This window comes from Engystomops pustulosus, chromosome 7, assembly GCF_040894005.1.
Source record: "Engystomops pustulosus chromosome 7, aEngPut4.maternal, whole genome shotgun sequence".
Lineage (NCBI taxonomy): Eukaryota > Metazoa > Chordata > Amphibia > Anura > Leptodactylidae > Engystomops > Engystomops pustulosus.
In genome coordinates this window covers 21864695-22008873 of record NC_092417.1, presented here as the reverse complement: position 1 = coordinate 22008873, position 144179 = coordinate 21864695, and the positions used below count along the sequence as shown (strand labels likewise).

Here is a 144179-nt window from a genome sequence, read left to right as displayed (position 1 = left end):
ACAGACGTACAGCATACAGTATATATAAATACCATATACCACATACACATACAGCATATACACATCACACATATAAAGACACATATAGAACATATACATGTCACAGATATACACACATACAGATAATATATATGTTATATACATATTATGCTGTACAATGTGCACAATAATATGTATATAATAATAATCTTTATTTATACAACGTCATCGAATTCCGTAGCACTTTACAGATTCTGGGTCATATGAAAAATAGGAGTGAGGGCCCTGCACATGCTCCATTTTTTAGTGTGTAAGGTTGTATTATGGGCCTCCTGACACTGTGGGCCCCATAGCAGTTACTATGACTGCTACCACTGTAGTTACGCTCTTGCACAAGGTGATGCACCCCAGCCAGCAGTGCACAACAGGAAGAGGAAGGGAAGACTGAGGTGCTTTTTTAATAATGCAGTATGAGGGGGAGGCACATTGAGGGGGCTGTGGGTACATTACTGGGGGCTGTAGGGGACATTACTGGGGGCAGTGGGCCCGATGGCATATGCTTTTCGATAGTAATGCATGTGATTGGTAACAAGCAGCCGCTATTTTGCATTGTTTAAACGCAAGGCAAACGCCACTTGTGAATGCAGCCTTACAATATTTTGGGGAGAGTGTAAGGGATAGCAGCAGGATAACACTGTCAGGGAACCAAGATGTTGGGACAATGAAGAACATAAGATGTCTGTGTGGTGAACTCCACCATATGTGGCTGAAGAGGAGACATGGTGATGCCGGCCTAATGGAGTAGATGGGGGACATGTCACCTGTTGGCTGTCATAAGTACTGGAGTCTGGAGTCGTAGTCTGTGGACCCTCTGGACCACCGCAGGAGATGATGGTAATAGCCAACACCCTGGACCGGAGTCTAAGTGGCACCTGCTTTTCACCAGAGCCCGCCGCAAAGCAGGGTGCCACCAGGTCGTTCCACGGGTGTGACTAGGCCCGAAGTGGCAGCCAAGGTAGTACGGAGATGCAGGACACAGTCCGAGCCTGGGGTTACAGCAGGAGAACAGCTTCGGAAGATAAGCTGGAACTCACGGCAGGAACACAGGAACTGACACACGGAACAGGCAGGCAGGAACGGATGACGGGAACACAGAGAGCAACACTGGTAACACAGGAACACGGAGAAACACTGGAGGGCTTTCACTTAGCAGGAATTAGTGCTGAAGATCCGGCGAGGTAGGAAGCGAGGAACCGGATTATAAGGCAGAGCCGGATTAACCAGCGGCAATCAGGAGGATGCTGACCCTTTAAATCCTGAAAAGCTGGAGCGCGCCCTAGGGAGCGAGGATATGGACGTGGCCTAGTCGGGTCCGTAGCAGGAGCGTGGAGAGGAAGCTGTATATACTGTAAGCACAGCTGTTATTGGCACAAGCAAATGTGAGAGGGTTATGTACATGAGAGGGCATTACTGCACTGGGGCCGGTGCCCTGGATCTTTTACCAGCCTAGCAACGCCCCTGCCCCTTGCCATCAAGCATGACTTTCAGGAAGCCTAATGACATGATGTGGGATTAAAGTCAAACCAGTATATGTATTCCAGAAGGAACAGATTCCCAGATGTAGACGGCACTGTTTCAATGTAGTTGCGTCTCTTCAGTACAGTGTAGGGAACGGGTTTTGCTGAGTGAGCTCTTGACTAGGAGTCTCTTCCTTCTGGAATAGATAAACTTGTTTGGATTTAATCCCACATCATGTCATTAGGCTTAATGGTAAGGAGCAAGAGCATTTCTAAGCTGGTAAAAGATCCGGGACACAGGCCGGAAAGTCATGATTGATGTTAAAGGGGTTGACTTACAAGGTAGCTAAGAGGCAATGGGGCACATTTACTTACCCGTCCCATCGCGATCCCCGAGATGCGTTGTCCGACGGGGATTCGGAGCAGCCGCAATTTACTAAGATCGTGTGTCCAATATCCTGCATGTGTCGCTTCCCCGATCAGGTCCACCGGAGTTCACCTTCTTCTTTCCGGTGTATGCAAGTGCATGGCTTGCGAGCTTTGTGTCGCATGAAAGTCAGCGCAATTGTGCCAAAATCCAATTGCGTGCGCCAAAAACCCCAGTTAAATGCAGTGCAAAACAGTAAAAGTTAGGAAACTCGACGAAAATGCGGTCCGTGGACCATTAGTAGTTGTGCCCCATTGTTTTCCTTATACCACTAAAACTTATTTGCATATTTCCCAAAATCCCCTAGTATAGCAGCATCAAAGTCTACAAGGCAGCTTTAATAAAGTCCAATAATTGGAACTCGTTGTGATGAACCAGAGCCCAACCTTGTTTCATTCCCACTGATTGTAGTTACCACTTCTTCATATCCACTTGCCGTATCAGCCTCTGCTTTATGTTAACCACCGGACAGACATTTTGCTGAACTCTGCAACTTTACAGGCCCAGCAGTAACTGTATATGACAGCATTTCAAAACCACATAATAAGCAATTTTTGTATATGCTCTACATTAATCTCTTACACCCTTTCTTTCCTTTTCTTTGAAGATCACCTTCGTCAGTAACCAAATTAGATGCAAATAATCTAGAGAAGCATCAGCTGCAGTTCCTGCCACCTATAAAACGATTTTATTCAAACACAACTCTTCTCAGCTGTTGTCTAATATTCAGTTCTTATGAGGTTCCCCATAGAGATCAGCAGACAGAGGTGTTTGAATAGATACTGGTATCCTGCTATGGCAGTGGTACTGTAGTATCCACCTCTTAGGATCTCCCAAAGTCCAAGGACCTGGACTTTCCATGACTTTCTTCTGGATCCAGCTTTCTTGGAAACTCTCAACCCCAATTTTTCCTTTTCTTGACTCATTCTGACACTTTACAGAGAAGCCCCCTTCCTACTCCGGTTTCCAAAAAATGATGTCTCCATCTGCTATTTTAGATGAATTTACATCTTCTATTCTCTTCTATTCTTTTATAACTCTTCTATTAGCTAGAATCAGATGATCAGCTAGTCCTCTGAGGTCTCCCATTTATTATAGAGGGCATAGTATATATGTAAATAAATGATGGGGTAACCATATGTATGTAAAGTAGGGGGGCCCTGTAAACATGTAAAATCATTTGGGATACTGTATATACTGTATGTAAGTTTGGATCCTGGTTCTAATGCAGTATTTCTGTACAAAGCCTTGTTCAGGTGCTGTATGTCTGTACTGGGCCTGGTTCTGGCATTGCATTTCTGTATGGAGTTCCGTTCTGGTTCTGTATTTCTGTATGGAACCTATGTTCTGTACAGAGCTTGGTTATAGTGCTGTATTTCTGTATGGAGGTCAGTTCTGGTGCTTTATTTTCACACTTTTGGTGCTGTATTTGTGAATGGAGCTTAGTTTTGGTGCTGTATTTCTGTATGGAGCCCAGTTTTGATTCTGCATTTCTGTATGGAGCCTGGTTCGGGTGCTGTATTTCTTTACAAGGCTTGGTTATAGTGCTGTACTTCTGTATAGTGCTGTATTTGTGCACTGAGCTCAGTTCTGTACATCTGTAAGAAGTCCATTTCTGTATGGAGCCTGGTTCTGGTGTATTTCTGTTCGGAGCTTGGTCCGGTTCTGGTGCTGCCATTTTGAATAGAGCCTGTAAATTCTAAATTAATTCAGGAGAAGCATTGTGTATATTAATCCAGGGGGTGGGGCTACATACACTAAAAATACATTTGGAAGCATTTTTTTTTTATATTTATAATTTGAAGGGGGGCTGTATATGTCATAAATATTATGATTAATTTGGGGGACATTGTATATATACTATTACTCTGTGGGGTAAATTACCTAGGAACTGCCATAGCGCATAACCCATCCAGATACAATTCCTCCACCTAGAAAATATAATGTGGATTATGTTTCTCATAGGTAACCAGATATCAGATGTTTGTTCTATGCAAACTTTTTGTTTTGTGCTCCTAACTGCGACTTCTGAGTGGGAGGAGAGGTATGAGAGGGGAAATAACAGAAATGGAAATAGTGATTGGAGAAGAGACATGTGACATAATGAAAGTGAAAATCTGTTATTCCCCTGACCTTCCTCTTCCTCATTCTCCTAGAAGAGGTGTAATAAACGCACTGACAAGTTCTACTGAAGGGTCTCCCTCTGTCTCGAAGTCACATCTTATAGAAACTGCAGGGGAAGCCCTCGGCTGCGTAAAGGTAGGTCCAGAAAACAATGTATTATAGAGAATTTATAGGTCTGTTCTTTATCTATGTTATCTATATATCTTACCTAGCTCTCTAATGGATGTAGGTGGTTCCGATTATTTACCATAATCATGTTGAATGAGAATAAGTATAACTCACGCCATAGCAACAGATTGTAAGCGAAAGGGGTTACCTAAATTATTTTGGACCAATACATAATCACATGGCATTCTTATCTCTTTATGGGCAATGGGATGTCAGACTATATTCATTCAGTGACATTTAGACCACGTGATAATCATATTTCACATACCAGAGCCATCCGTCCTTGCTATGATGCTGTAAAACGGTAGTGGAATATATTTTGGATGGTTTGGGCTGTAGCTCGGGACCTAAGGCTTCGCGACCACCCACCATGTGTTATACTGGTAATCCTCATAGTTGTGTGCCCCCCCTCTATACTCATTTATACAAGGACCATTGATGCTCCTTTATAGGTCCTCCAAACACAGAGCTGATAGGGAGCATAAGGGACCCCTCTCCTTTCCCAGGTAGTTTGGTTCTGGCACCAGCTACCAGTGAAAAGATATTGGGGCAAATTTACTAATGGCTGTGTGCATGTTTTCTGATGGACTATGAACGTTCTTTTAGGTGTAAACGGTTTGCACAGGTATTTAAGAAGTGTCCACGCCACAAATGTGTCGCACGTGACTCTTTTGGGGCACGGCTGCACTAGGTATCATGCTCTCCATGCTTTTTTCCATCCCTACAATGGGATTTGAAAAAATAATGTGCCACCTGTTCTGACTTGCCATCACATTGCAGGGCAGGATGTAGTTATACAACGCACCTATACAGGATAATAGGCAGTGAATGCCAGAGCAAATGTTGTTAGATTATAAAAATCTAAATCAACTGCCAACTTCCTGATTTTTTTTTCTATTTCTTTTCACCTTTAGTTCATAAACTGGTTTTGTATTTAATCACAAGTTGAACCTTTGACCGCTCCATTATTTTGGAGCCATAAAATTCATTGGAGTCCAATAACCACGTCTAAAGATCACTAGTACGTAGATGTCTGTTTTAGAGGAAATTATGAGGTTTTCCACTGTTGTTGCAGAGGGAATGCAATGAAAAACATATGAGACACCTGTATTATAAATGGGAGATGGGAGTCTGGTACCAAGGCCCTACAGCTTTACGTTATATTCACACAACCGTATGGGGGACGTATATAAGGCCGATGTATATATCATATACACGTCCCCCCTAGACGGCAATGGGCACATGGTACTACGGTACGGTGGGCACGTCATCGTGTCAATGTAGCTTTACATTGTACTCCTGAACTATGCAAACATAGAAAAATCAGGAAAAAGATGCGCACATGGCACTGTAATATAATATAATCAGACATTCCAACTTATAGATACCACAAGCAATGATTCATTTTTCATCATGATTCATGATTCATTGCCATGACATAAAAATGATATACAAAAATATTGTTCTTGTGGGAAATTGATTATGAAAGACATAAAAGGGAAATTGGTGCAATCTCAGTTTACAGCACTGCTGCAATTTATCTTATTATCATTATAGGTGGAGTGACAAGTATATTGTTATCTGGATAAGCCTAGATAAATATGGAAATGATGGGTTAAATAAGTAAGGACAAGCCGATAATCCGCAAAATATAGGTTAAAAAAATTAACCTATACTATAGTTAATCCTATCGTGATAATCAGTGTTTATGAACCCCACTGCTAATATATGGATCTGACACCCCAGAAGTACATACATGACCCCCTATACATACAGCCATGATTAGGGGTGAACCTAAACTCTCTGCTGCCTGAGGCTATAGAATGGTTCCCCCTCTACCCAATCCTGTAGTATCAGGTTATTATTTTCTCCATGCTGCTTTTCACACCAATGCTGACTTCAGGAATGAAGAGATGGCAGGTTCCCCCATTTTGATGCAGGTGGTGCTGCCTGAGGCAAGAGGCTTAACTTACCTCATGACTGGTGCACCCCTAGCCATGATAACGGCTCCCTCTAAAGTCAATCATGTGTAATATTGTCTGCCACCTGATTGTATCTAAGCTTATCAAGCTGAACACTGTCTTCTGAGTAGATACATCTAAGCATATCAGGCAGGGTCGGTGCCAGCACAGGGTATACCTGGGAAAGTGCTGGGGCCCACAGCTGCTAGGGGGGCCCACATAAGGCTGTACATAAGGAATTCATGGGAGTAAGGGGGGCTTTAAATAAAATAACCATGAGGGGGCTGTTTGTTATGATAAACCAGGGAATACTTTTGGGAACAGGAGACTGTTTTAGTCTCTGAATTTTCAATACTGCCATGTTTGTTCACTGCAAAGGGGCCCACTGAAGCTCTGTCGCCCAGGGGCCTACTGAAACCTGGAGTCGACCCTAATATGTGGTGTGATACTGCATGCTTTGTGTCTGTATTTAAAGCCATCATATATGACAAAGCCTACTGACCCAGTAAGCACATACAAATACAGTATAGATAAACACAATGGGGCTTATTTACTAAGGGTTGCGCTGCTCACTTTCGTCGCACATTCCGGCGGTTTCGGGGTATTTAACAGGTGTCTGCGGTGGGATTGTGGCGCACGCGATCGGATTGTGGCGCAGCTGTGCTGGCTTTCACGCAACAGAAATTGGGGTCTTGCCGCCGGGCGATCTGACTGGTGAGCGCGGGATTTAACTTTCCAATTGTGTTGAAAGACATGCACTTACATGCACCAGGAAGAAGAAGGTGAACTCCTGCGGACCTGAGCGGGGAAGCGACACATGCAGGATATCGTGCGCACGATCTTAGTGAATCGTCTGACAATGCACTTTAGGTGAACTCAGTCGGACGGGTAAGTAAATCTCCCCCAATATGGGGGAAAAAACACCACACTACATCCACTGGTGGCATGTGAGGAGTCCTGAGCAGCCGCTGTGCTTGTGTAAATCTGACACCAGACATACAGGTTACAGCCATGGTGGTGTTTTTGTAGCACCAGGAAGTACAGAAATGTAAAATGAAGAAATATGTCTTAGGTCAGACTCAGGCCTGTTATCACATCTTTCTCAATAATTCATTACTGTATTAGTATACGTGCCTAATAGAAAACCCTGCATAGTCTGACCCTGCAGTCATGTGTTGCACCCTTTCATCAGTTCTCTGTAGGTCAGCAAGAAGGCACAGCAGTACAGTACAACTATGGCAGGGTCTGGAAGATGCATGGATCCACATTAGAGCTGGAAACACACTTTGCTTGGAGATTGAAGTTTTAATTTGCAAAGTTAGACTAGTTCTCAACCATATTGCGAAGACCCTTCCACATTGATTATTTAAAGGGGTTATTCTGCAAAAACCTGTCCCATTCCTTTAGGTGTGACTCCAGGACTGATAATTGATATTGTTTGTGTAATGAAAAGTTATACAATATTCCAATATAATTTCTGTATCAATTCCTCACAATGGGGCTCATTTACTAAGGGTTTCCCAAATTTTTCAGATTTGCACCGAATTGCCCCGGGATTTTGGCGCACGCGATAGGATTGTGGCACATCGGCGCCGGCTTTCATTTGACATAAATCGGGGGGCATGGCTATCGGAAAACCCGACGGATTCGGAAAAGCAGCAGAATTTAAAAAAATCCATCACATGATTATAAACAGATTTCCATTCACTGGAAGTATAACAGGACAGCAAGCAGAGATCTAGAAAACCTTGAGGAATTGATACAGAAAGTATATTGGAAAATTGTATAATATTTCACAACACAAGCAATATCAATTATTTGCTGAAAGTGGACAACCCCTTTAAGGTTTTAGTCCTCCTCTCAATAAGAAGTAGGTGAATATCAGTGTCTATAGATAGTAGTAGTTTCATAATGTAAACCTACAGTATATCACATGCTTAGTTCTAGTTTCTGTGGGTAATTCCATACATTAAATACCTTCCTGTTCGCTTTACATATTTTTGAACATGAACTAGATTGTCATGTACCCTCATGTAAACGTTTCATAAGAACATATTCACACAGACTCTCTTCTTTTGGTGAACTATGAAAACTTCAAAGTTTTGATGAGGATTTTGAAAAAGTCTTTGAACATCCAATTGGTTTGGGAAAATCAATACAGAATCTGCACCAATAAGTGTTTTCCCATTGGACATCCCATTGTCACATGAAAACCGCCTAAAAAACTTCATGAGCAAAACTCTGTGTGAACATACACTAACCCCTGGGGAATGGTGGTCCATATACAATTTCTTAAGAATTGCATGTATTGGTGTCTTCACGATGTCTGTATCTCAGGCCTCCAGATGTAATACTTCTGCTTTTATCAATATATGTTGAGTAATATAGTGGAAATAAATGCGTCATCTGCTCGGACATCCAGTATTGCCTAATATATATGTCACAACCTCCAAGTACAGATAAACATTTCTAGATGTCATTATAATAAGCAGCACTGTCCCCATGACAAACACTACATGCACTGCAAAGCATAAAGGAATGGAACAATGGCTAACATGTTCTTAAAGGGCATTAAAGGGAATTTCTATATTGATCAATAACAGATTTTCAAGCCAGGTCCCTTTATAAAAGGGGATTTATGATTTTTTTTAAGAAACAGCACAGTTTTTACTTTGAGGCTATGACTGGTAAAGCAGTTTAACCCTGTTCACCATACAATTTATGTAGCACACAGATTACACAGCGCTGCACAGAGTTTGCCAAATCAGTCTCTGTCCCCAATGGGACTCACAATTTAATCAACCTACCAGTATGTTTTGGAGTGTGGGAGGAAACCGGAGGACCCGGAGGAAACCCATGCAAACAGGGAGAGAACATATAAACTCTTTGCTAAAACATAATTGCTTACCACTCGCTGAATTACATGCACACAGGGTCGGCTCCAAATTTCAGTAGGCCCCTGGGCGACAGAGCCTCAGTGGGCCCCTATGGAGTGAACTCACATGGCGGCATTAAAAATTCAGAAACTAAAACAGTCTCCTGTTTCCTAAAATATTCCCTAGTTCAGTGATGGCGAACCTTTTAGGTACTGAGTGCCGGAACTACAAGCAAAAGCCATATTTTTTTCACAAAGGCCAATTTAAAGAAACAGGTTTCAAACGTATTGGCGCCCTGAGGACACCAATACAGGAGAAAGAAGGAGAAATTTGTATTATTATTGTAGTTTCCCTCTAAAGTACCCTTAACAGGATGAATCACAGGTCCGGAGAAGGGGCTAGCATAATAATCAAGCTCTGTCCACACCTCCTTGATTCAGGTCTTGAGCTTTTGTGCTGGGTGATGGCCCGGGTGTCCAAAGAGAGGGCTCTGAGTGCCACCTCTGGCACCCGTGCCATAGGTTCGCCACCACTGCCCTAGTTCATCATACCAAACAGCCCTCACATGGTTATTTATTAGTGCCTGGGTCCCGGCACTTGCCCGGGTCTGCCCACTGCTGGCGCCGGCCCTGCATGCACATATTTAACCACTAATAAGAATTTGTAGTCTGAATCTGTATCTGAGATCTTCTCCTTCTACTCCTATTAAACAAATGTCATATGTCTTTGGCAGGATGAAGGCTTTGGCGTGCGTCTGGCTTGCAGCCTTTGTTACTGCCTCTGTGAACGCCTTAATTGACCCGGCACTGGATAACCACTGGAAATTATGGAAATTTACATATGACAAGAAATATGATCATGAGGTAAGAACGTCGTTGGCATATAATATATTTATCATCATATGTATTACCACAGCACCAAAGTGATCTGAAGCCCTTTGAGACTTCTCTGGTTTGGACAACCCCATTCACTTAGATGATGTAGATGATATCAAACATAACATGGAGCCTAGTGTGTTATTCTAGGACAGTGCTAAATAGTCTAATGCAAAATGCATACAGCCCCCCCCCCCACCTGACATGTGCCTAATGCAGCCCCATACCCCAGACCACCATACAGAGATGAGGAGGGTCTGTAAGAGTGGATGTTCTTTTATGTTGGATGCAAATAAAGCCTAACCTGTCAGCTTATCAATGGGAATCAACCCCTTTCCAAGAAGGGGTTAAGACTTGGGGTTAGAGTTGAGCGGACCCGATGTTTCCTTTCGGGAGCGGCCAAAGAAAACCCAGGCATATTGCTGGATTGGTGGCTGAACAGCCAATACAGCAGATTGATGCCTCTAGGTCAAGGCAGGCACTGCTTCTATATAACATAATTCAGGAAGAGGTGAGGCCAGATAGCACACAGAGCACAATACAGAACAGGATCAATGATACAAGGTAGCATGACCCAACAATGACAGGGACCCCTTTGAGATACTAAGTCATTTATGACTCTTGCACCTTCCCATAATGACATAAAAACACAGGTAAAAAACACAGCGCATCAAAGAGAGGGTAAAGTCATACAGTAATGTGTGTCCAGAGATTCCAAGTAGTAGGTAGAGCTGAGATTAAGCTGCGTTGTCCAGTATCCCGGCAATGCTTGAGCGGGGATAGATAGCCAGTATTCGTGGAGGTAAAAAACGGGACGTGAAACCGCGCTTCTCAGAGTAAATATTGCTTTATTTCGAAATCGGACCGATTTCAAAACAAAGCATTATTTACTCTGAGAAGCGTGGTTTCACGTCCCGTTTTTTACCTCCACGAATACCTTCCCATAATGAAAGGTGCCTTAAGGGGTTTTACAAAATTTTAGATTTAGTCCCTATCCAGGGGAACTGGATTCCTGTGATTCACAGAATGGGAGCCACACGTTGTCCTCGGTTTGCTCAATGCTAGCAGGAGTTCTGGGTTTCAGCTTTGGCTTTCAGGTCGGCCTACACTTGGAAGTCTTGCTGGTATGGGCTGGGCCGAGGGACTTGTGATCCTCATTCTGCAGATCGTAGGGGGACTTGGCATAAATTTATTCCCTATCATGTAAATCTTGAGACAACCCCTTTAATAAGCTTATATATGGATACAACATTATTAAGGCTGAACTTTTTGTTGGATCCACGACCACTCCCTTCTTTTATACCTTATGCTTCCTTTTAAAATGTGTTTTTTTGGTAAATCTTTGTAGAATAGACTGACACGTTAATGTGCGAGCAGTGAGACTATGGAACTCTCTGCCGCAGGAGGTTGTTATGGCGGACTCTATGTACATGTTCAAGAGAGGCCTGGATGCCTTTCTGGAGAGCAAAAATATCACGGGTTATGGGGCCTCTATTTCCAGCCTTATATACTATGATACAAAGAATAAATACCAAAATATTCACATTGCACATGTTTATTACAGAGAGAAGATCTCACTAGGAGAATTATATGGGAAAAGAACCTAAAGTTTGTTACACTACATAACCTGGAACATGAGCTGGGTGTGCACTCGTACTCGGTGGGCATGAACCATCTTGCAGATAAGGTAAGTTTCATTGATTATCATGTGACTATATGATATCATGATGTTACGTATTCAATATGCCATTGTATGCTTTTTTTCTCTGTTCCAAAAACGTAATAAAAACAGAATTGATTAAAAAAAAAACTAAGATCATTATGTTGTTAGTAAATAACACTGCCATGAAGTCACCAACAATCTGTCCAAATATTGTCATCACATACAGGTGTAACTGAACATTTACTCCAGAAAATATGCCTTCAAAATCCATCCTGATAAACCAGGGACATTACTCATAGATCCAGGCACCGGGACTGTGGTAATCTACTTATATCTGTTATCCATCGCCTCTTTCCTTTTACGCTTATGCTAATGAGCCTGAAGGACAATGGGCATGTTGTCAGAGCCCCTTCATGTTGTATCTGCACAGGCTGTTACATTCTTCAAGAGCACTTCCCCCCTCCCCCTAAGTGCTCACTACTGCTGAGATTACAGGAAGTGCAGGGGGGAGGGTGAGACTGAAATGTGAAGCTGCAGTGTAACAACAGCTTGTGAAGCCAGATAACAGAGGAATCATGTAACATGCCCAGAGCCCTTCAGGGTTATTTGCATAATTTTAAAAGTTAATTTTAGAAGACAGGAGGCCATGGATGACAAATATAAGAAGATTACCACAGTGACTGGGGGTCATTTACTAAGGGCCCGATTCGCGTTTTCCCGAGGTGTTACCCGAATATTTCCGATTTGCGCCGATTTTCCCTGTAGTGCCTCAGGATTTTGGCGCACGCGATCAGATTGTGGCACATCGGCGCCGGCATCCACGCGATGGAAATCGGGGGCGCGGCCGAACGAAAACCCAACGGATTCGGAAAAATTGCTGCATTTAAAAAAAAAAATTTGTCACTCGGCACGCGCTTACCTTCACTCAGCCCGACTCGGTGTACTCCAGTGCGTTCCGATGCTCTTCAGTGCAGCAGCGACATCTGGTGGACGGCGGAGGAACTACCTTAGTGAATCGCCGGACGACCTGAATCCACCGCAGAGAACGCGCCGCTGGATCGCGAATGGGCCGGGTAAGTAAATCTGCCCCACTGTGTCTGGATCTATGAGTAAGTGCCCCTGGTTCATGATGCTGAATTTTGTTGGTAAATCTCCTTTAACATCACCATACGAGCACTGAATAATATTATACTGTAAGTAATAGCACCATATTGTTCCTAGAAATACCTCCACACAGTGACTGAACAATACTGCTAAACAACAACTGAATTCTTCATAAAAAAGACTAAAACACGAATAATATCACAAAATAATGACTAAAAATAGCACCATACAGTGACTGAATAAAACATATCATAGTGTCATAGTTTATACAGTTGAAAAAAGACACTTGTCCATCAAGTTCAACCAAGGAAGGGAAGGGATTGGATGATGAAGGGATTTAGGGGAAACAATTCTATATAACATAACCATCAATGTGGTCCGTGCTGTGACCAGCGCCTGAGGCAGGCTATTCCACAGTTCTCATAGTTTTTACTCCTCTGGTGATTAAACCTTGTTTCCTCCAGACAGAGACAGTGCCCCCTCGTCTTTTAATTTGATTTAATCTGAAATAACTTACCACCATATTTTTTGTATGGACCATTCATATATTTATATAAATTAATCATGTCCCCTCGTAGTCGTCTCTTTTCCAGACTAAATGTATCGGAACTAAATAATACTGGCATACAGTGACCAAATAATAGTAATATGAAGTGATGGAATCCTGCAATAATTTAACTAAATTATATAACAATGGCATTACTAAATAATACCACAATATAGTCATGTGATAATACCAACATAAACTCAGAGACCAATATAATCTTACTAGCTCATACCACAGTATAGTCATGGAATAATATCACCATACAGACATATCTGTGAATAATATAACCAAACAGTGACTAAATACAACCATATAGCAACTAAAACTTGCCATTATGCTGTTACTAAATAATACCACCATAGTGACTACTGTACAGTATTTTTCGGACTATAAGGTGCACCGGAGTATAAGGCGCACCATCAATAAATGCCTGCTAAAACGTCTAGGTTCATATATAAGGTGCACCGGATTATAAGGATGAATGACCAGCAGGTGGCAGACCTGTGCACAGTACAAGGCAGCTGTTGTCTGTCAGTACAATTCATATATAAGGCGCACTGGACTTTTTAGTCCGATAAATATGGTAAGTTATTCCCTTCTGTGACAGCACCACCATAAAGAGAGATTAAATAATAATAACATACAGTATCTAAATAATGTACAGTACATATATACAGGGAATAAAATAATACGGTCATACAGTGACTCAGTAATATCACTGTAGAGGGACTAAACACCTTAATACTGTAGATAAATGAATAATACTGTAAAACACCAATTAAATAATACCGCCAAAGTGTTTGCCTATAAGTCATATATTTATAACATAGTAAATGTATCTTACATATAATCCATGTAGAATTGAAGGATGTATGAGCCAGGGCACCAATCTGACCCTATGTTTTTCCTTAGACCAGTGAGGAGATAGAAGCCGAGCTTACTGGTTTATTACTGCCTCCTCGTGATGACAGGCAGAGCTACCTCGCTGATACTGGGAACATTACCAGGACTAACCTGCCCGACTCTATGGACTGGAGGGAAAAGGGTTGTGTCACCGAGGTCAAAAATCAGGTAAGAAAATTGTCTTAAAAAAAGATTAAAACTTGACGAGCATTAAGGCACAGCTTATACCCCTGATCCCGGGGTGTCTTAAGTGACATCCACCCCCTGTATCATCAGACGCTAATGTTTTGTCCCCCATACTTTATACTACAACTTTGTCTATTCAGATTCACAGATTGGGGCATTTTTACTAAGAATGTCGGAAACTTCACTAAAAGTGCACTTTCCATGTATAATGTTGGGTACGACACATTCATTGAGAACGTGCGCCAGAAATAATGAATCAGACACTTCCCTGATACTGGCCCGAAAGAGTTCACCAACGTTTTTGTGCTGCACCTTTAACATAGGGCGTGCGACAGACTTTGCACGGTCGGACTGAGCACCGGAACGCCCCCTAATTTGTACCGCAAAAGGGTCACGTGCGACACAATAGCGGCGCAGACACTTCTTTAAAGAGAACCCGTCATGCAAAATATCCCTAAACTAAATATATTTTCATAAACTGCCATTGGAGAGCATTGCCTCTATCCCTTCATTGTCCCTCTACATGCCTGTAACCCTAAGCAATGAGGTCCTAAAGCTGTATGCAAATGACCTGTGAAATGTCCAATGAAGCATTAGCATATTCAAGCTGTCCACGTTATTCATGAGTGGGAGGCACAGCCACACCCCCAGTGCTTGACTGACAGCCTGTATAATGATGTGAGGCTGTATAATGATGTGCTTCCTGGTGCTGGCGCCCCCTGCAGCCTGTGTGTGCATGTGTGTGTGTATAGGAGAGATACAGCAGCTCCAGGCAGCCATGTTACAGCAGAACATGTCAGATTCATGTGTAGCTGATGTCTGTGTATTAGGAGGATGCAGCATGTCAGCAGATGCAGCACACACACTAGCAATGCTTTACTATACATTACACACAGACATGAGCAGGGGGAGGAGAGGGGAGGGGTAACAGGGGTGACATCACTGCCTCTGACCATGTGACCAGCCTCATTTACATAATAAAGAATAGATGATTTTACAATGATTAATGTATGAAATAACTAGATAAAGGCTGGGATGGGATCCACGTGAGCTGCTCCAACAGGTAGAGGTGACAGGACTAGTGACACAGACCTGATGACAGGTGTCCTTTAATACCTGTGAAAGAAGTTTACACCTAAAAGAACGTGCAAAGTCCGACAGAAAACTGGAGCAAAGCCCTTCGTAAATGGACCCCATTGGGTCCAGCAGGTACAATTATTCTGGGGGCCCATCATGCATCAATAGATATAGTAAATAGATCTTATTAGTCTCCAAATTAGATTGTCATCTAGTGTTCAGAATGGGGTTCAAGCCAGGGCCCACTGGAGGATCCTCTGGTACTCTTGTCAAATACTGGTAATATACATTATAGTGCTCATGGAAAAACCACCATACAGTGACCAAATAACATTAAATATACTTTCTAAATATACTGCTACACAATTAGGATTCTGTGTAGGATTCTTAGATGCAAGGCTATCTTTGGTGGCACCTTCAGTTGGGGTGGGTCACACGCCTTAAGACTTTCCCTGGAGACATCAGCATCACATCTTACCATAACCTTGTACCATCAACATGTAAATTTACACAAATTTGTTGCCACTTTCCAGGGTTCCTGTGGTTCCTGCTGGGCGTTCAGTGCCGTCGGTGCCTTGGAGGGGCAGCTGAAGCTGAAGACTGGAAATCTGGTTTCCCTCAGTCCCCAAAATCTTGTAGATTGTTCTTCTAAATACGGAAACAAAGGATGTAATGGAGGATTAATGACCCAGGCCTTCCAGTATGTCATAGATAACAATGGTATCGATTCAGACGCCTCATATCCTTACCATGCCACGGTGGGTACAGCTTCTTCTCGTATATAAAGTAGATCTAGGGCTTTCTACCAAGTTATTAGAGCCCTGAAGATAAGGACTATGATTCCACTCATTGCAACATAATATTAATAATTATTATAGATGTTATGTGATTGAAATTCAAAATATTTTTGAAAAGTTCAAAGAGTCCAATTGGTCTCATATCACTCTAACAGTAAAGGCACATGGTGTAGGGCACTTTATAAACTTTCACGACATACCTTCCCTGTTTCACAAATACAGCTAGAGACTGGTTCCAATAGAGCCCTATTAACTAAATTCCACCCTTCTTTTAGCTTAAAATTGTTTCCCTCACATCCCCATAAAATCACCTTTGTTATCTTACCTGCATACAGTTAGATCTAGCAGGAGTTGGCCGAGTCCAGCTGCCATATCTCCTCACCATTCACCACTGTATGTCATGTGACAAGAGTGATGTCATCGGAGGTCCTTTACCCACTAACGTTTGCTAAATCTACCCCATGTATATATCTGATCACATGAAATCACAGTAGTGTACATGGGGGATGGCGAGGAGTAGAAAACCATGGAGACTGCTGTGATTTTATCATGTCATCAGTTGCATACATGAGGAAGATTTAGCAAATATTAGGACCATATATGAAATCATCTGGTCATATGACATAAAGTGCTGAATAGTAAGAAGGTGGCTAGAGGAACCACTGGGCTCGGCCAAGCAGGACATGTCCCCTCAGACTCCTGTTAAATCTGGCTGTGATCCAGGTTAAATAATGTTGATTTCATCGGGAGGTGTTGGAGACAATTTTTAGCTAAAAGCAGGGTGGCACTTAGTTAATACGGCTCCTGTCACCAGCTGTATTTGTGAAAAATGGTGACAGATTCCCTTTAACATCCCCAATATTTTTATGCGTGAAGTGGTTTGGGAGCTGGTAATCTCCCTTTAAGAGGTTTTCAGAATAGACCGAGTGATTCCCAGCCTCCAGAATATAGGAGCAGCAGAGGTTTCTTACAGTATTGCACCTTTGTCAATACTACGGAAATCAGATCAATGGAAATCTACGAAATCACAATCCATTCAGATAAACAAGGGGCACTTACTCATAGATCCAGGCACCATTACCTTGGTATCTTCTTTTATTTGTTATTCTCATGGCCTCCTTCCCTCTAAAATCAACTTTTATAATTATGCTAATGAGCCCGAAGAGCTCTGGGGAGTGTTAACAGAGCCCCTCTGTACTGCAGCTTCAAAGACTGTTACACTGTAGAAGAGCATTATCCCCTTCCACTGTGTGCCACTACTCCCACTGCTGCTGTGAGATTACATCATGCACAATGAGAAATTAACTGCTCCGGGAGCAAGGGAAACAGTGTAACCGTCTGTGAAGCTGCAGCACGGATGGACTCTGGTAACTGATTAATTTGCATAATTTTAAAAGTTGATTTTAGAATAATGGAGGCCATGTATAACAAATATAAGGAAATAACCACAGTCACGGTGCCTGGATCTATGAGTTAGTGTTCCTGGTTTATAATGATGGAGCAGCATTATCTATTGTGCCAGGTCTGACCTTGTAACTTTCTTTCAGGATGGACAATGCCATTATAACCCATCTACCAAAGCGGCCTCATGTGTAAAGTACATAGAGGTTAGCCCCGGGACTGAAGACAATCTGAAGCAAGCCCTGGCCAGTGTAGGTCCAGTATCTGTGGCAATAGATGCCAGACACCCCGGATTCTACCTATATAAAAGCGGTAAGGACTGTGTTATTTATGATGGAATGATACCGGTAATCCGCTTTCCGACAAGATTTTTTTCAAATTTTTATTTGGAGTCTATAAGCACAGTCCAGTTTTTTAGTAGCCTGTTGAAAAAAAAAATGTTCACTTCTGGGCAGTGATATAGTGGGGGACATGTATTATCGTATCTGCGCCTAAAAAATGCTGGGATTTTTTTTTGTGTGCGCAGAATTGTTGTAGATCATTTATAATGAGTTTGCGCCAGAAAGAACAGATGTTTCCAACTATCCCGACTCCTCCGTCTTTTTTGGGCGCAAGTGGGCGTAGCCTAACTTTTCCACATTACCCTCCACATTTATGTGTATTTTGTCGGCATTTTTAGGCGCAATTTTTGGCGCACAATAGACCAGGAAAAAATTGGTCAGATAGCTAAATTAAGGCGCAGTCCATGTAAGATTTTGGCGCACATCTCATTGATGTCTGCATTTTTATGGCGCATGACTGATTATTACCGTCTACCCATTATTTACTTACAGCCGTGCGCCACTTTAATACATCAGGCTGTGCTTTCCGGAGACTGATCTCCGATGCCGACAGTTGTGCATGCGCCAGAATTAGTAAATCCCCCCCCCCCAGTGTCTCTCACTTCACTCATGTTCTTGCCTTCCATGTCTGAGGTGTTAGGTTGAATGTACAAAACACAGACATGTTATAATAATCGTCTAAAATTGCATAGAGCCATCTAGGGAGCAGTGTGAGACTGTTGGGAGGTGACAGTCCCTAACAAGGGCAACTCTCTAGCTGACCCTATATATGGGGACACTCTTTCAATGTCCGGAGCCCACCGTAGTATAAAGACCCTTATTATACACTGTGTCCTCTCCAGGGGTCTATGACGATCCGTCTTGCACTCAGAATGTAAACCATGGGGTCCTTGCAGTGGGATACGGAAACCTTAGCGGGAAAGACTACTGGCTTATAAAAAACAGGTGAGTTCTGCATTGAGTTTTTGCTATGACCATGAACATAGACAATTAGTCAAAAAAGAATCAATATTACAGAATCTACCCCAATAAGAAAGAAATTATCTCATCTTAATCACCATCCACATCAACGTATACATCCTCACAGGCCGGGAGATGTGTCGCTGAGAAGGAAAAGGGAATGAAAGTCATTCCCACAGCATATAAAGTGATGGCTGCTCTTATTAGTATACACTAGGGGGAGCCTTATACATACTAATATGTATCATCAGTTTCTATAGGAGACGCGGGGTGAACCATGCCTCTCTTATTCCATATGTGAACTATAGAAAGAGGCTCCCTCTGCAGACCCCTCTCTGCACAGTCAGGCCCCCTTCAGATTTGCTCCCCCTCTGATTACAGTGAGCCCCCCTAATCCATATTTAGCTCCCCTTTTTTTGCAAACAATGGCAAATAGGCAATAAAACTGCCCTGTGGGAGGAGGGATCAGTTCCAGCTGTCAAGATAATGCCAACCCCATTATTCAGCAGGGGCGCCGCGTGAGGCAAATGTCTCCATACACCTCATTGCAGTATGAGGCTTATGCTGTGAGCGGGGAAGATGGAGCTGCAGTGTCCAACTGAGGTTAAACAGAAAAAAATCAACCCTCAACCCCTAGTATTCTCCAAATTGGAATGTATACTACTGTACCTCTGGGGGCCAATATTGAGTGAAAGTTTGGACCCCACCAGTCCAGCCCTGGGGAGGAGGGAGATCACATTATGGTCTCTTTACCTTCCCTTCAGGGGGAAAATAGATATTAACACATGTAATTAACATCGATTTCATGTTTTCTTTCTCTCCAGTTGGGGACAGAACTACGGTGAGAATGGCTACGTCTTAATGGCGAGGAATCGGGGGAATATGTGCGGCATCGCAAGTTATTCATCCTATCCACAAATGTGAAATGCCCTTTGTAGGGCACAAGATGTAGCTACTGGAGTGCAGGGGCTTTATAAAGAGGCGCTGGTCCACAGCTACATAGAAATTAATTGATGTAGATCCTATAGAATAGTTTTTTAGGATATAGTTGATTGTTTATAAACTTGATGTCTATTTTACGAAACCCTCCAAAATTTTAAGCCCCGCCTAGAAAGGCCCAGTATAGGCTAATTGGCATAGGCCCAGCCTCTTTGTAGACTATGCTGTATATTTATCACATTATAACCTCAGGGACCATAAAGAGCAACTGCAAAATGTTCATAAAAGAAAGGGCAAAATAATTTTGATATCTAACGACTAGCAGGGGACTTGCCCTTTAATGATTTTAAGGGTATGACCACCTTTAATTGTTCAAATGCATCAAATATGAAATAAATAACTATCCACAATATTTCATTAAAATCTCTGTCAGTTTTGTATTTGAAGCTCCTGTAAAGACCGATTCATCGCCCTGGTGATGGTTTGTTTGTAGTCTGTAACCATGGAGACACATACAGCTTCACTGGAGCTATAAACACAAAAAAGACGTGTATTTTTTTAAAGGAATTTCGATGCATTGGACCAAACTAAATTGCTGCAAAAGTGGACATAGCCTTTAGTGAGCATTTTCTTTATTAATCACCTGTAATTAGGAATCTTCTTCTATTCGGTGAATAAAAAAATAGTTTTTTTTAACTTTTTCTTAGTTATCACTGTTTTCCGGGAAACTTTGGCGATATTGTTTTTTAGTTAGTCTTACAGGTGACTTTGATGATGATTTAAATTAAGCGGTTAATGGGTTATTACCAAGTAATTTAGTTTTTTTTACATCTACCTCAATAGGAACAGACAATGGGGCAGATTTACTTACCCGGTCCATTTGCGATCCAGTGGCGCGTTCTCTGCGGTGGATTCGGTCCGGCCGAGATTCACTAAGGCAGTTCCTCCGACGTCCACCAGGTGTCGCTGCTGCGCTGAATTCCGCCACGGTTCCCCGAAGTTCATGATCCTATACTTGGTGAAGGTAAGTGCGCGTGTCCTGCGACACTTTTTTTTTAAGTGCGGCGGTTTTTTCGAATCCGTCGGGTTTTCGTTCGGCCACGCCCCCCCCGATTTCCGTCGTGTGCATGTCGGCGCCGATGCGCCACAATCCGATCGCATGCGCCAAAATCCCGGGGCAATTCAGGGAAAATCGGCGCAAATCGGAAATATTCGGGTAACACGTCAGGAAAACGCGAATCGGGCCCTCAGTAAATGAGCCCCAGTGTGTGTGTGTTTGAGGATGGGCGTTTGTTATAAGCAGCCAATCACAGTGCACCTGTCATTATGGCGTTGCAGTTAGAGTTGAGAGTTGAGATGAACCCCCTATAAAATGTGCCCCCACCATGTATATAGTATATAGGTGCCATGACACTGAGGCATTATAATGTCCATAGACTGAATGACGTATGCATCTGCCAAGATTTCTGTTAATTATTATGCAGTGAATTTCCTGTAATAATTAGATGATGATTAAAACGATGTGTTAAATTCTTAATTTTATGTCATCATTGATTTAATAAAATGTGTGTAATTTGGCTGTCTACCAGGGTCATTGCCCTCTTCCAAAAACAAATACGGGACAAGCGGAGTGGGATCGGGTCTGGTGTTCCGAGGGAAATGGAGGCCTCAGATGTTCCTGAGAGCAGGGATATGATCAGAGATGGTGACCACCCAGTCAGTAGTGACCACTGTGACCCGTGATTACATCTGCACGCCCCCTGTTTCATCATTTGTTACTCTAAATTTTAACATTTACAACTTACCTATACATTGCGGCAAGAGCTAAATCAAGTGTACATCGTGGTGAGGAGCGGGGGCGTAACTTGAGGGGGTGCAGCCCATGTGATTGGAACATGTGAATTTTCCGATTAGCGCCGAATTGCCCCAGGATCTTGGCGCACGCGATCGGATTGTGGCGCATCGGCGCCGGCTTTCACACGACAGAAATCGCTGTTGGAAAACCCGTCGGATTCGGAAAAACCGCGGAATTTAAAAAAGAATTTGTGTCGTAAGAATAGCACTCACATACACCGAGACGAAGCAGGTGAACTCCGGCAGACTTCAGCACAGCAGCGACACCTAGTGGACATCGGGCGCACGATCTTAGTGAATCCCGGCAGAACCCGAATCAGCGTCGGAGAACGCGCCGCTGGATCGCGACTGGACCGGGTAAGTAAATCAGCCCCATAATGTCAGAATTAGTTTTTATTTCATTCTTTCCAGAAAGAATTAATACAGTTCAGTGAATAATTTATAGGTGCCCCAAATTGATGCCAACAAAAAGTATGATGCCTTTGACAAAAAACAAGCCAGTGACATACATGGAATGTTATATTTTACCCCCAAACCAGATATAAGATAAAATGTAATAATGATGGAACCTGATGTGATGTCTACTTCTTTACTGTATATTTCTACTATTTTAATATAATTGGTCTACAACTAAGCCACAAGGGGGAGCAAATACACACAAATACATTGTACAGTATGTAACCCCCCACAGCAATTATCACTTTGTTATAACTTGGTTCCGATTATGCCCAATTATAGGGGTCCTGTAAGACCACCCTTCATGTTTGAACTTGTGCGTGTTGTCTTCCTTTAATAAACGTGGATTACACATAAGGTACTGTATGTAAATTTTCACCAAATCTTTCCCCTTTTTGGGGCGATGACAAATTTGGAACAATCCCTATAGGAGTCCAGTACTGTAAGTAATTGGTTAATGTTTAGGTACATATTTTGCATATGTTGTGAGAGGCTTACTGTTCATAAAGGGGTTGTCCACAGATTAGGGGCTAACTTGCTGATCGGGAGCCCCCAGATCACCAGAACCAGGGATCCCCTAATGAACAGAACAGGCACCACATGCACCCCGCTACTCTATCCAGCTATAAGCCGCTAATGGAGATCTGGTCATACTTTTAGGGTGCAGTACAACGGACCCTGTTCTCATGATCTGTGGGGGTTCCATAACGAAGACCCTGACTAATACAAATATAATACTACATTACAGAGTACAAACCGTCATAGGAGTCTTACAGTCTATGAGGATGAGGGAGTGACACAAGAGCTTACAGTCTATGAGGATGAGGGGGTGACACAAGAGCTTACAGTCTATGAGGATGAGGGGGAGACACAAGAGCTTACAGTCTATGAGGATGAGGGGGTGACACAAGAGCTTACAGTCTATGAGGATGAGGAGTGACACAAGAGCTTACAGTCTATGAGGATGAGGGGGTGACACAAGAGCTTACAGTCTATGAGGATGAGGGGGTGACACAAGAGCTTACAGTCTATGAGGATGAGGGGGGTGACACAAGAGCTTACAGTCTATGAGGATGAGGGGGTGACACAAGAGCTTACAGTCTATGAGGCTGAGGGGGTGACACAAGAGCTTACAGTCTATGAGGATGAGGAGGTGACACAAGAGCTTACAGTCTATGAGGATGAGGGGGTGACACAAGAGCTTACAGTCTATGAGGATGAGGGGGTGACACAAGAGCTTACAGTCTATGAGGATGAGGGGGTGATACAAGAGCTTATAGTCTATGGGGATGAGGGGGTGACACAAGAGCTAACAGTCTATGAGGATGAGGGGGTGACACAAGAGCTTACAGTCTATGAGGATGAGGGGGTGACACAAGAGCTTACAGTCTATGAGGATGAGGGGGTGACACAAGAGCTTACAGTCTATGAGGATGAGGAGGTGACACAAGAGCTTACAGTCTATGAGGATGAGGGGGTGACACAGGAGCTTACAGTCTGTGAGGATGAGGGGGTGACACAAGAGCTTACAGTCTATGAGGATGAGGGGTGACACAAGATCTTACAGTCTATGAGGATGAGGAGGTGACACAAGAACTTACAGTCTATGAGGATGAGGGGGTGACACAAGAGCTTACAGTCTATGAGGATGGGGGGGTAGACACAAGACCTTACAGTCTATGAGGATGAGGGGGTGATACAAGAGCTTATAGTCTATGAGGATGAGGAGGTGACACAAGAGCTTACAGTGTATGAGGATGAGGGGGTGACACAAGAGCTTACAGTCTATGAGGATGAGGGGGTGACACAAGAGCTTACCGTCTATGAGGATGAGGGGGTGACACAGGAGCTTACAGTCTATGAGGATGAGGGGGTGACACAAGAGCTTACAGTCTATGAGGATGAGGGGGTGATACAAGAGCTTGCAGTCTATGAGGATGAGGGGTGACACAAGATCTTACAGTCTATGAGGATGAGGAGGTGACACAAGAGCTTACAGTCTATGAGGATGAGGGGGGACACAAGAGCTTACAGTCTATAAAGGATGAGGGGGTGACACAAGAGCTTACCGTCTATGAGGATGATGGGGTGACACAGGAGCTTACAGTCTATGAGGATGAGGGGGTGACACAAGAGCTTACAGTCTATGAGGATGAGGAGGTGACACAAGAGCTTACAGTCTATGAGGATGAGGGGGTGACACAGGAGCTTACAGTCTGTGAGGATGAGGGGGTGACACAAGAGCTTACAGTCTATGAGGATGAGGGGTGACACAAGATCTTACAGTCTATGAGGATGAGGAGGTGACACAAGAACTTACAGTCTATGAGGATGAGGGGGTGACACAAGAGCTTACAGTCTATGAGGATGGGGGGATAGACACAAGACCTTACAGTCTATGAGGATGAGGGGGTGATACAAGAGCTTATAGTCTATGAGGATGAGGAGGTGACACAAGAGCTTACAGTGTATGAGGATGAGGGGGTGACACAAGAGCTTACAGTCTATGAGGATGAGGGGGTGACACAAGAGCTTACCGTCTATGAGGATGAGGGGGTGACACAGGAGCTTACAGTCTATGAGGATGAGGGGGTGACACAAGAGCTTACAGTCTATGAGGATGAGGGGGTGATACAAGAGCTTGCAGTCTATGAGGATGAGGGGTGACGCAAGATCTTACAGTCTATGAGGATGAGGAGGTGACACAAGAGCTTACAGTCTATGAGGATGAGGGGGGACACAAGAGCTTACAGTCTATGAGGATGAGGGGGTGACACAAGAGCTTACCGTCTATGAGGATGATGGGGTGACACAGGAGCTTACAGTCTATGAGGATGAGGGGGTGACACAAGAGCTTACAGTCTATGAGGATGAGGGGGTGACGCAAGAGCTTACAGTCTATGAGGATGGGGGGGGGGGGGACACAAGAGCTTACAGTCTATGAGGATGAGTGGGTGATACAAGAGCTTACAGTCTATGAGGATGAGGGGTGGCACAAGTTCTTACAGTCTATGAGGATGAGGAGGTGACACAAGAACTTACAGTCTATGAGGATGAGGGGGTGACACAAGAGCTTACAGTCTATGAGGATGAGGGGGTGATACAAGAGCTTATAGTCTATGAGGATGAGGAGGTGACACAAGAGCTTACAGTCTATGAGGATGAGGGGGTGACACAAGAGCTTAGTCTATGAGGATGAGGGGGAGACACAAGAGCTTACAGTCTATGAGGATGTGGGGGTGACACAAGAGTTTACAGTCTATGAGGATGAGGGGTGACACAAGAGCTTACAGTCTAGGAGGATGAGGGGGTGACACAAGAGCTTACAGTCTATGAGGATGTGGGGGTGACACAAGAGCTTACAGTCTATGAGGATGAGGGGTGACACAAGAGCTTACAGTCTATGAGGATGAGGGGGTGACACAAGAGCTTACAGTCTATGAGGTTCCCTTTACCACCCATATAATGAGTGAATAGATAACATCAGACCAAAGTACATGTTGTCAAGACTATGGGCTGCTTATACTTGTATATCCGTTGGTTATTTGCAGTTTTTTATCTAATGAAATGCCTTGTAGTATTTGTGATATCTTTATATGCACTCGTGATATTTATTTTTTTGGTGTCAAATTGAATTTGTAGACCTCAAAAGGCAATAAAGAATGATTTGGGGGCTTTTGCACTTTGCCCACCGAGGTGTTACAGGGATTTTACATGAAATACATTTATTAGCTATCCTTAGATTCTTGAGGGCTGTACTGATGGTGACCCCAGCAATAATTACAATGGGGGTCCTGAGTACCATGTTTCTCTCTTCACGTGATCAAGATTGAGAGTAGAAAATGTTACAGAGATGGGAACATAATCAGTGGGTCATAGGTTGGACATAAGGCCAAGACCTTGTATCAATCCAGTTGTTGTTAGGTAACAATATCCGTCATGGGCACTTTTTTGATACCTCCTAGAATCACCTTTGGGATTTATATTCTTTTAATGGTTTTTTATTTAAATTTTTAATGTGTACACTGCAATACAGAGGGCACTGCAGCCATTTTTTTTATCACAAGGCCGTGTATGATGTGATCAGGGTAAAGTGGGGCCCTGGGGAAAACTAAAAGTGGGGCCCCAAAATAAAACTTAAAATATAACAACTTAAAAAAATAAAACAGTTACAGTCAGTAAGAGGCTCCTTTATCCCTGCACTATAATAACACTATTAAGGTAAGTATCTGTAATATGTCATTGTAGGAAAATGTGATAGGAGAGACACAGATGTTAGGGAAATGGATGATAAAAGATAAATATGAAAGATGGTAGATTCATAGATAGATGATAAATGCATAAATATAAAGTAGAATATATATAGTGTGGAAGATTTGGCCCAGTAGAGTCTGAGGTAGCAGGGTTTTGTGATGCAGTTCAAGACAGTGACACCAAGGTACAGTCCAAAACAGGTCTCGCCTGCGTTTATTGCAGCAGCAGGAACAAAATAAGGTCACAGACCTGAGAAAGCGCTTGTGCGCGAAACGGTCCGTCGTTTGTGGCGTGCCCGGTAACTCTCTACCTGCTTCAACCAATGTCAATAAATCTACACGTTTTTTGGTGAGTGACCCGACTATTTTCTCTCTTTTTGTCGATGTTTACCACGCTGTCAAGCTGTTTAGTAAAAGCCGGAGTGCACCGCCTAGTGTACATTGCAGATTCTACAGTTGTCTAGGTGCACAACTTAGGTGAAAAAACGTAGTAGCCTGCCATATCTTTCTTTCTGCATTGTTACAAAATAAAACAGCCTTTACATTCAGGCGTCAAAACAAACAATATCCTACCCGTCAGGGTGCTAACTAAACAGAGTTTCTCTAACTCACAACTAACACAAAAGACTTTGCTGCTCCAGGCACAGAGGACAGGGCTGTGCGCTCTCCAGCCTCCACTCAGAGAGACCACGCTGTCAGCTCTGCTCAGCAGCTTTATGCAGACTGATTAGGCTGCTCCCACCACCTGTGTCCAAGGTGCTGGACAACACAACCTCAGCACTAAGGCCTTGCATAGTATGAAAACCTAGGGGAAACATACCGCCCATCCACAGTTAACCCCTTCAGTGTCTCACAATAGATAATAGAAGATACATATATATGAGAGATAGATGGATAAATAATAGATAGTTGATGGATAGGTAGATAAAAGCTGAATAGATAAATGGTTGGATAGACTGATATATACACTCACCGGCCACTTTATTAGGTACACCTGTCCAACTGCTCGTTAACACTTAATTTCTAATCAGCCAATCACATGGCGGCAACTCAGTGCATTTAGGCATGTAGACATGGTCAAGACAATCTCCTGCAGTTCAAACCGAGCATCAGTATGGGGAAGAAAGGTGATTTGAGGCCTTTGAACGTGGCATGGTTGTTGGTGCCAGAAGGGCTGGTCTGAGTATTTCAGAAACTGCTGATCTACTGGGATTTTCACACACAACCATCTCTAGGGTTTACAGAGAATGGTCCGAAAAAGAAAAAACATCCAGTGAGCGGCAGTTCTGTGGGCGGAAATGCCTTGTTGATGCCAGAGGTCAGAGGAGAATGGGCAGACTGGTTCGAGCTGATAAAAAGGCAACAGTGACTCAAATCGCCACCCGTTACAACCAAGGTAGGCAGAAGAGCATCTCTGAACGCACAGTACGTCGAACTTTGAGGCAGATGGGCTACAGCAGCAGAATACCACACCGGGTGCCACTCCTTTCAGCTAAGAACAGGAAACTGAGGCTACAATTTGCACAAGCTCATCGAAATTGGACAGTAGAAGATTGGAAAAACGTTGCCTGGTCTGATGAGTCTCGATTTCTGCTGCGACATTCGGATGGTAGGGTCAGAATTTGGCGTCAACAACATGAAAGCATGGATCCATCCTGCCTTGTATCAACGGTTCAGGCTGCTGGTGGTGGTGTCATGGTGTGGGGAATATTTTCTTGGCACTCTTTGGGCCCCTTGGTACAACGCCACAGCCTACCTGAGTATTGTTGCTGACCATGTCCATCCCTTTATGAGCACAATGTACCCTGTAACATCTGATGGCTACTTTCAGCAGGATAATGCGCCATGTCATAAAGCTGGAATCATCTCAGACTGGTTTCTTGAACATGACAATGAGGTCACTGTACTCAAATGGCCTCCACAGTCACCAGATCTCAATCCAATAGAGCATCTTTGGGATGTGGTGGAACGGGAGATTCGCATCATGGATGTGCAGCCGACAAATCTGCGGCAACTGTGTGATGCCATCATGTCAATATGGACCAAAATCTCTGAGGAGCTTCCAGCACCTTGTTGTATCTATGCCACGAAGAATTGAGGCAGTTCTAAAGGCAAAAGGGGGTCCAACCCGGTACTAGCATGGTGTGCCTAATAAAGTGGCCGGTGAGTGTAGATAGGAAATGGACAAATTATAGGAGATAGATAACTAGACAGATAGATGATAGATATATAGACAGGAGATAGATGATAAACATCTTCACCCAAACATTCAACCAAGGGCTATTAATAAAGCAATACATACTCTGCCCACAAAAGGCCACATGCAGGGGGCCCCTTTAGGACAGGGGCCCTAGGCAAATTCTCTGTTTTCCTCCCCTAATGCCGGCCTTGGCTGTGGTTATTGAGGGAATATAACAAAGTACCAAGGTACTTATGGTTGGGTAGGGTATTGGAGAACATACCCTTTAAAAGACTTGACATATGCCATTGTGTCCACCTGTGGACTGTAAGCTTTGAATGAAGATCACAAAGATGATGTTACTAGAGCCAGACTGGATCGGAGAATGTTGTACTCAGTCCACAGACAAATGTCATCACGGCTCCTGTTGGTGGATGACCTCATGCATATACATCTAGAGAAGAAACATAAGAAGATGAGATGAGAACATTCTCCAATCACTATGTAATTTAATGGTGGACACTAATAATGTCCTACTATATGACATGACAAAGCCACTCCTACAGGATCTTCTGGTTCTTCACATCTCACCGGCTTCAGAATGAAACATTCTTCACTGTCCACCAGTGATTACCACTTACCCAGAATGGACATATCACGCAGAACTGGGGGAAAGCATAGAGAAGAAGGGAGATGTGGTGTAGAAGAGGCATTAGAGGTTTTTTTTTAATGCAAACCAATATTCTTATAAATAATACAACAAAAATTAAAAAAAAAAATTAAAATTAAAAAATGCTTGTAAACACACAGAGAAAAAGATTGTGAAAACTAAGTCTTTTACTACAAAGAAAGTAAATGTCACCCAGTACATAATACACATATTACCTCAATGGATCTGCTATTTATTGGTTGACCAAATAAGTATGTTCAACAAAATGTTCCTCCTGTCTTCTTGTGTTTTTTCATGTATTCACATTTCTCATCCATGATTTTTCCAACATCGATACCACATGGACCTTCACGTATGGAAATCACACAGCTTGAATGACCTTTCTCTGATTTACTCTTTTCCCCCCATTGTATGGGTCACAAAAGGTTCCATTCACAATGACCCTATGAATAGGGTAAATTGACTTTTTGTAATACAAAAATTAAAGTTAAAAACTAAACTAAACTGAGCTAGTAACATAATATAATGGTACTAATGTATGTATGAAACTATGTAATTGTAATGATGCTGTTAAGGAAAAGGATATGGACAGCCATTAAGCTAGACCCACCCGGCTGTCCCTACTTCCAGATTGTACCTTAGACGGTAGGTTACCATTAGTTGACACCTACCAAGAACCTACCGTGGACACAAAACAGGACAAACACAGAAGAATGGTTGTACAAAATACAGATCAAAAATACGAAGACAATGCAGTACAGAATCAACAGATTCAAGGATTAGAAGATAAAAATATGAAATACCAGAAATTGCTAGCAAACTACTAAGCAAGCTCTGATAATTGGGCAGACAATCCTCTTATGAGATATTTGTGTTCTGGTCGGCCCTCTGACATCCAGACAAACCAGACTAGTGGTTTGTCTATAGAGTGGAGAAGGCATCTGTCCATCAAAGCTAGTTTAACCATCTTCAGCCCAGAACAGAATCAGCAGGAGACACACAGGTATGGTAGAAATCAATTAAGACATGCAAGGCTGAACTAAGACAGTGTTTAGACTAGATCAGGACAGAATGCAACCTAAGTACAAATTACAGGATCTTCTGCTATACTTTGCGGGCATAGAAAGATACTGAAACCCAAATTGGGACAAATGTTACTGAAATATATCAACATTGGGGCAGATTTACTTACCCGGTCCATTCGCGATCCAGCGGCGCGTTCTCTGTGGTGGATTCGGGTCCGGCCGGGATTCATTAAGGCAGTTCCTCCGACGTCCACCAGGTGGCGCTGCTGCGCTGAAGAGCATCGGAATGCACTGAAGCTCACCGCCCTATTCCTAGTGAAGGTAAGTGCAAGCTCCACAACACATTTTTTTTTAAAAATGCGGCGGTTTTTCCAAATCCGTCGGGTTTACGTTCAGCCACGCCCCCCGATTTCCGTTGCGTGCATGCCGGCGCCGATGCGCCACAATACAATCGCGTGCGCCAAAATCCCGGGGCAATTCAGGGGAAATTGGCCCAAATCGGAAATATTCAGGTAACACGTCGGGAAAACGTGAATCGGGCCCTTTGTAAATTACCCCCAGTGAGTTTTCTCTAGTCTTGGGTACCTTAATGTATTCCATCCTTCCTAACAGTGCTAAGCTTGGATCCAAGGGGGACATTAATCATAGGGGGTCTCAGGTTTGCCTATTTTTGTGCCTGGTTTGTTCTTTTTTTTGGCTTGTGGTTTATGATGGAACCAGTTCTGCCTTAGTAAATTTTCGCATGTCTGATTCATTGGCGCCAAATTTGTCTCTAATTTTTACCCTACAAAGTAAATCTCATTCAAGACTAATAATGGAACCAGATAGAAAAAATATGACCGAACGTTCAGGGCTTCATTTTTACACAAAAAAGTCTCATTGTGATGTAACTTCAGTGACTAAAAGTAACAGATATTTAAAAAAAAAAATTCTTGCTGAAATGAGTCTTTTCCTTTTTTATTATAATTTACAGTAAATGGAGACTGATAATATTCTCAGATCTGTACAATAAGACAATAATCACTCCCAGAGATGATCCCATAGACAATGATGAAGTCGTTACTGGAGAAATGTTACATTATAAAACTGCTCCGAAGTATTTTCCATGTTGCATAGAGGGAATTTTTCTTTTTGCAAACGAAAACCTTTGTTTTTAGTAATGAAAAGTAATTTTTTTTTTGGAAGTGCACCTGAGTAGGGGCATTTTTGCGCCTTTTTTTGCATCTTTTTAGGCGCGAAATAGTGATAGATGCCGTGAAAACATCTGTATAGCAGCCGCTCACTATGTCAGATAAGGCGCAGGGACTCAAAACCACTAAGTGCCGGACTTTGCCGTGTGCCAGAAAATGTCGCAAAAAAGTGCCAAATTAAAGAACTGCACCAGATTATTGCACCAAAAAACAGTCTAAAAAACTATGATTAATGTCCCCCAAAATTTCTTGAAGCCAATAATGTGGAGTACACATGGGGATCATTCATAGATTTAGATCTAGTGTTGTTTTTGTTCGACACGTTTTCAATGTCAAGTTTAGGGAAACCATGAAACCCATTGGGGGTCATTTACTAAGGGCCCGATACGCGTTTTCCCGACGCGTTACCCGAATATTTCCAATTTGCGCCGATTTTCCATGAATTGCCCCGGGTTTTTGGCGCACGCGATCGGCGCTGGCATGCACGCGACGGAAATCGGGTGGCGTGGCCGAACGAAAACTTGACGGATTCTGAAAAACCGCCGCATTTAAAACAAAAAATTGGTCGCACGGGCCATACTCACATGCACCAGGAAGAGATCAGTGAACTCCGACGCAACTCGGCGGACCTCGGCGCAGCAGCGACATCTGGTGGACATTGGGCGCAGGAACTTCATGAATCGCCGGAAGACCCGAACGCTCGTCTGAGAAGCCGCCGCTGGAACGCGAATGGACCGGGTAAGTAAATGTGCCCCATTGTTTGCACATATACTACGGGCTGTGCCAGTTTTCTGTCTGACTTTTGCACACTGCTTGCACAGGTATTTAAGAAATATTTGCACTTTTGTATTGCACGTGACCGTTTTGTGGAGCAGCTGCACTTGTCATCATGCAACACAAATAAGGGGGCGTTTCCAAGAACGTGCGCCCAAAAAATTATAAATCTGGCGCCCCCTGCAGACTACAAAGGCAAACTGCCCCATTATCTGATGTAATTTACTTTTCTACCATATTGGGCATATATCTCCCAATTGGTTGAGACCTTGGGGCACATTTACTAAGGGTCTGTGGACCACGATTGTGTCGGGTTTCCCGAATTTTTCCTTTTTGCCCTGAATTGCCATGGGTTTTTGGCACATCGGTGTCGGCTTTCATGCGACACAAATCGGGGGGGGGGGGACGTGCCCATCGGACAACCCGACTGTTTCAGACAAACCGTGTCGCAAACTTGTGTCGCAAGATCAGCACTCATGTGCACCAGGAAGAAAAAAGGTGAACTCCGGCGGACCTCAGCGGGGGAAGGGACACATGCAGGAGATTGGACACACAATCATAGTTAATCCCGGCAGACCTGAATCCTCATCGGACAACGCACGGCGGGGATCGCGATGGGATGGGTAAGTAAATGTGCCCCAGTATTTCCGAAGTCTTGGCTCAGTGCAGGAATCTCACTGATTGTGCAGGGGCCAGTTGTCCCCCTTTCTTGCCCCGAAAAACAGATAGGTCATTCCTAGCCACATCCTTTAATGTATTGTGTGGTAATGGAAAGTAGATTCCTTTAACCTCCCATACAGTGAGTAAATAGATAACATCAGACCAGAGTACATGTTGTCTAGACTATGTGCTTCTTACGCTTCAGTTCCCATGTGTTATTTAGACTTTTACACTTAAATGCCATGTAGTACTTGTTAGATTTTTATAGGTCAATAAGGTTTTTATTGATCAGAATGAAAAGTACACAGTCAATAGTAATAGCATGACGCATTGACATGGAAAGTTCAATAAGGACGAGAAGATGGACATTGCAGTGCAGTACATTGGACAAGTAACAACAATTTGTACACATAAATCGGAACTGCAGATTAGGACAGGTGCTCCGGGTTGCACCCATGGGTCAAAAACAGTGCACAAAGATAAGAGCTTTAAACCGATGCTACTTAATGAGAACAACACAGATACACAAAACCCCAGGACAGAACAGGGGGGCAAGAGGGAGGGAAGGGGAACCTATCCAATGCGGGAATAGAGTCAAGCAGAGAACACCCAAGACTGGAAATTGAGTGCGTCCCTAAATGACACCTGGGAAAGCAGAATGAGTTGGATCTATCCCCATTCAGGGAAATGAGCTCCTTCATTGGCATGAAGTAACTTAATTAGGGCCCTAGAAAGTGGGGTCTAAAATTCTCATAGACGCGGAATAACTCTAAGTACCGCCGTCATGAAGCAACAAGCTAGATAGACTGTAAGCTCTTGTGTCACCCCCTCATACTCATAGACTGTAAGCTCTTGTGTCACCCCCTCATCCTCATAGACTGTAAGCTCTTGTGTCAGGCCTCTTCCACACTAGCGTTGCGTTTCACGTCAGGGTGCAATGCGTGAAAAACTGACGTTTTTGGCTGCGTTTTTGTTCCATTTTTCCTTGGAGTAATTAGCGTTTTTGCGTTTTTCACGCGCGTGTTGTTAGCGGTTTTTTGCGTTTTCGGCGCATTTTTCACGCGCGATTCAATGGGAGACTCGAGCATTTTTCAAAGGGACCATGGTTTGGGATTAAAATGTGTTATTTAATTGAAAAATAATGTCTTCTGATAAATTGCAAACATCTGCGATCTATTCTTCACTGTTCCCCGTGTATATTATCTCCCGACAAGTTAGCAGATGTGAAGAACAGTGAAGAATAGAATAAAATCATTGTACACAGTGAACACAGTGAACACAGGATCATTTAAGATAAAAACACAGTGCAGAACACAGTGCAGAATAGATTACAGATGTTCGGCACATCTGCTTACTTGTCGGGAGATACGCGCGGAACGGCGCGAACAAAATAGCATGTGAAGAACAATATATATGTGTGTGAAGAACACATTGCAGATGTTTAAATACATCTGCAATGTGTTCTTCACACATATATATTGTTCTTCACATGCTATTTTGGCCGCACCGTTCCGCGCGTATCTCCCGATAAGTAAGCAGATGTGCCGAACATCTGTAATCTATTCTGCACTGTGTTCTGCACTGTGTTTTTCTCTTAAATGATCCTGTGGTCACTGTTTTCACTGTGTTCACTGGTTTTATTCTATTCTTCACTGTTCTTCACTGTGTTTTTTTAATTAAATGATCGTTCGCGAGCAGGGGAAATACTGTTATTCTGGTCACCTAGCAACCCTTATGTTTAAAACGCATTGCACTCGCATTGCACTTGCAATGATTGCGAGTGCAATGCGTTCTTGATGCGTCTCCATAGACTTGAATGGGGCGTGAAAATTGCGCGTGACTCGCAAAAATAGAGCATGCTGCGATTTTGACGCGCGTGCAAACGAACGCAAGCACGCGCGTCAAAAACAACGCTAATGGAGAAAGAGCCATTGAATACAATGGGACAGAGTGCAATGCAAGTTCTGCGCGTCAAATGCACGCGCAGAACTCGCGCGTGAAAAACGCCAGTGTAGAAGGGGCTTCACTCCCTCATCCTCATAGACTGTAAGCTCTTGTATCACCCCCTCATCCTCGTAGACTGTAAGATCTTGTGTCACCCCCTCATCCTCATAGACTGTGAGCTCTTGTGTCACGCCCTCATCCTCATAGACTGTAAGCTCTTGTGTCACCCCCTCATCCTCATAGACTGTAAGCTCTTGTGTCATCCCCTCATCCTCATAGACTGTAAGCTCTTGTGTCACCCCCTCATCCTCACGGACTGTAAGCTCTTGTGTCACCCCCTTATCCTCATAGACTGTAAGCTCTTGTGTCACCCCCTCATCCTCATAGACTGTAAGCTCTTGTGTCATCCCCTCATCCTCATAGACTTTAAGCTCTTGTGTCACCCCCTCATCCTCATAGACTGTAAGCTCTTGTGTCACCCCCTCATCCTCATAGACTGTAAGTTCTTGTGTCACCCCCTCATCTTCCTAGACTGTAAGCTCTTGTGTCATCCCCTCATCCTCATAGTGTAAGCTCTTGTGTCATCCCCTCATCCTCATAGACTGTAAGCTCTTGTGTCATCCCCTCATCCTCATAGACTTTAAGCTCTTGTGTCACCCCCTCATCCTCATAGACTGTAAGCTCTTGTGTCACCCCTCATCCTCATAGACTGTAAGCTCTTGTGTCACCCCCTCATCTTCCTAGACTGTAAGCTCTTGTGTCATCCCCTCATCCTCATAGTGTAAGCTCTTGTGTCTTCCCCTCATCCTCATAGACTGTAAGCTCTTGTGTCACCCCCTCCTCCTCGCAGACTGTAAGCTCTTGTGTCACCCCTCATCCTCATAGACTGTAAGCTCTTCTGTCACCCATCATCCTCATAGACTGTAAGCTCTTGTGTCTCCCCCTCATCCTCATAGACTGTAAGCTCTTGTGTCACCCCCTCATCCTCATAGACTGTAAGCTCTTGTGTCATCCCCTCATCCTCATAGACTGTAAGCTCTTGTGTCACCCCTCATCCTCATAGACTGTAAGCTCTTGTGTCACCCCCTTATCCTCATAGACTGTAAGCTCTTGTGTCACCCCCTCATCCTCACGGACTGTAAGTTCTTGTGTCACCCCCTCATCTTCCTAGACTGTAAGCTCTTGTGTCACCCCTCATCCTCATAGACTGTAAGCTCTTGTGTCACCCCTCATCCTCATAGACTGTAAGCTCTTCTGTCACCCATCATCCTCATAGACTGTAAGCTCTTGTGTCTCCCCCTCATCCTCATAGACTGTAAGCTCTTGTGTCACCCCCTCATCCTCATAGACTGTAAGCTCTTGTGTCATCCCCTCATCCTCATAGACTGTAAGCTCTTGTGTCACCCCTCATCCTCATAGACTGTAAGCTCTTGTGTCACCCCCTTATCCTCATAGACTGTAAGCTCTTGTGTCACCCCCTCATCCTCACGGACTGTAAGTTCTTGTGTCACCCCCTCATCTTCCTAGACTGTAAGCTCTTGTGTCACCCCTCATCCTCATAGACTGTAAGCTCTTGTGTCATCCCCTCATCCTCATAGACTGTAATCTCCTGTGTCATCCCCTCATCCTCATAGTGTAAGCTCTTGTGTCTCCCCCTCATCCTCATAGACTGTAAGCTCTTGTGTCACCTCCTCATCCTCATAGACTGTAAGCTCTTGTGTCACCCCTCATCCTCATAGACTGTAAGCTCTTGGGTCACCTCCTCATCCTCATAGACTGTAAGCTCTTCTGTCACCCTCTCATCCTCATAGACTGTAAGCTCTTGTGTCACCCCCTCATCCTCATAGACTGTCAGCTCTTGTGTCACCCCCTCATCCTCATAGACTGTAAGCTCTTGTGTCTCCCCCTCATCCTCATAGACTGTAAGCTCTTGTGTCACCCCCTCATCCTCATAGACTGTAAGCTCTTGTGTAACCCCCTCATCCTCATAGACTATAAGCTCTTGTGTGCAGAATCCTCACTCCTATTGTTTGTACTCCATAATGTATGTGTCCCCTATTATTTGTAAAGCATGATGGCGCTGTATAAATAAAGATTATTATTATTATCATTAAATACACACTTATAGTAAGTATAAGTGATATTATTAAACATCCGGTATATACATGCCATATATACACACAAACAGCATGCACACTCATAAATACAGTATATACACACCTTACACCATGTACACACACATACACCATATACACACATGCACAATATCCAGATCACATAAACGCTCACATACAAGATATGCACACACATACTGTACCATATACACACGCATACACACATCTTACACCATATACACACATACAGCATATACACATTACAAATACACATCCAAACATTTATACACTCATACACACATATGTATAAACTCAATATTAGGTAGTTTTCTTCCCCCAGGAGGGTGTCAGCAGCCAGAGATCTGTCCCGGTAGCTGCTGACCACATGGAGGGAGTAGACGTCAGGAAGTAGGGATGAGAGATCCCCAGTCCTGTCATTCTGCTGTCCCCTCCCCCGACATTACTTATCTCAGTAACCAGCTCAGGTTTGCTTTGTCGATGACGTGCACTGTTATACGAGGGCGGTTCAATAACTACCCGTGTTTGACGACAGAGGGCGTTCCTGAGGGAAGTTGGTGTTATCATTGTGTGGTGCCTACTGATCGATCGGTTAGTTTGGATTTGGCGGCCATTTGAGTAAGACGTGATTTTCGGTAAAGAGCAGTATCGTTCGGTAATTCGCTTTTTGTTTTTGGATGGGAAAAATGTGAGGAGATAAAAGCAAAGTTGAATGCTGTTTATGGGGACACTTCCCCATCTGTGACCACAGTTAGATATTGGTTCAACGAATTTAAACGTGGGCGAACATCCGTTTTTTAATAAGGAGCGACCAGGACGCCCGGCAGACGTGCTTACCGAGGAAATCATTCAAAAAGTCCATGACATGATACTCGCTGATCGGTGAACGAAAGTGCAGGAAGTAGCGGAGGCCGTAGGTGTGTCAACCGGAACGGCAATTAATATTTTACATGATAACTTGGCAATGAAAAAATTGTCGGCCCGATGGGTGCAGTGGTTGCTCACGGTGGACAACAAGCGGATGCGGCTGGTGACTTCGGAGCAGTGTTTGGAGCAATTTGAGCGACATCCGAAAGAGTTTTTGCGTCAAGTTGCCGTCGTTGCTGAAACCTGGATTCATCATTACACACCAGAAACTAAGCAACAATCAAAACAATGGACTTCTCCCGGTGAATCGGCTCCAAAGAAGGCGAAGACGGTCCCATCGGCCGGAAAGGTCACGGCGACGATTTTTTGGGATGCGAATGGCGTCATCCACATGGATTTTTTAGAAAAAGGAAGAACAATCACTGGACAACACTACAGCGAGTTATTGTTCCGCTTCGACAAAAAATTCGGAGGAGACACAGCCGCAATTGGTGAAAAAAAAAGGTTCAACGCGATAACGCACCAGCACATTCATCCAGAGTTGTCGCCGCCAAACTGCATGAATTGCGTTATGTATTGCTGCTGCACCCCCCGTATTCACCCGATCTGGCTCCATGCAACTTTTTCTTGTTCCCTAACATGAAGAAATGGCTTGTGGGAAAATTTTTTAGCTCAAACGAGGAAGTCATCGCCAAGACAGATGCGTATTTTGGAGAGTTCGACAAATCCTATTTTTTGGAGGGGTTAAAAAAAATGGCAGGAACGTTGGGAGAAATGTATCTTTCTAAAAGGTGACTATGTTGAAAAATAAAAAAAATTTTGGAAAAAAATGGTGTCTTCATTTCTAACACGGGTACTTATTGAACCGCCCTTTTATATATATCAGGTTGTAAAATATGTGCAGCAAAACATGTATACAATATTGCACATCCTCCATTCTTTAGTGTGGCAGGTGGATTGCCCTGGCCCCCTGACACTGTGGGCCCCTTTGCAGCTTCTATAACTTCTACCCCTGTGTATTAGCATAGAGCAGCAGGATGGTGTCGTGTCAAAGAGGCGACACTATAAAGATGCTAAACTTACAAAAAAAAAGGATAAATAAAATAAATCCGCTACTACTAAGAAGGTAAATATGTTCACTCTACTGGATCTGCTATATATTGCTTGACCGAATGAGCATTTTCAACAAAAATGGTTGTTGTGTTTATTGATGTAGTCACATGTCTCAGCAGTGATTTTTCAAACACCAATACTCCACGGGCATTCGAGCGAGGAAATCACATAGCTCACATGACCTTTCTCTTATTTACTTTTATTTTTCCCCATCGTACGGGTGACAAAAGGTTCAATTTTCAATCAGCCTCTCCAGAGGTAAATTGACAATTTTTGATACAATAATGAATTTTAAAAATTATCAACTAAACTAGATATTAGCCTGATACTTCATTCAATGGTCCTAGTGAACTTAGAAAATTCTATAATATATACAAATTGGGTTTTCCATGAATTCTCCCCATGTTGCTTTGGTGCTTCTGGTCTTCGGCCACTCCGCATAGCCCTCAGTATTACATGAAAATTGATATCCTGTAGTTTTGGCCAAAGCTTGAAGCAAGTACAATGACCCTGCAGATACTTCAGGCCAATGTGGAGGCTGTAAGTACTAGAATTGACAAAGGAGCCAGAGCAGGATTTTTGTTTACTTTTATTTTGGACACCGGGTTTTCCAGAATTCCCCCCCCAAAAAAACTCTTTAACAGAAAAAATACACTCCTGACCAGTGTGGTGGCAATGGGCGCACGGCGCCCTATGGGAGTGGTATGGTGCGGCACATGTGCGGCACCGTATCGCTCCGTACCCCGTGAAAAGATACGACATGTCCTATCTTTTCTCGGCATACGGCGCCATGTGCCATATTCCTCTGTGGAGAGTGGCGGTCACCTCCTCTCCCCGGCACCGCCGTGTGCCTGCCATGCTACTGTGCGGCGGACAACGGCAATGTGAATGCGCCCTTAGTCTACCATAGAAGTCTTTGGGGATATGAGGGGGAGCAGGGACGCTGGAACAATTGAGACAAAGAAGCATAGATACACATACATGCTACTGCAGATAGTAGTTACTATTCTATCCAACCCCAAGTGCTTCAGTCATATCAAAACTGTTCAGAACTTCTATATCAGCTGTGAAGTCAAATAATAGCCAGAAATATTGCAGGAGATCCATGCCTTTGAACCTGTATTGGACTGAAGAAAAGTCTATAATGTAGGAGTTGAGAGAAGGGGAGATTTGGTTGGGGTTAGAGGTATGGGAATAAGAAAACTTCCCCACAGAGGAGATCCAAGGAGACATCCATTGTTCAAGTCCAGATATCAACCAACTATGTCCAAAGAGAGACCGAAATTCTCTAGGGACTGTCTGCCGAGTTCATTCATATGGGGCGCTGTGTGAGAATTCTCTCCATGCCGAAACCTTGACAGGCCACAAGAGTTGTCTGATTTTTTGTCTGGTTTCTTAAGTAGCAGGGCTTAAAATATACACAAGAAAATGTATAAAAGGATCAAAGCTGATAAAACAGAGAGATGTTATCTGGTACATAATAAACATATAATCTAAGCTAAGTCTTCTGTAAGATGGTTGACCGAACAAGCATTGTCCTAAAGAAGAAGATTCCTCCACTGTCTCCTCATTGTGTCTATTCATGCATTCACATATCTCAGTAGTCGTTTCTCTGACATAGATCATATCACGTTACTTAGGCATTCAGGCATAGAAAGCACATAGCTTGAAGAACATGTCTGCCTTTCTCTGATTTTCTATTTTTTCCCACTGTTTGGGTGGTGAAAGGTTCAACTTTCACAACTAAATCATGAAATAGATTGAAATTTCTTGATAGAGCTGAAAGAGTACTATCTATCCCCAAGTGCTTTATTAAAGGAAACCTGCCATGAAGAATCTACCCATCAGTAGTAGATATGATGGTAGATTCCTGCCACCTGGCTCTGCCCTAATCTTTATTTTATGAATCCTAGACCCCAACCTAACCATTTAAAAACTTTAATAAAGTAATATGTAACTTGTATGCAGAGGCTACTTGAGCGTGGTGTTCCATGGACGGCAAAGACTACTCCACGCCCCAGTAGACTTTGAAGTCCCACCTCCTAGCGCATCCTCTTCATGCTCGTGGTTGTACGCCCCACCACCGGCTTTCTATACAGCTACTGGGCATACTGCCATGCTGGGTTTAGCAAAGAGGCACGCGCATGCTCTTCACTCAACGCAGCATGGGGGTATGCCCAGTAGCTCCATAGACCGGTGGTGTGGCTGGTACTTGCGTACAACCAAATAATATTGTACTCTAAACTGTCTCATAAGAGAAAGAGGGAAAGGAGTAGAGGAAAATACAGCTAAAATGCAATTTTGGAGACGACAATGTTGTACAGTTTATTAGGTTATACTAGGTGTTTAAAAGGGCTGCCCCTTTCATCAAGTCCAAATGTAATACAAGACAGAGTAGTGTGTTCCTGAACTGTTTCCCGAGACAGAGTAATGGTACATTCAGACAAACGTATCCTATAGCATATAGCTGCGCACAGGAGAGGGGAGGAGTGAGTGCTGCTCACCCCTCCCCTCTCCATAGAGAAGCAATAGCTTATTAATGGCTCCTGACACTGGTTACTCCTAGTGCAGAGTTGCTACCTATCCCTCATTATAGTAAGTAAAACTTTCCCTACTAAACCCTACGGCCGTTTCGCCGCCATAATGCGGCTTCATCTAGGGGTCTAGATTGAAGCGCTACAACGCTTCACAATATAGACAAGTTTGAGAAAGCGTTCTTCTGTCACCACGCGATACACGCATGGTAACTACCTGCCGGTGTACATCGCGCTAGTGTGGGGTAACAAGTCAAGTGCTATAGCGTCTCACAAGTACAGACAGTGGGGGTCATTTACTAAGGGCCCGATTCGCGTTTTCCCGACGTGTTACCCGAATATTTCCGATTTGCACCGATTGTACCTGAATTGCCCCAGGATTTTGGCGCACGCGATCGGATTGTGGCGCATCGGCGCTGGCATGCACGCAACGGAAATCGGGGGGCGTGGCCGAACGAAAACCTGACGTATTTGGAAAAACCGCCGCATTTAAAAACCGAAAATGTGTCGCTTAGGAAGCGCTTACCTTCACCTGGTCCAGCTCGGTGTATTCCGGCGCGTTCAGGTGATTTTCAGCGCAGCAGCACCACCTGGTGGACGGCGGAGGAACTACCTTTATAAATCCCATCCGGACCCGAATCCTGTGCAGAGAACGCGCCGCTGGATCGCGAATGGTCCGGGTAAGTAAATCTGCCCCAATCTGTGAGCGTACATCTGTCACCACAAGATCCGTGGATGGTGACTACCTGACACATTAACTGAGCTTGAGAGCTCCACGGCATGCGATTAGACAAAACCGCGGAGACTCGTGCAAGTCAATAAAGCCACAATAAAAAAGAAATAACGGAGATCTTAATAAATGATGACCAGACAGTGCTATAAGTAATAAACCTACATATATGTCTGTGACACCTAATTGAAACATCTCACATCGCACTCTGAGAAAAATCAGCCCAGTGTGAATGTGAATGAATAGACACACTGAGTACAACGAAATGCAACATTGTTTCTTTATTGATGTGTGTACACATAATTGATCTCTAAACAAAAAAGTATTGCACAAAGATAATCAAGGTTACATGCTATATAAAGTTACTATCATAAAGAATGGTGGAATAAGGATTCAGCCAACCCTCTTATGAATCCCTCAATTTAGGGAATCACATGCAAATCAAATTATAGGGGTCTATATTTGCATGTAGGGGAAGAATACCCCCAAAACTTTCCCTATCAGTTTTTTGATTTTAATAATTTCTACTTAACTTAATATGATGATGTTTTAAAAAAAATAAAGAATAAAAGTTAATTTTTACCGCCACCTTTCCCTCCTTTTCCCATTCTCCTCTTGAATAAAACTGAACTAACTTATGGTGGTGTACACCTGGCAGGAAAACATACTACAAAAATAAAACCTTATATACAAGACCAACAATAATTCTTCTGACTTTCTCACTGACTTGGGTATACTCCTAGTGTGGGAAATGCAGTCTCTACTCATCAACGAAATGTCCAGGAGCCTCCCCTCATTAATAAAATGTCCAAAGCAGAGCCCCCTCAAAAACTCACAGCCTTCAATAGTAATGTCCCCTGCCCAGCCCCCAATAGTAATGTCCCCTGCCCAGCCCCCACAGATATGTTCCCCGCAGAGCCCCCTCAGTAATATCCCCTGCTCTATGTCAGTCCTGGAGTGGATTTCAGCTATAACATGCGCCCATCCCCGGACTGCCTGGTTTTCCGCTGTGCCCACTTTTTAAGCAAAGGGGATGAAAAATTGCAATTTCCATGGTGTGGATCAGGAATTCCCACTGACGCACAAGGCTTGATACTTCGACCCCATTGAGTTCTACACCTGTGGGAAAATAGTCAAATGTTCTACAGTGGGAAAAAAGATAAAATCAGAGAGGGAGTTATGTCCTTTATATGCTTGGATTCCTGTGTACTATGACCTATGAGGGAAAAAATTGCTTCTGTTATATGCAACGGCATCACTAATAACAAAACAACATCAGATAGTGAGTGCACCTACCTGTTCCGCAACATTTTCTGCTGTTTTGACCGAGCAGCTTACTCTCAGATTTATTAATCCTGTTCATGTACTTAGATGTATAATTGCCAATAATTGCACATAAACCATTTTTTTTCATTGTCAGAGTTTAAAGTATTCGGGTATGGCTTGTGGGCCAAAGTTTGTTAAGGTGTGGGCTGACAAATATTGTTTCCCCTGTATATTGTCTTCACTATAGCGAGGTGACATGTACTGCCCACAATGTGCGTGCACCATGAGCCGCCAAAGTTCAGTATCGGTTTCAACTAAAAAGTTATAAAACATAGAAAGAGAAGGACAGGTTTAGACCCTGAACCCCAGCTGCAAAATACATGTTGGCCCAGCCCATCGGACATTGGGTACCAAGAGATCATCTTGAGGGGGCTATGGCATTGCAGTGGAATTAGTAGTTTATGACGGTTACAGCAGTAAACAAGGATAGATATTCAATTAGTAAATACGAAATCCCGTCTTAGGCAAAAATTAGGATATCCATAGGACATGCCATAGAAGCCCAACTAACTTGGTGTTTCACCTTTGGGATTCTTGACTACCTCACCAATTGGGATTCCCTAATCCCCATCTCTAAGCTGCTGTGATTGAAAAGTTTAGTACACATGGGAGACTCATGTGTAGGACTTCCATGAAATTAAGATAATGCAGACTTAATTATTTTTAGTAATCTCACTAACGTTAATGGAAACAACCAAACGAGAACGGCTACGTGAGATGAAGGCCAGAAATAGATATTTGTCAACTGTACAATAGAATCAACCTAAAAGGCAGAAAAACTCATTACAAAAATTAAAAAATTTACCATGGCCAAATTTGAATTTGGGATGGTGTCCTGGGTAGATGAAAAAGGTCAGAGGGTCACTAATGATGTATAGCCTAAGGGTCCAGGTAAACCAGGAGTAAGCCCTGACTGTGGAAATTGAGGTAAGGCAGTAAATAGATTTTGTACAGACATTTTATCTCTAATATATTATATACACCATGTCCTATGATATTGCTGCTGGACTAAACTTTTTCAGTGGTGGAGACCAGGGGGGCTTTCACAGTGTTGGGATGATGGTTCTTACAAATCCATTGATAATAGATAGCTGGTTCGGAGAAGTGAGAAGATGTGGGATGCCAACCCAACGAGTGCCATATCTGTTCCAGTTATGACTAGAGCACCAGTCGTCTTCAAATGTTCCACTGAGATAAAGTAAAAATAATACTAGTACCTCCCGAGACAAATATCAACGAGGAGCGACTGAACAATGGTTCCACCCTAAAGATCCTTTAGATACAAATATAAAAGGTTGGTGTCAGTGCTCACTCCTACCGGTTTCTAAAAGGTTTCCTTTCAAGGTGCCCTTGTCTTATTGTGTAAAAAGGATTCCACCTCAAAGAAAATTCAATATACAGATGGTCCCCTACTTAAGAACACCCAACTTACAGACGACCCCTAGCTACAAACGGACCTCTGGATGTTGGTAATTTACTGTACTTTATCCTTAGGCTACAATAATCAGCTATAGAAGTTATAAAAGGTGTCTGTAATGAAGCTTTATTGTTAATCCTGGTTCTTATGACAATCCAACATTTTCAAAATCCAATTGTCACAGAGACCAAAAAAAAATTGGCTGGGGTTACAATTATAAAATATACAGTTCCGACTTACATACAAATTCAACTTAAGAACAAACCTACAGAGCCATTCTCGTACGTAACCCGGGGACTGCTTGTACTTCTTAGTAGTTTTTCGGATAGTCCGTTTCCAATAGAACGGCACCACCTTCCGAGGCCAGGATTCCTCAGTGAGTCCAAATAGGAATTTGGAAAAAGAAATAGTACAAAACCTTCGGGTGTGAATGATAAACTACACTTTTTATTCTACTTACAAAAGAAGTTAAAAGCGTGCACGTAAAATCAAAAGTCCATTGGACACCAAAGCACCTCACTGGACCTTGGATTCACCTATTCTGGCTTCATCTGGGGCATGGTGTTAGTGTATTTCCTGTTCCTTTAAATATCTAATTATTCAAATCCATAGAGAGGTACAAACTTATGTTTGACAAATTCTTACAACATTCCATAGATTCATTGTTGTATACATATACAGGTTAATATACATATTTTCCAACAATCCCCAAACTCACTTTAAAACTAAACATAAAAAATGAACACAAAAAACTAACAAGTCTGGATACTCCCCTAAAATCTATATTACACATTTCAGGGCTCCAATATAGTTTATATTAAATGTATTAATCTGATAACTGGACTAAGAATATGGATTTGACCCCCATATTTCCTCTAGTTCTCCTTCAGGTCTGGTCAAAGCTTAGGGACTCTTCTCTCTCCTTTTTTCCGTAACCTTACAGTATTACAGTGTATAGTTTCCCTTCAGGTCTGTGAGATTCACCAAGTCTGGATATAACCAACCTTCTAATGTTTATCCCTCAAAGACAATGGCCAATCCTCTGACTGTTCTGTGTCATTCTCCTTCAAATCCAAGTTCTGATGAATGAGGTGGTTTGGTGTCCGATGGACTTTTGATTTTACGTACATTCTTTAACTTCTTGTGAATAGAATAAAAAGTGTCTTCTATACTTCACACTGAAAGGTTTTGCACTATTTTTTTTGCCTGATTTCCTATTGGGACTCTCTGAACGAGCCTAGACATGGGAGAGAATTGGCCTCGGAGGTCGTGCCGGACTATTGGAAATGAAAAACGACTAAGAAGTAAATGGAATTTCCTTTGAGGTGGAATCCTTTTTCTCAATAAGACAAGAGTCTTAGGATTTGTTGCCTTGAAAAGAAACCCTTCAGCACCTGGTAGGAGTGAGCGCTGACACCAACCATTTACAGGCGGTCCCCTACTTAAGAACACTCGACTTACATACGACCCATAGTTACAAACGGACCTCTGGATGTTGGTAATTACTGTACTTTAGCCTTGGGCTACAATGATCAGCTGTAACAGTTATCACAGGTGTCTGTAATGAAGCTTTAATGTTAATCCTGATTCTTATGACAACCCAACATTTTTAAAAATCCAATTGTCACAGAGACCAAAAAAGTTCTGGCTGGGATTACAATGATAAAATATACAGTTCTGACTTACATACAAACTCAACTTAAGAACAAACCTACAGACCCTATCTTGTATGTAACCCGGGGACTGCCTGTATATTAGTCTTCAGATGTTCACCGGCCTCTGTGCACCAGAAGAACCTTTGTAAAGTCCTTTACTAATCACAACTTTTGTTTGTCTACTTTGTTCACACCATGAAGTTCATACACAAAGGGGCTTATTTACTAAGGGTCCCTCGGCCGCATTTCCGTTGGGTTTTCCAACGTATTTGGGATCACACAGGGACAGGGATTTAGAAGGGGATTGTGTCTCATCCGACAGAAATCGGGAGGCGGGCCATCAGACGATCCGACTGATTCGGACTGAGCGCAAGATTTAACTTTTAAATTGTGTCGCAAGCCCAAGCACTTACATGCACCAGGAGGAAGAAGGTGAACTCTGTTGGACCGGAGCGGGGAAGCGACACATGCAGGATATCGGGCGTACGATCTTAGTGAATCGCGGCACAGTGCAGGATCGTCGTTCAATGCACTTTCGGGATATCCTCCGGACCGGGTAAGTAAATGTGCCCCAAAATGTTAGCTGATTTTTAATCATGTAATTTTAGTATTTGCGTCGGAGCAATACACACAGCCTACTATGCGGATGTAGAACCCCTTTCACCTACAAGATAAGAACATTTTTTTCTTAAAGTAACTTGATATCAGATACTTCTCCTCTGCGTATCTAACCAACTATTGTGCTAAAATATGTGACCACTGAGTGGGAGGAGAAATATGAGTAGGGGTTAAAAATAGAAATAATAATAATAATAGTGATTGGAGAAGATGCAGGTGACATAATGCATTGTTTGGTCTTGGGGCTGTATATATAGGTCGCTGACAGGTGCTCAATACCTGCAGGTGAAGACGGCGGCTCGTATCTTCTGACTATATTCAGGTGAGTTCAGGCTGCAGGACACAAATCTCATCTAGTCACATCATCTGCTGAGGTTACTCTATAACTAACAGATCTCTACTACAGGTTCTCCCGAAATGTATCTAAGGTCTCTGTTATCTAAGGCTAAAGAGAAGTTGCCTCTATTTTTTATTGTGTAACTATTAGCTGTTTACACAACCTCCCAAAAAGTAAAAATACTCTGCACTCTTTGCCTAGAAATATTTGGGTCTTACAAAACACATTCACCTACCAACATAGTTGGGCAATACATGACAGATACATAAAATTCATAAAATTCATAAAATTAATCACAGATAATCCGGGGAGGCTGATCATTTCAATGTAGGGTAATGCAATTTTCATCAATATAGATGAGTACAGGTTGTGAATCTCAGGTGTTATAGGTAACAATATCACCCCCAATTTATGGGACTGAATTTGGGATTGGCCAGCAATGGCTTAATGACTTACAATGGCAGAGCATTGTACTGAGGAGACCCAACCAGGTCGATACAGTGCTGTCTACAGTTGGGAGTCTGTTCCTTCTGGAATAGATATACTGGTTTGGCTTAATCCCGCATCATGTTATTAGGCTTCTTGTAGGTCATACTTGATGTTAAGGGGGCTGCCTTTCAAGGTAGCAAAAGGAGGTATTGTTTTCCATGTAACACCTTGGAAAACTTATTTGCATTCTTCCCAGAATTCCCTAGTGGAGCATCCATGGCTTTAAGTCTCCACACACCTTTAAGGTGGCCTTAATTGGCATTGTCTCCTTAAGGAGAGCACCTACTGTCTGATCCAATGGCAGAGCATGTGAGACTGAAGAACATATGAATGACAGATCTTCATCCATAAATGTGCCCAAGAGAAAACTGGAACAGGCCACCAGGATCAGATGGCTTCCTGCAGGTAGTGATTATTATCAGTGAGGTTACAGTCTCGTGATGACATTGGTTGAATGAAATCCAAAAAAGGTTGGAATTTTTAGAACTTGCCTTCTTCACAGTTCTAAAGATTGAGCTCCTCAGCTTGACTAGTTAGATGTCGTCTTGTCTGTCATTGTTCCTTTCCGGTATAAGGTTGTCTCTTCTCGGCAGGATGGAGTCCATGGCGTGGGTTTTGCTGGTGGCCTTTGTAGCTGCATCTGTAAACGCCTCCTTTGACTCGGCACTGGATGACCACTGGAAATTATGGAAGTCTGCAAATGGCAAGAAATATAAACATGAGGTAAGAACATTTCAATTGTAGGTGAAGTTTACTTAGATGACAAGACAAGGAGAGACTGTTCCTAAAGTTTCTAATGACTTCTAATGGAAAGTCACATAATTGATCTCCTTACAGAACAGAAGTAAGATATACTACGATTATTTCAGGAGTTAAGCTTTAGCCTCTTCTTCTGAACTATCTGCTGTATACAGACTCCAGAACTACAATCAGATACACTGCTCCCTACTGGAGGAATAAGGAAAGAAATATAGGAAAAAGAAACATTTTTCTTTAACTCCCTTAAAGGAAATCTAGCACCAGGATGAAGGATTGTAAACCAAGCATGCTGACATACTGGTGTGTGTGCCCTCTGACAGGATCCACTCTTCTTTTAGCTTCCTATGCCCTTGTTTTTGTAAAAAAAAAGGCTTTAAAAATGATGCAAATGAGCCTGAGGGGCTCCCGGATCAATTAACATCCATGGAGCATGGAGCCCCTCAGGGATCATTTACATAATTCAAAGAAAAAAAACAGGGCATAAGAAGATAAAATAAGAGCAGATCCTGCAAGAGGGGGCACACACCAGGATGTTATTGTACTTGGTTTACAATCCTTCATCCTAGTGGTAGATCTTTTTTTTGCTCTCTGCACTTTTAAAGTCAGTTTAAAATTTTGTTTACGTTCACAGAACAATATGAGGGCTTGTTTTCATTTAATAATCCATGCAATGTACTGGAGGGCAGGAAAAAACATAACGAAGCCATATTTATATATGTGTTCTATGATAAAGAAGAAAAGGGGGTATTTGAACCATAGGGGTAGTGACTGCTCATAGATTACTCATAGATTTAGGAACTGTGACTGTGGTAATCTTCCTTCTAAAATCAGCTCTTAAATTTATACTAATGAGCCAGAAGTGCTATGGGGGTGTTACAAGAGTCCCTTCATGCTATAGCTTCACACTGCACTGTTGTAATCTCATACAATGGCAGGGGAGTAGTGCTCCTGCACAGTGTAACATCATGTAGATCACAGAGAGGGTCCTGCTTACACCCCTTAAATCCCTAGGCTCCTAAGCACAATTTTAAAAGTTGATTTTTAGAACGAAGGTAATAGATAACAAATATAAGGTGAGTAATTGTCCCTGGTTTATCATTCTTTATTTTGATGGTACATGATCAGAGATAAACAGGGGTGAACCTAAACTCTCTGCTGCCTGAGACGTGCTATAAAACAGCGCCCCCTCTGTTCTATCCAGTAGTAATATATCAGGTAATTTTTTTAGTAAGTGCCTCACACCCATGCTGAGATAAAACTGTTCTAGTTGCTCATGGAAACCAATCAAAGCTCAGCTTTAATTTTATAAACAGCTGTGGGAAAATGAAAGCTGAGCCCTGATTGGTTGCCATGGGCAACTAGAACAGTTCTGCTCTAAGAGACTTATGATAAATCTCCTCCTTAGGCTACATGCACACAATGTATGCCCGCCATACTGTAACACGGCGGGAATACATCGGCGCTGCAAAGAGGAGCAGCTCATCCCCGCCCCTCTCCATAGGAATATACAGCACACGGCGCCGTATAACGTAGAGAGATAGGACATGTCCTATCTTTCTACGGGCTACGGAGCGGTATGGTGCCCCACATGTGCTGCACCGTACCGCTCCCGTACGGTGGCGTGAGCCCATAGAAGTGTATGGGGGACGTATATCCCCCATACATGTGTGTGAATGTAGCCTTAGAGTCAGGTCCTGCCCTGTAACAGGTGAATGCCCCCGATTTTGCAGCAAATGATGCTGCTTGAGGCAAGAGGCTCCACTCACCTTATGCCTCTGGAGAAAATAAAATGTAAACATTCAATAAATATTTCAATATTAAATAAATATTTAAATTGCATCTTTTTGTACAGAATGAAGATCTGCAGAGGCGGGCAGTATGGGAAGATAACTTCAAGTTTGTCAATAAACATAACCTGGAATATGACCTGGGGCAGCAGTCGTACACCGTGGGCATGAATGACCTCGCAGATAAGGTAGGTGTCATGGGTGATAGAACAGATATATTTTCAGATCCTTTCCACAAATGTGAACACTTAAAGGGGTTTTCCACACTCCTATAGATATTTCATACAGATTATAACCACAAAAACATTGCCATACAGTGACAATAAAGTAGCCATTATTACCATATTGTACCACGATGCTGTGATGACATAATACAACTATACGGGGACTGAATATATGGCGATTGAGTAATTCTAATATACAGTGACTTGATACTTCCATCACCAAGCCACTATATAATGTCCCCTATACTGCACTGTATATCTCCTTACTATTAGTACATAATACCGTCTAAATAAAACCGTCACATAGACTAAATACCACATTGCATATACATTGACAAATGTGACAATACATCAAACGAGTATTTTTACCCAACCTTACATTACACATCAACAAAGTATTATAACTATTCAGTGAGTGTCCCCAACCATTATACCGTAATCTAAAAAAAATGGCACCATACATTGACTGAGTGATTTCATATGGGGAAAATTACCAATTAGGGAAATACCATCATACTTTTACTAAATAATACCATAAAACAATGAGTAAATAATACCACCATACAGTGATGAAACACTTCCATCAGACAGTGACGGAATAAAACAACCGTGGGAGGGACTGAAGACGAATCTTACGAAATAAAACCATCAAACCACTAAAGAAATGATCCCTCTATAGAGTGTTTAGTACATCCATAATACACATACAGTCACTGAATATTATCACCTTACACTGATGGAATAATACCGCCATATACTGATGATAGAATGGTACATATAGGGGCACATTTATTAAGGGTCCGCGGACCGCGATTCTATCGGGTTTCCCAAATATTTCTGAATCACACAGGGGATTGTGACGCACACGATCGGATAGTGACGCATCGGCGCCTGCTTGCATGCGACACAAATCGGGGGGCGTGGCCGCCGGACAACACGACTGATTCGAACAAACCGCGGAATTTACAATTCAAATTGTGTCGCAAGATCAGCACTCACATACACCGGGAAGAAGAAGGTGAACTCCGCCGGACCTGAGCGGGGAAGCGTCACATTGGTGCGCACAATGTAAGTGCATCGCAGCAGCTCCGAATCCTCGTCGGACATTCCGGATCAGCAGACGCAATGGGACTGGTAAGTAAATGTGCCCCATAGTGGTGCTGGACATCCTGGTGACTTTTATCTCCTTCCGTAGACCAGTGCGGAGGTCAGAGCTCAGCTCACCGGTGCAGTGCTACCTCCTACTCTGAAGGCCTCCCTCAGTGGCACATCCAAGACCAGCGGCAAATCCAAGACCAGTGGCACATCCAATACTCAGGCGACCAGCCTGCCAACCTCTGTGGACTGGAGACAAAAAGGATACGTCACAGAGGTCAAAGACCAGGTAAATTTGAAAAATTGAAAAATTTTTTTGAAAAAACATTTATGAAACCCCAAAACTTTGTAACACTTGGAGCTGGAATAAAGTCTTATATTTTGCCAGATTTTTATACAGTACTTATGCTTTATACTATGTTTTTTTTACTGTTTTAGTAAGCGTATGACCTTTTCATCCAGTTTCATTCACATTTTGTAGCCAAAAAGTGTTATTTTTGGCTATTTAGATTTTTCTTTTTTGTTACGTTAATCACAGTACGAGATAACTATTCATACATATTAATAGATTTTTGAAAACTTGGTTATCTAATATTTTTATTTATTATTATATTTATATGAGTCCTAAGGAAAGGGCTCTGATTTCTACATTTAAAAAAAATATATAAATTATTGTTTTATTAGCCCAACCCTTGTTATCTGTACGACTGAATTGCAGTGTATGGTGTTTTTACTTTGTATACATTGAAATCTGCTAGTGGAAGGCTTCAGCAGATAATAGTGGTCACAGAGTCTTGTAGACTTTAGAAGGCTTCAGACTTTCTAAAAGGGGTTGTCCAGGAATATTTTTATTATCCATGACTAGGTTGAGGTTGTAAACATAATTAACCTCTTATACTCACCTCCCTCGGCACTCCCGCTCAGCCACTACGCTGCCTGTCACTGCTGTTTGTATACCTATGCAAGGCCATTTTAGGTGCACAGATGTGGTTGTGTTTTTGAAAACTATGATATCTCATATTATACTTATGTTTATATGAGTTCTTTTTTTTTTTTTTTTTACAATTTTTTATATATTTTTTTTTTATTATTCTATTAGCCTAATCCCCAGTGGGCTTGAACATGCGATCTTCTGATCCCTTCTTACGTAAACTGTACTACTGAATTGCAGTACATGGTGTTTTTACTTTGTATCTATTGCAGTCTGCCTGTGGAAGGCTTCAACAGATAATAGTGGTCAGAAAATCTTGAAGCCATTAGAAGGGGTTGTCCAGGAATATTTTTTATATATGACTGGGGGGTTGCGGGCGGAGCGGTAAACATAACAAACCACTTATACAGGCACTCCATCGGGTTAGGTACAATGTTCTGTAGATTTGTTCTTAAGTTGAATTTGTATGTAAGTCCGAACTGTATATTTTACAATTGTAACTCCAGCCAAAATTTTTTTTGGTCTCTGTGACAATTGGATATTGAAGATGTTTGGTTATAATAAGAACAGGGATTAACAATAAAGCTTAATTGCAGATACCTGTGATAACTCTTGCAGCTGATCAAAGTACAGCAAATTACCAACATCCAGAGGTCCGTTTGTAACTAGGGGTCATCTGTAAGTTGGATGTTCTTAAGTATGGGGACCATTTGTATTCACCTCTTTCTGCACTTCAGTTCCGCCACTACTTTACGTGTATACTGTCTATGTGTATATACAGGCAGTAGTAGGTGCTCAGCTCTGGATATGAAGTCACCACCAGCCTCTGTATAGAGACCGGCAGTGACGTAATTCAACGGGTGAGTATAAGAGGTTTATTATGTTTATATAGAAAAAATGTATTCACGGACAATCCCTTTAAAATAGGAATAGCACCCCTGATTTTTGTAGAGGTTTTAGTTTTTATTGATACAATATTGTTTTGATCACATTTGACCACAGCATCTGAGAGGTTAATTGGTTGTGTGTTCCGTTCATCGTATCACCACCTTGTGTCATCTTCATGGAAATCTCTTTACATTTTTGCACCAGGGTTCCTGCGGTTCCTGCTGGGCGTTCAGTGCCGTTGGTGCCTTGGAGGGGCAGATGAAGTTGAAGACTGGAAATATGGTTTCCCTCAGTCCCCAAAATCTTGTAGACTGTTCTTCTAGTTATGGAAATAACGGATGTAATGGAGGATTCATGACCCAGGCCTTCCAGTATGTCATAAATAACAATGGTATCAATTCGGACGCCTCATATCCTTATCATGCCACGGTAAGTAGACACCACCAAAACCCCAATATTAAGATGTCATTCTCAAATAATTTTGGAAATCCCTCCTAGATTATAATTGTAATAGATTACCATGAGGGATTGTGGTTGAAGTATTTCCTGAATGCAGTACACAACACTATTATACAGTAAAAATACAATTTCAATTATTTTCAACTCTCCTTCAGGAAGGACAATGCAGTTATAATGTATCCGCCAAAGCAGCCACATGTATATCATACGCATGGGTGTCTCCAGCAACTGAAGACGGCCTGAAGCAAGCCGTAGCCACGATCGGTCCAATCGCTGTGGCCATAGATGCCGGACATCAAGGATTCTATCTATATAAAAGTGGTAAGGGGGTGCTGCATAAATTGGCCATAATTATAGGGGATCTCCGTACAAAACATGTATTAATGTCATTATGTACACAGTGACTGCACCAACAGCAGAATAGTGAGTGCAGCTCTGGAGTATAATACAGGATGTAACTCAGGATCAGTACAGGATAAGTAATGTCATGTATGTACACAGTGACTGCACCACCAGCAGAATAGTGAGTGCAGCTCTGGAGTATAATACAGGATGTAACTCAGGATCAGTACAGGATAAGTAATGTCATGTATGTACACAGTGACTGCACCAGCAGAATAGTGAGTGCAGCTCTGGAGTATAATACAGGATGTAACTCAGGATCAGTACAGGATAAGTAATGTCATGTATGTACACAGTGACTGCACCAGCAGCAGAATAGTGAGTGTAGCTCTGTGGTATAATACAGGATGTAACTCAGGATCAGTACAGGATAAGTAATGTCATGTATGTACACAGTGTAAGAAAATCTTGGACTCCAGTCACACTGTATAGGTTGCAGGGAGTTTTTTATTGATACAAACTATTATACGTGACGTTTCGGTCAACAATAGACCTTTATCAAACTCAGTCTGTAAAGTGGAATCAGTAAAGGGAGGTATGCTTGTAGCAATGTAGCGCTGCCCAGAAGGAATAGTGGTCTGTGCCGCTTAGTAGAGTGTGGCGCTCTGAAGGATTGGGTTATACTATCACACATGTGCAGATTACTAATGACCTGTATTGTACACTGTGTCCTCTGCAGGTGTTTATTCTGATTCGACTTGCACTCAGAATATAAACCATGGAGTCCTTGCTGTAGGATATGGAACCCTCAACGGGAAAGACTATTGGATTGTAAAAAACAGGTGAGGTCTGGGCTGCTTTAGTATATGCCCATCCACATCCCTGGTGGCTGGTGTATGTATATGGATGTGGTTGTCTGTAAAGCGCTACAGAACCTTATGGCGCTATATAGATAAAGATTATTATTATTATTTTGGATACACACAATAGGCCTGATAAAAATATATGGTCTAATGAGAAATGTTAGTGTTGTCCAGAGCAACCAATCATATTTCACCTTATTTTATTACATAACAAGAAATAGAAGAATTGATCAGAATCCACTGTTCCAGGTCGGGTTTTGATAGATCTGCCGTTTACCTTTATCTGGGAGGTGGTTTTGGCAGAGAGTTTCCTGTTGGAAAACCTGCACCGTAATTCACCATATCCTAACTGCACAGAACATACGAGTCCACTACTTAAGTGCTGTGTTGGACACGACCACCAAAGCATCAACAAATCCTCCGGTGGGCCCGGGCTTGAGCCCCACACTGCAGCCAGGGATCAAGGAAAGATAACCTCATTTGGTGTCTACTAAGGTCTATTTACTACACCTAGGTTGATGAGCTCCAGAATAATTTTATTTGATGGGTCAGAAACTATTAGCGTCATGCTGTGAGAGGGGAAGAAGGGGGTGCAGGGCATGTAAGAGTCTGCTCATTGGCAACCAACAGTGATTTATTGTATTTTGGCACTTGCTACCCGGATCCTTAAAGTGTAATTGTAAAGTTATAATCTCTCTCACTAGAGGTAAAATGGATGAAGACTCATGTCTGTCAGTCTATGCCCTCAAGCTGAGGCAAGTTAATGCCCCAAGTCCCATGATGCATTGTGTTCACTCTCAAAGTAATTTAGCATTAATTCCATTTAATTTCCCACAAGTAAATCCAGTAAACATACAGGATGTATATGGTGACCACCATGGCAGCTTCCATCACATGGAGAAGCAGGGAACAAGTAATAAGTAGAATAAATCATAAGTGAACCATTTATATACAGTCTATATCCTGTAGTGTGTGAGCACTAAAGGTTAATAGCTTATCTGCACATCTGAAAGTGCCGACTGCAAGGTGAGGGAGTGGAGCAGCATGAGGTGCAGAAACAGAGAGAGAAAGTTCTGCAGAGTCACAGACTGGGATGGAGGGACTGATAGGGAACTGGGGAAATCTTCACTATTCTGTGCAGGAGACAGCTGTATCGACAGTCCTAAACACATCCAGATCTGCTACAAACACAGAGAGCTGTGTCACATGACCTACTCCCCTGTGAGCAGGGAGCAGCAACTTCCCCCCTCCCATGAAACCGACCGAAAAACAAAGTATAAACAAAGTACGGATTCACAAGGCTTGTCAGCACTAGGAGAGGAAGCAGCTACTGCAGCAATGAGGTAATCTGAGGGGGGTAGCAAAGATGCTACTGGATATAGGTAACAAAGATAATAGGAAAAGTTGTTTTATATCCCAAGGATTTTTGTTGGAAAAAAAACATTTACAATTACTCTTTAAATAACCTAAGTGTCCACTTTCTGTTTTCTTTTTCTAGCTGGGGTCTGAGCTGGGGAGATAAAGGCTATATCCTCATGGCAAGAAACAAGGGAAATATGTGCGCCATTGCAAGTTATGCCTGCTACCCCAAAATGTAGCCACAAGGATGTACAGTATCTGGTGAGGTGCAGGGATTTTATGAAGAGCAGCAGTGCGACATACCAAAGCTGGACCTATATCAATATGAAAATATATAACAATATATAACATTTGCCAATTACTCCAAAAAAAATTTATTATCCTGTTTAAAAAATAAAAATGTTGCTTTTATGTTAAATTTGTCTGTTTGTGTGTAAAAAAATGCCCCAAAATGTGAAAAATTCTGAAAATTCCACACAATATTTTGCCTGTTCTTTACAATCCAGTATTTGTCTTTCTTCTGCACCCCACACCCACCGGCGAGGACAGCGTGGTCTTCTACCACACCTGCAATTTGCATCATGGTATATGCCTAGTACAATAGTGAATGATGAATTAAAAAAAAATTACAATTTATCCAAAATCACTGAGCAGCTTAGGCTGTAGGGGGCACTAGATCTTTAACTGTAGAACTCCTACCTTGTTACCTATTGGAGGAACTAGGGAGAGAAGACCTTCTTCTTTATCAGTGTCGAGATCAGGAAGGCTCAGAAAGGAGACCTGTCGAGTCACACTTGAACATCCTCTGAAGCCTGAGTAATTTTTCGCTGCCACCATTCAGCATATATCAGGCTGACAAGAAACTTCGTATAGATTATGCCCAACCACAATATTACACTCAGTAATAAATCACTTACAACACAGTGATAAATCGTTACAACACCAGAAGGCTCATATAAAATTTAAGTTTAATATCAAAAAGGACAGTGCTTACAAACAAAAAGGGCTTATCTTACAAAAGGGTGACAATTTAACAGACAAATAGATACAATGCAAAAATAACAGTTAAATAAAATAAAAGGGCTGAAAACAGTACTTGGGACCCCCAAAGAATGACTATTTCTGAAAACTTCCAGCCATGATAGGATGATTCTATCATCCCCCATCCCCCCTGCCTGTGAAGACATAAAGGAGGCTTAGAATATGATCATTTCCTTTTATGACGTAGTATGTGTAACATACCTATGTGCCTCTTCGTATGCTGATATCTTGCCTTGTGGGCATCCTATAAACTTGGTGGATGGAATTATTAGGGAAAGGTATGTGGCCGAAATATTAATTATGCCAAATATTTCTTTGACGTGTATAGCAAGGGGGGTTTTTCTAGCTGTGACCTAAGAGATAGAGGCCATGACCTCTTGCTGACCTCGTTAACGGATGTAGAGAGAATCTCATCCAGACGCCATTAATTTTATGAAAGGATCCCTGGTTTTGGAATAGACTGGTTTTATTGCCCAAGCATTATGGTCCGGAATGGAGAAATGTCAGAGGGGAGGGGTGCCGACAACTCTTGATCATTTTGATATACCTAATTTTTCATCACAATCAGGAAGACCTATTTTGCATAATTGTTTTCCCCAGGAATCATTGCTCTAAAGATTTCCCATTAATGGGATTACCATCTATGACCTACTATCAAACCAAAAAAACCAGGGACACTTACTCATATCTCAACTTGTGATGCCAGAGCACATAGGGGCTCTGGTAATACCCCCCAGAGCAGTTCTGGTCTTCAGCTTCATTAGCATAATTCAAAAAGTTGATTTTAGAAGGAAGGAGGCCATGGATAACTAATATAAGATGATTTTACTAGTCAAGGTGCTTGGTTCTATGAGTGTCCCTTTTTTATCACGATGGATTTTGATGCTAGATTTCCTTTAAAGGGTCATACCTTTACTGTAAAACTGGAAGGTAGAGAGGATGTCATCAATGTAACAGACACAGGTCCTACACTGCCTTCTTCAGGGCCTTCTTCTTGCTTCCTACTTGCACTTCTTTGTCAGATTTACATTTTGCTGCTCGGTCTGTGGTGGTATAATTACAGGTCTCATCCTACGAGACAGAATATTCATAGAGGTGCAAAATGTCAACTCGTTAGCCAACGTACCAACATAGTGGTCATATAATAAAAGGGGTCACATGCCTCTCATCTTTTAAATTGCTTCGGAAAATTGAATTCAAGCTCTGATTAGTTGCTAAATGAGGTCCTCTGTGAGAACAAGGCCCAAGACCTTCAGGTTTTGCACAGGTTTCTGCGCATCTGCCTGAGATTTCTACCATTGATCTTGTGGTAAAACATGTAAATGTGACAAATGTGAACATAACCTACAATATCCAAAGGGTGATAATAGATATTATACAAGTAATCCATCATTATAGGAAATCTACCTGAAAAAAATATGTCATGAACCCAGGGCTGCAGGAGTGGGATCCGGCCAGTTCACTGGGTGAAAGTGTCACTTATCCCCTGCGCAGTGGCTCCGGGATCAAGGTTCATGGAGAGGAACAAGGTAAGTATGTTTGGCTACTGTGGGGCATCACTATTACTACTAGCTGCATTTTTGTGGCTACTTTGGGTATCATTGTGACTTCTGGCTACTGGGGGAATCATTGTGACTTCTGGCTACTGGGGACACAACTGTGACTATTGGCAGCATCACTTTTGTGGCCACAGTGAACACCACTGTGTCTGATGGCTAGTGGGGGAATCACTGGGGCACATTTACTAAGAACAGTGCAGTGTGTACTATGTGCATTTGCCTGGGTATAATGCAGGGGTGGCAGATTCAGGACTTTTTTCTCCCGTTCTACATGAATTTGGCGCCCCCTACACTGCCCTCTGTATTCTTTTTTGGTGCACCTTTAACATGTCGCTTGCAACACACTTCTCTCAGACATTCCATGTCTGGTACGCGGTCTGACTGAGCAGAAATTTGTGTCACATAAAGACTAGTGCAGCTCTGCCACAAAAGGGTCATGTTCGCCAGAAAACTGGCACACGGCCCTTAGTTAATGTGCCCCACTGCCCTACTGTGTCTAACGGCTACTGGGGACATAACTGTGACTACTGGCGGCATCACTGCAACTACAGGCTGCTGTGGGGCATCCCTGTCACTACTGGCTACTGGTTGCATTATTGTGGCTACTGGGGATATCACTGTGACTACTGGCTACTGGGGGCAGGTACTGTGACTATTGGCTACTGCAGGGCAGAAGGTCAGAATAAAATTTTACTAGAATTTGCCATAAATGTCCAATTGATGGTGTTTTCCACCTCTGGGACCCTCAACTACTTTGAGAATGAGGGTTCCCCAGCCCCTTTCCTGACATTGCTGTAAAAGTTCCAAAAATATTACCAAAAAAGTCAATAGTGCCAAATTTGGTGAAGAATATCATGGACTCTTGAAAGAAGTTGAGTGTTAAGAAAATCCACCATGACCTTAAGCCCAAGAACCTGGAGTAAACCTGCGGATGTGAAGTAAGGCAGAAGCATTTTGGGTGTAATGAAATCTTATCTCCTATATATTGTCTATGTTTTTCCGTGGTGTATAGTTTGTACCCAAGAAGGTGTTTAGTTTCATGTTACCTGACACTATTTAGAAACTACTGACAACTCTATAGGCCATGAAAATCCATTCAGATGTGTCTTTGTTAAACCTGTCTTTGTGAAAATACCCTTTATGTTGTTTCTATTGGGCAATTTGGGTAAAGTAAAAAATAGCAATTACCCAGATTAAATACAGAACTGTACAGCTTTCCCGTAGAGTCCTGTTTTTCCCAGTACAATCCTGCTCTCTTACAAACACCTTGATCGAAACTTTACCTCTGAAGGACTTCACTCCCCCACGTATACCCAAGTACCAGTTCATATATATATATATATATATATATATATATATATATATATGTATATATATATGAAATAATTAATAATAATAATTCTTTATTTATATAGCGCACACAGATTACGCAGCGTTGCACAAAGCTTGTCAAATTGTTCCCTGTCCCCATGGGGCTCACAATGTAAACAACCTAACAGTATGTTTTTGGAGTGTGAGAAGAAACCGGAGGACCCGGAGGAAACCCACGTAAACTCCTTGCAGATTTTGACCTGGGTGGGATTCTGCAAGGCAGAAGTGCTACTCACTCAGCCACCGTGCCGCCCATATATATATATATATATATATATATATATATATACACCATATTTTTTGGAATATTAGACGCACTTTTTAACTTTTTAGCTGCATCATATCTCCCAGAGAGGAGAGCCTCCGCACTGCTCTCCCCTCTCCCGGGTGTACTACAGGACCAGTGGTGATGTCAGAATCATGTGACTGATCACATGCTTCTTACATCACCACATGAGAATGGGGACATGCTGCGCTGGGACAGGGTAAGAAGAAGGGGAAGAGGGAAATAGGGCAAGGGGGGAAGTATGTGTGTGTGTGTGTGTGGGGGGGGGTTCTTAGTGTATAGCTGAGCTGTGTGTGTAACTGTATGGATGATGCAGAGCTGTGTGTGTAACCGTATGGATTGAGTAGATCTGTGTGTGCTGTGCTTTAGCGCGACCAACAGGAAGCCTAAATCTGGGGTGCGTCCTATAGTAAGAAGTGTCTTATAGTCTGAAAAATACGGTTTCTATTTCAGAGATATTATACAACTTTATCATTAATTCAGTTGTGATACACCAACCAGCTGATTCAGTCCGGCCAGTTTTAGTTGTTAAAGGTTTGGGGAATCAAGTCCTGTTCCGGAGACAGTCACCTACCCAACTTGGACCAGTCACTTCCAGTTGGGGTTTGTGCCAACCCCAATCCCTTTTAGACCTATGCAAACCAAACTTGACAGAATTATTACTGAAATTTAGGAAAGTCCTGGCAAATTGGTAACTACAAAAATACACTATTTTGCTGATTACTAATGACCTCTATTATACACTGTGTCCTCTGCAGGTGTCTATGAGGATCCATCTTGTACTCAGAATGTAAACCATGGAGACCTCGCTGTAGGATATGCATCCCACAACAGGAAAGACTATTGGATTGTAAAAATACAGGTGAGGTCTGGGCTGTCTTAGTTAGAACGAGATGCACTACATATACAAGATAGCAAAATTCCTCAGTGCCAAGTATTCATCACCTACATCATTGGTCACATCCTTACTAGCTGCTATATGTTTGGGGGAGTTGATGTGGATGTTGATCTTGATGTGCACAATTGGCCCAATAAAAAGTAATTAGTCTAATCAAAAATTTCAGTGTTGTGCACTGGAGCCAATCATATTTCACTGTTATTCTGTATTGGAAATACAAGAACTGGTCTGATTGGCTGTTTTGGGTGTCAAGACAATTCTATATATAAGAGGTAAAATAATTTTCCTGAACAACTTTCGACTTTGGGCTGAAGTTTAAAATGGTCTACTTATAGGTAGTCGGATCACACAATGGAATTTGACAAGCCTTACATGTTCAGAAATTACAGTGTCTGTATGCAGTGTCCACTTGCCCACCAAAGCATCAGAGAATCCTCTGGTGGTCCCTGGCTAGGACCCCATGTTGGATCCCAGATGATCAGGATAAGTTTACCTCATTTGGAGACTAAGGTTGACCTATGTTGATGGACGATGGTTCCTCAGAATAATTTGATCTGTTGGCCCTAAGGACTTCATTCTAACACATATCTGAGAGTCATGCTGTGAGAGGGGAAGAAGGAGATGCTGGACCAGTTACAGTCCATTGCTTAAGAACCAAATGATCAATATTAGTTGAGTTGTCCATATCATTTAACACCTGAATCTTTAAATAACCCAAATATTCATCTTCTTCTTCCTTTTTTTTAGCTGGGGCCTGAGCTGGATAGATAAAGGCTATATCCTCATGGCAAGAAACAAGGCAAATATGCGCAGCATCGCAGGTTATAGCTGCTACCCCAAAATGTAGCCACAAGGATTAACTGTATGTGGTGAGGTGCGGGGGTCTGTGAGGAGATGCCGTGGGACCCACTTAGGCTGAACCTATATAACCTAAATACATTTAAAAAATATAACATGATTGCCAATTACTTCAACACAGATCAATGTTTTTGGATTTTTTAAAATAAATATCTTATTATTTTCATTATTTTTACATTTAATTGTGATGTTTGTGCGTAATATATGTCCTACCACACAGCCCCGGCATCTACGAGTTGCAACACATTTTTAATACCCTGCCTAGAAACACCCCGTTTATTTAGCATGGTATAAGCCCCGCCTCTGGAGGACTAGTACAAAATGTGGAGTTATCATATAATATATTTATCTGCTTCTAAATGTCTTAGGTCCTCTGAAGTCCACCTTCACCCAATATGCAAAGGAAAAAGCTAAAATATTCTCCAATCGCATAATGCTCTATAACATTTCACAAAATCGCACAGTGGTTCTACTGGTTTCTAGTGTCTGTGGTCTATAACTTTCCCTTAAATTTGTACTAAAAATCTCTCATATTGTGAGGGTAGCCCAGCCAGTAGTGTATTATAAGATAAGTGGTTTGGCCAGAAACTAAGCCTTCGAAGGGGCCCGTGGCCACCCAAATCACCCACCAAATTATATACTGAGAAGGACCTTCACCCATGAATTCCTTGAACATCTGAATACACATGTACACAAGAGCCATTTCAGGACCTTTGAAGGTCCTCTAATGGTCCTGAAACCTCAGATTGAAAGCAACAGAAAGGACGCAGCCTCCATTCGTAGATGATTCTAGTACCATACGTAGGAAGTAATGTCCGGCTTTTAGGGGCCATAATATTCATAGAGCCCAGAGGATTTGAATACAATGGGGGTCATTTACTAAGGGCCCGATTCGCGTTTTCCCGACGTGTTACCCGAATATTTCCGATTTGCGCCGATTGTACCTGAATTGCCCCGGGATTTTGGCGCACGCGATCGGAATGTGGCGCATCAGCGCTGGCATGCACGCAACGGAAATGGGGGGCGTGGCTGAACGAAAACCTGACATATTCGGAAAAACCGCCGCATTTAAAAACCGAAAATGTGTCGCTTGGGAAGTGCTTACCTTCACCTGGTCCAGCTCGGTGTATTCCGGCGCATTCAGATGATTTTCAGCGCAGCAGCGCCACCTGGTGGACGGCGGAGGAACTACCTTCATAAATCCCGTCCGGACCCGGATCCTGTTCAGAGAACGCTCCGCTGGATCGCGAATGGGCCGGGTAAGTAAATCTGCCCCAATGTGATAACTAGGAAGCTAGAGCACTGGTGTCTTAATATATAATTGAAAATGCAGCCTACTTGATGTATGTGACCCCTTTGAAGGCATTTGGGGTCTCAAAGATGGGCTTGGAATGGCTACTTTTATAATTTTATGAATAGTATCCCAATATTTTCAAAAAGTTACAGGCTGGTTACAATAATAGTAGGGAGCACTTTAACTTCAATGCCTAATTGTAGTAAATCAGTATACATGACCATTCCATGTGATATACAAACTTGAGCACTAGCTAGGATTTCTACAACCTTCATAAGATACAACATGACCAGGTACCCCTAGAAGACCCTCGGCAATCACCAATGGAGAAGTCCCAGAGAATTTGGGAGGTCTGGGAGCACTAAACCACATCAAATGTGGTAGATGCCCCGCCCCCAACTTGGAAGAACATAGTGAGAATCTGCATAAATGTCACATCAGGAGATATCAAAGTTCTTTAAAAAAAAAGTTTATTGCACAGTAAAAAAAAAAAAAATAACAACAATCACATTTTAAATTGCAAAAGAATATTCCAAAAATGTCATGAGGAAAAATAGATTTCAAATCTAAGAGTACCAGACTGTAACCATAGATTAGAACAGGTATAAAAATGTTATCTCATCACTTCAGGTTGTTAGTGTTTGATCTGGAGTGTTTTTGTGCTATTCTTATGTTCTTACATCTTGTACGACACAAGATATGGAGGTGTCACCCCGAAAGTAGATCCAGCTCTCATTATCTAATGGGGTTTGTGGTCCTATTTCAGTCGCTATGGGGCCCACAGTGTGAGGGGGCCTTGGCATCTGGGGTATTGGGTGTATACTGTATGTGTGTGTTGTGTGTATATTATGTGTGTGCATATTCTATATGTCTGTACAGGCAGTCCCCGGGTTACATACAAGATAGGGTCTGTAGGTTTGTTCTTAAGTTGAATTTGTATGTAAGTCGGAACTGTATATTTTATCATTGTAACCCCAGCCAGAACTTTTTTGGTCTCTGTGACAATTGAATTTTAAAAATGTTGGGTTGTCATAAGAATCAGGATTAACACTAAAGCTTCATTACAGACACCTGTGATAACTGTTATAGCTGATCATTGTAGCCTAGGACTAAAGTACAGTAAATTACCAAAATCCAGAGGTCCGTTTGTAACTAGGGGTCGTATGTAAGTCGAGTGTTCTTAAGTGGGGGACCGCCTGTATATGGTGTATTTTCTCTATGTGTGTGTGTATATGTGATGTGTAGATTCTGCATGGGTGTATGTTGTATGTATATGTGGTGTGTGTATATTGTATGCATGTTTATGCAATATGTTTGTATATGCTGTATGTCTCTATACCGTGTATATACAGTGGCACCTCTAGTGGCACCTTAGTATATATATATATGGGCATGTTGAACTACATCTACCATCCCTACAGCATCTAGTGTTGGGAAAGTGGAGAAATCCCCATACACTGGTGCTGAGGAAATAAACCAGTTAGTAAGAGAGATATCTTGTATGTATGGTCAGCTTCACCTGACTCCACCCAATGATTTAAGAATACACGAGTATGGCAGTGATTAGTTCCTGTGGACTTCTCAAGCTCAAAGTTTAGTCAGGTCTATGCTACAAGAACAAGGAGATATCACTCAAACTAAACAGTAGAAGGCAATTGAATTGTTGTCAGACCACACCACAATTTGGAATCTCAAAGGACCACTGAAGGTACAATTGACCACCCAAGGCTAGGGTGACCACTGAAGCCACTAATGACCACTCAAGGCACGAGTGACCATTGAATGCACAATTGTCCACCCAAGGCTAGGGTGACCACTGAAGCCACTAATGACCACTCAAGGCACGAGTGACCACTGAAGCCACTAATGACCACTCAAGGCACGAGTGACCACTGAAGCCACTAATGATCACTCAAGGCATGATTAACTACTCAATACACTATGTACACAAAAGTTTTGATTCTAGACAAGATGAGAAAGGAAACATGTAGGTGCACAATGCTCTCAATGAGATTTGTAAACTCTGCACAGGGCTTATACTAGAGGAGCCACATGATGGATCATGAGTCCAGTGTATGCTTCATCTGCTCCAGTACAGGTCACATGAGTGGATAGCTGGCGAGGTTGGCGATGCCGCAGGCATTCCCTCTATCCCTGGCCATTAAGATGTAGCCTTTGTCGCCCCAGGTGTCACTCCAGCTGGAAAGAAAATACACAGATAATATCAGATAATGTGTGAGAGTGTTTCTAGGGGAGATTTATAAAGAAGAGTCTGAAAGCACAACTGTTCTAGTTGCTAATGGCAACCAATCAGAGCTAAGCTTTAGTTGTATAAACAGGAGTGGGAAAATGAAAGCTGAAAGTTAATTGGTTGCCTTGGGCAACTAGAACAGTTCTGCTCTCAGACTCTGATAAATCTCCCCCTTTGTGTCTAAAACTTAGAGGGGTCTTCCAGCATATTTAATACGTCTGAAAAGTCATCAATATCAGATTGGTACTGGTCCAACACTTGTAACCCCCAGCGATCAGCTGATTATTCTTGCTCCAGTGGCAGCCGAAATTAACACACAGATTTGAGTTGCAGTAACAATTGTGATCAATGGGGATATCATCGGTGGGGATTGGTGAAAAAACATCTACTACCAAGAGGTTTTATATAATGGCATGAGTAGCTTGCAGCTCTTCTGCAGCATATCCCAGCATGCTTTACTTTACCTGTTCTTGACAATCCAGTGCTTGTCTTTCTTCTGCACCCCATACCCCACGACAAGGACGGCGTGGTTAATGTCTTCTGCATTGCAATTTGCATCAAAGTATACGCCTAGAACAAAGAAAAATAATATATTATAAGTGGTTTTATAACATATCCAGAACTACTGAGCAGCTGAGCCTGTAGGGGGCGCTAGAGCTGGAGGACTCCTACATTGATCTCTATAGGGGGCACTAGAGAGATAAACTTTAGGAAGGCATATCTTTCTTAATTTCTCAGGAATCATTACCCTAAACATTTCCTATTATTGGGATTGTCATCTGTGAGATTTAAAGGGATCCTACCTTTACTGTAAAACTGGAAAGTAGAGAGGGTGGCATCGATGCCCACGGACACGGGTCCCACAGTGCCCACTGCCTTCTTCAGGGCCTTCTCGCTTCCTACTTTAACTTCTTTGTAGGATTTACATTTGGCTGCTCTTCCGGCGGCTGTATAATTACAGACCTGGTCCTATAAGACAGAATACGCATAGATTTGCAAAATGTCACTAGTAGGCCACCGTATCAACATGGTGGTCATATAATAAAAGGGCTTGCATGTCAGTCAAGCATCATATCTCGCAGTACTTGGGTGAGGAGCGTTCAGCTTGCCTCCTGCCTCAGTTTCTAACCCAAAATACTGTAGGTCACAGCCATCATTTATCAAAATTTGTCTTTAATACCGACAGCAACCAATCACAGCTCATCTCTCACGTTTTCAACTTTAAAAATAAAAATATATTCAAGCTCTGATTGGTTGCTAAATGAGGCCCAAGGCCTTCAGGTTTGACTGAGATTTCTACTGTTGATATGTGCTAAAACATGTAAACCTGACAAGTGTGAACATGACCTACAATGTCCCAAGGACAATAATGGATGTCACACAAGTAATTCATCATCATGGGAAATCTAGCAGAATGCACAATATCATGAACCTGTTCAAGCAGAAAATACAGAGGAAGTGAAAATAGTAATGAGCGGGGGATATGAGAGGAAAGCAAGAAAGAGTACGGAAAATGAAACTCTAATGATATTAAATATTTAAGCTGACATGTAATGTCAGGCAAAACCCCAGTGTTTTTCTTTTTTTTGCTTATGTTACATGAGTGATCCTGGGTAATATTCTGTATTCTGTGAAGTATAATACAGGATGTAACTCCGGATCAGTACAGGATAAGTAATGTCATGTATGTACACAGTGACTGCACCAGCAGCAGAATAGTGAGTGCAGCTCTGGGGTATAATACAGGATGTAACTCAGGATCAGTACAGGATAAGTAATGTCATGTATGTACACAGTGACTGCACCAGCAGCAGAATAGTTAGTGCAGCTCTGTGGTATAATACAGGATGTAACTCAGAATCAGTACAGGAGAAGTAATGTCATGTATGTACACAGTGACTGCACCAGCAGAATAGTGAGTGCAGCTCTGGAGTATAATACAGGATGTAACTCAGGATCAGTACAGGATAAGTAATGTCATGTATGTACACAGTGACTGCACCAGCAGCAGAATAGTGAGTACAGCTCTGGGGTATAATACAGGATGTAACTCAGGATCAGTACAGGATAAGTAATGTCATGTATGTACACAGTGACTGCACCAGCAGAATAGTGAGTGCAGCTCTGGAGTATAATACAGGATGTAACTCAGGATCAGTAGAGGATAAGTAATGTCATGTATGTACACAGTGACTGCACCAGCAGCAGAATAGTGAGTGCAGCTCTGGAGTATAATACAGGATGTCACTCAGGATCAGTACAGGAGAAGTAATGTCATGTATGTACACAGTGACTGCACCAGCAGAATAGTGAGTGCAGCTCTGGAGTATAATACAGGATATAACTCAGGATCAGTAGAGGATAAGTAATGTCATGTATGTACACAGTGACTGCACCAGCAGCAGAATAGTTAGTGCAGCTCTGGAGTATAATACAGGATATAACACAGTGACTGCTCTAGCTCAGCATAAGTACTGATAATAGTGTACAGTGTATTACTTATACTTACCTCCCCAACATAAGGATACGCAGCTTCAGAGTCAATACCTTTATTGTCTATCACATACTGAAAGGCATAGGTCATGAAGCCTCCACCACATCCTTCATTCTTCTCGACGCAGTCTACAAGGTTCTGTGGACTGAGGACAGCCAGTTTTCCAGTTGTTTTCTTGAGTTGTCCCTCCAAAGCCCCGACGGAGCTAAAAGCCCAACAAGACCCACAGGAACCCTAGAGAGTAAGAACAGCAGAAGAGCATCAACATCACAGTCCTAGATAACCCCTTTAATATAAATATGATGTCAGTGTTTACTTAAAGGGGCTTTCTTTTGTTTACCTGGTTCCTTACTGGCGTGACATATCCTTTTTTTCTGTAGTCAATGGAGTCAGGCAGATCATGGAGCCGGTCCTCATTGTCATCATCATCAGCAGTGATGTTTCTGACTCTGTTTTGAGGTGGAACTATGAGACCTGTCATTGTCCTTGCGACTTCTTCACTTGTCTAAATGGTAAGAAAATATAGATGGTGTAAGTTTTATTTTAAGATTGTCATAGAATGAAGTTTCATATTCTGTTGACGTAGCATCTTCCAGAGAATGGGTGAATCTTCTGAAGATATGTTCTTACCAAACATCAGGGGCAAATATAAAAGGTTTTATTACTTAAAACCAACATACTGAAGTATGTCTGATGTCTTCATTCAGTGACCCTTTGGGCCACCAGTAGTTGACCAGGTCTTCTCCTTGGTCACCGATGTCCGTAACGCAATGGTGGACATGACACATAATCTGTATATATTTTCTAGAAATGAGACCTCCACCCCTTTAGCTCCAGTAGGAACTTACCATATCTCCTAAATGGTTCATGGCCAGCTCATAGGTGTGTAACCCCTGTGTATACTCTATGTTGTGGTCGATAATCAACTTGTAGTTCTTCTCCCATATCGAACGCCTCATCACCTCATCAAACTGTTCAAAAAAAATAGATGGGAGTGTTCAATAAGTCATTCCGTTCCCTGGAGGGAGGAAACCATTATCCAATAACCATTGTCTTTATTTAACTAGGCCCACAAAACACCCAGGCCAGGAGATGTGTTGGATCACTGTTCCAATAACTTTCATGGGGTGAGTAATGGACCAGTTTTCCCCCTAGAACTCCTGAACCTGTAGGGGCTACCGCTTTATATAACATAGGTTACCTTTCCATTGTATTGCTTCCGATAAGTTCTTTTCCATTGATCCCATTCCGAGTCCAATGTCTCATCCCAGAAATCGCTAGCACTAACCAATGGAAGGGCCAGGAGCACAAGGTGCAGGATCATTATACTGCAGGGAAACAAGAGTTTACGTAATTCAGGTGGGAACATTTGGATGCAAGTACTATAACATCTTATTGTATCAATGCTGGAGTAGAGTAAGTAGAGTAATATTCTAGCATCTGATGGTCCAACACTGCAAGAACTTCTATAACCTCAGAAAAATAGGCAAAGAAGAAGACTAGATGAAGGTTCGTCGAAGACTTGGTTTAGCAAAACCCACCAAGTGTGTCCAGAGTGGCCAACTATCTATTGTGTATGAGATGGTTGGCCAACAGTTGATCCTTTTGGTCTACAGGTCTCTGTATGTTCAGAACATATCCCCATTAAGCTGTGTTGTGCGATCCTAATGTTCTAGCATGAATGACAGTGTCTCTTAAATAGGACCTATCACCAGGGGCATAACTTGAGGGGGTGCAGAGGTTGCGATCGCACCCGGGCCCAAGAGGTTTAGTGGGCCCCTACTGTGTTACTTTCCCATATGAGAAGACTAGTACTATAAACCATACATTATAGTCGGGGGCCTGGCACAGACTTTGCGCTGGGGCCCATCAGCTTCTAGTTACGCCACTGCCTATCACCACTTCTACCATCTCCAACTTCTTCCAATTTGTAATAAGTTTTGCTCTACTGATTCTGGTTTAGTCAGAGTTTTCTCTCTATTCCTTTTCATTAGCAGTCACTGTAGTTAGTAATCAGAAGGTAAGTGTTCTCTTTACGGAGAGATTGCTAATTAGGCCACCTTAAAGGCGTGTGGAGACTTAAAGCCATAGATACTCCACTAGGGAATTCTGGGAAGAAAGCAAATATATTTTCCAAGATGTTTAATGGAAAACAATGCCTCCTACTGCTACCTTTAAAGGCAGCCCCCTTACACCAAGTATGACCTACAAGAATAGGTATACTCTTTTGGCTTAATCCCCCATCATGCTATTAGGCTTCTTGTAGGTCATACTTGATGTTAGGGGGCTTCCTTTCATGGTAGCAAAAGGAGGCATTGTTTTCCAACACCTTGGAAAACGTATTTGCATACTTCCCTTGTAGTTAGTATCCGCACCCAAAATGCTAATTATGCTGTATACTGTCACCAGGGCAGTGCCAGGCTATCAGCACCAGCTGAGCACCACCCATCTGACAGTAGAAATTAACCTAATTAGCATATTGATAGGAAAAGCTTACAATGTTCATTTCTTGGGAATGGTGGGGACTAGAGAAAATATTCCAACTGTGCCAGAATCAGAGGAGCAACATCATCAAAGGAAATATTCTCTTTGATAAAAGACAATTATCTTGAAGATTTTCATAAGATTCTTTAAGCACCGTATTACAGGTAAGTACCAAATCCATAATATATTCCTGTACATAAATCCTTAGTTGCAGATTTTAGAATTTGATTTCAGGTTAGAGGTTCTCTATCATAAGGATGCATTACGGACCCTTGATGCTGTAAGCTGTAACTTATGAATGGATTTCAGAGGTTCCTCAGAAGACAACCCAACTTTGAAGCTACGGAGGTCTACACCTTAGGACTTTATGAATGAGATATAGGCCCCTAGAATCATTTTATCTGGTAGGCCCAAGGAACTCAAGACCAACACTGTCTCCAACCCTTCTCCCACATACAAATAAATAAGACTAATCTGCATCTTACCTCCCGATTCGGTTAATCTCCTTTGACACCAGATGCCAGGCAGTCGCAAGGAAACTTTTCTCGGTCCAGAGACCCCCGCTCCGCTGCACAGAGGTTTCACTTGTAGAGAGAAGTGGGAATCTTAGCAGAGGTTGTGTATGAATCAGGCGGTCACGAGGAAACTCATGTGGGCTGTCCACAGCTGGTTATACTTATAGCTGGAGCAAAAAGACCCCCCCTCCCACCTTCCCCAAATTCCTCATAGAGGCAGCAGGCCTCAGATGCTGCGCTCTCCTGCCTTAACCGGGCCAGAAACATGACACACAAGGAAGACGTTTTACATGTTTGTTGAGTTTATCTGTTTCAGAAAATTGCTGAAAATTCAGAAATTGCTGCCAAACCGCCCTGAAGATGACAAAGAAAAGACTAACTGATCCCTAACAATCCATACACATACACAAAGGTCAGTCTTCTGACCCCTACTTCCATCTCTCTCTTCATATAACTAAGTGGACAGGGGGGGATCACTATGAAGGGCTTAGACCTCCAACCTAAGGAAAGGGGGCGCCACTGGGTGGTCCATGTGACTATTCACATTGGAGGGGAACACTTATGGTTATTTTAATTTAACAGCAATAGCAGAAGCAAAGTTTTTTACTCTACTAAATACAAGCCATATAATGGTGAAGGCGTAAAGCCCAGGACCATGTCCTACTAATGGCTCTCGGTGCGAAGGGGTTAACTGTGTTTCATCAGATCATCATAGAAATAAGACATCATTTTGGGTGACATATCCTTCTCTTGTCTTTCGTATTGAGCAATTGTATCAAGTCTCGTATTAGACAGACATACCCCGTAGAAGCCTTTTGTAGAAGTCCAAACGCCGCACTTTCGTCGGGTTTCCCGAATATTTCCATTTTGCTCTGAATTGCCCAGGGATTTTGGCGCACGCAATCTGATTGTGGCGCATCGGCGCCGGCTTTCACGCAACAAATCGGGGGCGCGGCCGTCGGACAACACGACGGATTCAGAAAAAATGCAGAATTTAAAAAACGATTTGTGTTGCAAGATCAAGCACTCACATGCACCAGGAAGAAGAAGGTGAGCTCCGGCGGACCTCGGGGCAGAAGCGACACCTGCTGGATATTGGGCGCACAACCTTAGTGAATCCCGGCAGACCCGAATCCTCGTCCGACAACGCGCCGCGGGCTCGCGACTGAACTGGGTAAGTAAATGTGCCCCATAAACTTGAGCACTAGCTAGGATTTCTACAACCTCCACAAGATACAACATGACCAGGTACCCCTAGAAGACCCTCAGCAATCACCACATGTTGGGGGTACAATGGAGAATTTGGGAGGTCTGGGAGCATGAAACCACATGAAATTAATAGATGCCCCGCCCCCAACTTGGAAGAACATAGTGAGAATCTGCATAAACATCACCTCAGGAGATATCAAAGTTCCTTAAAAAAAAGTTTATTGCACAGTAAAAAAAAAAATAACAACAATCACATTTTAAATTGCAAAAGAATATTCCAAAAATTTCATAAGGAAAAATAGATTTCAAATCTAAGAATACCAGACTGTAACCATAGATAAGAACAGGTATAAAAATGTTATCTCATCACTTCAGGATGTTAGTGTTTGATCTGGAGTGTTTTTGTGCTATTCTTATGTTCTTACATCTTGTACGACACAAGATATGGAGATGTCACCCCGAAAGTAGATCCAGCTCTCATTATCTAATGAGGTTTGTGGTCCTATTTCAGTCGCTATGGGGCCCACAGTGTGAGGGGGCCTTGGCATCTGGGGTATTGGGTGTATACTGTATGTGTGTGTTGTGTGTATATTATGTGCGTGCATATGCTATACGTCTGTATATGGTTTTGTATGTATGTGTGTATTTTCTCTATGTGTGTGTGTATATGTGATGTGTAGATTCTGCATGGGTGTATGTTGTATGTATATGTGGTGTGTGTATATTGTATGCATGTTTATGCAATATGTGTGTATATTTTGTATGTCTATATGCCGTGTATATACAGTGGCACCTTAGTGTAATATACAGTATATATATGTATGTAGGCATGTTGAACTATATCTACTATATCTAGTGTTGGGGGAAGTGGAGAAATCCCCATACACTGGTACTGAGGAAATAAACCAGTTAGTAAGAGAGATATCTTGTATGTATGGTCAGCTTCACCTACCTCCACCCAATGAATGGGCCAAATGATTGATTTTATTGTATTGTGGTCACCCAAAGCACGAGTGACCACTGAAGGCACAATTGACCACTCAAAGCACGAGTGACCACTGAAGCCACTAATGACCACTCAAGGCACGAGTGACCACTGAAGGCACAATTGACCACTCAAAGCACGAGTGACCACTGAAGCCACTAATGACCACTCAAGGCACGAGTGACCACTGAAGGCACAATTGACCACACAAAGCACGAGTGACCATTGAAGCCACTAATGACCACTCAAGGCACGAGTGACCACTGGAGCCACTATTGACCACACAAAGCACGAGTGACCACTGAAGCCACTAATGACCACTCAAGGCACGAGTGACCACTGGAGCCACTAATGATCACTCAAGGCCTGATTAACTACTCAATACACTATGTACACAAAAGTTTTGATTCTAGACAAGATGAGAAAGGAAACATGTAGGTGCACAATGTTCTCAATGAGATTTGTAAACTCTGGACAGGGCTTATACTAGAGGAGCCACATGATGGATCATGAGTCCAGTGTATGCTTCATCTGCTCCAGTACAGGTCACATGAGTGGGTAGCTGGCGAGGTTGGCGATGCCGCAGGCATTCCCTCTATCCCTGGCCATTAAGATGTAGCCTTTGTCACCCCAGGTGTCGCTCCAGCTGGAAAGAAAATACACAGATAATATCAGATAATGGGTGAGATAATATATTCACACTGTCTACACTTCTTTATAGGGAAACACTCGAGGGGAGATTTATCAGAAGTGTCTGAAAGCACAACTGTTCCAGTTGCTCGTGGCAACCAATCAGAGCTCAGCTTTAATTGTATAAACAGGAGTGGGAAAATGAAAGCTGAGAGTTAATTGGTTGCCTTGAGCAACTAGAACAGTTTTGCTCTCAGACTCTGATAAATCTCCCCCTTTGTGTCTAAACTTAGAGGGGTCTTCCAGTATATTTAATATGTCTGAAAAGTCATCAATATCAGATTGGTACTGGTCCAACACTTGTAACCCCCAGCGATCAGCTGATTATTCTTGCTCCAGTGGCAGCCGAAATGAACACATAGGGGCACATTTATTTACCTGTCCAAGTCGCGATCCCCGATCCAGCAGGTCCGCTGGAATGCACATTCCGCTGGATCCATGTAGATCCTGCATCCGATATTGTGCATGTGTCGCCTCCCCGCTCAGGTCTGCCGGAGTTCACTTTTGTCTTCCCGGTGCATGTAAGTGCATGTCTTGCGACACAAACATGAATGTTAAGTTCCGCGCTTAGTCCGAATCTGTCAGAACGTCCAACGGCCACGCCCCCCGATTTGTGTTGCGTGAAAGCCGGCGCAATTGCGACACAATCCGATCGCGTGCAACACAATGCCCAGTACTATCCCCGGAAAGTCCGGAAAAAAATGCGCCCGCAGGATGCTTAGTAAATAAGCCCCATAAACCAGCTCCACTCTCTGCGAACTGCAGCTCACCTGTTATTCAAAGTGAATGGGATTTGAGTTGCAGTAACAAAACTCAACCACAACACAAAACACGGAGCTTTATTTTATGTGTTGATTGGTGTCCAGCTGATTGGTGGGAATTCTTAGTGTAAGATTCCCAGCTATCTGATATTTATGACTGCAACACGCTGAAAACTAAACCATGCACGTAGTTGTGCTTAAAGGGGTTGTCCAACTTTATTTACAAGTCGCTTCCAAACATATCTTGCTGCGGCGTTGTCATATACTTGTCATTTGAGGGAAGGTGAGCACTAATTCAGTGACTTATACTAGTGGTGACAACTGCTGAACATCACACATAAGTGACCACCCCCCATTTGTGATTAATGGGGATATCATTGGTGGGGATTGGTGAAACAACATCTACCAACAAGAGGTTTTATATAATGGCATGAGTAGCTTGCAGCTCTTCTGCAGCATATCCCAGCATGCTTTACTTTACCTGTTCTTGACAATCCAGTATTTGTCTTTCTTCTCCGCCCCATACCCCACGACAAGGACGGCGTGGTTAATCTGTTCTGCATTGCAATTTGCATCGAAGTATATGCCTAGAACAATAATTATGAAAGAAAAATAATATATTACAGGCAGTCCCCGGGTTACATATAAGATAGGGTCCGTAGGTTTGTTCTTAAGTTGAATTTGTATGTAAGTCGAAACTGTATATTTTATAAATCTAGCTCCAGACAAATTTTTTTTTTGCCCCAGTGACAATTGGAGTATCAAAATTTTTTGTTGTAAAAAAAACTTAATCACAGACACTTTTAACCCCTTATCACCGACACTAGTTTTCAGCTTAATGACCAGACTCGATTTTCCAAATCTGACAAGTCTCAGGATAATTGGTTATAACTTCGGAACGCTTTAACATATCCGGGTGATTTTGAGAATGTTTTCTCGTGACACATTGTACTTCATGTTAGTTATAAAATTTAAGTGATAAGTTTTGCATTTCGTTCTGAAAAAAAGTGAAAATTTGGCAAAAGTTTGTAAAAATTCTTCATTTTCCAAGTTTGAAATGTTCTGGTTTCCAGACAAGATGTAAAACTACCCAAAAAGTTTGATAATTAACATTTACAGAATATCTGCTTTATGTTGGGATGATAATTTATGCTTCCGGTCATTTTTCTAGGATGTTATGAGGCGCAGAACTTTAGGTGCGATTTTTCTTATTTTCATGAAAATTGCCAAAACTCACATTTTGAGGGAAAACTCAGCTTTCAAGTGACTTTGAAAGGCCTAAATAATAGTAAAACCCCATAAATTACCTCACTATAGAAACTTCACCCCTCAACGTATGTAAAACAACTTCTATTAAGTCTATTAACCCTTTAAGTGTTTCACATGGGTTAAAAAATATGGACCTGCGATTTAGAAACTATTGAATTTTTTTGGAAAATACATTCATTTAGGCCAAAACTGAAATTTTCAGAATAAATTAAATGATGAAACGCACTGCAACGCTTGATGCCCAATTCCTCCCGAGTGTACTGATCCCCCATATGTGGTGGTGACTGCTGTACAGGCGCACGGCCGAGTATAGAATGAATGGAGGCGCCATTCACAGCAGATTTGTATTGTCACATTGTACGACCTATAAATTTTTTTTTTTTTTTGGTAATGCGATCATATGAGGGCTTATTTTTTATGGGATGAGATACAATGTATAGATAATTTATTTGGGGAGTCTAAAGCTTATTCTTGAGATTTTATTAACTATTTCAAGGGGGACACAAACAAAATCATCAATTTTTATTTTGGATTGTTAGAATTTTTTTTTCCCCCGCTCACCGTAATGACCGTAATGTAAAAATAATATTTTATCTTTATTCTCTGGTTCACTACGATTGCGGTGATACCTCATTTATATAGTTTTTCTTATTTTTGCTTAATTTTCCTGAGCAAAACCAATATTGGAGAAAATCGCATTGTTTTTACTATTGACAACTTTTCAGGGCCATAACTTCTGTATTTTTCTGTTGTCAGATCTGGTTGAGGGCTTATTTTTTGCGAAAACAGTTGTTCTTTTCAGTCGTATCATATTAGGGAACGTAACTTTTTTTGATCACTTTTTAGAACATTTTTTGTGATGGTGTTTGATGAAAAATTGTATATTATGGGAAGTTTTCCGAGTTTTTTTTTTACGTAGTTCACCGAGCGGGTTCAATATTGATTTAGATTTATTGTACAGATTAATACGGACGCTGTGATACCAAATATGTATGTTTTTGTGTTTTATTTACTGTATATGCATTTTATGTGTTACTGGGGAGATTATGGGACTTTTATTTTATTTATTTATTTAATTATATTATAAAAAGTTTTAATTTTTTTTTTTTAACTTTTTTACATTTTCCACATTTTGGCTTGAATAAGCGATCATCCGATCACTTATTCAAGCCTCTACACTGCAATACACTTGTATTGCAGTGTAAAGTGTAAGTAACTGAGCATGCCGCGCATGCTCAGTTACTTACAGCCGGGTCCTGCCAGGAAGGCAGGACCCGGCGAGAAGAGGAGCCGACAGCCTCGGGTCACTCGCCGGGACCCGGGGCAGCGGCAGGAGGGATCGGATCCCCCGGTAAGCACACCGGGGGGGTCCGATCCACGAGGGACACACTTGCACGCCGCGGTCATGCTTGACCGCGGCGTGTAAGGGGTTAAACACCCGGGATCGGAGTTTTTCCGATCCCGGGTGTTAGTGCCGGGTCTGGGCTGTGATATCACAGCCCGACACCGGCACTAAACTGACCCGATGTCCCGAAATCTTCTTCTGACGCGGCGCCGTAGAAAGGCGTCGCGTCAGAAGAAGTACCCTTAATGACCGCCGTAGAATCCCGATAGGGCGGTCATTAAGGGGTTAAGCTGATTATTGCAATCTGGGACTATGGTAACATCCAGAGAGCTTCACCAGAGGTCAGTGAGCGGAGGGGTCCGTCTGTAACTATGGGTCGTCTGTAAGTCGGGTGTCCTTAAGTAGGGGACCAAATGTATAAGTGGTTTTATTAATAAATCCAAAACTACTGCACAACTGAGCCTCTAGAGCGGGGGGCATATAGGGGGCACTAGAGAGATAACCTTTAGGAAGACATATTGTTCCTAATTTTTCCCTCAGGAATCATTGCCCTAATTTCCTATTATTGGGATTGTCATCTGTGAGATTTAAAGGGATCATACCTTTACTGTAGAACTGGAAAGTAGAGAGGGCAGCATCGATGGCCACGGACACGGGTCCCACAGTGCCCACTGCCTTCTTCAGGGCCTTCTCGCTTCCCACTTCCACTTCTTTGTAGGATTTACATTTGGCTGCTTTTCCGGCGGCTGCATAATTACAGACCTGGTCCTATGAGACAGAATACACTTAGATTTGCAAAATGACACTAGTAGGCCACCGTATCAACATGGTGGTCATATAATAAAAGGGCTTGTGCAACATCCCCCACCGGGGCCTAGCCTTTGGGTTGCGGCCTGGAGACAGCCGGGGCCCGCGGTACCGGAGTGGCTGGCGGTTGCGGCCTAAGCACGCTATGGTCACGGTGCTTGGTATGGGGAACCGGAGGGCTGTCCTGCAGCCTGGCAGGTCTCCAGCAGGGTGGTGTTGGCAAGAAAAGATGAGGGAGAGGCTGCTATAGCGGATCTCCCTGGGGCAACCCCTTAATGTCCCGAGTGTGAGTCTCTGGGTGATGGACAGGGTGCCGGTGATGAAGGCAGCCGTATTAGCAGGGACCAGACGGAGACAGAAGTTGAAGAAAACAACTTACAGTTCTTTATTTGAACCGGCAGGAACCGCAGCAAACGTGCCTTTAACAGGTAGGTAGGGTGCTGAGATGTGAGTTGGAGGGAGCCTCAGGAGAGTTCACCAGCCTGGATGTAGAGGGCAGGCTGGGAGGCAGCTGTGTCCTGGTAGGAAGCTTCAGCTTGTCCTGTAGGGCTTCAGGTATCACCTTCAAAGGTAAGATGATACCCCTTTTCCTCACTACACTAACTCTAATCTATTACTCCACTCTTCAGAGGCAGGGGCTAGGCTCTTCCTGCTCTGGTATGGGCTAGACAGAGATTACTCACTCACTCTAGGATTCTCCTACACTTGAATCTCTCTGAAAAGATCTCTGGAAAGACCTCCAGAATCTGAGACTCTTCTAAAATCTCTCCACTAGAATAATCACTAACTCCTCTCTTCTCTCTCCTGAGAGAGACTTCTCTAGAACATTCCTGGCCAGAGGTTTTATTACCTTCCTTTGGTCAGGTGGTGGCTGCTCCTCCAATCACATCTCAGCTTACAGAGCACAGGATGTAACACATATCATTGGACAACAGCATCTTGCATTATACAAAATACTTAACCTCTGCCTTGCCAGGCAGGATTCACCACTGCAATATCCCTATGTCCTATCAGAACCATGTTGTGTAATGGGATTACATGCAGGTGGGACGTATTCGCAAACCCTCCCTCGCCATTGCATCGGCGAAGGGTGTTGCATACCCCGGGGGCAATTGAAAGAGCCGCCCTCGGCTCGACTACAGATGGTTTGGGGCACAGAGGGGGCTAAGGGCACTTCTGAGAAGTGCAGGCTATGTGAGGTGTAGGAACAAACCGCCCATGGTCCTGGAGACAGGCACCTGGGTTGGTGTCGGACTGAGACAAAAACATGTAGCTGTATGACAGTTGGTCGCTGACGCCATTAAACCGAACTGTACAGTAGGAAAGGTGTGGTGTCATGTCCTGTAATCCACTCCTTGCACCAAGGCCTGTATATTTGTTATATCAACGCTTCTTCCCTGGCGGCAATTATATAAGGTGTCTATCTGCATTGCGTTAGCATATGCGACACAAGTACCTCCTGACTGGTATCCTTACCCATGTATGGGTGGCATCCAGGTGCTAACTTTGTAACACCCCCGGTCCCCGTAAGACCCGCAGTTTACGGACTACCCCCATGTGCAAACCTCAGTTTGAGGGATCAGGTAGTGGTCAGTGTTTTACATAAAAGACGGTCCGACACAGCCACACTACAACCTGAAAAGCCTATGAAAGGGTTAATGCAGACTACTGGCATATCTTCTGACAGTGTGCAAACAGGATAATTCACATTGGCTTAGGAGCCCAATGGGTACACATCTTGAACGTTACAAACGTTACAGAGGTAGATAGGCTACTCAGGGTAGCACGGTAGTAAATGTCTCTTTTCCTGCAAAGAAAAGGCATAAAAAGTGCAAGCAGAATGTCCGTACCTAAAAAGGAAGGCATTAAGTGCAAAATAGTAGTCAATAGCAATAGCAACTTTTCCCTGGAGTATCTGGCAAAAGTCTCTCAGAAGGTCTCTACTGACAAAGTCCATCTTCTGGGTACAGCCCTTGAGGTGGGGGAAAAGTGCAATGAAGAAGCAAAGGGTCTCCTCTATGTGTAGAGGGACAGAGTCCTTTGAAGAAATCTCTGCGGTGGCAGAGGAAGGGTGCTATCATAGCACGTGACAGTGTATAATCTCTTGACTGAGATAAATAAGGGTAAGAGTCTCAGGAAAGTCTCTGGCTCTTTGGGGAAAGGACAGAAATATACAATATGTACATAGTGCAGTACCTGAAGTGGGCTACAGCCCTTCAGGGGTTACTCTGCATCTTCTTCGGTGGTAAGTACTTCGGTGTCAGAAAAACGTACCTGTCTCCTGCTTCTGCGTGTCACCAGCTGGTACTCCTGCAGGTACGCAGGAGCTTTACCTTTTGTCTCCCTTTGAGACCTTCGAAGTTCCGGCCTGGAGAAGATAACAACCTCCTCATCGTCCTCCTCTGAGTCAAGCGCAGGAGTCGGAGTCTCAGCTGCCTCTGATGCTTCAGGGGTTGCAGACACTGGAGCCGGATCATCCTCCACAGGCAGCAGTATTGGAGACTGCGGTGGGGATGATGGTCTCTCCGAGGTACCTCTTACTGGAGTGGAAACAAAACAGAATTGAGGCACAGTCACAAGTTCCAAGAAACTGGGGGTAGGCGAACACAAGGAGGTCTGTAAGTTGGGGGTCGAGGTGAGAGGTGTAGACATAGGGGCAAAAGGACGAAGACATCTCTTCAGCCGGTTCCTATGTACCCCGAGTGGTGGACGGTCTCCTCTTGAAATCTCGTAGACTTCAGGGGAGAGACTGTCCCTAACTAGGTATGGCTCACGCTCCCAACGCCCATCTAGCTTACTGGTAGGATGGTTGTTGCGCAGCCACACTCGATCTCCTGGGGCAAAAGGCTCAGCACAGGCATTACGATCGAAGTCCCTTTTTTGTTTCTCTCGGGCCTCTTCCAACCGCAGATCCACAACTTCTCTGGCATCCGCCAGGCGCCTCTGGTGTTCGTGAACCCAGTCAGTCTGGGGAAGTAAAGACTGGGAATCAGGGGACTCCATGTCCCAGGTCATATCCGCAGGGAGATGTCCGTGTCTCCCGAACATCAGATAGTACGGGGTGTACACTGTGGAGCAATGATTGGTATTGTTGTACAGGTACACTAATTCGGGCAACAGCTTTGGCCAGTCAGCCCTTTTTGCAGGGGTCAGAGTCCTCAGCATATTGATTAGAGTCTGGTTCATCTTTTCACACAGCCCGTTGCTTTGGGGATGATAAGCTGTGGTCCTCAGCTTTTTGCAGCCATATAGAGTGCACAGCTCCTGGAAGACTTGGGACTCAAATGCTGTTCCTTGGTCTGTAAGGATCTGGTCCGGACAGCCATAGGGGAGGATGAAGCTCTTCCACAGGGCCGCTGCGGTGGTCCTTGCAGACAGATCTCTGACGGGTACTGCAACCACAAATTTGGTATAGTGGTCGATGATAGTAAGGGCATAACTGTGACCGGATCTGCTGGGCTCCAACTTCACGTGGTCCAATGCCAGGATCTCCAAAGGCCGTTGGCTCACAATGGGACGTAGAGGGGCCCTTTGATTGTGTCGCTCTCCTCGAGCGATGGCGCAGGCTGGGCATTCTCGACACCAGGCTTCAATGTCGGACTTCATGTTGACCCAGAAGAATCGCCTTCGGAGGGTGGCTTCAGTCTTCTGAGCGCCAAAGTGTCCAGACTGGTCATGGTACATTTCCAGTACTATCTTGGCGTCCCTCCTGGGAATCAGAATCTGGTATATCCGATCATAAGTGATAGGGTCCAGAGTTCTTCTCTTGAGCAGACCTTGGTGCATGCTCAGAGTCTTTCTCTGGCGCCACAATTGAGACAGTTCTCCATCAGCTCTTCTGCGCCGGATTCTTTCAGGCACTCGCCCACTAGAGAGATAGTCCATTACTTCTCCTAGGGCATGGCTATCAGCCTGAAGACTCATCCAGAGGTCCTTCTCCGCAGGGGGCTCTGACTCTTCTTGAGGAGTAGCTGGCTCTGCCTCTGTCGGTAGGGAGTAAACTCTCTGGGCATCTTGACGCACAAACCGGGCATAGAACGCTGGCATCTCCACATCTTCCCACTGAGCATCCGTGGAGGGTCCCTCCCACTGGTCAGGGAGACGGGACAGGGCGTCGGCGTTGTCATTGGTCTTACCAGCCCGGTACTTGATGGTAAAGCTGAAATTGGCAAGTCTGGAGGCCCACCGTTGTTCCAGTGCTCCAAGACGTGCGGTGTTCAGATGCGCCAACGGATTATTGTCTGTGAAGACAGTGAAAGATGATGCAGCTAGGTAGTCCTTGAACTTTTCGGTCACAGCCCAGACTAACGCCAGAAACTCCAACTTGAAGGAACTGTAGTTCTGGTCGTTTTGCTCCGGTTCTCGGAGGGAACGGCTGGCGTAGGCTATGACCCTTTCAGTTCCGTTTTGGAGCTGGGATAGTACAGCCCCTAGGCCTTGCTTGCTGGCATCAGTGTATAGGGTGAAAGGCAGACTGTAGTCTGGATATCCCAACACCGGAGGCTCAGTCAGCCGTTGCTTGAGCATCTGGAAGGCAGCTTCTCGTTCGGCCGTCCACTCAATGGATACTCGGGAACGTTGGCTCTCTTTTGGCAGGCCCCTTAGAAGCTCTTGCAGGGGAGCCGCCAGCTGGGCAAACTTCGGGATGAAACGCCTGTAATAACTGGCAAATCCCAGGAAGCTTTTGATGTCCCGTACGGTTGATGGGGTAGGCCAGTCGTGGACAGCTGCAATCTTCTCTGGATCTGGCTCAATTCCATGAGCGCTCACCACATGTCCCAGGTACTTGACGCTAGGTTGTAACAGGTGGCACTTGGGTGGCTTGACCTTCAACCCATGTTGGGTCAGGATTTGGAAGACTTCCGCCAGATGGTGGAGGTGGTCTTCATAAGTCTTGGAGTAGATGATGATGTCGTCCAAATATAGCAGGACGGTCTCGAAGTTGCGATGACCCAAACATCTCTCCATCAGCCGTTGAAATGTGCCTGGGGCGTTGCATAGCCCAAACGGCATGTTGTTGAACTCGAACAAGCCCATTGGGGTGGTGAAAGCCGTCTTCTCTCTGTCTTCCGGTGCCATGGCCACTTGCCAGTAGCCACTGGTCAGGTCCAGGGTAGAGAAGTAGGCAGCTGACCCTAGGGCTGCGAGGGATTCCTCGATTCGAGGCAGAGGATAGGCGTCCTTGTGGGTGATATTGTTGATCTTCCTATAGTCAACACAGAATCGAAGGGTTCCATCCTTCTTCTTCACAAGGACCAGCGGGGCAGCCCATGGGCTGCGACTCTCCCGGATAACGTTGGCTGTCTTCATCTCTTGTACCAGCTTCTTCACCTCTTGGTAACGGGCTGGAGGTATGGGCCGATATCGTTCCTTGATAGGAGGATGAGAGCCAGTAGGGATGGTGTGTTGGATCAGAGTAGTCTGCCCAAAATCCAGTGGGTGTTTGCTGAAGGCCTGGTGGTGCTTCATAACGACATCCAGGACACCTTGTACTTGGTCTGCAGGAGTAAAATCGTCATCTCCAATATTGAGCTCAAGCCACCAGGATTGCTCAGCAGGCTCATCTTCAGCACCTTGCTTCACTTCCAACTGTTGGGAGGCAGACAGAGAGGTTTCCACCAAGTCTTCAGGATGAACACTGAAGAGAGTGGCTACGGCTTGGTACTTTCTCAGATCCACTGGGGAGTCTCCCACATTTAGTAATCGAATGGGTACTTGTCCTCGGGATACAGTGACTAGGCTCCTGGCGGCTAGAATGGGCAGGTCTTCATCAGCTGGTAGAGGTTCTACTATCGCCTGGTAGTCTTGACCTTGGACGCCCATGCAGGCTCGACACCATACTAACGTCTCAGTCCCAGGTTGAAGGCGGACAGGTTGGGGATCCTTGATCCGGGCTCTGCAGATTTCACCATTAGGGCCAGCAAACTTCTGTTGCGCCGCTAGAACCTGCATAGTCTCCTGAATTACCTTCCGGGAACCGTTGGGCACTGTTGGCAGGGAGTCGTGGAGAGCCTTCAGCACTTCAGGGTAGCAGTTGCGGAGGACATTGGTACCCAGTACCAGGGAGAAGTTACCGTTTTCGGGCACACGTGTCACCACTACGCCCTGTCTGGTTAACTCAGTGTCTCCAATGGTTAGCGTGGGCTCCCAGTAGCCGCGGATGGGTACGGGTTTTCCGTTCGTAGCAATGATGTTCAAGTAAGCCTTTGGAGGCTGGACTAAGGATGCTTTTCCTCGGCATTTCTCGAAGGCAGCACTCCGGAGGGTGGTCACTTGAGAGCCGGTATCAATTAAGGCCGGTAGGGTAACTCCATTGATGGTTACATGAACCATGGGGCGAGTCCCCACGAACCTGGGCATCCAGTTAGCATCTCGGGGACTTACAAGTTCTTCCCTTGGAGGTCGTCCCTTAGCTCCAAGGGTTTGTCGTTTAACTGACGACAATCATTCTCTTCATGCCCATATTTATGGCAGTAGCTGCACCGCTGGCGGGGTTTCTTCTGACTCCAGGTGCTTAACGACTTCGCTTCTTTTGGGCGCTGTTTAGTCGGAGATTCACGAGGAGTAGCTGACCGTACCGGGTTCTCTGGAGGTTTCCTCCTCATCGCAGAGACAGTTACTTCCAACTGGGTCAACCGATCAAGGATTTGATGCAGGGTGTCCGCCAGATTAGGGACCGGTCCTGTTATGCCAGTAACTTCCATAGGCGCAGGAGTAGGTGATGCTGACTGCGTGGGATGGCAAGCGAGAGCAGATTCTTCCATTTCTACGAATTCAGGCTCTTTCTGCGATCCAGTAGGTGGTCGGTCTCCTAAGATGTCAATGGCAATTTCCTTAAACTCAAGGAAAGAGGCCTGGGCATGTTGAGAAGAGATGATCTTTAGTTGACACCTTTGATTTCTATCAACAAGTCCATTGATAAATTGCTCCCTTAAGGTTTGATCAGAGGTATCAGCGTCTTTGGGCTCAAGGCAGGTGATGGCCTTCCATGTCTCCTGTAGGGAGAGGGCAAAGTCTCGGAGGGACTCTTGGGGCTTCTGTCTTTTCCCGAAGAATTTCTGCTTCAACTCGGAGACAGTACACTTGTCAAAGGTGTTGCGTAGCCTATCAAGAATCCGGACCACGTTCTGACACTGTTCTCGGGGCCAAGACTTGACTTCCCGGAGAGCGGGTCCTTTCAACTGCCCGATGAGGATGCCCACTTTCTGTTCCTCTGTGAATGGGAGCAAGGCGAAGGTGGCTAACAACTTGTCCCTGAATTCAGGGAGAGTATGTGCTTCTCCCTCGTAGTAGGGTAACCAGGGGGCCCCCAGATAGTAGGGCATAGTCAGAGGCATCATGGTGGGAGTCCCAGGGACACTAGCTGTAGCAGGGCTGAAGGGACTCTCTGGAGGACTTAACATGCTCCGGTACCCTGAGGAGGGACCAGGGGACGGGACTTGCGCCAGTCCCGTATCTTCGTCCTGGGCGGACATGACTGGCCAAGCTGAGGGAAGCCTGTAGGGTTACACAATGTCCGTTGCTATGGGCGATGGCTAGAATGGGACGTGGGCACTTTAAGACACAGTCACTATTCCTTGGGAGGTGAGCCAATAACCTAGCGTCGGAAACAATCTCTACCCCCCTTTAACTTCCCCAGCGGTACTCACTCAGGATCAGCCGCGGTGACAGGACAGCTCCGGTGCACGAAGGTCTCCGTTCCTGATGTCCGGCAGGCAGCAGGGCTCGGTGATGCTCAGCGGTGTTCTCCTCCAGTCGCAGGACACGTGCGCCGGATCTCCGGATGAGGCGCACACTGCTGGCAGGCTTCAGGCGCGGCCTGCGCCGAAATCCAAGATGGCCGATTAACCCTCTTCGTTGCCGGCCGCACACGCTCCAGCTCCTCCTCCACGGTGCTTCGCGCCACTCGCGCAGGGGGCGGAGCCTAATGACCCCTCTGGAGTTCCCGCCAGTGAAGATTTGGCGGGCTTGAAATACTTGCTGCGCCACACGCCTCTGAGGTAAATGCTTCAGGCGCAGCAGCGCCGGATGTAGCAGAGCTGACACAGTTCTTGCAGGAATTAACCTCTTGAGTGCTGGAGCGGCGCTCGACAGCACGTGGCAGCAGTATAAAGTTCAATGTAGAAACACACAAATACTTGGGCCTAAACCCGGATGGCAGCAGGGTTAGGCAGCACAGTCTTTTCAATAAAGGAAAGTCTTTAATGCCGTAATAAGGCACAGAAGTATCAATCCTGTTCGTGACGCCACTTGCAACATCCCCCACCGGGCCTAGCCTTTGGGTTGCGGCCTGGAGACAGCCGGGGCCCGCGGTACCGGAGTGGCTGGCGGTTGCGGCCTAAGCACGCTATGGTCACGGTGCTTGGTATGGGGAACCGGAGGGCTGTCCTGCAGCCTGGCAGGTCTCCAGCAGGGTGGTGTTGGCAAGAAAAGATGAGGGAAAGGCTGCTATAGCGGATCTCCCTGGGGCAACCCCTTAATGTCCCGAGTGTGAGTCTCTGGGTGATGGACAGGGTGCCGGTGATGAAGGCAGCCGTATTAGCAGGGACCAGACGGAGACAGAAGTTGAAGAAAACAACTTACAGTTCTTTATTTGAACCGGCAGGAACCGCAGCAAACGTGCCTTTAACAGGTAGGTAGGGTGCTGAGATGTGAGTTGGAGGGAGCCTCAGGAGAGTTCACCAGCCTGGATGTAGAGGGCAGGCTGGGAGGCAGCTGTGTCCTGGTAGGAAGCTTCAGCTTGTCCTGTAGGGCTTCAGGTATCACCTTCAAAGGTAAGATGATACCCCTTTTCCTCACTACACTAACTCTAATCTATTACTCCACTCTTCAGAGGCAGGGGCTAGGCTCTTCCTGCTCTGGTATGGGCTAGACAGAGATTACTCACTCACTCTAGGATTCTCCTACACTTGAATCTCTCTGAAAAGATCTCTGGAAAGACCTCCAGAATCTGAGACTCTTCTAAAATCTCTCCACTAGAATAATCACTAACTCCTCTCTTCTCTCTCCTGAGAGAGACTTCTCTAGAACATTCCTGGCCAGAGGTTTTATTACCTTCCTTTGGTCAGGTGGTGGCTGCTCCTCCAATCACATCTCAGCTTACAGAGCACAGGATGTAACACATATCATTGGACAACAGCATCTTGCATTATACAAAATACTTAACCTCTGCCTCAGAACCATGTTGTGTAATGGGATTACATGCAGGTGGGACGTATTCGCAAACCCTCCCTCGCCATTGCATCGGCGAGGGTGTTGCACTTGCATGTCAGTCAAGCATCATATCTCGCAGTACTTGGGTGAGGAGCATTCAGCTTGCCTCCTGCCTCAGTTTCTAACCCAAAATACTGTAGGTCACAGCCATCATTTATCAAAATTTTATTTAATACCCACAGCAACCAATCACAGCTCATCTCTCATTTTTTCAACTTTAAAAATAAAAATAAATTCAAGCTCTGATTGGTTGCTAAATGAGGCCCAAGGCCTTCAGGTTTGACTGAGATTTCTACTGTTGATCTTGTGATAAAACAAGTGTGAACATGACATACAATGTCCCAAGGACAATAATGGCCAGGGGCCCTGTGTGGTAACACAATCCCCTGCGTTGGCTCTCAAGGGTTCATTGATTGTATGTTGGCATTGAAAGGGTTAATGTTATTCTGAGGTAATTTTTATGTCCTGTGTTTCCCGCCTTTTTCATGAGGTACTTTTTTGCACTTTTCTGTCAGATGTTTGTTCCACAGATGCTGCCTGCTGATTGGCTGAAGGTGAAGGTCAGCTGTGATTGGTAAACAGCTGGATCTATGGCAGCACTGTAACCAGGTAAAATATTGGAGGCAGCCAGCTGATTGGCAGCTGGCTACAGTAATTTACCCATAAACTGAGCTGTCAGCAGGGTGTCTGGGCCAGTCTGAAGAAGAATCCGGTTACAACGCCCTGCCGAGCCCGCCCTAATGTATTATTTCTCCTGACCGTCGCAGTGCTTATTAGTGGGGGTTTTGTCTCACAGCCCATGCCAGTTATATAATATTGTTATGGTATTAATCTGTAGTTTTGAATTATTCTGTTTATTTATTTAATAAAATTATTGATTTAATTATTTTTTTTGGTAACCCACCCTTTAATTATTGTGGGATTGTGAATGTATTGGGATTTGTGTTACCATGGATGTTACACACGTAATTCATCATCATAGGAAATCTAGCAGAATGCGGAATATCATGAACCAGACCCTGTTCAAGCAGAAAATACAGAGGAAGTGAAAATAGTAATGAGCGGGGACATGAGAGTAAAGCAAGAAAGAGCATGGAAAACGAAACTCTAAAGATCTTAAACAGTTTAGCTGAGATGTAATGCCAGGAAAAAACCCCAGTCATGACAACAGCGGAGCCATAGGCGAAGCAGGAACATGACGGTGGTAAGGGGGGACCTATAACGACGGAATTTAGATGATAGTATTGATGTAAGATGATGGTCCTTGTTAAAAGAACAGAGTGGGTGGGATAGTGTAGTGATGTAAGAACAGAGTGGGTGGGATAGTGTAGTGATGTAAGAACAGAGTGGGTGGGATAGTGTAGTGATGTAAGAACAGAGTGGGTGGGATAGTGTAGTGATGTAAGAGGGGAGGAGCTCAGGAGTAGATGTCACTCCCTCTCCTGTATCTCTCTTTCTCTTTCTCTCTCTAGAAGCACAGAAAGAAACATGTCTGACAGACTCAGAAGGTATAACACTGGGGTTACCACTTTACCACTCTGCTGTCACCACATACACCACACACATCATGTACCAGGGTAGACTCAGCTTACACATCATATATGAGAGGATTTTACCTCAGGAATTAATCATTACCACAGGAGATCATGTCTCCATGTCTCCTCATGTACCTGCTCCCAGCTACCTCACACAGGGCAGCTATGGCTATGATATATATGTGAGCTTATAACCCCACACACTGTAGATATGACTGGTTAATGTTACAGGGGAGCAGCATTACCTCATGTAATGTGCACATGGCTGAAGGTATGTAAGAAGCCGCTATGTCTCCTCAGCCATGTCTCCTCAGGAGTCTGCTCCTAGCTACAGTATACCCTGCAGTGATGTCTGTGATATGTGTATGATTATACTCACACACTGTAGATATGACTGGTAATGTTACAGGGGAGCAGCATTACCTCATGTAATGTGCACATGGCTGAAGGTATGTAAGAAGCCGCTATGTCTCCTCAGCCATGTCTCCTCAGGAGTCTGCTCCCTGCCATCTTATACCCTGCAGCTATGGCGGCGATATCTGTCAGATTATACCTCACTCTATAGATATGGCTGCTTTATGCTACATGGAAGCTTTATTTATTTACTAGTGTAATGTAGACATGATAGTCCATGTCTCCTCATGTATCTGCTCCCAGCTATCTTACACATGGCAGCTGTGGCAGGATGGGAGTCCATGTGTCCTCATGTTCCTGCTCCTCACATGTGATGCTCCATGATTAGTACAGACAGACACTTATGTATATGGGAGCAGGTGACCTCCGTGTATACAGCGCTGTATATGGGGAGATAACTAACCAAATATCTGCCCCAGGTCACCTCACATACTACATACATGGCTGATATGTCAGCTTATTGCTTAACATACTGCATAATGCCCTAATGTATATGAGGGGTAGTTACCTCACACACTTTACATATCACTGATATATATGAGGGTGTACTTACCTCATACACTGTACATATCACTGATATATATGAGGGTGTACTTACCTCATACACTGTACATATCACTGATTTATATGAGGGTGTACTTACCTCATACACTGTACATATCACTGATCTATATGAGGGTGTACTTACCGCACACACTGTACATATCACTGATCGATATGAGGGTGTACTTACCGCACATACTGTACATATCACTGATCGATATGAGGGTGTACTTACCGCACATACTGTACATATCACTGATCGATATGAGGGTGTACTTACCTCATACACTGTACATATCACTGATATATATGAGGGGTAGGTACCTCACACACTGTACATATCACTGATATATATGAGGATGTAGTTACCCCATACACTGTACATATCACTGATATATATGAGGGTGTACTTACCTCATACACTGTACATATCACTGATATATATGAGGATGTAGTTACCTCATACTCTGTACATATCACCGATTTATATGAGGGTGTACTTACCTCATACACTGTACATATCACTGATATATATGAGGATGTAGTTACCTCATACACTGTACATATCACTGATATATATGAGGATGTAGTTACCTCATACACTGTACATATCACTGATATATATGAGGATGTAGTTACCTCATACACTGTACATATCACTGATATATATGAGGATGTAGTTACCCCATACACTGTACAAATCACTGATATATATGAGGGTGTACTTACCTCACATAATGTACATATCGCTGATTTATATTAGGGTGTACTTACCTCGCACACTGTACATATCATTAATTTATATGAGGGTGTACTTATCTCACACACTGTACATATCACTGATTTATGTGAGGCTGAGTGATGAGGGTGTACTTACCTCACTCACTGCATATATCACTAATTTACATGAGGGTAATGACCTCTTGTATACGGTTTAAGGTTACATTTATACCTTCATGACACAGGTACACATGGCTATTTTAGTACCAATCCTCGTGGCACAGATATGGCAAAGCAATCACCACCTCCATACTGGAGCTTCTTCAGGAGTTCTGTACACCATTACTCTGCTTGTTATGGGGAGGTTACATGTAGTATACACTAGGGAGAGAGGAGCTGCCCAGAGAGAGCACAGGTACAGGATCACAGATGGAGGCTGCACTATTACTAGTCTCTTATAATCTCGGTTCTCTATAGTCTTGGTGGCCTACACCTTACTGTGATTTACTGACCATGATAGGTACAGGTCCCCCACATTCCTGGTCTATAGGGCCCAGCATTGACCTGAGTAATTGTAGTGGCTGGATATGGGAAGCTTAGCTATCTGAATAAAACCTCCATGTCACTGATATACATACGGATTCTATAGTAGCCCATCCCAGGTCATTGCTATATAGTCACCACATGTTGCATTCAGATACTTATGTGCCTGGTGCAGTGTACATGGCTTCCATCTCACTGCTTTATTGTAGTCATGGACCAGGCTGTATCTTACATATATATATAACTAGCCTTTAGTTGTGGCTTCTATATTATGGACTGTCCATGTATACCTTATGTGCACTCATATATATAAATATATATACATATACTCTAGGTTACATGAGTGGAACAATACTGAGGGGGTTATATGCCACCTCAGACTATAATGGTGAATTAGCATTGTAATATTATATTACAGTTATCCCCATGAAATGGCTGGAGAATTAGCCAGACACATGGTCAGTGTTACTGCTGCACCTAATTCTGTAAGATAAATGGATCCTATATATCCAGGCCCTTGGTACATTTATATAATGTCTTATGTGTGGTTGATGTTACTGTCTCCAATGGTTGGTCTAGGGCCACATCTTCTTTCGCCACTTAGCTAGGAGGTTGGCGGCTATCTGGAGCTGGGGATGTGGCTCTCGCGCGCTGTGCGCGTAATTATGGTTTATGGGAGACAAGTTCTCCACACCTGGTTACACCACTAGCTTGGAGGTTGGTGGCCAGTGGATTATATGTGGAGACATTTATACACTTCTCTAAGGGGCGGTCCCTGAGAAGATGGTTCTGGTTCGGTTATCCACACCTAGTTACGCCACTAGCTAAGGTGATAGCGGCTGGTGGTTCACTAGAGTGTTGGTTTTGTACGCTGTGCGTGCATTGTATATCACCACTTGCCAGGAGGTTGCGGCTTGTGGATATGGTAGTTATGGTTTCTCTACAAGCTGAGCTTGTTTTTTGAGCAAAAAATTATATTTATGGATTTGGTTTGATATGGCCACATTCTGCTCTCGCCACTTGCCAGGAGGTTGCGGCTTGTGGATATGGCAGGTGTGGTTTCTCTGCACGCTGAGCGTGTTTTTTGAGCAAAAAATTATATTTATGGTTTTGGTTTGATATGGCCACATTCTGCTCTCGCCACTTGCCAGGAGGTTGCGGCTTGTGGATATGGTAGTTATGGTTTCTCTGCACGCTGAGCGTGTTTTTTGAGCAAAAAATTATATTTATGGTTTTGGTTTGATATGGCCACATTCTGCTCTCGCCACTTGCCAGGAGGTTGCGGCTTGTTGATATGGCAGGTGTGGTTTCTCTGCACGCTGAGCGTGTTTTTTGAGCAAAAAATTATATTTATGGTTTTGGTTTGATATGGCCACATTCTGCTCTCGCCACTTGCCAGGAGGTTGCGGCTTGTGGATATGGCAGGTGTGGTTTCTCTGCACGCTGAGCGTGTTTTTTGAGCAAAAAATGATATTTATGGATTTGGTTTGGTATAGCCACATTCTGCTCTCGCCACTTGCCAGGAGGTTGCGGTTTGTGGATATGGTAGTTGTGGTTTCTCTGCACGCTGAGCGTGTTTTTTGAGCAAAGTTACATTTATTTAGTATTATACCGGGCTAAGTTAGTTGTCAAAATGGACAAGCCTTTGCTGTTCTGTTGTCAAGTACTTGCCCGCTATTGCGCTGTATTCTGTATTGGAGCAAGATGGAGCTGGTGCTAGGCCAACTACAAAATAAATTTTCAATTGGTTTGCTATAAGGCTTGAGATGAGTATATCTCGGCTCAGCTCACTATGTTATTCTAATACTATATATATATAAAAAAAAAAAAAGAGAGCGAAGACATCGCACAGCATTTTGAACATTTTGTCAGGGGCTACGCCGTGGCAGTGCATACGCTATGCCACATAGTGGGGTTGCCCCCCCTCCCTTACCTATGCATTAGCTGAGCACAGAAGTAAACTTTCTTCTTCTTTACCTATCCTCTTCTTGTCTGTTCTGTCAATAGTATTGGTGCATGATACATATATTGAAGTATGACTAGTGGTTCTCTAGATACTGGAGATACAGTAAGCGATATTCCCACTCGGTGGGGAGATAAATCTACGCTTTTGGTGTCTAGTACTTAGTCTTTTCAGAATATATTTAGTTCCGAGGGCAGTTATTTCACATCATGGTTGTACGGTATCCTGCTTCTCTATATTGTTGTACACGGTTTGGTATATCTGTAGAAGTTTGGAGTTTAGCAATGTTTTACCACTTTGTGCATGTGGGTTGTGTTGGTAATTTTCTCAACACTTTATTCGTTAACCCATTGCATTCCCATTGATGGGATTTTTGTTGTTTGGTGGCGGTCGAGCCCATTTAAGGTGTCAAATGGCCTCTTTGTGGCGGTGGAGGAGTCAGGTGGAAGGTGCAGGCAAGTTATTGGTGGACTAATTTAACTTATAGAGGATGTAAAAGCTCATGGTGGTCAACAGCCTGAGCTTTGGAAGTGGCCAGCCTCAAGGCTCTGGTAATGGTAAAAGCAGCCAGGGGCGGGCACGGTGGTGAAGCACACAATGGATAATCTTCACTAGGGTCATTGGTGCCCTTAAAGTGTACTGGCTCTGCTAGAATGGCAGCCAGAGCGTGCCGCCCCCCTTTGTTGATGTCTGGCCGGGTGCTGTATGTCAGGCAGCTATAGATTGGGGTATTGGGGAATCCCACCCCTAGCATGTCACCTGACTCCTCCTCTGATTGTTTTATTCCTGTGATTCAAATAAAGCTGTGGCCATTTCACCCATTACGTTATGTGGTTGTGTATTTTTTCCATACACCGTGTTTTTCTCTTGTCTAAACTGTTTTAAAATAAAGTGGGGGTCCATCCCATATCCACACGTCATGACAACAGCGGAGCCATAGGCGAAGCAGGAACATGACGGTGGTAAGGGGGGACCTATAACGACGGAATTTAGATGATACTATTGATGTAAGATGATGGTCCTTGTTAAAAGAACAGAGTGGGTGGGATAGTGTAGTGATGTAAGAACAGAGTGGGTGGGATAGTGTAGTGATGTAAGAACAGAGTGGGTGGGATAGTGTAATGATGTAAGAACAGAGTGGGTGGGATATAGTGTAGTGATGTAAGAACAGAGTGGGTGGGATAGTGTAGTGATGTAAGAACAGAGTGGGTGGGATAGTGTAGTGATGTAAGAACAGAGTGGGTGGGATAGTGTAGTGATGTAAGAACAGAGTGGGTGGGATAGTGTAGTGATGTAAGAGGGGAGGAGCTCAGGAGTAGATGTCACTCCCTGTCCTGTATCTCTCTTTCTCTTTCTCTCTCTAGAAGCACAGAAAGAAACATGTCCCTCCCACCCGCCCTTTACTATCATTAATTTACAACTGGTTATTTACCAATTACACGTATAATGCTATGAAAATGATTGTCTGTTTTTTTTTTGTTTTTTCTTTTTTGTTTTTTTTTGAACTTTGACACTGTTTGCACCAGCAGAATAGTGAGTACAGCTCTGGAGTATAATACAGGATGTAACTCAGGATCAGTACAGGATAAGTAATGTCATGTATGTACACAGTGACTGCACCAGCAGCAGAATAGTGACTGCAGCTCTGGAGTATAATACTGTATGTAACTCAGGATCAGTACAGGATAAGTAATGTCATGTATGTACACAGTGACTGCACCAGCAGCAGAATAGTAAGCATAGCTCCCAACCGTCCCGATTTTGACGGGACTTTCCCGTTTTTCGTACCTCTGCCCCGCGTCACAGGCAGCTATGAGATTGTCACGGATTCTCCCCCCAGGTCCCGCTGTGTCCCGGCGCTGTGTCCGCATAGTAAATACTTTGAAAGTCTGAACTCACAGTACAGAATGGCTTCTACAGACATCGGGAGGGAATCCTTTTCAGAGAAGTGTCGGGCTTAGCGCAGAGCAGGGACCACGTCATCAGCTTCAGATCTCTGTCCATATATATGGTCACTGCATCTCCTAGGGTTCCCCAGAGCAGACATCGGGAGGGAATCCTTTTCAGAGAAGTGTCGGCTTAGCTGAGAGCAAGGACCACGTCATCAGGTCAGATCAGTATCTATCCATATATGGTCTCCAGGGCTTCCCCAGACACAAGCTCTTTATTTAATTAAATTACATAAAGTTTTGGCCAGGCTGAGATTCGGACCTGGGACCCTCTGCACTGCAGATAGGAGCTTAACTAACTGAGCTATAAGCCCAGTGATAGAGAGCTGAGGATTTCTGGTAACTAAGACATGTTATCAGCCAGTGTTACATTGTGATACAGACTTACTGCACTGATATATAGAGAGGGATCTTCTCAGAGATTATTATTGTAATTATTGAGACTATTATTATTATTATTATAAATTTTATTATTTTTATTATTATGGAGATGATTATTAATAATGGTAAAAATAATAATAATCATCTAAATAATAATAATAATAATAATCTCCATAATAATAATAATAGTCTCAATAATTACAATAATCTGAGAAGATCCCTCCCTATATACCAAGGCAGTATATAGTCATAGTTCTTAGATTCTCCACCTTGTTAATCACAGAGGTTATAGCTCAGTGGGTTGAGGTGCTGTGTTATTATTGTACATGGATACTGCAGGTTCTAGGTTCAAATCCCAATGAGGATAATTTATTTTTTTTTTTAATTGAGATGATTTTTATTATTTTAATATGGCTAAAATTTGGGGCGTGGCCAGGGAGTGATTGGGGGTGTGGCTTAGGGGGATCGCCGCGGCACGCTACGCCTGCCGCCGTTTTGTCCCTCTTTCCTTTTCACAAATGTTGGGAGGTATGTAGTAAGTACAGCTCTGGAGTATAATACAGGATGTAACTCAGGATCAGTACAGGAGAAGTAATGTCATGTATGTACTCAGTGACTGCACCAGCAGAATAGTGAGTGCAGCTCTAGGGTATAATACAGGATGTAACTCAGGATCAGTACAGGATAAGTAATGTCATGTATGTACACAGTGACTGCGCCAGCAGCAGAATAGTGAGTGCAGCTCTGGAGTATAATACAGGATGTAACTCAGGATCAGTACAGGATAAGTAATGTCATGTATGTACACAGTGACTGCACCAGCAGCAGAATAGTGAGTGCCGCTCTGGAGTATAATACAGGATGTAACTCAGGATCAGTACAGGATAAGTAATGTCATGTATGTACACAGTGACTGCACCAGCAGCAGAATAGTGAGTGCCGCTCTGGAGTATAATACAGGATGTAACTCAGGATCAGTACAGGATAAGTAATGTCATGTATGTACACAGTGACTGCACCAGCAGCAGAATAGTGAGTGCCGCTCTGGAGTATAATACAGGATGTAACTCAGGATCAGTACAGGATAAGTAATGTCATGTATGTACACAGTGACTGCACCAGCAGCAGAATAGTGAGTGCCGCTCTGGAGTATAATACAGGATGTAACTCAGGATCAGTACAGGATAAGTAATGTCATGTATGTACACAGTGACTGCTCTAGCTCAGCATAAGTACTGATAATAGTGTACAGTGTATTACTTATACTTACCTCCCCAACATAAGGATACGCAGCTTCAGAGTCAATACCATTATTGTCTATCACATACTGAAAGGCATAGGTCATGGAGCCTCCACCACATCCTTCATTCTTCTCGACGCAGTCTACAAGGTTCTGTGGACTGAGGACAGCCAGTTTTCCAGTTGTTTTCTTGAGTTGTCCCTCCAAAGCCCCGACGGAGCTAAAAGCCCAACAAGACCCACAGGAACCCTAGAGAGTAAGAACAGCAGAAGAGCATCAACATCACAGTCCTAGATAACCCCTTTAATATAAATATGATGCCAGTGTTTACTTAAAGGGGCTTTCTTTTGTTTACCTGGTTCCTTACTGGCGTGACATATCCTTTTGTTCTGTAGTCAATGGAGTCAGGCAGATCATGGAGCCGGTCCTTATTGTCATCATCATCAGCAGTGATATTTCTGACTCTGTTTTGAGGTGGAACTATGAGACCCATCATTGTCCTTGCGACTTCTTCACTTGTCTAAATGGTAAGAAAACATATATGGTGTAAGTTTTATCTCAAGATTCTCATAGAATGACCGTTTCATATTCTGTTGACGTAGCATCTTCCAGAGAATGGGTGAACTTAGTGGCTTTGAAGGACACAAATCTTCTGAAGATGTTCTTATCAAACATCAGGAGCAAATATAAAGGTTTTATTACTTAAAACCAACATACTGAAGTATGTCTGATGTCTTCATTCAGTGACCCTTTGGGCCACCAGTAGTTGACCAGGTCTTCTCCTTGGTCACCGATGTCCGCAATGCAATGGTGGCCATGACACATAATCTGTATACATTTTCTAGAAATGAGACCTCCACCCCTTTAGCTCCAGGAAGAACTTACCATATCTCCTAAATGGTTCATGGCCAGCTCATAGGTGTGTAACCCCTGTGTATACTCTATGTTGTGGTTGATGATCATCTTGTAGTTCTTCTCCCATATCGAACGCCTCATCACCTCATCAAACTGTTCAAAAAAAATAGATGGGAATGTTCAATAAGTCATTGCGTTCCCTGGAGGGAGGAAACCATTATCCAATAACCATTGTCTTTATTTAATTGGGCCCACAAAACACCCAGGCCAGGAGAGGTGTTGGATCACTGGGGGGTATAACAGTTGGGGGTACAATCATAAACGTAAATGCTGCTCCAATAACTTTCATGGGGTAAGTAATGGACCAGTTTCCCCCCTAAAACTCCTGAACCTGTAGGGGCTACCTCTTTATATAACAAAGGTTACCTTTCCATTGTATTGCTTCCGATAAGTTCTTTTCCATTGATCCCATTCCGAGTCCAATGTGTCATCCCAGAAATCACTTGCACTAACCAATGGAAGGGCCAGGAGCACAAGGTGCAGGATCATTATACTGCAGGGAAACAAGAGTTTACGTAATTCAGGTGGGAACATTCAGATGCAAGTACTATGACATCTTGTATCAATGGTGGAGTAATATTTTAGCATCTGATGGTTCAACACTGCAAGAACTTCTGTAATCTCATAAAAATAGGCAAAGAAGAAGACTAGATGATGGTAGGAGAAGACTTAGTTTAGCAAAACCCACCAAGTGTGTGCAGACTGGCCAACTATCTATTGTGTATGAGATGGTTGGCCAACAGTTGATCCTTTTGGTCTACAGGTCTCTGTATGTTCAGAACATATCCCCATTTAGCGATCCTAATGTTCTAGCATGAATGACAGTGTCTCTTAAAGAGGACCTATCACCACGTCCATCATCTCCAACTCCTTCCAATTTGTAATAGGTTTTGCTCTACTGATTCTGGTGTAGTTCGAGTTTTCTCTCTATTCCTTTTCGTTAGCAGTCACTGTAGTTAGAATGCAAATGCGTTTTCCAAGGTGTTACATGGAAAACAATACCTCCTTTTGCTACCTTGAAAGGCAGCCCCCTTAACACCAAGTATGACCTACAAGAAGCCTAATAACATGGTGATGGGTGATGGGGATTAAGCCAAACCAGTATATCTATTCCAGAAGGAACATCTATGGCTTTACGTCTCCACACGCCTTTAAGGTGGCCTTAATTGGCAATCTCTCCTTAAGGAGAACACCTACTGTCTGACCCTAGTCAATAGCCTCTCACACAGCCAAATCAGTTCCCTACACTGTACTGAGGAGACCCAACCAGGTCGAAACATTGTACAGCGCTGTCTACAGTTGGGAGTCGGTCACTGTAGTTAGTAATCAGAAGGTGAGTGTTCTCCTTATGGAGAGTTTGCCAATTAAGGCCACCTTAAAGGCGTGTGGAGACTAAAACCATAGATGCTCCACTAGGGAATTCTGGGAAGAATGCAAATATATTTTCCAAGATGTTAAATGGAAAACAATGCCTCCTTTGGCTACCTTAAAGGCAGCCCCCTTACCACCAAGTATGACCTACAAGAATAGGTATACTGTTTTGGCTTAATCCCCCATCTTGCTATTAGGCTTCTTGTAGGTCATACTTGATGTTAGGGGGCTTTTCCTTTCAAGGTAGCAAAAGGAGGCATTGTTTTCCAACACCTCGGAAAACGTATTAAAATTCTTCCCTTGTAGTTAGTATTGGCACCCAAAATGCTAATTATGCTGTATACTGTCACCTGGGCAGTGCCAGGCTATCAGCACCAGCTGAGCACCACCCACCTGACAGTAGAAATTAGCCTAATTAGCATATTGATAGGAAAAGCTAACATTGTTCATATCTTGGGAATGGTGGGGACTAGAGAAAATATTCCAACTGTGCCAGAATCAGAGGAGCAACATCATCAAAGGAAATATTCTCTTTGATAAAAGACAATTATCTTAATATAATATATTCCTGTACATAAATCCTTAGTTGCAGATTTTAGAATTTGATTTCAGGTTAGAGATTCTCTATCATAAGGGTGCGTTACGGACCCTTGATGCTAAAAGCTTTAAAGAGAACCTGTCATGCAAAATAACCCCCCTAATCTAAATAGATTTTCATAAACTGCCATTAGCGAGCATTGCCTCTATCCATTCATTGTCCCTCTACATCCCTGTAAACCTAAGCAATGAGTTCCTAAAGCTGTATGCAAATGACCTGTGAAATATCCAATGAGTCATTAGCATATTCAAGCTGTCCAGCTTATTCATGAGTGGGAGGCACAGCCACACCCCCAGTGCTTGACTGACAGCCTGTATAATGGTGTGAGGCTGTATAATGATGTGCTTCATGGAGCTGGCGCCCCCTGCAGCCTGTGTGTATAGGAGAGATACAACAGCTCCAGGCAGCCATTTTATAGCAGAACATGTCAGGTACCTGTGTAGCTGATGTCTGTGTCTCTGTGTATTAGGAGGATGCAGCATGTCAGCAGATGCAGCACAGACACTAGCCATGCTTTACTATACATTACACACAGACATGAGCAGGGGGAGGAGAGGGGCGGGGGAACAGCGGTGACATCACTGCCTCTGACCATGTGACCAGCTTGATTTACATGATAAAGAATAGATGATTTTACAATGAATAATGTATGAAATAACTAGATAAAGGCTGTGATGGATCCTTGTGAGCTGCTCCAACAGGTAGTAGTGACAGAAATAGTGACAGAGACCTGATGACAGGTGTCCTTTAACTTATGAATGGATTTCAGAGGTTCCTCAGAAGACAACCCAACTTTGAAGCTACGGAGGTCTGCATCTTAGGACTTTATGAATGAGATATAGGCCCCTAGAATCATTTTATCTGGTGGGCCCAAGGAACTCAAGACCAACACTGTCTCCAACCCTTCTCCCACATACAATATCTTCTACCTATAAATAAGATTAATCTGCATCTTACCTCCCGAATCGGTTAATCTCCTCGGACATTTTTTGGCTGGCGCACAGTAACCAGATGCCAGGCAGTCGCACCTCGAGGAACCTCACAAGGAAACTTTTCTCAGCCCAGAGACCCCCGCTCCGCTTTCACTTGTAGAGAGAAGTGGGAATCTTAGCAAAGGTTGTGTATGAATCAGGTGGTCACGAGGAAACTCATGTGGGCTGTCCGCAGGTGGCTATACTTATAGCTGGAGCAAAAAGACCTCCCCTCCCACCTTCCCCAAATTCCAAATAGAGGCAGCAGGCGTCAGATTTTCCGCTCTCCTGCCTTAACCGGGCCAGAAACATGACACACAAGGAAGACATTTTACATGTTTGTTGAGTTTATCTGTTTCAGAAAATAAAAACAATTCCGAAATCGCTGCCAAACCGCCCTCAAGTTGACAAAGAAAAGACTAACTGATCTCTAACAATCCATACACATACACAAAGGTCAGTCTTCTGACCCCTACTTCCATCTCTCTCTCCATATAAATTAAGGGGTTAACTGGGTTTTCATCAGATCATCATAGAAATAAGACATCATTTTGGGTGACATATCCTTCTCGTCTCGTTCTTATTGAGCAATTGTATCAAATTTCGTATCAGACAGTCATACACCAAAGAAGCCTATACAAAAAAGTTCAACTTCTTCATTGCCTTTTGTAGAAATAGACACCCCCGGAGCCATAAGCAAAGGGGGGACATGACTTTGGCATGGAGGGACCAATAACGCTGGAATTTTATGTAGTTGTATTCCGTTAATATAGGTGGGTTCTGCTTTCAGAGGGCAGAGTATGTAGGGCAGGGTGTACTGTGAGAGGGCATAGTATGTAGTGTATAGGGTGGTACTGTGAGAGGGCATAGTATGTAGTGTATAGGGTGGTACTGTGAGAGGGCATAGTATGTAGTGTATAGGGTGGTACTGTGAGAGGGCAGAGTATGTAGGGCAGGGTGTACTGTGAGAGGGCATAGTATGTAGTGTATAGGGTGGTACTGTGATAGGGCATAGTATGTAGTGTATAGGGTGGTACTGTGAGAGGACAGAGTATGTAGTGTATAGGGTGGTACTGTGAGAGGGCATAGTATGTAGGGCAGGGTGTACTGTGAGAGGGCATAGTATGTAGTGTATAGGGTGGTACTGTGAGAGGGCATAGTATGTAGTGTATAGGGTGGTACTGTGAGAGGGCATAGTATGTAGTGTATAGGGTGGTACTGTGAGAGGGCATAGTATGTAGTGTATAGGGTGTACTGTGAGAGGGCATAGTATGTAGTGTATAGGGTGGTACTGTGAGAGGGCATAGTATGTAGTGTATAGGGTGGTACTGTGAGAGGGCATAGTATGTAGTGTATAGGGTGGCACTGTGAGAGGGCATAGTATGTAGTGTATAGGGTGGTACTGTGAGAGGGCATAGTATGTAGGGGAGGGTGTATGTGAGAGGGCATAGTATGTAGTGTATAGGGTGGTACTGTGAGAGGGCATAGTATGTAGTGTATAGGGTGGTACTGTGAGAGGGCATAGTATATAGTGTATAGGGTGGTACTATGAGAGAGATGGGGCCCAGCAGTAGATAGCACTTCCTGTCCTGTGTCTCTTTTCCTCTTTCTCTCACCAGAAGACCATGGAGAAACATGTCTGCTGTCTGGGGGAGTATAATACTGAGGTTATATCACACTGTAGCCACCACATACACCTCACACATCAGGTACTAGTGTAGAATCAGCTTATACATAATGGGGCACATTTACTTACCCGGTCCAGTCGCGATCCAGCGGCGGGTTCTCTGCACTGAATTCGGGTCCGGCCGGGATTTAATAAGGCAGTTCATCCGCCGTCCACCAGGTGGCGCTGCTGCGCTGAAAAGCATTTTAACGCGCCGGAATTCACCGAGGCCGTCTGAGTGAAGGTAAGCGGGTCCCGAGCGACACATTTTCGGTTCTTAAATGCGGCGGTTTTTCCAAATACGTCGGGTTTTCGTTCGGCCACGCCCCCCGATTTCCGTCGCGCGCATGCCGGCGCCGATGCGCCACAATCCGATCGCGTGCGCCAAAATCCCGGGGCAATTCAGGTACAATCGGCGCAAATCGGAAATATTCGGGTAACACGTCGGGAAAACGCGAATCGGGCCCTTAGTAAATGACCCCCAATGTATAGAACAGGGGTCCCCAAACTTTTTACATAGAGGGCCGTTCACGGTCCCTCTCAGACCGTTGAAGGGCCGGACTAAAGTTAAAAAATAAAAAAAAATAAGAAATTCCTCTGTACACTGCACATATCCTATACTGCTCCTTCATCATTAATTATTTCCTATGCTTCCCCCCACCACTTATTATTTCCTATGCTGCCCCTCCATCATTAATTATTTCCCATACTGCACCTCCATCATTATTTCTCATACTGCCCCTCCATCATTAATTGTTCCCTATACTGCCCCTCCATCATTAATTATTCCCTATACTGCCCCTCCATCATTATTTCCCATACTGCCCCTCCATCATTAATTATTCCCTATACTGCCCCTCCATCATTATTTCTCATACTGCCCCTCCATCATTAATTATTCCCTATACTGCCCCTCCATCATTAATTATTCCCTATACTGCCCCTCCATCATTAATTGTTCCCTATACTGCCCCTCCATCATTATTTCCCATACTGCCCCTCCATCATTAATTATTCCCTATACTGCCCCTCCACCATTAATTATTCCCTATACTGCCCCTCCATCATTAATTATTCCATATACTGCCCCTCCATCATTAATTGTTCCCTATACTGCACCTCCATCATTAATTATTCCCTATACTGCCCCTCCATCATTAATTATTCCCTATACTGCCCCTCCACCATTAATTATTCCCTATACTGCCCCTCCATCATTAATTATTCCATATACTGCCCCTCCATCATTAATTGTTCCCTATACTGCCCCTCCACCATTAATTATTCCCTATACTGCCCCTCTATTATTAATTATTCCCTATACTGCCCCTCCATCATTAATTATTCCCTATACTGCCCCTCCATCATTAATTATTCCCTATACTGCCCCTCCATCATTAATTATTCCCTATACTGCCCCTCCATCATTAATTATTCCCTATACTGCCCCTCCATCATTAATTATTCCCTATACTGCTCCTCCATCATTAATTATTCCCCATATTGCCCCTCCATCATTAATTATTTCCTATACTGCCCCTCCATCATTAATTATTCCATATACTGCCCCTCCATCATTAATTATTCCATATACTGCCCCTCCATCATTAATTATTCCCTATACTGCTCCTCCATCATTAATTATTCCCCATATTGCCCCTCCATCATTAATTATTTCCTATACTGCCCCTCCATCATTAATTATTCCATATACTGCCCCTCCATCATTAATTATTCCCTATACTGCCCCTCCACCATTAATTATTCCCTATACTGCCCCTCCACCATTAATTATTCCCTATACTGCCCCTCCATCATTAATTATTCCCTATACTGCCCCTCCATCCTTAATTATTCCCTATACTGCCCCTCCGTCATTAATTATTCCCTATACTGCCCCTCCATCATTAATTATTCCCTATACTGCCCCTCCATCCTTAATTATTCCCTATACTGCCCCTCCGTCATTAATTATTCCCTATACTGCCCCTCCATCATTAATTATTCCATATACTGCCCCTCCATCATTAATTATTCCCTATACTGCCCCTCCATCATTAATTATTCCCTATACTGCCCCTCCATCATTAATTATTCCATATATTGCCCCTCCATCATTAATTATTCCCTATACTGCCCCTCCATCATTAATTATTCCATATATTGCCCCTCCATCATTAATTGTTCCCTATACTGCCCCTCCATCATTAATTATTCCCTATACTGCCCCTCCATCATTATTTCCCATACTGCCCCTCCATCATTAATTATTCCCTATACTGCCCCTCCATCATTATTTCTCATACTGCCCCTCCATCATTAATTATTCCCTATACTGCCCCTCCATCATTAATTATTCCCTATACTGCCCCTCCATCATTAATTGTTCCCTATACTGCCCCTCCATCATTATTTCCCATACTGCCCCTCCATCATTAATTATTCCCTATACTGCCCCTCCACCATTAATTATTCCCTATACTGCCCCTCCATCATTAATTATTCCATATACTGCCCCTCCATCATTAATTGTTCCCTATACTGCACCTCCATCATTAATTATTCCCTATACTGCCCCTCCATCATTAATTATTCCCTATACTGCCCCTCCACCATTAATTATTCCCTATACTGCCCCTCCATCATTAATTATTCCATATACTGCCCCTCCATCATTAATTGTTCCCTATACTGCCCCTCCACCATTAATTATTCCCTATACTGCCCCTCTATTATTAATTATTCCCTATACTGCCCCTCCATCATTAATTATTCCCTATACTGCCCCTCCATCATTAATTATTCCCTATACTGCCCCTCCATCATTAATTATTCCCTATACTGCCCCTCCATCATTAATTATTCCCTATACTGCCCCTCCATCATTAATTATTCCCTATACTGCTCCTCCATCATTAATTATTCCCCATATTGCCCCTCCATCATTAATTATTTCCTATACTGCCCCTCCATCATTAATTATTCCATATACTGCCCCTCCATCATTAATTATTCCATATACTGCCCCTCCATCATTAATTATTCCCTATACTGCTCCTCCATCATTAATTATTCCCCATATTGCCCCTCCATCATTAATTATTTCCTATACTGCCCCTCCATCATTAATTATTCCATATACTGCCCCTCCATCATTAATTATTCCCTATACTGCCCCTCCACCATTAATTATTCCCTATACTGCCCCTCCACCATTAATTATTCCCTATACTGCCCCTCCATCATTAATTATTCCCTATACTGCCCCTCCATCCTTAATTATTCCCTATACTGCCCCTCCGTCATTAATTATTCCCTATACTGCCCCTCCATCCTTAATTATTCCCTATACTGCCCCTCCGTCATTAATTATTCCCTATACTGCCCCTCCATCATTAATTATTCCATATACTGCCCCTCCATCATTAATTATTCCCTATACTGCCCCTCCATCATTAATTATTCCCTATACTGCCCCTCCATCATTAATTATTCCATATATTGCCCCTCCATCATTAATTATTCCCTATACTGCCCCTCCATCATTAATTATTCCATATATTGCCCCTCCATCATTAATTATTCCATATATTGCCCCTCCATCATTAATTATTCCCTATACTGCCCCTCCATCATTAATTATTCCCTATACTGCCCCTCCATCATTATTTATTCCCTATACTGCCCCTCCATCATTAATTATTCCATATATTGCCCCTCCATCATTAATTATTCCCTATACTGCCCCTCCATCATTAATTATTCCATATACTGCCCCTCCATCATTAATTATTCCCTATACTGCCCCTCCATCATTAATTATTCCCTATACTGCCCCTCCATCATTAATTATTCCATATACTGCCCCTCCATCATTATTTATTCCCTATACTGCCCCTCCATCATTAATTATTCCCTATACTGCCCCTCTATTATTAATTATTCCCTATACTGCCCTATACTATATTTAAGGCCCCCATAATTAATTATTTTTTTTATATCAGGGCCCCCCGGCCGCCAAAATATATTTGCTGCTGGTTAAAAAAAAAAAATCCTATACTCACCTCTGGCAGCGGCTCCCGAGTCTTCTATCTACGGGCTGCTGTCGGCCGGGAAAGGGGTGCGCGGCCGCATGATGACGTCATCACGCGGCCGCACACTCAGGTTCACGGAGCGACGTGCGCCGGGGTCGTCTTCCGGCCACATTGCTCCACCTGTAATAATAGTGCTCGAGCGGCCGTATCGGCCGCGTCGAGCACTATTCAGTGGCGGGCAGGAGCTTCCTGTCCGGACGGACGGAGGCTCCTGCCTGACTGCCGCGACTTGCCGGGGGTCTCAGCAGGAGCCGCTGGCGCTCCAAGGGGCCGGATAAAAACGGTCCGCGGGCCGCATGTGGCCCGCGGGCCGTAGTTTGGGGACCACTGGTATAGAAGGATTTTTACCTCAGAAATCACAAATAAGATGGAGTTTATTGTGTATCCATGTCTCTTCATGTATATAATCCAAGTTTTCATCCATCTTATATATGGCAGACATGACTGCCTGTCAGCTTATTACATTATACACTGTGGTTATGGTAATTTACATGGGAGCAATCTCTTATAACATTATGTGAACATGACTGAAGGAGTGTAACTGCACCCGTTACCTCACACACTACAGACATGACTGAAGGAGGGTAACTGCACCCAGTCACCTCACACACTACAGGCATGACTGAAGGAGTGTAACTGCACCCGTTACCTCACACACTACAGACATGAGTGAAGGAGGGTAACTGCACTCAGTTACCTCACACACTACAGGCATGACTGAAGGAGTGTAACTGCACCCGTTACCTCACACACTACAGACATGACTGAAGGAGGGTAACTGCACTCAGTTACCTCACACACTACAGGCATGACTGAAGGAGTGTAACTGCACCCGTTACCTCACACACTACAGACATGAGTGAAGGAGGGTAACTGCACCCAGTCACCTCACACACTACAGACATGAGTGAAGGAAGGTAACTGCACCCAGTTACCTCACACACTACAGACATGACTGAAGGAGTGTAACTGCACCCAGTCACCTCACACACTACAGACATGAGTGAAGGAAGGTAACTGCACCCAGTTACCTCACACACTACAGACATGACGGAAGGAGTGTAACTGCACCCAGTTACCTCACACACTACAGACATGAGTGAAGGAGTGTAATTGCACCCGTTACCTCACACACTACAAATATGAGTGAAGGAGGGTAACTGCACCCAGTCACCTCACACACTACAGACATGACTGAAGGAGTGTAACTGCACCCGTTACCTCACACACTACAGACATGAGTGAAGGAGGGTAACTGCACCCAGTCACCTCACACACTACAGACATGAGTGAAGGAAGGTAACTGCACCCAGTTACCTCACACACTACAGACATGACTGAAGGAGTGTAACTGCACCCAGTTACCTCACACACTACAGACATGAGTGAAGGAGTGTAACTGCACCCGTTACCTCACACACTACAAATATGAGTGAAGGAGGGTAACTGCACCCAGTCACCTCACACACTACAGACATGAGTGAAGGAAGGTAACTGCACCCAGTTACCTCACACACTACAGACATGAGTGAAGGAAGGTAACTGCACCCAGTCACCTCACACACTACAGACATGAGTGAAGGAAGGTAACTGCACCCAGTCACCTCACACACTACAGACATGAGTGAAGGAGTGTAACTGCACCCAGTTACCTCACACACTACAGACATGAGTGAAGGAGTGTAACTGCACCCAGTTACCTCACACACTACAGACATGAGTGAAGGAGTGTAACTGCACCCAGTTACCTCACACACTACAGACATGACTGAAGGAGGGTAACTGCACTCAGTTACCTCACACACTACAGGCATGACTGAAGGAGTGTAACTGCACCCGTTACCTCACACACTACAGACATGAGTGAAGGAGTGTAACTGCACCCAGTTACCTCACACACTACAGACATGACTGAAGGAGGGTAACTGCACTCAGTTACCTCACACACTACAGGCATGACTGAAGGAGTGTAACTGCACCCGTTACCTCACACACTACAGACATGAGTGAAGGAGGGTAACTGCACCCAGTCACCTCACACACTACAGACATGAGTGAAGGAAGGTAACTGCACCCAGTTACCTCACACACTACAGACATGACTGAAGGAGTGTAACTGCACCCGTTACCTCACACACTACAAATATGAGTGAAGGAGGGTAACTGCACCCAGTCACCTCACACACTACAGACATGAGTGAAGGAAGGTAACTGCACCCAGTCACCTCACACACTACAGACATGAGTGAAGGAGTGTAACTGCACCCAGTTACCTCACACACTACAGACATGAGTGAAGGAGTGTAACTGCACCCAGTTACCTCACACACTACAGACATGAGTGAAGGAGTGTAACTGCACCCAGTTACCTCACAAACTACAGACATGAGTGAAGGAGTGTAACTGCACCCAGTTACCTCACACACTACAGACATGAGTGAAGGAGTGTAACTGCACCCAGTTACCTCACACACTACAGACATGAGTGAAGGAGTGTAACTGCACCCGTTGCCTCACACACTACAGACATGAGTGAAGGAGTGTAACTGCACCCAGTTACCTCACACACTACAGACATGACTGAAGGAGTGTAACTGCACCCAGTCACCTCACACACTACAGACATGAGTGAAGGAAGGTAACTGCACCCAGTCACCTCACACACTACAGACATGAGTGAAGGAGTGTAACTGCACCCAGTTACCTCACACACTACAGACATGAGTGAAGGAGTGTAACTGCACCCAGTTACCTCACACACTACAGACATGAGTGAAGGAGTGTAACTGCACCCAGTTACCTCACACACTACAGACATGACTGAAGGAGGGTAACTGCACTCAGTTACCTCACACACTACAGGCATGACTGAAGGAGTGTAACTGCACCCGTTACCTCACACACTACAGACATGAGTGAAGGAGTGTAACTGCACCCAGTTACCTCACACACTACAGACATGACTGAAGGAGGGTAACTGCACTCAGTTACCTCACACACTACAGGCATGACTGAAGGAGTGTAACTGCACCCGTTACCTCACACACTACAGACATGAGTGAAGGAGGGTAACTGCACCCAGTCACCTCACACACTACAGACATGAGTGAAGGAAGGTAACTGCACCCAGTTACCTCACACACTACAGACATGACTGAAGGAGTGTAACTGCACCCGTTACCTCACACACTACAAATATGAGTGAAGGAGGGTAACTGCACCCAGTCACCTCACACACTACAGACATGAGTGAAGGAAGGTAACTGCACCCAGTCACCTCACACACTACAGACATGAGTGAAGGAGTGTAACTGCACCCAGTTACCTCACACACTACAGACATGAGTGAAGGAGTGTAACTGCACCCAGTTACCTCACACACTACAGACATGAGTGAAGGAGTGTAACTGCACCCAGTTACCTCACAAACTACAGACATGAGTGAAGGAGTGTAACTGCACCCAGTTACCTCACACACTACAGACATGAGTGAAGGAGTGTAACTGCACCCAGTTACCTCACACACTACAGACATGAGTGAAGGAGTGTAACTGCACCCGTTGCCTCACACACTACAGACATGAGTGAAGGAGTGTAACTGCACCCAGTTACCTCACACACTACAGACATGACTGAAGGAGTGTAACTGCACCCGTAGCCTCACACACTACAGACATGAGTGAAGGACTAAGGTCCCGATTCGTGTTTTCCCGACGTGTTACCCGAATATTTCTGATTTGCGGTGATTTTCCCTGTATTGTCCCGGGATTTTGGCGCATCGGCACTGGCATGCACGCAACGGAAATCGGGGGGCGTGGCCGAACGAAAACCCGACGGATTCGGAAAAACCGGCGCATTTAAAAAAAAAAAGTGTTGCGGGACTCGCGCTTACCTTCACCAGGAATAGGCCGGTGAACTTCAGTGCATTCTGGCGGGCCTTGGGAAATTCAGCGCAGCACGTCGGAGGAACTACCTTAGTGAATCCCGGCCGGACCCGAATCCACCGCAGAGAACGCGCCGCTGGATCGCGAATGGACCGGGTAAGTAAATCTGCCCCTATATATTCTCATGTATATATTGCATAGGGGTGGATGGTGCAGTAGTGAGGGGAGTACATGCATCCTCAGTCTATATGTGCATGCAGTTGAGTATAAGACTTTATGTGGTCATATGTATACATTACATAGGGGGCAGATGGTGCTGGAGCTGGTGCTAAAAAGCCCCGTACAAGACTAACAGCATTCATTCCCATAAAGTGTACAGGGAAAGGGCTCAGCACATGGTCGGAGGCTGTTGTAGTAACTGCTGCTCATAGTTGTGTAAGATGCTCTGGGGGTGCCATAGGGGTCTTTGGATTTTGAAAAAATTGGTGATGGTGGAGATTCACATGGTCCCACACATATATTTACACAGCACATTTTAGCCTCTTGCTGTGTTGGGTCCTGGGGCAGTGCTGGCGGATTATAATAGCTTTAGGTAATTGGAGGTGGTGCCCCTGAACTGATTTATGATTATTGGTGAGAAGGAGGTGGTGGAGAGAATGGCGTCAGAAATGTCTCGCTCCCAGGTCTCCTCCTTGTAGGTGATAAGTGTTTTGAATATTTCTATGAAGGTCCCTTATTGCTAACACTCCAAATATAATAACTAAATGATATAATAATAATTTTTACTTATAAAGAGCTATTATATTTGGTAGCACTTACAGATCATGGAGGATGTTTTTATCACATGCAGTTAACATATGTGCTTTGTATATAGGAACAGGTACAAATTGGCTGTTTGTATTCAGACCAGCAGGCTGGTTATGTACTATTATTATATTTTATGATGCGGCATTGCTCATTTTCATTAATAGCCAGTCATCTGAAGTGATACATTTAAAGTGGAGGCCACTGAGGTTTTGCTATTTGGTATCTTATATATTGCCCTAAATGTAAGAGACTTATGGCCCCTGGTGTGGAGCAGTAGCCATCACGGGTATGGCCCCCTGGAGTGGAGGGGTAGCCATCGCGGGTATGTCCCCTCTGGAGTGGAGGGGTAGCCATCGCGGGTATGGCCCCCTGGAGTGGAGGGGTATCCATCGCGGGTATGGCCCCCTGGAGTGGAGGGGTAGCCATCGCGGGTATGGCCCCTCTGGAGTGGAGGGGTAGCCATCGCGGGTATGGCCCCCTGGAGTGGAGGGGTAGCCATCGCGGGTATGGCCCCCTGGAGTGGAGGGGTAGCCATCGCAGGTATGGCCCCTCTGGAGTGGAGGGGTAGCCATCGCGGGTATGGCCCCCTGGAGTGGAGGGGTATCCATCGCGGGTATGGCCCCTCTGGAGTGGAGGGGTAGCCATCGCGGGTATGGCCCCTCTTTAGTGGAGGGGTAGCCATCACGGGTCTGGGCCCCTGGTGTGGAGGGGTAGCCATCGCGGGTATGGCCCCCTGGAGTGGAGGGGTAGCCATCACGGGTCTGGGCCCCTGGTGTGGAGGGGTAGCCATTGCGGGTATGGCCCCCTGGAGTGGAGGGGTAGCCATCGCGGGTATGGCCCCTCTGGAGTGGAGGGGTAGCCATCGCGGGTATACATTATATACATTTATACACTAATACATACAGTATATACAGTACATACACAGCATATACACACCATATGCACAGCATATACATAAACACACATACAGTATATATACACACATACAGAATTTAATATATATGCACATAAAGATAGATACATGCATCACATCTAAACATATATATCTAAACTTATCTAATGCTGCAGTTACATGCATTTTGGATGTAGGTCGATGATAAGTTGCTTGGTGGGGGGGCTGGTAGACTGAAGATGAGGTAATAAGGTGCTGTGGCTGGCGGGACGGAGGCCCAAGGATGAGATGCCCCGGTGGGTGAGCCGGGGACCCGAAGACTAGATGTGACGACGGGCGGGCCGGGAGGCTGAGCACAGAGTGCCCAGAAGAGGAGGGGAGCTGGTGGGAAGGCCGGCAACCCGAAGATGAGCTGCCCTAGCAGGAAGGTGCACAGATGAGCTGCCCTAGCAGGAGGTGGGATGGGTGAAGGGGAGAGCAGAGACGTACGGTCCTGGAAGAACGGCCTTAACAAATTTTGGTACTGCCGTCCGTGCCCAGCCCCAATGCAGGGCGAGCCCCGTAGCAGCTGCAACGGCTGTTGTCACGCCACTGGCAACTAACCTATTCAACCCTGGAGTGTAATATAGGATGGTTACTTATTGTGACCAGTGTGACTGGGTGTGCATTGCATTCAGTATTGAAAAAAAAAAGAAATTAGGCGTATAGGGACATTATCACCCATTTGTCACTTAAAATTTAACCTTTAATTATAATCTTTAAAAGGTGGATCGAGGATCATTCAACTATAAGTGAAAATTTAAACTGAATCTAAAATTGTGAAAAGCAAGTTAGCCCCCCCCCCCCCCCCGACATGTTTTGCCACAGAACATGGTGTCCTCCTATAGCCCCGGTACCCCTGAGGACGCCACGTTCTGTGGCGAAACATGTCGGGGGGGGGGGGGGGGCTAACTTGCTTTTCACAATTTTAGATTCAGCAGTGTGCCTAAGCGAACCGCAATAAGCGCTAATACAAAATTACGAATGAAATGTATGTGTCTAACTGTAGGGCAATACATAGGAATCCTCCCTTACTCCCCCTCCTCCCTGTAGCATGCTGAGGCTGTATACTAGGAAGCATGCTGGTATCTGAATGCGACATATCGTACACTATCGATAGGAGGCTTAGGGGATTACATTACAGTAAGGCTATTTAGCTTGGAGGAAAAATTGTTGGTCCGGGCCAGAAAGTGAAAGTGCTGGAGACCAAAAAAGTACTATACCTGCACATGTATAGACTCGCACCTGATTGGACCCACCATGAATTGCCCCGCATTATCGATGTCCAATTCGCTGTACATCACTGTCTGAGTTTTAAATTTCACCTATAGTTGAATGATCCTCGATCCATCTTAACCCCTTCCCGACATTTGACGTAATAGTACTGCATGGCGGGAGGTTCGTTCGAGCAAAATGCAGTACTAGTACTATTGCTCAGTGTGTTACATTACACAGTGTAATACAGCTGTATTACACTGTGTAAGGTGAAGAATAGCTTGAACAAGTGATCAGTGGACAAGCTAACCTGTAAAAGTGATAAAAAACAGTTAAAAACATTTAATAAAAACATTTTTTAATAAAAAGAATTAATTCAATAAAGTTAAAGTCCCCTAAACACAAACATTCCCTATTCTCATGCAATAAAGTGAAAAAAACACAAAATCACCAAAAACCCCCACATATTTGGTATTGTCGCGTTCGTAACAATCCGTACAATAACTCAGAAACGTTATTGGGCCCGCTCGGTGAACGCTGTAAAAACAAAACTCGAAAAACTCACCAAAAATTTTTCATAAAATCTCTTCACAAAAATGTTCTAAAAAGTGATCAAAAAAAGTTATGTGCGCCAAAATGGTATCAATTGAAAGGACAACTCAACACGTAAAAAATAAGCCCTAAATTAGCTCTGTCAACAAAAAAATATTAAAGTTACGTCTCCGAAAAGATGGCGATGCAAAAACAAATGAGATTTCCTCTATATTTTTTCCCAGTAAAATTGTAAAAAATTGACAATTTTCTTTTCACCCATGCAAAACATACCACCAAAATTTGTCAACTAACATGAAGTACAATGGGGGTCATTTACTAAGGGCCCGATTCGCGTTTTCCCAACGTGTTACCCGAATATTTCCGATTTGCGCCGATTGTACCTGAATTGCCCCGGGATTTTGGCGCACGCGATCGGATTGTGGTGCATCGGCGCTGGCATGCACGCGACGGAAATCGGTGGGCGTGGCCGAACGAAAACCCGACGGATTCGGAAAAACCGCCGCATTTAAGACAAAAAATGTGTCGCAAAAATTACACTTAACTTCACTAGGTATTGGCCGGTGAATTTCAGGGCATCCCAGCGGGCCTCAGGGAACTTCAGCGCAGCAGCGCCACCTGGTGGACAGCGGAGGAACTACCTTAGTGAATCCCGGCCGGACCCGAATCCACCGCAGAGAATGCGCCGCTGGATCGCGAACCGAACGGGTAAGTAAATCTGCCCCAATGTGTCACGAGAAAACAATTCTAAAATCACTTGGATATGTTAAAGGGCACCTACCACCACGAATCTACCTATAAAGGTAGATCGGGTGGTAGGTGGATGTATGGGACGTGAGCCCTTTTTAGAGCTAATCCTCACGTCCCCGCTAGCGTAGCATAAACTTTATTGCCCTAATATGTAAATTTTATTAAGCGGCTACTGGGGCGTGGCCCGAGCGCAGGCCCGAGGATGCGCGATCTCGGGAACGAGGCCGGAGTTACTGCACATGCGCAGAACTCCGGCTTCTCGGACGAGGGCGCGCAGCTGCCAGGTGCTGCGCGCCGAAGATCACAGGGTAGGCGGGGAAAGTGGCTACTGGGGCGTGGAGTAGCCGCGCCGTGTAGCCTCGTGTCCGGCTACTCCACGCCCCAGTAGCCGCTTAATAAAATTTACATATTAGGGCAATAAAGTTTATGCTACGCTAGCGGGGACGTGAGGATTAGCTCTAAAAAGGCCTATCCTCACGTCCCATACATCCACCTACCACCCGATCTACCTTTATAGGTAGATTCGTGGTGGTAGGTTCCCTTTAAAGCGTTTCAAAGTTATAACCATTTATAGTGACACAGGGCAGATTTGAAAAAATGGGCCGTGTCAGGAAGGTAAAAAGTGGCTTCGTTGTTAAGGGGTTAATACAGGATGGAACCCGGGATCAAGAAAGACTTTCCAATGAGTCCTGCACTCTCAACCACACTGGAAACCCAACGTACGGATATTCTTTCCTTATTGTATAAAATACACGCAGACAAGCGCGCTGGTACAACAAATTTCGACACTATGAGGCAGATTAATCAAGCTGTCTGAAAGTCAGAATATTTCTAGTTGCCCATGGCAAACAATCACAGATCAGCTTTCATTTTACTAGTGCTCATGAATATTTTAAAAGGGGGTTGTGATTGGTTGTCAACTAGAAATATTCTGACTTGCAGACATCTTGATAAATGTGTCTTAATCGTGATCTAACATTAGCAAGGTAACACACATATTTAAAAAGCCCGGCCCTGTGACGTCACTGATCAGGTGGTGTGAGTGAGGAGAACACGCAAGCCTCCAAACACCAGTCATGCAAGACCGGGGATGGATATGATCATATAGTGATGACCTGGTATGGGTTTGGAAGGGGTCTGAAACCATATTTTTATCTTTTGTTGAATTTGGGAATACGAATGAGATGAATCTATAATTCACCAATTTATATGGAGGCAAGTCCATCGAATTTTCGGACATTAGTCTTACAGGGGTAAAAGACAAAGTAATCGTTAAACCATTCAGAAAAAAAGTTGCAGGTAATACTACACTATTGGCAACATCCTGCCATCTCAAACATGTTGTCAAAAATATGCGTCTAAGCCGCAACTGTTCACTTGGCGTGGATTTTGTACCAGAAAGTCACAGTTTGGACAGGAGACTTACACAGAGATTATATAATAGGCACGACATCTCAGCAGCCACAAACATAACAAAAATAATACCAGAGGAACAATAAATGGTGTTACATTTGTTACTTTGTTTAGTAACCAATAGAGGCAGATTGTAAATATTATCAAGAAATTTGTTTCTATGTTGGTATAGGAGCCTGCTCTGTGACAGATTGGGGCAGATTTACTTACCCGGTCCATTCGCGATCCAGCGGCACGTTCTCTGCGGTCCGGCCGGGCTTCACTAAGGTAGTTCCTCCGACGTCCACCAGGTGTCGCTGCTGCGCTGAAGCCCGCCAAGGCCCGCCGGAATGCACTGAAGTTCACCAGCCTATTCCTAGTGAAGGTAAGCGCAAGTCCCGCGACCCTTTTTTTTGTTTAAATGCGGCGGTTTTTCCGAATCCGTCGGGTTTTCGTTGGGCCACGCCCCCGATTTCCGTCGTGTGAATGCCAGCGCCCATGCGCCACAATCCGAGCGCATGCGCCAAAATCCCGGGGCAATAAAGGGAAAATCGGCGCAAATCGGAAATATTCGGGTAACACGTCAGGAAAACGTGAATCGGGCCCTTAGTAAATGACCCCCACTGTGTCCTCGAGTTTTAGGTGCATTGCTAGACGGGCACTGATTTGTTGCCAAGTATGTTCCTTAGCTAGGACATTAGAAAACCGACGTGGTTGACATATAAAGGTCTCCATAAATGTGGTCATAAACTGTGCAAAATTTGTGAATACATCAAGAAAGGTAACATGGTCTTCGACGGTTACTGGTAAAAGTTACAGCATCAAGTCCTACATTAATTGTAACACCTCTAATGTGATATATGTGGCGTCCTGTGAGAAGTGTAGAAAGCAGCATGTGGGCCATACGGCTGGTCCGCTCAAAGTTAGGACCCGGCTAAACATGTCAGACATAAGCAATGTCTCTATTTCTAAACACTTTAGGGACTTCCATGACAAACAGACTGATGGCTTTTCGTGGACAGACATTGAAAAGGTGTCACAGCCAGTGAGAGGAGGGGACATGGAGCGTAAACTGCTCAACCGTGAAACATTCTGGATGTTCACATTACAGAGAAGACAGCCCAAAGGATTAAACAAAAGATCAGATATTATACTTACATGTTAGTTGCTCAAATTCTCTCATATATGTTTTAAATATACACTCACCGGCCACTTTATTAGGTACACCAGACTAGTAACGGGTTGGACCCCCTTTTGCCTTCAGAACTGCCTCAATTCTTCGTGGCATAGATTCAACAAGGTGCTGGAAGCATTCCTCAGAGATTTTGGTCCATATTGACATGATGGCATCACACAGTTGCTGCAGATTTGTCGGCTGCACATCCAGGATGCGAATCTCCCGTTCCACCACATCCCAAAGATGCTCTATTGGATTGAGATCTGGTGACTGTGGAGGCCATTTGAGTCCAGTGACCTCATTGTCATGTTCAAGAAACCAGTCTGAGATGATTCCAGCTTTATGACATGGCGCATTATCCTGCTGAAAGTAGCCATCAGATGTTACAGGGTACATTGTGGTCATAAAGGGATGGACATGGGCAGCAACAATACTCAGGTAGGCTGTGGCGTTGTACCAAGGGGCCCAAAGAGTGCCAAGCAAATATTCCCCACACCATGACACCACCACCACCACCAGCCTGAACCGTTGATACAAGGCAGGATGGATCCATGCTTTCATGTTGTTGACGCCAAATTCTGACCCTACCATCCGAATGTCGCAGCAGAAATCGAGACTCATCAGACCAGGCAACGTTTTTCCAATCTTCTACTGTCCAATTTCGATGAGCTTGTGCAAATTGTAGCCTCAGTTTCCTGTTCTTAGCTGAAAGGAGTGGCACCCGGTGTGGTCTTCTGCTGCTGTAGCCCATCTGCCTCAAAGTTGGACGTACTGTGCGTTCAGAGATGCTCTTCTGCCTACCTTGGTTGTAACGGGTGGCGATTTGAGTCACTGTTGCCTTTCTATCAGCTCGAACCAGTCTGCCCATTCTCCTCTGACCTCTGGCATCAACAAGGCATTTCCGCCCACAGAACTGCCGCTCACTGGATGTTTTTTCTTTTTCGGACCATTCTCTGTAAACGCTAGAGATGGTTGTGCGTGAAAATCCCAGTAGATCAGCAGTTTCTGAAATACTCAGACCAGCCCTTCTGGCACCAACAACCATGCCACGTTCAAAGGCATCAAATCACCTTTCTTCCCCATACTGATGCTCGGTTTGAACTGCAGGAGATTTTCTTGACCATGTCTACATGCCTAAATGCACTGAGTTGCCGCCATGTGATTGGCTGATTAGAAATTAAGTGTTAACGAGCAGTTGGACAAGTGTAACTAATAAAGTGGCCGGTGAGTGTATATGTTTTGTTTATATGCGTTTTTCCCATCCTCCTCTGGTATTTTCAGAACAATGGGGCTCATTTACTAAGGGCCCGTATCGCTCTCTTTCGTCGCGTTTCCCGAAAATTAACGGTTTGCGCTGAATTGCCCCGGGTTTTTTGCGCACGCAACCGGAATGTGGCGCATTGGCGCCGGCATGCATGTGACCGTCTGAAAACCCAACGGATTCTGAATAAACGTGGTATTTTTTTAAAAAAATGTGTCGCCTGGTGGACATCGGGCGCACGACCTTAGTGAATCGCCGGAAGACCCGAATCCTCGACGGAGAACGCGTCGCTGGATCGTGACAGGACTGGGTAAGTAAATGAGCCCAAGTGTGTCCATACCTAAAGTATCCTTCGCTAAGCAGAAGTACAGAGTTGTTTAGCAGGATCATGGTCGGGGACAGGCCAGAAGATCAGGGCTGGCGGCAGAGGAGCAAAGTCAGGAAAAGAATCGGGGTAACAACGGAAAATCACTATAAAGACATAACAAGCTTTCTCTAGGGCACTAGGCGCAAAGATCCATAAGGGCCCTGGAATTTAACAGGGAGGGCGGATGGGCAACGCCAGATACCAACGCGCTGGCTCTTTAAATCTCAGAATGCCAGCGCGTGTGCGCTCTAGGAGACAGGGGCGCACGGGCCAGAGCGAGGGGACCGCCGGTGGAACGTGGAGAGGTAAGGAAGGCTGCTACTGACGTGAGGGGTTACAGGGAGACACACGGGTGCGCCTGCGACTTGGGACATGGGTTGCAGGAGCGGTCCTGACACTCACAATTAGATAAGACACGATCACCTGTGGGTGAAGACTCCAGCTCACTCAAACTCCTCGTTCATTGAATCAAACAAGTAGTGCGGTGCACGACAGGTGTAATCCACAGCCGTAGGACATATACTTGTTGAAAGAAGAGGAACTCAGCGCTCCGTGTATACTCCAGAAAATCTTCAGATCCAATGCCTTATTCCAGTATAAACACTTGCAAACAAGACAGAATAAGAATGATCAACGCATTTCCATGATTCGGTTTTAGTCATGTTTCCTAACACATAGAAGTGTATTCATCTTTTCATCTTTAAATCTCCCACCTTATGTGTCATGCAGGGAGGAGGATCCATCCTCACCCCGGTCACATAACTCACGTCCAAACGCGACCTTCCCCCGCGCCGAGCACAGGAGCAGGTAAATATAAAATCCATCAATATGATGTCCATCATGTTCTCAAACAAGAAAGAAATCGGATACATTGGGATGAGTTATATCAGATTAGGTAACATGTTTATACTGACATATAATATATAGAAGGTATGGTATTCTGATACCATATAACTTCTGTAACACAAGGAGCCTTGAAGCTATAGTTACAGCACAGTATTATTATGTCAGTCCATATATCAAAAAATAACTAAAATTATTTTTACTCATAGATCCATGGTTATAGGTTTTAGCTAACTTTACGTAACAAAAATTCTTTATATGTATAGAAAGAAGAGTGAAAGCCTCTGCCTGTACGATGTATTGTGTCAGACACTATACATTGTATCCAACATTAAAACACAAGATATGTTACAGTATAGACCCAAGGAAATATAAGAAGAGAAAGACCCACATCTATAGGTAACATCCCTAATAGGTGAGGATCAGGTCCAGTCTTTTATTGCTACCAGATGATTGTCTACTCTCCAGCATAAACACCCAAAAGGTCACCGATTCCTCATGTCACCTCCCGTAATAGGAGGTACAATCTCTCCAGCCAAGAAACGCTGTTTGTTGATTTGTTGGGTCCTTCTCAAAAATGTCTTGAAGCAGAAGAGATGTTTACAGATTCATTAGAAACGTCAGACAAATGGTGTCTAATCAGTGGCGTAACCTGAAGCTGTGCAAAGTCTATGGATTATAACTAGTCTTCTCATATGGGAATGTGACATTTTGGGTCCCCTAAACCTTTTGGGCCCGGTTGCTCCCGTACCCTCTGTAATCTCTCAAATTACGCCCCTGTGTCTAATCCTGATTTTAGTGGACCTGCTGTATGTCCAACATCTGCACATAGTACAGACTGCACTGTTACTGATAAATGGGGGCTATTGTTTGTTACACTTGATTACACAAATTACATTGTAATTATTACAGTTTATATGATTTATAGGGAAACTTTCTCCTGTTACTGATGAAGTAAAGGCATCACCCAGTGTAATAAAGGCACAAGCTTTACATTGCCGGATAATTCAGCCATGTCTGGCCAGTAATACGACTGCTACACAAGCTTGGTGATATAGTGTAGGAGCTAATACTGTAATCAGAACTAATTCAGAGTCTTGGAACAAAATAGAAATATATTTATGAATGATTTTCCTAATGCTCAAAAACTGTCTGCTAAATCCTGCAGAGAAGACTAAAATATCCTGAGATTCCAATTGTTTTCCCAACAACCTATACTGTCTGACATTACTGATCTTATTCTCAGCCTCCCTATTGTCCCATCACCTGTTACCTCCATTATACAACCAACTTTTCAGGGCTATTATTTCTTTCTTACAATCATCATCTTTGCTTCAATGTCTCCTCAATCGCATCATCTCTCCATATGGAATATTTCCCACCACATGAGCAGGATGGCACAAAGTCACAAGAAGAGTAGGATCTCTGGAACTATCCTTTCTATAAGGGTTAATCCTAAATCTATGTCCCTCCCCTGTAAGAGTGATATGTAGGACAATACTATCACCAAAGCAAAGTGTCAAATTTTAATTCATATAATTTTTATTAAGATACTTAAAGGAAACCTACCACCACGGATCTAGCTATTAAGGTAGATCCGGTGGTAGGTGCCTCTAATATATGTAAGGATAGCTCTTTTAAGGGCTAATCCTTTAGTCCCATTTATCTTTTTTTAACCTTTAATTGTGGTAATATGCTAATGTACCAAACAGGATACTCTACACCCCAGTAGCCTCCTTGATCCTCCTACCCAGATATCTTCAGCGTGCAGCTCCAAGGAGCTGTGCACTCTTGTATACAAAGCCAGCGTTCTGCGCATGCGCAGTAGCTCCGGCTTCGTACCTGAGACCATGCAGTCGGAGGCCTGTGTTCTGCACATGCGCAGAACGCTGGCTTCACGGATGAGGGAGATATATGAAGAATTCTGGGTAGGAGGATCATGGAGGCTACTGGGGCGTGGAGTACTGGGGCGTGGAGTAGCCGTGTCGTGTAGCCTCAGCTCCAGTTACTCCACGCCCCAGTAGCCTCTTTGGTAAATTAGCATGTTACCAAAATTAAAGATTAAAAAAGATAAATGGGACTAAAGGATTAGCCCTAAAATGGATTATCCTTACATACATTAGAGGCACCTACCCCCGGATCTACCTTAATAGGTAGATCCGTGGTGTTAGGTTTCCTTAAACAAAATCCTTGAAGGTGTCTTCTGTACCCTTCCAAACCCACAGCAGGTCATCTACGTAACGCCCCGTCCATTGCATAGATGCCTGTTGTCAGGCGAAAAAATGACAGAATCCTCCCCTCGGGACATCTAAATATATGCAGGGGAGGGGGAAACTCCGCCCCGTAGGGTCCCCCTCCATTTGCAAATACTATCTCCCATCAAACAAGAAAAGGTAGTTCTGAAGCAGAAATTCTGTTGCTGATCAGATTATCTGTCCATATAAAATAAACCCAAACAATAGAGAATAGAGGATGTGAGACACTGAAGGGGTTAACTGTGGATGGGCGGTATGTTTCCCCTAGGTTTTGCTATTATGCAAGGCCTTAGTGCTGAGGTGGGTTTGTCCAGCACCTTGGACACAGGTGATGGGTGCAGACTAATGAGCCTGCATAAAATCACTCAGCAGAGTTGAGTGTGTTGTCCCTCTCTGGAAGGAGGCTGGAGAGCACACTGCCCTGACCTCTGTGCCTGGAGCAGCCAAGTGATTTTGTATAGTGGTGAGTTAGTGGAATACCTGTATAGTTAGCACCCTGACGGGTAGGATTTTTTGTTTATTTAATGCCTGAGTGTAAAGGCTGTTTTATTTTGCTGCTACAATAAACGCAGGCGAGACCTGTTTTGGACTAAACCTTGGTGTCACTGTCTTGAACTGCATCACAGCACCCCGCTACCACGGTCTCTACTGGGCCAAATCTCACACATATGGTGCTTCGGATTGCGGGCAGTTCAAAAGACACACACCTGAAAGGCTCGCTACATCCTGCAACATTGCATGGCCTGGGTGAAAGCAGCAGGCAAATTGCAGGATAAAGCCAAGATGGAGGACTTTATTAAATACCTGCAAGAGGAGGCCAGAGCTAATCGGCAGCAGCAGCAGGCCATGCTCCAGCAGCAGGAGGAGAGGTCCCGCCAGCAGCAGGCCATGCTCCAGCAGGAGGAGAGGTCCCGCCAGCAGCAGGAAGAATCCCAGGCTAATCGACAGCTGCAGCAAGCCATGCTCCAGCAGCAGGAGGAGAGGTTCCGCCAGCAGCAGGAAGAGTCCCAGGCTAATCGACAGCTGCAGCAAGCCATGCTCCAGCAGCAGGAGGAGAGGTCCCGCCAGCAGCAGGAGGAGAGGTCCCGTCAGCAGCAAGCCATGTTCCAGCAGCAGGAGGAGAGGTCCCGCCAGCAGCAAGCCATGCTCCAGCAACAGCAGGAAGAGTCCCGAGCCATGTTCCAGCTGATGATGGAAAAGTTTTCTGGCGTTATGGCAGCACCGCAAGCGACGACTACTCAGGGGTCCCATACTGGTTTGCAAGGGTACCCGGTTGTCCAGCATTCCGCACGGGCTGCAGTGCAGAAGGCTTTACAAAAGATGACGGCGACCGACGACGTGGAGGCGTATCTCACTGTGTTCGAGCGAGTAGCTGAGCGAGAGGAGTTACCAGCTGAGCAGTGGTCAGATGTCCTGGCGCCGTTCCTGACAGGTGAATCGCAGAAGGCCTACTACGACCTGAGTGAAACGGAGGCCCGTGAGTACCCCCAGCTAAAGGCGGAGATTCTGGCTCGTCTTGGGGTCACCGTTCAAGTTCGTTCCAGCCGGGTCCACCAGTGGGCATACTCTGAAAAACTACCCCCGCGCTCCCAAATGCATGACCTGATCCATCTTGTCCGGAAGTGGCTACAACCCGAGGACTGCACCCCAGCACAGATGGTCGAGAGAGTGGTTCTTGACAAGTTCACCCGTTCTCTGCCCTCTCGGCTCCAGCGGTGGGTTGGACAGGCCGGTCCCACAAATGCTGAGGAACTCGTGTCCCTAGTAGAGAGATATCGGGCTACGGAGGATCTTCTACTTATCCCTCCCACACGAAGCAGTGCCAGTGACAAGGCCATTAAACCATCTGGTAAGACTGCTACTGCAGAAAAAGGGAAACAGGTCAGGTTGGGAGGGGGTACACTGGGGGGCTTGGATACACAGAAACCCAGTGAGGCTCGTGACAGAGGTCATAGCCGTATCCAATGCTGGCGATGCCATGAAATGGGCCATATTGCTGCCAACTGTCCCCTGTCAGTGGAGCCAATGGACTGCAACCAGACCCGGCGAATGTCACTGTTTGCCCGGCCGGTTCTGGCAGCCGAGTCAGTCACGGATGCAGAACCCCAAGTGTGTATGGTCACAATCGGTGGTCACACGGTGGAAGCCTTGCTAGACTCAGGGCGTCTGGTTACCCTGGTGCGGGGAACTTTGGTTGATCCTGGACTGTACAGTGGGCGTAAAGTGGGAGTGTTGTGTATACATGGGGACACTCGCGAATATCCCACTGCTGTCATCAACCTACATACCCCTTGTGGTACTATGACCCATGAAGTGGGGGTGGTGGGGACCCTGTTTCATGAGGCTATTATCGGCAGAGACTTACCGGTGTTTTGGGACTTCTGGAGACGAAGACCCACCTCAGGTGCTGTTGCAGATAATGGACGTCAGGTATGTCCGGCCTTGGCCCCTGAACCCTTTGAGGCTGATGTACCCACACCAGCAGTAGGGGTGACCCCATGTGATGAATTCTCTCCCCTAGAGGTCCTAGCTGGTGAGGTCGAGGGCCACGAGGAGGTGGCCGACATGCCGGACCTTGAGTTTTCCCGTGAGAATTTTGGGGCTGCACAGCTACAGGACCCTACCTTGTTTAAAGCACGGGAGAATGTTAAGGTGATAAATGGGGTACTCCAAATACCAGGGGCTGACAAAATATACCCCCGAATGGTGATTGTTGGGGAGCTGTTGTACAGGATCGACCAGATACGGGGTGAGGAGGTTGAGCAACTTGTAGTACCCCAATCTCACCGTAGGCTGGTGCTAGAGTTGGCACACAAACATGTGCTGGGAGGGCACTTAGGTGCTGAGAAGACCCGGGAGAGGATCCTGCAGAGATTTTTCTGGCCCGGAGTGTGGGAGGAGGTAAACCGGTATTGTAGCTCCTGCCCTGAATGTCAACTTACTGCCCCGGTGTCCCACTTCAGGAGTCCTTTGGTCCCGCTACCAATCATAGAGGTGCCATTTGAACGGATTGCAATGGATCTGGTTGGCCCCATAGTCAAATCCTCAAGGGGGCACCAATACATCCTGGTTATCCTGGACTACGCTACGCGGTATCCCGAGGCGATTCCATTAAGGAACACCTCCTCCAAAAATATTGCTAGGGAGCTGTTCCAGGTATTCTCACGCACAGGCCTCCCCAAGGAAATCTTGACTGACCAGGGTACCCCATTCATGTCTAGGGTAATGAAGGAGATGTGTAAGTTACTGCAGGTTAAACAGCTCCGCACCTCTGTGTATCATCCTCAGACAGATGGCCTAGTCGAGAGGTTTAACAAGACCTTGAAGGGGATGCTAAAGAGGGTGGTCAGCAAGGATGGGAAGGACTGGGATTGTTTGTTGCCCTATTTGATGTTTGCCATACGTGAAGTTCCCCAGTCCTCCACGGGTTTCTCACCCTTTGAGCTGTTATATGGCCGTTCCCCACGTGGGCTTTTGGATATAGCCAAGGAGACCTGGGAACAGGAGAGGACCCCCCACCGTAGTGTGATAGAACACGTCTCCCTTATGCAGGACCGCATAGCGGCGGTAATGCCCCTTGTAAAGGAGCACATGACAAGGGCACAAGAGGCCCAGTCTAGGGTCTAAAATAGGTCAGCCAGACTCAGGACCTTTAACCCAGGCGACAGAGTGCTAGTTCTGGTGCCCACCGTTGAGAGCAAGTTCTTGGCAAAATGGCAAGGACCATATGAGGTCATGGAGAAAGTGGGGTAGGTAACCTACAAGGTATCTCAGCCGGGGAGGAGGAAACCCGAACAGATATACCACGTGAACCTCCTAAAGCCATGGAGGGAAAGAGAGTCCCTGATGGCCGTGGGAGTAGAAAAAGCGTCTGTCCCCAAGAAGGGGACACCGGAGGTAGGTGTACCCGATGCCAAGGTGCCTGAAGTACGGATCTCGGAGTCCCTCTCCAGGGCCCAGATTCAGGAAGCGAAGGAGTTTGTGCTCCGAAATGTGGATGTGTTCTCTAAGTTACCGGGACGTACTTCAGTAATCAAGCATGATATCATAACCGAACCCCACATCCGGGTACACCAAAAACCCTACCGGGTCCCTGAAGCGCGCCGGCTTGCCATATCCAAAGAAGTCAGGCAGATGTTAGACCTGGGGGTTATCGAGGAGTCTAAAAGTGACTGGTCGAGTCCTATTGTGTTGATTCCCAAACCTGATGGTTCCCTACGGTTCTGCAATGACTTTAGGAAGTTGAACGAGGTGTCCAAATTTGATTCCTATCCCATGCCCAGGGTTGACGAGTTGATAGAACGACTTGGACAGGCTAGGTTCTTCTCCACCCTTGACCTGACGAAAGGGTATTGGCAGGTACCCCTGACTGACAGGGCTAAAGAGAAGACCGCTTTTGTTACCCCTGATGGGCTTTTTCAGTACGTGGTACTCCCCTTTGGGCTACATGGGGCTCCCGCCACATTCCAGAGGTTAATGGATCTCGTGCTAAAACCTCACCGGAATTATGCCTCGGCCTACTTAGATGACATCATAGTCTATAGTAACGACTGGGAGAGTCATCTAGCCAAAGTACAAGCAGTGGTAGACTCCCTGAGGGCGGAAGGGCTGACAGCGAACCCCCAAAAATGTGCACTGGGTCTGGAAGAGGCCCGTTACCTGGGGTACCGTATTGGGCGAGGGGTCATCAAACCCCAAGTAAATAAAGTAGAGGCGATCCAGCAGTGGCCACGACCTTTGAGCAAGAAGCAAGTGAGGGCTTTTCTGGGCATAGTGGGCTATTATCGCCGATTTATCCCCGATTTTGCGACAATAGCGGCACCCCTGACTGACCTGACCAAAGGTAGCAGGACGGTGATGGTAAAGTGGAGTGAAGAGGCTGAGGGGGCGTTTCAGCGACTTAAGACGGTTTTGTGTGAGGGACCGATACTGATCACCCCTAACTTCACCAAGACCTTTATTGTGCAGACTGACGCTTCTGACGTGGGCTTGGGGGCTGTCCTGTCCCAAGTGGTGGAGGGTGAGGAACATCCTGTAACATTCCTGAGCCGCAAGCTCACACCTCCTGAAAAGAACTATAGCATAGTTGAGAGGGAGTGCTTGGCGATAAAATGGGCTCTGGAATCCCTGAGGTATTATTTGGTAGGGCGACAGTTTACACTAGTGACTGATCACTCTCCCCTCACCTGGATGAGTCAGGCCAAAGAGAGGAACGCCAGAGTCACAAGGTGGTTCCTAATGCTGCAGAATTTTAAATTCACGGTGGAACATCGAGCAGGAAAGCTGCATGGGAATGCCGATGCCCTATCCCGTACCCACTGTCTGATGGCCAAAAGTGTTCGCCCCCACAGGGTCAAACAGAGGGGGAGGGTATGTGAGACACTGAAGGGGTTAACTGTGGATGGGCGGTATGTTTCCCCTAGGTTTTGCTATTATGCAAGGCCTTAGTGCTGAGGTGGGTTTGTCCAGCACCTTGGACACAGGTGATGGGTGCAGACTAATGAGCCTGCATAAAATCACTCAGCAGAGCTGGAAGTGTGGTGTCTCTCTGGAAGGAGGCTGGAGAGCACACAGCCCTGACCTCTGTGCCTGGAGCAGCCAAGTGATTTTGTATAGTGGTGAGTTAGTGAACACCTGTATAGTTAGCACCCTGACGGGTAGGATTTTTTGTTTATTTAATGCCTGAGTGTAAAGGCTGTTTTATTTTGCTGCTACAATAAACGCAGGCGAGACCTGTTTTGGACTAAACCTTGGTGTCACTGTCTTGAACTGCATCACAGCACCCCGCTACCACGGTCTCTACTGGGCCAAATCTCCCACAAGGAGTAAAGGGCGACCCCATCCCATGTGCCCACCCATACTCCTCCCGCCACTCCCATTTCTCCAAAATCTATGCTACATGTTTGGTGTCCTGCAAAAATGTAGGAGTTACTCTCATTAGGGGCTGCAAATAATGGTCCAACCCCTCACCCAAACAGATTTCTTCTTAAGCTGAATTTGTATGTAAGTCGAAACTGTATAGTTTATAATGGTAGATTCGGACGAATTTTTTTTTTTGGCCCCAGTGACAATTAGAGTTTCAAAATTTTTTGCTGTAATGGGACCAAGGATTATCACTAAAGCTTCATTACAGACACCTTATAGCTGATCATTGCAGCCCGGGGCTATAGTAACATCCAGAGGTCACCAGAGGTCACAGTGGGCAGAGGGGTCCGTCTTTAACTAGGGGTCATCTGTCAGTCGGGTGTCCTTAAGTAGGGGACTGCCTGTAAATATAAATGAACAGTAAAAATCATAAACACATTAGATATCGCCACGCCAAAAATGCCCGATCTATCAAAATATAATAACGGTTTTTCACTGCGTTTAACCCTGTAACAGAAAATAGCGCCCATAGTTGAAAATGACACTTTTTTGCCATTTCGAAAAATATAAAAAATTCTATAAAAGGTGATCAAAAGACCGTACAATCCTAAAAGTAGAAGCATTGAAAACATCATCAAAAGTCACAAAAATGACACCACCCACAGCTCCGTACAATGAAGTATGAAAAAGTGCCAAAAGATGGCAAAATAAAAATTACATTTTTGTAAATGTATGAAAACATCATAAAACCTATACAAATTTGGTATCCCCATATTCAAACCGACCCAAAGAATAAAGTAGACCTGTCATTTGGGGTGCACAGTGATAGCCGTAAAATGCAAGCCCACAAGAATACGGCGCAAATGCGTTTTTTCACTATTTTCACTGCATTTGGAATTTTTTCCTGCTCCCCAGTACACGGCAGGGAATATTCAATACCATCACAATGAAGTGAAATTTGTTACCCAGAAAACAAGCCCAAACACAGCTCTTTATGTGTAAAAATAAAAAAGTGATGGACGTCTGTTTGTAAAAAATCACAGTACCGGTATATATTCTGCTACGAGGCAGCACAATCCATCTAGGGGGGAAAAAGCGACATTGAAACATTCTGGAAAATGAAAGATATTGTTTTTCAGATAAACAGTTAAATGATTTTCTTATATATTTTCTGTATCAATTCCACACAGTTTTCTAGATCTTTGCTTGCTGTCCTGCTGTTCATTTCCAGCGGCCATAAATCTGACCCTGGTCACACAGGTGCACGGCTCGTTATAATCACACGGCTCTGATTACTCTCTGTGATACTAACGAGCCGTGCACCTGTGTGACCATGGTCAGATTTCTATTCACTGGAAGTATACAATGAAGCTTCCTATAGAATAATGGCAAGCAGAGATCTAGAAAACCATGAGATATTGATACAGAAAGTATATTGGAATATTGTATAACTTTTCATTATTCAAACAATAACATTTAATTTGCTGAAATTGGAACACCCCTTTAAGGATGATACAGACCAAGTCTCAAGTCTGCAGATAAAGGCGGAGCCATTGTTGTCCTCATTGTTGTGTATAAATCACTTAATGAAAAACAATTAAAGGATGATAAAACATATTGGGGGTCATTTACTAAGGGCCCGATTCGCGTTTTCCCGACGTGTTACCCGAATATTTCCGATTTGCGCCGATTTTCCCTGTATTGCCCCAGGATTTTGGTGCACGCGATCGGATTGTGGCGCATCGGCGCTGGCATGCACGCGATGGAAATCGGGGGGCGTGGCCGAACGAAAACCCGACGGATTCCGAAAAACCGCCGTATTTAAGACAAAAAATGTATCGCGAAAATTACACTTACCTTCACCAGGTATAGGCCGGTGAATTTCAGGGCATTCCAGCGCGCCTCCGGGGAACTTCAGCGCAGCAGCGCCACCTGGTGGACGGCGGAGGAACTACCTTAGTGAATCCCGGCCGGACCCGAATCCAGCGCAGAGAACGCGCCGCTGGATCGCGAATGGACCGGGGAAGTAAATCTGCCCCATTGCCTGCTACATGACAACCCGACAACAATATTCCAATGTCCAATTTTCCAAAGTCTATTGGATGAAGGGGAATATTTGGGGGTGATTCCCAATGGTTTGGGTTTATTTTATTTGTGGTGAGAAATATAACATATGGAGAGATGATGTGATTGAGGAGACATTGGGGGTCATTTACTAAGGGCCCAAATCGCGTTTTTCTGGCGGGTTACGCGAATTTTTCCGTTTTGCATTGATTTTCCCTGAATTACCCCGGGTTTTGGCGCACGCGATCAGATTGTGCTGCAACCCGACGGATTCGGAAAAACCGCCGCTTGACACGCGCTTACCTGCACCCGGCCCGGGTTGTTGAACTTCAGTGCACTCCGAGGAACTTCAGCGCAGCAGCGACATCTAGTGGACATCAGGGGAACTACCTTAGTGAATTGCCGGAAGACCCGAATCCTCCACACAGAATGCGCTGCTGGATCGCGAATGTAAGTAAATCTGCCTCATTGTAACGAAGAGGATGATTTTAATAAAGAAAAAAGTAGGTTGTATAATGGAGGTTATAGATGATGGGACATCAGTAAGGCTGAGGATAAGATTCTCAGTAATGTGAAACAGAATGGCGCTTATTTACTAAGGGTCGCGGATTGCATTCTCATTGGACTTTCCGAAGTTTTCAGGTTTGGCACGGCTGTGACAGGTATTTAACATTTGTCTGCGCTGGGATTGTGTCGCACACGATCAGATTGTGGTGCGGCTGCGCTGCTTCCATGCGACAGAAATCGGGGGGGGGGCCCTGCTGGTCGATCCGACTGATTTGTACTGAGCGCAGGATTACACTTTCAAATTGTGTCTCAAGACAATGCACTTACATGAACCAGGAAGAAGAAGGTGAACTCCGCAGGACCTGAGTGGGGAGGAACACAAGCAGGATATCTGCAAAGTGTAGCTACAGCATTCTCAAGGTATGTTTGGTTCACAATACATAAACTACTGAGGGGTGGCTTTACACTAAGGAGGCAGACATTGACTATATACTAAGGGGGAAGGCACTGGCTATATACTAGGGGGTAGGCACTGGCTATATACAGAGGGGCAGGTACTAGCTATATACTGAGGGGCAGGCACTGGCTATATACTGAGGGGCAGGCACTGGCTATATACTGAGGGGCAGGCACTGGCTATATACTGAAGGGCAGGCATTGGCTATATACTAGGGGGCAGGCACTGGCTATATACTAAGGGGGATGCCACTGGCTATATACTTAGGGAGCAGGTGCTGGCTATACACTGGGGACAGGCACTGGCTATATACTAGGGGGTAGGCACTGGCTATATACAGAGGGGCAGGTACTAGCTATATACTGAGGTGCAGGCACTGGCTATATACTGAGGTGCAGGCACTGGCTATATACTGAGGGGCAGGCACTGGCTATATACTGAAGGGCAGGCATTGGCTATATACTAGGGGGCAGGCACTGGCTATATACTAAGGGGGATGCCACTGGCTATATACTTAGGGAGCAGGTGCTGGCTATACACTGGGGGCAGGCACTGGCTATATACTGTGGGGCAGGCACTGGCTATATACAAGGGGAGTAGGCACTAGCTATAAACAAGGGGGTTGTGACCAATTCATTTTCTACCCCGGGCTTATACTAAAGTCAATGGGGCAGATATACTTACCCGGTCCATTCGCGATCCAGCGGCGGGTTCTCTGCGCTGGATTCGGGTCCGGCCGGGATTTAATAAGGTAGTTCTTCCGCCGTCCACCAGGTGGCGCTGCTGCGCTGAAAAGCATCTGAACGCGCCGGAATTCACCGAGGCCGGCTGAGTGAAGGTAAGCGCGTCCCGAGCGACACATTTTCCGTTTTTAAATGCGGCGGTTTTTCCGAATCCATCGGGTTTTCGTTCGGCCATGCCCCCGATTTCCGTCGCGCCCATGCCGGCGCCGATGCGCCACAATCCGATCGCGTGCGCCAAAATCCTGGGGCAATTCAGGTACAATCGGCGCAAATCGGAAATATTCGGGTAACACGTTGGGAAAACGCGAATCGGGCCCTTAGTAAATGACCCCCAATAGGTTTTGCCAGTTTTTTGTGTTAAAATTAGGTGCCTCGGCTTATACTCGGGTATATACTCAGCGTTATTCCCACATTCCCAGAGATAATGGACATTTGGGTAATGTTTTTGTACACTTTTATGGATGAAATTATGTATTTCTAAAACAATGACATTTTTTACTCTTTTTGTATCTATTTTGTACTATTTGTTATGTACAGTGTATTCATGATATGAACTATTTTCACCCACTAGACAAATGGATTTTGTGAATTTGGGTTTTACTCTACACAGATTGTGATTTAATTTCCATGCAGACATACGTATGTATATATTTTATTCATTTTTATATATTTATCATCCTCTATCGGTCTTTTTTATATAGTGTGATTGTATCAGCTGTTCGCCCCTGAAATGCGTTGTCCGTTTTATCAATTACATATGAAACAAAACGGCGCCTGTTTCCAGTCCTGCTGTTTTCTCCTTCTATAAACAATATAATGGACATACAGAAGGTTCCACTTATAATCAGGATTAGACACCATTTGTCTGACGCTTCTAATGAATCTGTAAACATCTCTTCTGCTTCAAGACATTTTTGGGAAGGACCCAACAAATCAACAAAAAGCGTTTCTTGGACGGGAAGATTGTACCTCCTATTACGGGAGGTGACATGAGGAATCGGTGACCTTTTGGGTGTTTATGCTGGAGAGTAGACAATCATCTGGTAGCAATAAAAGACTGGACCTGATCCTCACCTATTAGGGATGTTACCTATAGATGCTATAGGGTCACAGGATGGGCTCGTTGCGATGCTGCTTGTGTTTCTATGTGTGATACTTATCTTTTATGTATTCATTTAGTCAGTCAGTTTAGACGTGTTACCAAAATTTGTGGATGGATTTTATATTTACCTGTCGGCCTGTCTAGACGTCAGTCATGTGACCGGGGCGAGGATGGACCCTCCTCCCTGCATGAAGCATTAGGTGGGAGATTTAAAAAGATAAATACACTTCTATGTGTTAGAAATCATGAATGAGACCCAAAGCATCAAAACGCGTTGATCATTCTTATGCTGTGTTGTTTGCAAGTGTAATAATACAGGATGTAACTCAGGATCAGTACAGGATAAGTAATGGCATGTATGTACACAGTGACTGCACCAGCAGCAGAATAGTGAGTGCAGCTCTGGAGTATAATACAGGATGTAACTCAGGATCAGTACAGGATAAGTAATGTCATGTATGTACACAGTGACTGCACCAGCAGCAGAATAGTGAGTGCAGCTCTGGAGTATAATACAGGATGTAACTCAGGATCAGTACAGGATAAGTAATGTCATGTATGTACACAGTGACTGCACCAGCAGCAGAATAGTGAGTGCAGCTCTGGAGTATAATACAGGATGTAACTCAGGATCAGTACAGGATAAGTAATGTTATGTATGTACACAGTGACTGCACCAGCAGCAGAATAGTGAGTGCAGCTCTGCAGTATAATACAGGATGTAACTCCGGATCAGTACAGGATAAGTAATGTCATGTATGTACACAGTGACTGCACCAGCAGCGGAATAGTGAGTGCAGCTCTGGAGTATAATACAGGATGTAACTCAGGATCAGTACAGGATAAGTAATGTCATGTATGTACACAGTGACTGCACCAGCAGCAGAATAGTGAGTGCAGCTCTGGAGTATAATACAGGATGTAACTCAGGATCAGTACAGGATAAGTAATGTCATGTATGTACACAGTGACTGCAGCAGCTGCAGAATAGTGAGTGCAGCTCTGGGGTATAATACAGGATGTAACTCAGGATAAGTACAGGATAAGTAATGTCATGTATGTACACAGTGACTGCACCAGCAGCAGAATAGTGAGTGCAGCTCTGGGGTATAATACAGGATGTAACTCAGGATCAGTACAGGATAAGTAATGTCATGTATGTACACAGTGACTGCACCAGCAGCAGAATAGTGAGTGCAGCTCTGGGGTATAATACAGGATGTAACTCAGGATCAGTACAGGGTAAGTAATGTCATGGATGTACACAGTGACTGCACCAGCAGAATAGTGAGTGCAGCTCTGCAGTATAATACCCATCACTTTACTTACATTGTATACTTTTACCAACTATCTAAATGATGATGAGATCTGCTGGTTTCTTTAATACTTCGGCATGTACATAGAGTGACGAGGCCTCATTTAGGTTTATCCATTAATCCACTATGGAGTGTTCTGGGACATTTTAGTTCCTACTTGGATACAATTCCATATATCTGTATCCCAAATAATCGGATATTTACAGCTGTACCCTAGGAAAGTATCCAAACAGCATAGACGCACCTCTTCTCATCTGCATAAACCTAAATATGGGAAAGTGGTGTAAGATCTGGGCTCTTGGCTTATATTCCCAGATTCCAGAGACCTTGCGCCAATAGCAATGGAAATTATTTACAGGAGACCAGAACAGTGGAGAAGGATTGTATTGTATCTATGGGTCACTGTGTTATCCCTGCCTCCAGGGGGCGCTCAGACAGACCCCATCCCTGTACATCGTGATGGTCTGATGTATCTCACATGTATACAGGATGTATAGGATAGTGAGTACAGAGAGAAGATGAATACCTGGAGATGGAGAGGGCTTCCTCCTGTATCCGCTGCTGTAATACACTGGGGGCCGGTCCCTTCCAGGAAGTCCAGCCGGGAAATTCCAAGGAGTTGGAGAGAGCAAGTTATTACAATAACACGAGAGGTAGAACAAGGAGCCGTCATACAATAACCAGAGCAGGAAGAGAACATTACAGCAAAAACGCCTCAAGTACACAGTGCCCCAGGACCCCCCATCACATCAAGTGATAAATACCCCGGGACCCCATCACCTGATGATATAAAAGCCCCAGGACCCCGCATCACCTCAAGTGATAAATACCCCGGGACCCCATCACCTGATGATATAAAAGCCCCAGGACCCCCATCACCTGATGATATAAAAGTCCCAGGACCCTGTCACCCAAGATTATAATAACCACAGGACCCGAAACAGCTCATGTTTTAAGATCCCCAGGACCCCCGTTATCTTATGTAACCCCCACAACCCTGTCAATGATGGATATGAATAGTGACACACAGGACATGGCAGTATGTGCTCTGTGTATGTCACAGAGCGGACAGAGCCCCCACGCTGACCCCTGACCACAGAGCGGACAGAGCCCCCACGCTGACCCCTGACCTCTGCTGGATAAGATTACAACAGGTAGATGAGTATCAGAGCAATGGGCGGAGGAGTCTGATGGATCACGTGTTTTCTCATGTGGATGACTGGTTACCTGTGCAGGAAGAGATGGCACCGGGGTGCACCACGGTAAGGAGGTGCTGCAGGAGCAGTGTAATGCCCTGGGCCATTGTCTTCTGAAAAACATTGAGTCCTTGCATCATGTTAATGTTACTTTGGCACAAACTACCTACCCAAATACTGTATGGATTACATGCCCCCTACATGGCAGCGGTGCCCCCTAAATAGCCATCAGTTTCTTCAGAATAGTTTGATGACTCAATATTCTGTAGCCCTCAATCAGATGTAACGTCTGTGGGATCTGCTGGAGAATCCCCCACATCATATAACCCCCCCCTACTGCAGGGTGTGGGCACGGACAGGGCCCTGGCCTCTCTCCCCCCGGGTGCATTACAGCTTGGTCTGTACAGACACTACACAATCTTTGTGGCCTTTTTTGACTTTCAATGAGAGATATTTTTGGCAAAATTTCAAAAACATTCCGGATAAAACTTCCTCCTCATATGCAAATATTTCTTATTTTAGAGAAGTTACGAACTAGAATTTATAACCAATGTCTGGGGGGAAATAAAGAGATTAATAATTAAAAAATTAGAGATTACACTTGTAATTTTCCATGTGATCAGATATTCCGAGATTGATAAAGTTTTTACATTCCCCTCGATGCAAAAAGGAAGTTATTTAAAAAGTTGCAAAGTGTCACTGCTGGCCGACTGTGATATGACTTTGTGATAGTTTTCAGAAATGACAGGGTCATGTGGGGTCATCAGTAGTAGGGACTGTAGATTTTTTTATTGGGAATGTTAGAGGAGATAAAAAAAGAAACAGAAGTACAGGCGGTCCCCTACTTAAGGACACCCGACTTACAGACAACCCATAGTTACAGACAGACCCCTCTGACCTCTGGTGAAGCTCTCTGGATGCTTTACTATAGTCCCAGACTGCAATAATCATCTGTAAAGTGTCTGTAATGAAGCTTTATTGATAATCCTTGGTCCAATTACAGCAAAAAATGTTTAAACTCCAATTGTCACTGGGGGAAAAAAAATTTTTGTCTGGAACTACAATTATAAAATATACAGTTTCGACCCTATCCTGTACGTAACCCCCGGGACTGCCTGTATAAACAAAAGTGGAAGGTGGAAATATCCCCAAACCAACTACTGCTTCACCTAAGAAAGACAAAAAGTAGAAGAATCCACCACCTTCACAATCAGATAAAACAGTTCTGGACAGATGGTCCTGGAAATATAGACTCATGAACTACTAATCTGACCCCCCAAAATACCTTACATAGAAAGAAGTCTGGATTTCACGTTCTAGCTATCATCTGCACATATTTATGTGAAATATTTGATCTCGAACAGCATTGGTGGAATATTTCATAATTAATAATTCCTTTATTTATATAGCGCACACAGATTACGCAGCGCTGCACAGAGATTGCCAAATCAGTCCCTGTCCCCCAATGGGGCTCACAATCCAATCAACCTACCAGTATGTTTTGGAGTGTGGGAGGAAACCGGAGGACCCGGAGGAAACCCACACAAACACGGGGAGAACATACAAACTCTTTGCAGATGTTGACCCTGGGGCTTGAACACAGGACCCCAGCGCTGCAAGGCTGTAATGCTAACCACTGAGCCACCGTGATCTGGTTCCTGAATCCTAGAGATGACAGGACTAAAGGGGTTTTCCATGGTTAGAATACTGACGATCTATCCAGAACAAAGGTCACCGACATCAGATCAGTGGGTCCAACACTCAACTGATCCGCTGTGTGCAGGTGCTGCCCATGGTCATACCCAAGCCCCCGACTGCAGATCACAATCACAACGAGGAAACATCAAAGATAAAACTCACACAAACACCAGGGAATAAGCAACCGGATGCAGAATTTGTCCTCAGACAGATTTGAACCTAGGACCCTAGTGCTAAAAGTATCAAAAATTGAATTCTAAATTATCCAATTTATCTGTTCAGTGAAATATGTACATTAGTAAGAAAACTAATAACATGGAGGAAAACATAAGGGCCCAGATTTTTATGTGCAGTCACTAATGTGCAGGGTGCGGCAGATGATTGAGGACTGGCGCACGGTCTTCATGAATCTGGCGCCCCCTGCACTGCTTGGGAAGTGGGCACCAACTTTTTTTTGGTGCACCTTTAATATACAGAGTGTGACACAATTCTGTCACATCGCTGTAATAAATGTCTCATATTCCGAATCGGCACTGAAACGCCCCTTTAGATGCACATTTTTCTGTGTTGTGGGGCACATTTACTTACCTGGTCCAGTCGTGATCTCGAGGCGCATTTTCAGACGAGGATTCGGGTCTGCTGGGATTCACTAAGGTCGTGCATCCGATATCCAGCAGGTGTCACTGCTGCGCTGAAGTCCGCCGGAGTTCACCTTCTTCTTCCTGGTGCATGTAAGTGCTGATCTTGCGACACAAATTCTTTTTTAAATTCAGCGGTTTTTCCAAATATGTCGGGTTTTCCAACGGCAAAGCCCCCTATTTCTGTCGCGTGAAAGCCAGCGCCGATGCAACACAATCCGATCACGTGCGCCAAAATCCCGGGGCAATTCAGCGCAAATCGGAAATATTCGGGAAACCCAATGGAAGTGTGGCGTTCGGACCCTTAGTAAATGAGCCCCAGTGTAGCCATAATACAAAACTGGTGCAGACACTTTAAAAATATGCAACACCCCTGCCAATGCATGAGCAAGGTGGTAGTTGCGAAAAGCGCCCTATCTATCCGGTGAGCCTGTGCAACTCATCCAGATACTACATCTAGGAGAACTTACTGATTGCAGCTGTAGCCACTGCCTGGCAAGGAAAGAGTTAACACTGTGAGATGTTACTGTCAAATGATGTTCTTGTAACACAAGCTGGAAGGTGATTGGAGAAGTGCTACCACCTGACCAAGGGAGTATATAAACTAAGCATATATAAAACTAAACTATATAAAATAAGCAAACCAGGAGACTTAAGCCCAGAACTGAGATCCATCACCCGGACTCCGCTCCATCTCTACCAGCCCAGCCTGAATGGGAAGCCCGTAGGCATATAGCCGTTGGGCTAGTGACTGCAGGCAGGCTAGGGTCACCAGGAGTTCAGAGTTTTGTCCCCTGAAGTAAAGGGTTAAGGGGTTGGGGCCGTGGGCTACGTGACTGGGGGTAGGGTTAATGGTAGCCACACCAGGTGGGCTGGGGCTTAGGTTTTAAAAGGTGGCCGGTGTTTTTCGCTCACCCTCTTTTCCTGGAAGGACTTTCCCTGAAGAGATCATGGCCTCTGATGATGCGGTCCGGCAGCGCCTGCGTGAGGAAGGTTCAGCCTGGCTGGCCTCTTTGATAGCAGAGGCTCAGGCTGGGACATCGGCGACGCCTCCCGCTCCGGATGTGCAACGTTCTGGTAGGGTTTCGCGGCCGCCGCAGCACCTGTCTCCGTCGGCGCAGGCGGCCGCGCATGATACCTCAGCAGGGGCTTCACCTCCTATTAGTAGCTCCCGTTCGCCCGCTCCTGCTGCCGGGAAAGTCCGGAGACACAATCCTCCTTCAGCTCCGCGACCGGAAGTCGCGGGGAGAAGAGAGGAGTCTCCGGAGTTTATCCCCCCTATGCCGGTGTCGGCTGCGAGTGTCGCAGGCCGGCCACCATTAGTTAGTGCGGCCGCCGGGAGGCAAGGGGTTAAAACCCCTGCTTCCCGTGTGGTTGGTTTTGGTCGCGTAGCAACCAGCACCGCGACAAGTGTTAGGATGTCCCGCGCTCCCGCTCCCCTGCAGTCTTCGGCCCTAGTCACTCCGCCAGGCATGGGGCCAGCTGGTTTATATCTGCCCACCCAGACCCCAGCCTTGGCCATTAATCCCCTGTCAGGCGTTCCGGGTGCTGGATATGCTAATCCCTTTCCTTCCTCCTCTGTAGGGGTTGCTGATCCTGAAGATGCCGCGTCTGATGAGGATTTTCTGCAAAGTGATTTGACCCCGCTTGACCCCCATACCTTGGTGGTCCCTCCCCCTCTGGTGGCTCCTATGCTGGCTGGGAATCTGGGACCAGGTTACGTGCTGGCCCAGGGCCCGTCGCGGGCTCTGTCTGTTGCATCCAGAGCTGGCTCCAGTCGCAGCCGGCGCTCTGTTTCCTCCGGGCGCCGGGCGGCTTCTCGCTTGCGGTCTGTGAAAAGTAGACAACGCCGTTCGCGGGCCAGCAGATCCTCGTCCAGGTCTGAGTCCCCCCGCTCGTCTCGCAGTGCCTCTTCTGATTCCTCCAGATCTCCATCGCCAAAACGTCGGCATGGAGGCGACAGGTCTCGTCACGGATCAACCAGCTCCCGTCGGTCAAGGAGGGATAAGGTCCAGCCAGCTCCGGCGGCGGCAGCAGCAGCTCCAGGGTCGGTGACGGGGATGCCTCAGCCTTCCACTGCGGTTGGTGAGTCCGCCTGTCTTGCAGGCCTGGGGTGGGTCGGGTTCTGACTCTGCTATTCTGTCGTCCATTAGATCAATTTTAGGGTCAAATGTGGGCACGGCTCCTGTCGCCCCGCAGTTGAACGTCCAGGGAAGACCTACGGCTGAAGCTTCCACATCTACGTTCACCCCTGTGAACGGGGGCTCCGCTTGGTGGCAATATGATGAGGAGTTTCGGAGGCGGCTGGTGCAAAGGCCGGAAGTCAGGTGGGACTCCAAAGCCCGGGGGCGGGATCCCTTGGGCCGGGGGCGGCTCGAAGGTCGGGAACCTGCTGGATGTTTAATGATGGCCACTGCCGTTTTTATGGATCGTGTAAGTTTAGGCATGAGTGCTCCAACTGTGGTGGAGCCCACGCCTCCATCCGCTGTTCCCGACCGGCGCTGGTTCGCCCGCGAGCTCAGGGTGCCCGTAGAACAGAGGACACTGGTTCGCATCAAAAAGATGTTGCCTTGGTTAGAAATGTATCCCAAGAGAGCGGAAGCCGCGCTACTTAGGACGGGTTTTATTTTTGGTTTCTTTATTCCATTCTCCCCTAGCAACTTCCCAGTTTTTGCAAAAAATCTGAAGTCTGCTTTTGAGTTGCCTGATGTTGTACATAGTAAAATTGCTAAGGAAGTTGAGTTGGGGAGAATGGCTGGCCCTTTTCATTCGTTGCCCTTCCATAATTTGCGGGTCTCCCCCCTCGGGGTGGTACCCAAAAAGGAGCCGGGAAAATTCAGACTTATTCATCATTTATCGCACCCTCACGGGTCTTCGGTAAATCATGGTATTGGGAAGGATCTGGCGTCAGTGTCGTATGTATCGTTTGATAGGGCTATTGACTTGGTCCGCGCTGCAGGGCCAGGGGCATTATTAGCAAAGTCCGACATAGAATCTGCTTTCAGACTGCTGCCGGTTCATTCGGATTGTTTCCATTTATTGGGTTGCCAGCTGGACGGCAATTTTTATTACGATATGTGCCTTCCGATGGGTTGTTCCATCTCTTGTTATTATTTCGAGGTTTTTAGCACCTTCCTGGAATGGGTGGTTAGGCACGAAACGTCCTCCACGCTGGTAACCCATTATTTGGATGATTTTCTTTTCGTAGGGCCCGAGGGCTCTGGACGCTGCGCTTACTTGCTTGCTTCATTTCGCTATCTTGCGCAGCATTTTGGGATACCCCTTTCGGAGGAAAAGACCGAGGATCCTTGCACAGTGCTGTCATTTTTGGGTATTGAGATCGACTCCGTCGCCATGGAGTTTCGATTGCCGGCCGATAAGATAGCCAAGTTGCGCGCAGCGTTGCAGGTATGCCTAGCAAGCCAAAAAGTGTCGCTGCAGCAGGTCCAGTCGCTGCTGGGTCTTTTGGTGTTTGCTTCCCGGGTGATGCCCATGGGTCGGGTTTTCTCGCGGCGCCTCTCGCTTGCTACTGCGGGTGCTCGGGCCCCTCATCACCGTATTCGTATGACAAAGAGGTTGAAGGCAGATTTGCGTGTATGGGAGGTCTTTCTAACGGACTACAATGGGCGGACCTGCTGGCGCGAGGCGGAGGTGGTTAGCCCAGATCTGCAGTTATATTCTGACGCATCAGGGGGGGTAGGCTTTGGAGTGTTGCTGGGTTCTGCATGGTGTGCAGAACCGTGGCCTGTGCATTGGAAGGAACGTGGGTGGTGTGGTAATTTAACTTTATTAGAATTTTTCCTGTTAGTGGTGGCGGTGGAATTGTGGGGCGGCCTGCTGGCAAATAAGTCGGTGGTCTTTTGGACCGACAACATGAGCGTTGTTCATATGGTGAACAGCCTGTCATCCGCTTCCCTCCCTGTGTTGTGCTTATTGCGTCGTTTTGTATTGCGGTGTTTACAGTACAATATCTCCTTCAAGGCGCGACACGTTCCCGGGGTTGATAATAGGGTAGCTGACGCTCTCTCACGATTTCGTTGGCAGGTGTCCCGGTCGCTTTGCCCTTCGGCGGATGCCGAGGGGACCCCGTGCCCAGATTCCCTATGGTCAACCCTGGAAGTCAGCTTCTGCCGTTGATCTAGTCTTCTCTGGCCCCATCTACGTGGTCCGCACATGGTAAAGCATGGCGAGAGTGGTGCGAGGTAGCGGGGGTGGGGTTTGCAGTTGATGCGGGCTCCCGTTTAGAGATCACTTTGCGTTACCTAGAGGGGTTGAGGTCTCAGGGTTCGTCTGGGTTGGGGGCGCAGCGGCGTTTATCGGGTATCGCCTTTTTCTTTAAGTTACACGGTTGGACGGACGTAACGTGAACTTTTTTTATTAGACAAGTTATTAAAGGGTGGAAAAAGGAGGTGGTGCGTCGGGAAGCGCGTCCTGTCTCTTATTCGGTCTTGGTGCGCTTGTTGCCCGTGTTGGAATGCGTATGTCGGGATCAGTTTGAGGTACATTCATTCCAGGCGGCTTTTGCGCGCGCCTTCTTTGGGGCTCTGCGAGTTTCCGAGTTGGCCCCGCCGAGTGCGTCTAGGCCGGGGGGGCTCATGTTTGAGGATGTTTCGGCATCAGCCGCGGGGTTACGGTTCCGCATACGGCGATCAAAAACTGATGTTTTCGGTCGCGACTGTTGGGTGGCCTTGCGTCCTAGCTTGCGGTTTAGCTTGTCCAGTGGCGGCTGTGCAGAGGTTTTTGGCGGTAAGGGTCGGGGGATCTCAATTTCTGTCGCACGCAGATTGTTCCCCACTTACACGTTTTCAATTTTCAGTAGTTTTTAAGAAAGTGCTTGTGGCTGTTGGTCTTCCCCCGGGTGATTTCGGCACGCACTCGTTCCGGATTGGCGCTGCGACTACTGCAAGCGAGCTGAGCTTATCGGATGCTGATGTTCAGAGGATATTATGGGCGTTGGCGGTCTGATTGTTTTGCTGGTTATATCCGCCCTGATTTGCTTATTAATTGATTTCTTCCTTCCTTTTAGATTACCGCCCTACAGTATGGATTCTGGGTCACTCCTTTATTTTCTGGGCTGAGCAGAGGGCGTTGCTGCGACCAGGCGGACGATCCCTCGGCTTCCACAACGCAGACGTCCGTTGGAGGGGAATCAAGGGTCTGCGCTGGTTGCAGGCGTTACCAGAGTTAGTTGATATCAGCCGTTACTCGGAAGCCCCTTCTATACTCGTACTGCACTTGGGGGTAATGACCTTTGCTCTGTCCGTCTGGGTGAGTTAATCTCTTTGATCCAGTCGGATCTGGAGAGATTTTCCTCATTCTTTTCTAAATTTGTCCTAGTTTGGTCCGAGATCATTCCCAGGGCTATCTGGGAGGGTGCGAGAGATCCTGCAGGCGTTGAGAGGAGCAGGAGATTGTTGAACACAAAAGTTTCCCGTTTTGTGAGAGAGAGAGGTGGAGTGGTGGTTAGACACAGGGAGTTGGAGGGTGACAATCGGGGCCTATTACTGCCCGACGGGGTGCATTTAACTGATATAGGCCTGGATATCTTCCTGTCGGGGTTGCAGGACGGAATTGAGAGGGCATTATCCCTTATGTGTGGGGGTCGGAGGGACATGTAGGTGAACATGTCCTCCTCTGTGGCGGTGTGGTGGTTTGGGGTGAGGACCTACATGCCCTCCAAGGAGGCTGGCATTTCAGGTGCCCCTTTAATTCTGGTAGTTAACCCTTGAGGTTATATGTTTTAAAGTTAAAAGTTGATACTCTACAAGTATATGTTATAATTCTGTAACAATTTAAATAAAAGCTGTGGCCGACTCCCTGATGTCACTCCACATTTTGGTTAAGTTAATTCTGTGTGTATGTGCCTTATTTAAGGGGACAAGAATTTTCGGGGATTACGGGTACGTTTTTATGCATGCAGTCCCTACTACCGGGCTGTGTGTAACCTTCCTGTGGACCGGCTTTCCATGACTCTTCCAGCTTGTGAATCTGCTGTTATCATTGGCCTGTTTCCTGCTGTTCAATGAAGAACTGTGAGTTATTTTGCACAACGTTGCCTCCGTCTGATCACTGGATACGGCTGTTACCACCACGGGCTCCCCATCCATCACCCAGGGACATATACTGTAGACACTCAGGGGCTGCCCAGGGA

General features: G+C 44.6%; 4 protein-coding genes across 8 annotated transcripts; 2 read left to right on the top strand and 2 right to left on the bottom strand.

Moving 5' to 3' along the window:
- Positions 1-4030: 4030 nt before the first annotated feature.
- On the top strand, positions 4031-21382 carry LOC140069411 (cathepsin S-like). The gene is made up of 8 exons (XM_072115091.1): positions 4031-4182; positions 9786-9915; positions 11492-11614; positions 14154-14312; positions 15941-16165; positions 17752-17917; positions 18789-18891; positions 19731-21382. The coding sequence occupies exons 2-8, from the start codon at positions 9787-9789 to the stop codon at positions 19828-19830; spliced, it is 1005 nt and encodes a 334-aa protein (XP_071971192.1). The 5' UTR covers positions 4031-4182; position 9786; the 3' UTR covers positions 19831-21382.
- Positions 21383-47476: 26094 nt separating this feature from the next.
- LOC140069410 (cathepsin S-like) lies at positions 47477-57193 on the top strand. 2 transcript variants are annotated; one of them, XM_072115089.1, is made up of 8 exons: positions 47477-47564; positions 48662-48791; positions 50680-50802; positions 52034-52222; positions 53957-54181; positions 54367-54532; positions 55293-55395; positions 56915-57193. In XM_072115089.1, exons 2-8 carry the CDS (start codon positions 48663-48665, stop codon positions 57012-57014), a joined length of 1035 nt encoding a protein of 344 aa, XP_071971190.1. In that variant the 5' UTR covers positions 47477-47564; position 48662; the 3' UTR covers positions 57015-57193. The 2 variants fall into 2 exon arrangements, with proteins under 2 accessions (XP_071971190.1, XP_071971191.1); XM_072115090.1 differs by having other exon boundaries at positions 47542-47564; positions 48644-48791.
- Positions 57194-65316: 8123 nt separating this feature from the next.
- On the bottom strand, positions 65317-135086 carry LOC140069408 (cathepsin K-like). 3 transcript variants are annotated; one of them, XR_011848788.1, is made up of 9 exons: positions 101235-101375; positions 98675-98801; positions 98279-98401; positions 97749-97913; positions 97424-97642; positions 78688-78853; positions 75953-76058; positions 73829-74666; positions 65317-65452 (listed from the first exon to the last, which is right to left on the bottom strand). XR_011848788.1 is itself a non-coding variant. In XM_072115085.1 (8 exons), the coding sequence occupies exons 2-8, from the start codon at positions 98795-98797 to the stop codon at positions 74567-74569; spliced, it is 1002 nt and encodes a 333-aa protein (XP_071971186.1). In that variant the 5' UTR covers positions 98798-98801; positions 135023-135086; the 3' UTR covers positions 73238-74566. The 3 variants fall into 3 exon arrangements, 2 of the variants coding, with proteins under 2 accessions (XP_071971186.1, XP_071971185.1); XM_072115085.1 differs by lacking the exons at positions 65317-65452; positions 101235-101375 and adding an exon at positions 135023-135086 and having other exon boundaries at positions 73238-74666; XM_072115084.1 differs by lacking the exon at positions 65317-65452 and having other exon boundaries at positions 73238-74666.
- On the bottom strand, positions 65451-101329 carry LOC140069409 (cathepsin K-like). 2 transcript variants are annotated; one of them, XM_072115087.1, is made up of 8 exons: positions 101235-101329; positions 70029-70155; positions 69676-69798; positions 69168-69332; positions 68843-69061; positions 67137-67302; positions 66798-66903; positions 65451-66281 (listed from the first exon to the last, which is right to left on the bottom strand). In XM_072115087.1, the coding sequence occupies exons 1-8, from the start codon at positions 101261-101263 to the stop codon at positions 66182-66184; spliced, it is 1035 nt and encodes a 344-aa protein (XP_071971188.1). In that variant the 5' UTR covers positions 101264-101329; the 3' UTR covers positions 65451-66181. The 2 variants fall into 2 exon arrangements, with proteins under 2 accessions (XP_071971188.1, XP_071971189.1); XM_072115088.1 differs by lacking the exon at positions 101235-101329 and adding an exon at positions 71797-71962.
- Positions 135087-144179: the final 9093 nt, after the last annotated feature.

Coding starts and splice junctions, on each gene's coding strand:
- LOC140069411 (XM_072115091.1), top strand. CDS start 9,787: ATGAAGGCTTTGGCGTGCGTCTGGCTTGCAGCCTTTGTTACTGCCTCT. Junction 14,313..15,940: donor TCACCGAGGTCAAAAATCAG/GTAAGAAAATTG, acceptor GCCACTTTCCAG/GGTTCCTGTGGTTCCTGCTG. Junction 17,918..18,788: donor ATTCTACCTATATAAAAGCG/GTAAGGACTGTG, acceptor TGTCCTCTCCAG/GGGTCTATGACGATCCGTCT.
- LOC140069410 (XM_072115089.1), top strand. CDS start 48,663: ATGGAGTCCATGGCGTGGGTTTTGCTGGTGGCCTTTGTAGCTGCATCT. Junction 52,223..53,956: donor TCACAGAGGTCAAAGACCAG/GTAAATTTGAAA, acceptor TTTTTGCACCAG/GGTTCCTGCGGTTCCTGCTG. Junction 54,182..54,366: donor CATATCCTTATCATGCCACG/GTAAGTAGACAC, acceptor ACTCTCCTTCAG/GAAGGACAATGCAGTTATAA.
- LOC140069408 (XM_072115084.1), bottom strand. CDS start 101,263: ATGTCCGAGGAGATTAACCGATTCGGGAG. Junction 98,802..101,234: donor GAGATTAACCGATTCGGGAG/GTAAGATGCAGA, acceptor GTTTCCCTGCAG/TATAATGATCCTGCACCTTG. Junction 78,854..97,423: donor CGTATCCTTATGTTGGGGAG/GTAAGTATAAGT, acceptor TCTGTCTCATAG/GACCAGGTCTGTAATTATGC.
- LOC140069409 (XM_072115087.1), bottom strand. CDS start 101,263: ATGTCCGAGGAGATTAACCGATTCGGGAG. Junction 70,156..101,234: donor GAGATTAACCGATTCGGGAG/GTAAGATGCAGA, acceptor GTTTCCCTGCAG/TATAATGATCCTGCACCTTG. Junction 69,333..69,675: donor TGAACCATTTAGGAGATATG/GTAAGTTCCTAC, acceptor CTTACCATTTAG/ACAAGTGAAGAAGTCGCAAG.